The following is a 144,179-nucleotide window of genomic DNA, read 5'->3' as shown; positions in this document are numbered from 1 at the left end:
TTCCACAGGTTGCCTTTTAATTTTGTTGATTGTTTCCCAAATGTCCATCAACTAATGAATGGATAAGGAAGGTGTGTGTGTGTGTGTGTGTGTGTGTGTGTGTGTACACAATGTAATATTACCGAGTCATAAAAAAAGAATGAAATATTGCCATTGACAATCACATAGGTGGAGCTAGAGAATATTATGCTCAGCAAAAGAAGTCAGAGAAAGGCAAATACCACATGATTTCACTTATGTGGACTTTAAGAATCAAAACAAATGAGCAAAAGGGTAAAAGAGAGAAGAGGCAAACCAAGAAACAAACTCTTAACTACAGAGAACAAACCGATGGTCATAAGAGGTGGAGGTTTGGTAGGGGGATGAGTTAAATAAGTGATGGGGATTAAAGATTACACTTGCTATGATGATCACCAGGTGTGGTATGAAGTGTTGAATCGCTGTACTGTACTGTACAACTGAAACTAATATTACACTGTAGATTAACTAACTGGAATTTAAGTAAAAACTTAAGAAAAACAGAATTTTAAAAATGTATTTGTCTAACCCATTGAAAACCAAAGGAAAGCCAGTGAAACTACAGTGCATGGAGTACAGATGAGAGTGGTATGTTGTACAACTGGTTGAGAAATAATTCTATTCACTTAAGTAAAGAGAGACATCTTTTAATGAAAAAAGAAAATCATAGTGACCATTCAAATGGAGGTAAGAAAGGAACAATACTACACTGGGTAGTGTGAGCTTATATAAGCTTTCAGAGACATAACTCTAAAGCCCAAGATCTTAAACTTTACACAAAATTGATTAAGTTATGGCCCAACTACTTTTAATTCTTTATGTTGGTCTCTAATCTCTGGGAAATTTCTCCTTAATCATTTTCAATGTATCTAAAACTTCCAAAAGGTTTTACCTGATTGTCACTTTTTATCCGATCTTACTTTAAAACAAGTGTGATACATCTGACTCTTCTAATTATTGCCAAATTATCCTTCCTCTTTGATGAATATGAAATACCAAAACCTTCTCTGTTTATGTTCTAGGTATTACATTAACTATACTAACTGCACACTTATAAGTGACTGCTGAGTTCCAGGACTTCAAATTGTAGTAGCATTTTCTAAATAATCTTTTCTTTAGGCTTTCCATGGCATTTTATGTGACTCCATTTCTTAAAATTATTTTCTCCTTTATTATAGTCTTATTGCATTATCTCTGGTTACTCTTTGTCTTCTTATGCCCCCACCCTCCCCACCCTTTCAATTTTTAACATATATGAAGATCATTCTTGGGCCATCTATTGATTAGGATCAGATTTCTCTTAGTTAAGAGTAACCTCCAAGAGATAGGTTAAGACAGGGGTCGGGGCGCCTGGGTGGCGCAGTCGGTTAAGCGTCCGACTTCAGCCAGGTCACGATCTCGCGGTCTGTGAGTTCGAGCCCCGCGTCAGGCTCTGGGCTGATGGCTCGGAGCCTGGAGCCTGTTTCCGATTCTGTGTCTCCCTCTCTCTGCACCTCCCCCGTTCATGCTCTGTCTCTCTCTGTCCCAAAAATAAATAAAAAACGTTGAAAAAAAAAAAATCTTTAAGACAGGGGTACCTCAGTGGTTCAGTCAGTTAAGCTTCTGACTTCGGCTCAGGTCATGATCTCAAGGCTCATGGGTTTGAGTCCCATGTAGGGCTCTGTGCTGAAGCTCAGAGCCTGGGGCCTGCTTCATATTCTGTGATTCCCTCTCTCTCTGCCCCCACACCCACTCGTGCTCAGTCTCTGCTTCTCTCTCTATCCCGCCCCCCCTCAAAAATAAAAAAAAAATTAAAAAAAGAAAAATAGGCTAAGACAAAAATTAGTTTCTCCCTCACATAAAGGTTCCAGGAATTAATAAATCCAGGAAAATCACAGTGGTTCAATAATTATCAGACACCAGGCTCCTTATACGATTTTACTCCTCTATTTGTGGCTCTCATTCCCAAGTCCATCATTTAAGAACAGGGCTGGTTCCCTGGCCATTCTGTCCTCATTACATCCATGCATGAAGAGGGGATTGAAGAAAAAAGGGCATTCCTACCTTTGTAAATAACTTTGCTTTGAAATGCTATACTTACTTTTCTTACTCCAAAATTAGGAATATCGATACATTACCTGAAAGAGGATTCATGATAAGAATAACAAACTATGAAGACAATAGAGAAGATGAAACTGAAAGATGGATTTTGGGAAAAAAATGAAATAAAATTAGCAAATATTTACTAGACTAAGATGACAGATGACCTAAATTAATAAAATTATAAGTAAAATAGGAAACATTATCTCATACCCTAGAAATACACAGGATCAGAGACTACATACCAACAAATTATCTAATTTACAAAGATTTATAAGGATTCCTAAAAACATACAACTTACCAAAACTGAATTATGAAATAGAAAATCTGAACACACCAGTAAAAAGCAATGGACTGAATCAGTAATAATCAAAAATCTTTTAACAAATAAAAGCCCAAGATCAGATGGCTTCACAGGTGAATTCTACCAAATATTTAAAAAAGGATCAATGCTGATTCTTCTCAAACTGTTCCAAAAGACTAAATAGAAATAAACCCCTTCAAACTCACTTTATGAAGTCAGCATTACCCTGTACCAAAGCTAGACAAATGATATAAAAATATAACAGGTACATATCTCTGATGAACATAGATGCAAAAATCCTCAACAGAATAATAGCAAACCAAATTAAAAAACACATTAAAAGGGTCATACACCATCAGCAAGTAGAATTCATCCCTGAGATGCAAGGATGTCTCAACATATGCAAATCAATAAATGTGCTATACCACATTAACAGGATGAAGGATAAAAATCATATGATCATCTCAATAGATGAGAAAAAGCACTTGACAAAATTCAACATCATTTAATGATAAAAACTCTCAACAAATTAGATATACAAGGAAAATTCCTTAACATAATAAAAGCCATATATGACAAGCCCATAGCTAACATCATACCTGATGATATTTTAAAAGCTTCTCCACTAAGATCAGGAATAAGACAAGAATGTCCACTCTCACCATTTCTATTCGGCTTAGCACTGGAAGTTCTAGCTATACCAACGAGGCAAGAAAAAGAAATAAAAGGTATCAAATCAGAAAGGAAAAAGTAAAATTATCTGTTTGCAATTGGCAGGATCTCATATGTAGAAAAACCTAAGGATTCCACCTAAAAACTGTTAGAATATATGAATTCAGTAAAGTTGAAAGATGGGAAATAAGTTGCATTTATAAAATACTAACAAACTACCTGAAAAAGAAATGAAAGCAATCTCATGTACAATCATCCAAACAATACAATACCTGAAATAAAATTAACCAAGATCCCTATGCTGTAATCTAGAAGACTATTTTGAGAAAATATCTCATGTCCTTGGACTGGAAAAATTAATGTTATGATAATATCCATACTACCCAAAGTGAGCTACAGATTCAGTGCAATATTGATCAAAATTCTAATGATGTTTTTCACCAAAGTAGAAAACAAGGAACTATCCTAAAGTTTTAATGGAACAACAGAAAACCTCAAATAGCCAAAGTGATAGGGAGAAAGGGAACAAAGTTGAACACAGAGAACACATGCAACTTCTTGATTTCAAGGTATATTACAAAGCTGTATTAATCAAGACAGTATAGTATAGACATAAAAAGAGGCACATACACCAGTGGAAATGAATAGAGAACTCAGAAATAAACCCACACTTATATATTCTATTATTTTTTAAGGATAACAAGAACACAAAATGGGAAAAGAATAGTCTCTTCAATAAATAAATAAATCCACTTTGGGGAAAGTGGATATCCATATATAAAAGAATGAAACTAGACCTCTACCTTATACCACTCACAAAAAATAACTTGTAATGTATCAAGAACTTAAAAATAAGTCTTTGAAACCATAAAACTTCTAAAAGAAAACATAGGGGCAAGAAATTCTTGACAGTGGTCTTGGCAAAGATTTCTCAGATGATACCAAAAGCACAAAGAAAAGCTAAAATAAACAAGAGGGACTACATCAAATTAAAAAACTTCTTCACAGCAAGCAAATCAATAAATTGAAAGTGCAACCTATATAATGGGAGGAAACATTTGCAAATCATGTATAATTGGGTTAGTATCTAACATATATAAAGAACCCATACAACTCCGTAACAGAAAAGCAAATAATCCAATTAAACAAAGGCGAAGGACCTGAATAAACATGTTTCCAAAGAAAACATACAAATGGCCAATAGATACATGAAAAGGTGTTCAATATTACTAATCATCAGGGAAATGGAAATCAAAACCACAGTGAGATATCACTTCACATTGGCTGGGATGGCTGTTATCAAAAAGAGATAGCAAATGTTGGCAAGGATGTGGAGAAAACTGCACCCTTATGCACTGTTGGTGGGAATGTAAAATGGCACAGCCATATGGAAAACAGTATAGAGTTTTCTCAAAAAATATTAAAAATTAAACTAGTATATAATCTAGCAATCACTCCTGGCATATATTTGAAGCAACTGAAATCATTATTTCTAGAGATATCTTTACCTCCATATGTATTGGGATATTATTCACAATAGCCAAGATATATAAACACCTAAGTGTCCTTTAATGGATGAATGGAAAAAGAGAATGTAATGCCTCATGCATGTGCATGCACGCGCGTGTGTGCACACACACGTGCATACACACACACACACACACACACACACACACACACACACGAATATCATTCAACCATTAAAATGAAGGAAATCCTGCCAGGTTTTTGTTACCATTGCCTTCACTAGTAGCTTCTATTTTACATGGTCTTTGATATTTTCCATATTTACCTTCATACTAAAAGTCCTGATTAGATGAATTTAACTTCCTAGCCTAGGTTCTGTACCTATGACTAACATACAAGAAGAACTGAAAAGTGGCACTCTACATTCTACCTGGCCAAATGTATTTTTTATTTTAGTTGCAGCTACAGGTGATAGATGTTAGCTCCATGTGAGATCAAACTCACTCTGTACAGACAGCATCCTATTCTCAAAATGCATATACTTATGTTTTTCTACCTTTTTTTTTTTTAACCAACATTTAGTTTGACACTCTAAAAATGTTCTTGGCACATGGAAGCAAGCCTTGGGAATACAATAAAGTTAATGATACACTTTCACTTTCCATCCTTCATGAGACAGGACAGCATTCTGTAAGTTTCTCAAAAGGTCAAAAATTTTAATTGAGCCTCCATTTTCTACCTTAGAGAGTTCTGCAATAAACACACAATATAATGGCTTTCCCTCCCTCCCATCTCCCTCTTAATGCCACCTCATTTCTTTCAAGTGGAATCTTCCCAAATGATCTGCAATCAAGTTCTCATTTCAGCCTCTTTTAGGGCTCTCTACATTCTACCAGGGGAGAAAGGGGGAGGAGGGTGGAATAAGAAGCTAAGTCTAAGTCTCTATGACTTTTATGGTGGGTTACAGGATCAATATTTTTATGAAAACTCATATGGTGGAGAATTTTCTTCCATTTTACTCTTGGTGTTAACTATCATTTCCATGAGGCCGCCTGGACAACTTTCCTTACTATCTCTCATCTCTATGTATCTGGATATGTACATTTAGATGTCACATTTCAAATACAGAAAAATTAAAATAAGGAAATATAATTTATTCATAAAAATAGAACCAATAAAGTATTTATGCAAAAACACATTTATTCTATAATGTGACTGCTAATGAGAATTAGTGAATATTTTGAACTCACATATGAGTTTTTCATCATCTCCCCACTTAATCAGCTTTATTTCTGAAAACAGTATGTGTACTCTCCTAGACATTTTGTCCTGCACAAGAAAAGAAACATCACTGGCTACCTACTTCTTGTTCTCTAGATTTAATTTTACTAACTCTTATCTCATTTTCTTTTACTATTATCATTCACACATTTAGTCCTTTCTTTGCCTACTGTCATGTCCTAGTGAAAATAGCTATGTTTTTATGCTTGAACTATTGCTACTAGAATTATATCCTTGCTTTCAAGCATTTGCTTTCTGTAGTCTTAATACCAAAACCATACTAATTTTTGGAAAACATGTCTTCTCATATATCACTATCATGGTATAAAAATATGTCTCTTTAGCAACTTTAAGGTTAACTATTATAGTATGAATTACTCCACAAGGGAAACACTTTCAGGATTCATATACATGGGATATTTATCTTGAGTGTGTTGTATTTATTGCAATTTTCTCCCACATAGGGCACATCTACTTCCAAAGACTGATCAGGAAATTCAAAAGTTGAATAGTATTCAAATGTGTTAAAAAAAATTCACTGAAATCACTATGTGGAAATCACCTATGTGGAGATATATATCATGTCTTTGCAGTCCTCGCATTTTGTCTTGCAGTTCATTTTCCTCACAATAAATCACACCATGCATGAAGCAGTATAAAACAATACCTCCGATAGATGAAAAAAGAAATCGTTGTGCTAAAGGTTTTGATCTTATACCCCCTTCTCAACATTACATATATATTTCTCTAACATTTAAGATTATATGTTTAAAATCATGGAGAATTTATCCAGTTAGAGTTCTGTTTACACAAGGTGAGTAGTCTTTATACTTACGCTTAAAATTGCTACTGCCTTAGAATTTATATTTTACAACATCATTTTGGTTCAGGGAATACTTATAAAATTCTTTACAGAAGCCAAAATGACCAGGAACCTTGTCAGTTTTGTTAACAGTTGTACCCTCAGACCTAGACAAGTGCCTGGTCCATGGTGGGCACTCAAAAACAAAGCAAACAAACAAAACCTAATTGAATGAGTGCATCAGCCGTTAACAAAATCAGCAGTTACTGAAAAAGTGCTAATTCCTTATGAGGATAACAGTGTGCCTCTATTTGTAGAAAGTTCTCAATTCTAGTTTAATGGTATGCATAATAAAGTATTTGACAGTGGAGGGGAGGGTATGGTGAACATGTACTAATGACTATAACCTACTTTGAAATGAATCAGAACTAAGACAAAGGGACAAACAGATGGATAGCTATGGATAAAGCAAGGATAGCAAGATATTAATTATAAAAGCTGGGTGATGTTACATGGTTCTACATTTCTTTCCACTTTGCTGAAGTAGGTTTGAAAACTTTCATAACATGCTGGGGGAGACGTGGCAAGAGTGAGTTTTCTAAAGAAAGCTATCTGTACCCTTGATTTTCTCTATTTGGAAATCCCCAATCACACTTATAACATATCTATAAAGAACAGTAAACTGTCTAGATTGAGACTTCTTTGTAGAATTTATAAGTTTGAATACTATATTTTCAAAGATAATGAATTATCTTTGAAATTACTGAATTATTTCCACATATTTCAACACCAAGATACAGCATTAATAGGACAGGGATATAATCCTTCATATAAAATGATTTCCTCAAAAAGGTTTATAATCACCCTTTTCCATTGTGTGGGGAACAAGCTTAGGTATCTCCTGTGCTTACACCAATGGGTCAACAAGGCATAAAGAAGTACAAAGCCATAGGATGCTCACACCCACATTTGGGTAAACAAGATTAAGCAAATAAGGATAGAGAAAGGAGGCTTAGGCCCCCAGAATAGAGAAGGGGTGCAGAATCCCCAGAATAGAGAGGGAGGGGCAAAGGTCCCAAATAGGGAGGTACAAAGGCACCAATATAGACCATAGGTCTATGAAATAAATAAGATTAGATATTCAGGGTGGAAGCACCCTGGAGGTCATAAACAGGCGTTTTGTTTGGTGTGGTTGTGTCTTATTTTAATCCATCTTTTAGTGTTACTCCAGCACTTTTTCATGTGAGTACTACAACAGATTTGTATTAAGAATTATATCAAGAATACTAAAATAACTACATGAATGAATGAGTGACCTCTTTTATGCCTCTTACATTTCCAGTACCAGCCATAAAGCCATTTCTTCTCCTTCCACTCTTTATGCCAGACTTCTGAAGATCTCTTGATCTTCACCTACTCAGTCACTCCCAATGCCCTTTCCCAGGGGGTAATTTTATATTGGAGTCATATTACTTATTTTCCTCTATTATATGAAATGTTTGAATTTATGGCTACTGGGTTAAATTCGATTTCAATTTGTGATAATTTAGAATTATTTCCTTTCAGTTGTTATGACTCATTCCACCACCTGTCCAGCTCCACAGTTCGACTTTGCACTGCTATCCCCACAGGTGAGAAAGTAGCTTTTAAAGGACGGCTTCAGCATAACACCTTGAAATCTATTTTTTATTCATTTTGAACTTATTTAAACCTAATCCTAATATTTCTTGCTCCACTATTAAAATATGTCATCTAGCTCCTATTGAAAAAATGTGTTTCTCTCAACACAAGCACAGAAAACAATTCTGATTCTTTCTTAAAATTTTATTTTCTGGGGCGCCTGGGTGGCGCAGTCGGTTAAGCGTCCGACTTCAGCCAGGTCACGATCTCGCGGTCCGTGAGTTCGAGCCCCGCGTCAGGCTCTGGGCCGATGGCTCGGAGCCTGGAGCCTGTTTCCGATTCTGTGTCTCCCTCTCTCTCTGCCCCTCCCCTGTTCATGCTCTGTCTCTCTCTGTCCCAAAAATAAATAAAAAATGTTGAAAAAAAAAAAAAATTAAAAAAAAAAAAAAAATTTTTATTTTCTGCTGCATTAAAAAAATACAGTACTCATAATAACAGTACTCATACTGTCACCATGTTATATCAGTGTGTTAACTCCAGCCTAACCATCTGAAACCAGGTACATGGTCATCACCTGCAATCCTAGCTATTATTTCTGTTGAGAAAGATAGATGGTGATTGGGAGATGAGTAATGATCTTAATGGTAGGTATCCCTTGAGGGGCCTGGTGTCAGGGCTAATAGTGAAACTGATTTCTTAGAGTTGCATGAACATACAGTCAGAGTGTATGTATGTAAGAGAGTTTGTTTCCATACGAAAAGTGGGTAACCAATCCCTACCACCATCTAATCTCAAGATTCTAATCCCCGTCTAGGACAACTTCACAGATATAGACAAAATAATCTGGTGGACAATAATTCTATATTTCTGCAGTTGTTTCCTCCAAATAAGCAGACATGATCCTGAAATAGAGTAGGGTACCTTACCTCTCTCCTTCATTGTTCCTATAACATGCTTAATCAGCACCCAAGAAAATGGGGGAGGGATTCATTTACTTTGCAAATGGAGCTCAAGCTGAGTTTTACTGTGTTTATAATCAGGGAAGTAATTGGGTATGAGTTTGTTTCTGTGTTTATGTAACGATTAGATACAACTTTCCAACATCAGAGTCATTTATTCTGTAGCATCACTTACTGTTCTCTTTAAAAATGTAATTCTTACCTCTCTTCCTGATGACAACTTTTTCCTGATCTCCTCAGAATTCTCCTGGCCTTCTTATTCATCTTCTAAGACTCAAAGATGTTACCTCTAACAAAAAGCTTTATTTGACTCTTCTAATTTGGTATATTTTTTCTATATCTTTGGATATTAATTCATATATTTTATTATTATTTCATTTAATAAGATGTTATAATATTCTCTTTATGCATCTATATATGTAACAAGTTGTTTCTCTAAGGTTAAAATTAGGCCAGGGTTATTTAATCCAGATTTCCTACTACTTACACCTGTAACAATCACAGCTGGCATTTACTTAACACATTTCCGGGAACTGTGCCCTGTGCATTATCTCATTTAATGTTGTAAAGAAAATTATGAGGTAGGTAGTCTTATTAATCTCATTTCACAGGCAAAGAAGCTGAATCATAGAAATGTAACATATTCTATCCAAGAATAACAGTGAAGAGATACCCGGATTTCTTAGTTCTGCAATATGACCCACACTAGAAGAATTAAATTAGTACAGAAGGAGATATAAAACAATCATTAAAATGGTGTTCTAAAGGGGTAATTTTAAAACAATTAAATGTCTACATCTTAAGTGAAGAAATAACATTAAAATCATCAATGTACTTTGTTCAGTATATATTAGGTATTCAGTAAGAGTTTGGTAAATTAGATTTTATCTCTAAATACAGGATATATTAGGGGTGCCTGGGTGGCACAGTTGGCTAAGCTTCCATGTCTTGATCTCATAGTTTGTGAGTTCCAGCCCCTCACCAGACCCTGTGCAGATGGCTTGGAACCTGCTTGAGATTCTGTCTTTCCTTCTCTCTGTCCCTCTCCCACTTGTGCTCCTATTCTCTCTCTCTCTCTCTCTCTCTGTCTCTCTAAAAATAAACAAACTTAAATACAGGCTTTACTAAGAGATATATAAAATTGAAGGACTTACAAAGAGATAAGCATGCTAATGGATAACAATTTAAGTATTTCTAAGATACAGCTTTTACATAGATCTTTTCAGTAATTGCCACCTTGACATTATGTAGATCTTGGCCACAAAGTTAATTTCCATATACTAGTGTATATATGTATGAGAACTGCAAATGCTGTGACAGAATGTCTACATCTATCCATCCTCAATGTATTTGATTTTTTTAATTGTTTTATTTTTCATTTTTTTAAATTTGAAAATTTAAGCTTTGTATTATTAAAAAATTTGAGGGGCGCCTGGGTAGCTCAGTCGGTTAAGCGTCCGACTTCAGCTCAGGTCATGATCTCACGGTCCGTGAGTTCGAGCCCCCCGTCAGGCTCTGTCCTGACAGCTCAGAGCCTGGAGCCTGTTTCAGATTCTGTGTCTCCCTCTCTCTGACCCTCCCCTGTTCATGCTCTGTCTCTCCCTGTCTCAAAAATAAATAAATAAATAAATAAACGTTAAAAAAATAATAAAAAAAATATTTGAAAGCACTCAAATTATGAGCTCAGGATCAAGAACTATTTTCCAAAAATTAATGCAACTTAGCATTTTGGAAAATACAAAAACCTAAAAGCCACTACAGGCTATGCTTGAAGATGTTTTTAAAAATCTGTACTTGTGTGGGTTATGATTCTTTGAAGTTCTGATATTTCAAAGCATGAAATAACTAGTTGCATAGGTCTTGATATCTTAAGATTAATATTATCATTGTTTTTAAAAAATGCCATTTATTTTACATGCTGACTTTAAGGGCTATATCCTACTCATGCTCCAATTTTTTTTTTTTCAATTGCATCTGCTAAGAATAATGTAGTTGTTTTATTTGTTGGGAAAAGTAGTTAAAAACAAAATCTCCTCTCATCTCAGAAAACCTTTCCACAAACATAAAAGAAACAGTTTTATTACTGAGTAAACATGAAGCCAGATTGTGATTTGCATCACAGGTAATCTGCTAAAACAGGTGTTTTTTTTATTTTTATTTTTTTTACTTTTGAGAGGGAGAGCACCACAAGTGGGGGGAGGGGTAAGGAGAGAGGGGGACTGAGGATCTGAAACAAGGCTCTGGGATGACAACTCAGAGACCAATGCAAGGCTTGAACTCAGGAACCATGACATCATGACCTGAGCTGAAGTCGGAGGCTCAACCAACTAAGCCACCCAGGCGCCCCTGGTAAAAGATTTTAGAGACCGAAAACAAGTATCACCCTTTTATATGGCCAGTAAGATACAACGCATTACATATACATTCTCAAGATAAACAATAACCAGTCCTCAGGTGAGAGGGCTTGACAAGACCATTTGTCAAAACAACTTACTCTAAATGCACATGGTAATTAGGGTGACCATTTATGTTACTTAATTGGTTTTATACCAAGGAAACAATACATTTCTCATAGATCTAGTACAAGAGGTAGTTCTGCAACTTGGCGCCCACTGGCCTTGTGTTCCTACTCTCCCAAAGAAACTAGAAGACAGAGGTGCTATAGAAAAGACAGGGTCCCCAGGTCCTTGGGAATGGAGTTCCTGGGTCTTAAAGCCAGCAAGAGGCTTAATTCACTTTTAAAAGATGCCATGCATTTTAAAGAGATGAGAAAACTAACAACTACAAGGTTTCTAAAGTAAATGCTCTAAGAAAAGGAAGTCTCCTTCCTTATTTTCAACAAAACGAATTAAGATTGTTTTGAATTTGTATTTGTCCTTATTTAAAAAAAATACGTATGTAGTAAAGTTAACGCTAAGGCATTTAACCAGGTGAAACCAGATTATAGTTAATAACAGAAATACTAGTTGAGTCTTCAATGCACTTGATTGTTGTCATTACTTAATGAGTATACTAAAAAAGCACTCACTCTTCAATTAAGTCTTCTTGTGCAAGTCAAAACCATTGAAATAAACCTTTGCATGATTTCTGATGAGCATTTGGCAAAACTTTTCCAGGAATAAGATTTCCTTGTTTGGAAATTTGTTTGCAAAAATGCTCTGTTGATATCACCAACACTATTTACTGTAGTATAAGTACCTAATTAAAACCAAGCAAACTGACCTAGCAAATGCCTAGAACACTGTAAATCTGAACTAAAAATGAAACAACATGTTGGTATGGCCAATAAAATTAATCTGCACACAGAAGAAAACAATACTCAATGAGCCTTAAATTAAGTAATCATTTGAAAGGGTTTTTAACTTCTGTATGGTTTATAGTTCATGGTTAATTTACCTTAATTTATTATTTTAAACCAGGTTCATTTTCAAACTCATGTGTCCGTATTTGATAAAATGTCTGTAGTATGGCCATGGAAATAAAAATAAAGCCTTTAATTTCCTTTTACAATCTTCAGATTAGCAAAGCTGCTCATAAACCCTGCTGTACAGCATGCAATATTTCAGTTAGCAATAGATATGTACCTGTCGGTTCATAGTAATGAAAAAGGCTGCCCACCTAATGCTGTCATCAGATTTAAAAAATCCAAACACCAAACCAAATATTGCACTAATGGAGAACCAACAAGGAAAACTTAACAGTACATAATACGAATAGTCCAGAAGTTAAAGCCTAACAAGGGTTTTCCACTTTCGAATCTGCATATAAGGAGCCTAGAAGTCACCACCTCATCCAAACAAGTAAAAAGCTCTGAAGCCTGAAAAGGCAATAATCTAGGATCCATAAAAGAGGTGAATACACAAGGCAAACAGCCTCCCCACCCAAGACTGGAAAGACAGGCGAAATACAGGATGCCACCCCTTACCTTAATGGAGAACAGACTCACCAGCAGAAACCTCCATGAGAACCAGTGCCAGTGCAGGAAAACTTGAACTGTAATTGAAGAACTGTTGCATGCTCTGAGAGATTAAACACACACACACACACACACACACACACACACACACACACATACACACACCCCTGCAGGGGGAACTCAGTCATACAAGGTCCTCCACAATTCTGAGATGTACCTCCAGGAACCAGACCAGGTTCTTAAAATAAATGCTGGAGAAATCTCCTCCCCTCCCAACCTCACTCACTCCATGCTTTTGGGTAGGGTGAAGGGAAGTGAAACCAATTTGAAATACACCAGAGCACTCAATTATTTTTAAGCAGGCCTGCCCTCAGCAGAAGGTAGTTAACCAGACCCTCCCCTGCAGTTGTATTATCAGAGCCTAACAGACCTGGGAGAAGGGAAATACCCAACTCTACCCACTCCAGATATTCACTCCCGCCAAAACTGGGAGGAGCCCAGAGATATAAGAATTGTAAAGTGAAAGGACCAGTTTGACACCTACAAAGACAGAACCATGCAAGAAAATCTCCTTGTGAAGGTTCCTAAGATTTGGGATTGTTTTCAGATGAGGATTCACAAGCAATTTGCTGACTTGCACAATCCTTTGGAGATTTTTAAACAGATTACTTGCTTCAGTGCTTAACCAGGAGTGGAAGTCAATGTCACCCATGCAGATGCTTAAATCAACCTTTTTAATAAATTGATCATCAGTTGCTAAAAAAAAAAAAAAAAAAACGAGAAACACTTGTGATGTTCACAGACCAGAGACAAGAGCTCACTAAAAACCTGTAACCTAACCATTGCACTCCAGAATGTTTCCCCTCTGCTCACACTCTCACCACAATACTAAAGTCCTATTTGCAACATTCCTTTTACCTGATATGTCATTTCCAAAACAGCAAAAACACAAACTGAAGAGACAGCAAACATCAGAACAAGAAATGGGGGAGGTTGCAATTATCAGACCAGGGAATTGAAAACCACTATCATTAACATGGTAAGGGCTCTAATAGATAAAAGTGTTCAAGAACAAATGAGCAATGAAAGCAGAGAGATGGAAAATCTAAGAAAGAACCAAGAAGATACTAGAGATAAAAATCGTGACAGAAATGAAGATTGATTTTGATAGGCATAATAGATTGAGCACAGCTGAGGAAAGAGTCTCTGAGCTTAACCTTCAAAACTCAAAACAAATAAAAGGAAGACTGAAAACAAACAAAAAGAAAACACAGAAAAGCATCCCAGGGTGTGTGTGGGATAACTACAAAAGGAGCAATATTTCCCTTATGGGAATCCCACAAGAAGAGAGAAAAGAACAGAAGAAAAATTTTAAATAACAATGACTGAGAATTTCCCAAATTAATGTTAAACACCAAACCACAGATCCAGGAAGCACAGAGAACATTAAGCAGGAAAACTGCCCCAAAGAACTACAGCTAGGCATATTGTTTTCAAACTACATAAAATAAAAGATAAAGAAAAAAATCTTAAAAGATGCAGGAGGGGAAAAAAACCTTACCGATAGAGAAATAAAGATTAGAATTACATCCAACCCTCAGAAGCCACGCGTACAAGAGAGAGGAGTGAAATATTTAATGTTAAGAAAAAAAACAACCCAAAACAAAAATAAACATAAAGATCTGTATGCTGCAAAATTATCCTTTAAAAAATGAAAGAAAAATATTTTTCTCAAACAAACCAAAATTTGCTGCCAGAACTTCCTTGCAAGAAATGTTGAAAGAAATTTCTTAGAAAAACCAATTAATCAACCAATCATGAAAAGAATCATTGATAAGATGGACTTCAATAAAATTTAAAATTTCTACTCTGTGAAAGACAAAGAAAACAAGAAGACAAGCCACTGATTGGGGTAAAATATTTGCAGAAAAGCATGTATGATAAAGCACCTATTGAAAATAAACAAAGAACACTTAAAACTCAACAATAAGAAAATAAACAAACAAAAAATAATTTAAAAACAGGCCAAAAGCCTTAACAAATACCTTACTAAAATACATACAGATGGTAAATAAAATGCTCCATATTCTATATTATCAAGGAAATGCAAATTAAAACAGCAGTGTGATATCACTGTATACTTATTAGATTGGCCAATATCAAGAACACCGAAAACATTCATGTGCTGGCAGGGATGTGTAGCAACAGGAACTCTCAGTCATTGCTGGTGGGAATGCAAAATGTTACAGCCACTTTGGAGACAGTTTGGTGGTTTTTTAACAAAATTAAACATAATCTGCTATACGATCCAGCAATTGTATTACTTGGTATTTACCCAAAGGAGTTGAGAATTTATGTCCACACAAAATCCTACACACAGTTGTCTAGAGCAGCTATATTCATAATCATCAAAACTTGGAAGAAACCAAAATGTCCTTCAGCAGGTGAATGGGTAAATAAATTGTGGAACATCCAGACAATGGAATATTATTCAACAGTAAAAATAAATGAGCTATCAAGTCATGGAAAGACATGAAGGAACCTTAAATGTGTATTGTTAAGTGAAAGGAGCCAATCTGGAAAAGCTGTAATACTGTATGATTCCAACTACAGGACATTCTAGAAAAGTCAAATCTACGGAGGTAGTAAAAAGATCAGGGGTTGCCAGGAGTTGAGGGTTGTGGGAGGCATGAATAGGAGGAATAGAGAGGAGTTTTAGGGCAGTGAAAGTACTCTGTATGATTCTATAATGATGGATAAATGTCATTATACATAAGTCCAAACCCATATAATGTGCATCACGAGTGAACTGTAATATAAACTATGAATTTTGGGTGATTACAGTGTGTCATTTTAAGGTCAATTGTAATAAATGTTCCACTCTGATAGGAGATATGGATAATTGAGTAGGTTCTGAATGTATGGGGCCAGAGGGTATATGAGAAATCTTTGTACTTTTATCTCAATGTTGCTGTGGCCCTAAAACTGCTCTAAATAAACAAAGTCTTAAAAATATATAATAAAATATGTCAAGGACAGAATTTTGAGAGTCGCAGATAAATAGAAACACAGTATAGAATTTTTCAGTAAAATACAGTGATAGAAACAGGGATTCGGCAATTTTAAGTATGAAGATGTAAAGACATAAAGACTAGGATCAAATTTTCATGGACAGAAAGCCATTTTAGGGACAAAGACAAGGATTCCGCTTACTGGTAGCAGGCAATATAATGTTCAAACGAAAGCAAATAATAGAACCAAGTTAAGACTCCAGTGACAAAGCTGAGTCATTAAACATGAACTGCCTGCTGTCTGTTTCTTCTCTGTGTTTGAAATACTGCCAGTGATAAGGGCAGGACTATATCTTAGATACGCATGAAATGGTTTTTGTTTGTATTATGGGCAGAATAATGCACAGATGAAAACAAAAGCAAATCATGAGAAGTTATATATATAATGTTAATAGAAGAATTTATTCAAAATCATAGCAGATAAAATTTATAGGTACATTAACTCTTAATATTGAAATATTGAAACATGTGTCAGAGTTCTCCTATGTATAAGAAAAAGACACGTGTTAACCTAATTTATCTCTTTGTCCCTCATGTATTGTGGTTCTGAAATGGGGTGTTAGCAAAAAGCTAGTTTATAAGGTTTTGTAAGGATTAAATGAATAAATGTATGAATAAATGAATAAAGTATGTAAACTATTAGTAAACATATATATGTATCTTTATAATATATATATGCACGAGTATATGTGTTATTATTAAATTGACATATTAATTGTATCTCAATAAAAAATTGACAAATTTTTTTGCTAAAAGAGATGTGATTGAACAAACAGGTTGCATGTAAAAACATGCTCTTCTTTCTTAATTTACAATAAACATTGAAAATGTATCTATCATTCTTAGAAATAATTAAAACCATACCATCAAGTTACTGAATCTTCCATTAAAATGCACATATACCTAATTTAAAATTGTTAAACTATATTAAAAATATGTGGATACTTTAATATGTATTCTTTTAGACATTATTTATTTAAAATTTTTCTGCTTGAGGTATGGTTGTTTTCACATAGAGTCATCTTTCAATGCCCAGAGCAAAAAAGGGACACACAGACATCCTGTTAATTATTAATGAAATGAACAAGCATTTTGAATTACACAATATAATATGAGTTACCTGGATTTGCAATGAATCTTCTAAAATTGAATGCTTTCTTTTCATATAGAATTGAGTATTGTTTTTCTTTAATCTCTCACTTTTCTCAAATGCATTAACTTTTAAAAATAAAAGTGCCAGCTCAGAGCCTTATTTTGACAGCATAACCATGTGAATTGGCTACGAAAAAATCTGACTCACCAATGTTTCATATTAAGTAGCATTTCCTCAGCATTTTATTACTTCTAAATTGCAGTTTCTTAAAGATGCTCTTAATTGAAATCTTGACTATGTGCTAAACTTGCCCATAAAAATGATTCTGAAATTACTATAAGAATTCTATCAGCCAACTAGATTAATTAACAATGTTAACTACTGATCTTTTATGAAATTAATTAAAAGATTCTCATATTTATTCGATTAGGTTGATTTCAACTCCTATTACAATATGCACTTAAAATTCCAGAATAAATAGCATAAACTAAATTTTATAAACAAATAATGCAAAACTTGTATATAATAATCTTATGTTGTTTTAAATGGCACTTTCAAAATATAATGATCTAAAGTCAGTCTATCTCTTTAGACAAATGTATATTTTGGTAACTCTATAAGAATATGCGTGATATGTTCAATGTAATACCTTCTCTTTGCTTTATTTAATTACCTCATGCATTTACAATAATTTCCTTTTTTAAAAGTAACTGATGTCTTTAGTGTATTTACCACACAGGCATTGAGTCACTCAATCATAAACAGAAAAAAAAATAAACCTATTATATACACCCAAATAATTTTATAACATGCAAGCTACATCAATCAAGAATATATTACTATGAACCACTATTTTCCTGTTTCTCCCCTCTTTAAGTAGGCTCAAAGGTCTTTAGTAGTAGAGAGAGACAGAGAAAGTGATCACTCTACCTAGCTGCCTGATTTATAACACTGACTGAAGAAAGCCACCAAGTGAACAGTCTGAGTCAAAATGGGAAAGGCAACAAAGATTCATAAACATTTAGTTCATCTACGCTAATTGTAACCAAACCACACTCTTCAACAACAAAAATTATTAAGCCAGTGTGGTTGTCAAGATACCCATTTTCAGGAAAGCAAGTTCTATTCATTTTGGACCTACTTGTATTAGTTTTCTAGGGCTGCCATAACACAGTACCACAGATTAGGTGACCTACACAGCAAAAACTTATTTCCTACTAGTCTAGAAAGCTACAAGTCCGAGATGTAAAGCCCTGAGATGGGACTCGTTAAAAGCCCTATTTCCAAATACAGTCACATTCTGAGGTACTGGGTTAGGACTTCAGCATTATGAATTTGGTGTTGACACAGTTCAGCGCCTATCACCCCCTTAAACATATTTTCTCTAGATAATTGGATTCTTAGCTTATATTTAAAATTCTTGCAAACTCCATGACAATCTCTCCTTAAAAAGTACTTTTAACTAATTATATAATGTTCTGCACCTGCTTCCTCTTAATTTCTTTTTTTCACTCTAAAAAATGGGCTCTAGAAACCCAGGCAAATTTGAGTGGTGCTTACACTAGTCTTGACTGGAACTTACATTCTCTTATTCTAATTTTGATCTTGTTATACCTCATATTTGTAGTCACAAGAATTTTTTTTTTGGTATCCTCTGTCTCCATTTTAGAATTGTTCTTCTAAACTGTAATTCTGTTTATAACTATATACCATATCAAGTTTTTCTTAGGACAACCACATGGTTATACAAATCCTTCACATAAATGTTACAAATTTATCCTTAGCATGTGTATTTCCCACTTAATACAGTAGTTTTCCCTCATTATCAACAATACCCAACACTGAATATCATTTGATGAGAAATAGGCAAGGAATGTATAGTATAGCAGTCGATTGCAGTGTATAGTAGTTTATAGCCATAAAGCCAGGTTGCTATGGCAGGCTTTAAACCTTGAATCACTTTTGCTATTTAGGGTCAGACATCTGGAGATGAAGTTAACTGAGTCTTTTCAATTGAAAAGGCATTAGACAGGCAAAGATGGAATTATAAGGAAAGTTCTGGAAAGAAGTAACTACATGCGGGAATAGCTGGGCGGCTTAGTCGGTTAAGCGACCGACTTCGGCTCAGGTCATGATCTCACAGTCCATGGGTTCAAGCCCCGCGATGGGCTCTGTGCTGACAGCTCAGAACCTGAAGCCTGCTTCATATTCTGCGTCTCCCTCTCTCTCTGCCCCTTGCCTGCTCATACTCTGTCTCTGTCTCTCTCTAAAAAAATAAATAAACATTAAAAATTTTTTAAAGAGGTAACTACATATGGCAGAGGCTGGGAAGCTAAGACAGAGCAGCAGTTATTCAATATGATTGAAACATGATGCTGTGGCAAAAGATGAGGGATTAAATATTATGCAGATCCCAGTCCATTAAGATGTATACACTTTGTTCATCATGAAGATGATCAGAGTAATTTAAAATCAGGTGAGGTCATAATTCAGAAAAAAAGAAAGAAAGAAAGAAAGAGAAAGAAAGAAAGAAAGAAAGAAAGAAAGAAAGAAAGAAAGAAAGAAAGAAAGAAAGAAAGAAAGAAAGAAAAAACTGCTAATGATAGAAATTTCTCAGTGCTGAGAGTTTTCTCTCAAAAGAAGTCCATAAAGTCTAGTGGGCAATGAACAAATATTAGTCATGCTCTAAAGATTCTTGGGTGGATGTTCTGGAAGGGGGAACCATAGAATAGGGAGTTTGCTTTACTAGAGATTGCACAAATAAGACCAACTTTTTGAGACAAGAGTTGGGAGTTCTGCCTATTCCTGACAAAACTATGCTTACTGCCTATCAACCACTAAGTTTCATCATTTTGACCTCATCATGGAAAGTTCTGATTTTCCCTTTAATTTCATTTACCTCAGTACCTAAGGAACTTCAGGATCTTAAGAGATCTAAGACATTCCTCAGCACACAGACTCTTCCCCACTCAGTTCTATAAACCTCTAATCTGATTCCATTTCTCAACTCCTCCAATACTCCCACTCTGTCTTTTGTAACTTCCCAACCCTCCTAAGTCAAATCCCCTTTTCCCTCAAATTCTTTTCTGTTGTTCTATTTCCTTGTTGCTCTTAGGAATATGAGCCCTTCCCTGAAGACATTCTTTGTCCTTTGCTCTCACCTATGGTGACTTTACTCTCACTATTCATGCCACTAGGCCAAGGTGTGCAGCTGGGTAGATGTTGTCTTTGCTGCCAGCTCCTCACTTCTGTTTCCACACCATTTTCCTTTCTTACTTTAATCCCTTTCCTAAATGTTTAGGTTCATGTCATTAGATGATACCACCAATGTCTTTCTTTGCAAATGTATTGGGTATAATGTTTTACATTGTGGGGGATAAGCTTAGGATCCCCCGGGCTTACACTATTGGGTTAACAAGGCACAAAGAAACACAAAGTCCATAAAATGCTCACACCTGATTTTGGGTAAACCAGATTGGCACTCCAAGAATAGGGAGTGCAAAGACACCCCGAAAATAGGGAGGCACAAAGGTGCCAGGAATAGGGAGGTACAAAGGCACCCCCAAATAGGAAGGGGGTGCTGAGCCCCCAAAATAGAGAGAGACAGAAGCAAAGGCCTGAAATAGAAATGGCGCAAATGTGCCCAATACATAGGAATAACAAGATTAGATATTCAGGGTAAAAGCACCCAAGTTTAGTACTATAGCAGAAAGCTGCTTTCATAGGAGAATAGGGCCAGGTTAGGTAAATTGGTAAATTGGAATTTGGACCGCTGCGCTGCAGGCAAAGTAGCCCGGAGCAGAGATGGTTAACAAAAGAAAACGTGCCTTATTAACGCTGAGGTTATTCCCCCTATCTGTCTCATCCCCTAGGCTGGCAAAGATAAACAGGCACAGCGCCTCCTGTCTGCTGTTAACAACTATCTACCCATCTGCCCAGTGCCTGGATTTTGTTTTATATTGACCCAAACCCCAAACACTGTACATCTTCAAAATCCCCTTTCTCCCCTCACATCCACAAGTTAATGTTCCTACTTTCTTTGTCTCTTTGTACACGCCAATTACGTTTGCAAGCCTTCTGACCTGAATAAATACGGGGCAAGGACCCTTATTCGGGCTCTTGTCTTTTTCACAGATATTAGCCATTGCTCGTTTTAATCCTGCATCTGCTCTCTTGCTGACAAAAGAGAACTTTAGACTTAGAGTCTATGACACTACATAAGTAAATTTAGTTTATGTACTATAGTGAGATAGATATAGATAGACTGATAGATGATTCATCTATCAATATAGGTAGATAATTAGAAATGTTAGATCACTTTGATTAATCAGCTTGTTCAAATCTTCTATATATTTATTAAATTATTGGTCCTGTCTTATCATTTGTTGAGGGAGATATGTTGTCATCTCCCACAATGATAGTGGATTTTTCTAATACTCCATTTAGTTCTGTCAGTTTGTGCTTTGGTATATATTTTAGGTAATGTTAATAAATATATGCAAACTTAGACATGTTGCATGTTCAGGGAAAGACTCATATACATATGTTCATAGCAGCTTTTTGTAATACCTCCAAACTGGAAAAAAAACCTTCAAATTTTTGTCAACAAGAATGGATAGTCACATTGTAGTGTAGGCATACAATAGAAGTAAGAAGTAAGAAGTAACGAAGCATTGAAAGATACAACTTGAACGAATCTCAAAATTATTATGCTAAGTGAAAGAATCCAGACAAAAGAGAGTACATAGGATTTGATTCTATTTATGTAAAAGTCTAGAAAAGGCATATTGTAATATATGGAGGAAATGTAATGTAGAATAACATAGAATTATTGCTTGGATTTGAGAAGGTGAAGAGGAAGGGATTATAAATGGATACCATGGAACTTTTAGAGTTGAATGTGTTCATTACCTTGACTGTGGTGACGGTTTCCAGGTGTGTGTATACATGTGTCAAATTCACCAAATTGTTCCCTTTACACTTGAAACAATTTTATTTCAGGGTCAAGTTTATTGAATGCCAGGTATGTCTCAATAAAACTACAAATAGTTCAGAATTACTGTTGTCCTTTTAATCTATTAATAGCATTGTCTACAGGACAAATTCCAAGCTCTTTATCATCGCAAAGACTTTCAAGCCTCTCCTCTTTGTGGCTTACAGAAGGTATACTAAACTCATCTCTTGGACAACTTCCCATTCCCCATTAAAGCACTTTTTTTTTTAACGTTTATTTATTTTTGAGACAGAGAGAGACAAAGCATGAATGGGGGAGGGTCAGAGAGAGGGAGACACAGAATCTGAAACAGGCTCCAGGCTCTGAGCTGTCAGCACAGGGCCCGACGCGGGGCTCGAACTCACAAACCGCGAGATCATGACTTGAGCTGAAGTCGTCCGCTTAACCGACTGAGCCACCCAGGCGCCCCAAAGCAGTTTTTTAATAGCATGAAGAAATATTTATCTGAGATAAAGAAGGTCCAGTAGGGTTTTTTTGAGTTTATTTATTTATTTTGAGAGAGAAAGGAGGGGTTAAGAGAAAGACAGGGAGAGAGAGAATCCCAAGCAGCCTCCGTGCTGCTAGCACAGAGCCCATCATGGGGTTCAATCTCACGAACCATCAGATATTGCCCTGAGCTGAAATCAAGAGTTGGATGCTTAACCGACTGAGCCAACCAGGCACCCCTCCAGTGGAGTTTTTTAGGAGAATCAAAAGTGAGAGCCTTAATAAAACTTTGTAAATAGTGAATGCACCATGTTTAACAAGCATGATGGCCTTGAAGATGATGATATGTTAAGGAGATCATATGTTGTACTGGGAAATGAAGAAATCTAATTTGCTTTGATGTCTTTATCACTGAGAAAATATCAACCCGAAGGGGAGATACTCAGGAATTACATTTAATTAATGCTCCTATTATATCTTCAGACTTGCCATTTCATAAGATTTGATGTGAAAAGCCAAAGACCCAGCTTCCCAATAATTTATAATTACCACCTGTAAAAGTACACATAAACTATTACAGACTTAGTAAAAATATAGAAAGATATGGTGAAATGAAGTCCTTTTATAAAATTTTGATGGTTTATTAAACATCATGAATTAAGTCAAATTGGAATGCAGAAGATATATTTGATTACTAAGTAGTAATCACAAATGCTTCAAAGAACTTTTTAGCATGCATTGTGGATAAGATTACAAGTTGTTTAACAGTAGTTTGTTTTAGGAGTTAATTTTTATTCCAACTGAGTAATTAGAAATTCAATTTCATTTTGCTGAATAGACAATCTTCTTTAGAAGAAAATACAAAACCGCACCTCTGACCCTTTACAGATTCTTCAGTACTTTTCCGGAGCAGGATTATTACCATAGTGTCATCACATATTTGATTAATTGCACTCTATAAATCCAAAACTGTCCTACAAGTCCAATTGGTTTTGACATTATTTTTTCACCACCCTATTATATAAATAGGCTGCTAATGATAAGTAATGAAACAGTTCATTCTCCCATATAGAAAAATGAACAAATGCTGTCATAAGAATACATTCTCATTTTATGTTTGAATATGTGAAAAATGAACAATGAACCAGCTCATTTCACAGTTTATTACAGAAAACAAATATAGAAATTGGTTGCTTAAGTAGCTCGGTAGCTCAAGTTTTACATAAAGAGTTATAGAATAACATATCCAAAGCCTAACTGTCCACACAGGGTTTCAGGCAACCATAAAATGAGTCAACCCTACATAATGTCAGATCTCTAATTACAGTTAGCTCGGCATTGACTGTGAGTTTGAAAATGCACATATGGGGGCGCCTGGGTGGCGCAGTCGGTTAAGCGTCCGACTTCAGCCAGGTCACGATCTCGCGGTCCGTGAGTTTGAGCCCCGCGTCAGGCTCTGGGCTGATGGCTCGGAGCCTGGAGCCTGTTTCCGATTCTGTGTCTCCCTCTCTCTCTGCCCCTCCCCCGTTCATGCTCTGTCTCTCTCTGTCCCAAAAATAAATAAAAAATGTTGAAAAAAAAAAAAAAATTTAAAAAAAAAAAAAAGAAAATGCACATATGTTGAGTCAGTTATGATGCAATGAGAGTTGGAGAATTAATTTGTTATCTATCTTTCTCAGTAAACTTACGTCCCATAAGAGAAGATTGATTTTTGTTCCTTCTATAGTCCGGTGGCCAGAACAGTGTCTCACAGAATTGGAACTCAGGAAATATTTGCTGAAGGAATGGAAAATATATGAATGAAGTTGTGGAATTAATATATTGAGATTAAAAAAAAAGAGTTGATGTGTAGCATTTGTGAAAGTTCAGGCTACATTTATAAAGGGTTATCTATCGAACTAAAAGAGGAAGAGATAATCAGAAGCAATCCAAGATTTAGGTAAGTTGCAGAAGTTCATATGAGCAGGCAGAGCAGGCCAACATAGATTCTGGGGCACAAAGACAAAAACAAACATGCCACTGCTATTCCTAAAATACAGGAAGAATATTAGGAAATTAATCATGCATAAAGAAAATTCACATAGGAATATGTGTATATGTGCTATAAAAGTGAACTGATAGAATATTCTTCCTTTTTTCCCCATTATTATACCATGTGAGAGTGCAGATAAAATATGAGTGTTAAGGAGTGAATGCCTGAGATCAATTTAGGAAAACTAATTGCACTTGTATATATGGAGAACAAACAAAAAATAAAATTGAAAAATAATGTCATTTAAAATAACATTAAAAACATAATAAATAATGTGTAAAAATAAACTACCTACATAAAAATAAAGAACTTAATAAATGGAGGATTATACTGATTTTGACAAATTCAATGGTATGATATCACAAATCCTCCAAAGTTAATCCATGGATATAATACTATATATCAAAATATCAGCAAATTTTTATTATAAGTAAGCAAGATGTTTGTTAATTATATGGAAGCACCATGGGCCAAGAGGAGCCAATAAAATCTTGAAGAAGAAAAAAGCAGCAGGACCTCCTGTCCATACCAATGGCTTATTTCAAGTTTATTATAATTGAGATATTGTGGTTCTGACAGAAGGGCAGGAAATCATTCAATTGAAGTAAATGGAAAAAATCTAGAAATAGATAAAATGCCTTAGGTTTTGTTCCCCTAAAAACAGATCCCAAGACAAGAATTTGAGTTCAAGCTATATATTTGGAAAGTGCAAGAAACCAACCAACCAACCAACAAAACAGTGGGAATGTGGGGAAGTACAAAAGGGAAGTAATGATGGTCTATACAGAATGTCTTTTCAAACTAGATTCCACTGGATGTCCAAATAATTGCCCCTTCCAGAAAATGGTAGAGTGCTCTCCTGTCTACAGGGTTAATCACACCTAAATTCTCTCAAGTAGAAAGTCCTACCTACAATCATTGCAGAGGGAGGTCTAAAACAGGAAGTTGGAAAGCCACATGTATTATTGTCTGTATTTTCAGTATATTACAGAGTGTCTGGATCATAATAGATACTCTATAAATAATGATTTAATAGACCCATTTCTATCATAGTACACCTGTAGATGAATCATTTCCCTTTCTAAACCTCAACTGGACCATGTTAAAATTATAGGCAATCACAATACTCATCGTGTTAATATTAAATTGTCAGTGAAATAAAGTAAAACCAAAACTATATTGGACATTAAAAATTAGAAGTATGATTTTCTCTCATACAAAATAAATCAACATTTAGGGAATGCAGTGTTGTTATCTTCCATGGGTCCCAGCATCCTTCTAATTTGTTGTTCCACCATTCTCTTTAGAGTCCCAACAGGAAACACAGGGATAACTCGAATTAGGATAACATGCAGTTTATTTGTAAAATGATTATATTAAAGGGTATGGTTGAGACACACTAAAAACCCAAGGCTAGTAGCAGCAGAGTCATTAATGACCATAGGTCATAAGGGGTAGGTTTGGGGAAAGAGTTACCAAACCCAAAAGAAGATAGCCTTGTGGTACAGGCCACATTCAGAGGAGTTGAGATTTTTAGTTGAGGGACACTGTTAGCACAAGATGATACAAGGAAAGGGAGCCAGTGGGAAACAGCCTGAGCTGACTCATTTCTTTCTCTAATATTCTGAGTAGGTTTCCCATTGCCTAAATCCAATTGCAAACCAGAGGGCAAGTGAGCAGATTAGGGTTAAAGAAGCCTATACATATCAGCCTCCTCGGGCATAACAAAGATGAAGGATCAATCTGGAGGGGCAAAGGGAAGATACTAGCTCAGCTATCCTCAACTTCATGCTGCCACAAAAAGAACTCTCAAGTGGCAGCCATATATGTACATTTCATTGAGCAGGAAGTATTCCAGAGATGAAAGAAAACATGCTCATTTCCTTTTAGGACACATCTCAGAAATTGTCCTCAACACTTCTACTTTTGTCACATTGGTCAGAACTTAGTTATATGGCCAACTCATTACAAGGGAGGTAGGAATATTTCATTTTTATTTCTGGTAGCAATGGACCACACTAAAAATCAGAGATTTGTTGCTAATGAAAAATGGGAGAATGTCTAGGCATTTACTCTCTGCTTTTCCCCCTCTTTGAACTGCCGTTTTTAAGAAGTGACTGAATTCCTCAATGATCACAGCTCCTGTCACAGGGGATCTTCTCCAGGATTACATTTCTCACTGGTCTGTGAACATACTACCCACCCATTCCTTTCGTGGGCTCTACTGGCCAGAATGGATTTTCATTGTTGCCGTATCTGGGTGATTTGTCACCCACTGTTAATTACTTAATCTCCCCCACACCATTATTTTAGTGCCTTCATTAAAACCGTGTGACAATTCTGAGTTGAACATTTAATTTTTTATGATGACAAAAAAAGTCTTATTCTAAAGGCAACTCTTCTGTTTATTTTATTTTAGTTTTTGAGTATATGATCAGATGATATATGTGACTATATCTGGTGAACTGTAACATAGTATACAGATATAATAGGCAAAATATAACAGCCTCAAATATTAATGTTTTTTTAAATAAAATTTTATTGTCAAGTTAGCTAACATGTAGTGTATACAGTGTGCTCTTGGCTTTGGGAGTAGATTCCCATGATTCATCACCTACATACAACACCCAGTGCTCATTCCAATAAGTTCCCTCCTCGATGCCTATCACTATTTTCCCCCTGCCCTGCACCCCCATCAGTCCTCAGTTTGTTCTTTGTATTTAAGAGTCTCTTATGGTTTGCCTCCCTCTCTGTTTGAAACTATTTTTTCCCCTTACCTTCCCCCATGGTATTCTGGTAAATTTCTTGAATTCCCCATATGAGTGAAAACATATGATATCTGTCTTTCTGATTGACTCATTTCACTCAGCATTACACCCTCCAGTTCCATCCATGTTGTTGCAAATGGCAATATTACATTGTTTCTCATTGCCAAGTAGTATTTCACCGTATATATAAGCCACATCTTCTTTATCCATTCATCAGCTGATGGACGTACGGGCTCTTTCCATAATTTGGCTATTTTTGATAGTGCTGCTATAAATGGCATTTTTTTCTATTAGAGTCTTCTATAAAATAGGCAATTAGACTTGAAGTATTTTTTCATCTTCTTCAAGGAACTATATAAATTTTTTTTATTTTATTTAAATTAAAAAAAATTTTTTTTGAGAGAAAGAGAGCGGGGAGTGTGGGAGGAGCAGAGAGAGAAGAGGACAGAGGATCCATAGCAGACTCTACACTGATAGCAGCAAGCTAGATACAGGGTTTGAGCTCACAAACTGTGAGATCATGACCTGAGCTGAAGTTGGACACTCGATCAACTGAGCCAGGTGCCCCTATTTTTATTTTAAAAGAGAAAATTTATCGTGAATATAATTTTTCATGACCAAATAATTTGCTCACCACTGCACTTTATTAATTCTTATTTTACAGATGCCATAGTGATAGAGTTAGTACCCTTTTCAATTTGGACAGGGTAGTAAATGAAATTCCTTCCTTTAAGTGGAAAACAATGCTATTTTACAGCAAAAAAATTGAACTAGAATGTCAACAGGTGGTGGAATATCCTGAAGATGGAAATATCTTCTTAAAAATTTCACATAGTTTTTGGAGGTATTTAACTCATTTCATTTGCTTATAGAAAGAGAAAATCTGATAAATATGTACAATTAATTATATCTCTGTTCTAAACGATTTCTATATATAATTTATGAAAAAATAAATATTTAATTATTACTTATTCACTACAAAATGCATGTTGAGAGAGAACACCATAGAAAGAAACGTTACTATCCCAATGATAGAAAAAAATGCTCATATAAAGAAAATCAAGTTTCATATATATGAATACATGCACTTATATGAACTTACCTAATTATATTTTCTCATATGAAATTTGCCATATATATAACAAATCTATCTATTTGGAGAGAAGATAAATTTAATTCTTGTTTAAAGGACTCTCAAAATGTGTAATTGCAGATTTGGCAATAGAATTAGGGACAAGATTCCCATAACATACCAAAAATTTTTTTATAAATAAAATTAAATTATAATTAAAATGTTAATATTTAACATTGATCAAATTTCATTTGGTGTTCTCTCACCTTCTGAATATGTATTCTATTCAATTGCACATTTAAGTTTCTAAGCTAAATATCTGAGATGACGTGACATCTCTCACTCTTCCTGTCTAGGTCTTCGTTCCTATACTTGAGAACTGGACAACTGCTTCTTCAACCTTAAATAGAGTTTAATCCACTTTTATACTTAGGCCACTCTATCCATTCCATGCCTTCACATGGTTCAAAGTAACTCCATTAAGATAAATCATCATTTAGCCAAACTCCCTGAGTCTATAAAACTGTGTTGCCTTGGATTTTCATTGCCATACAGACAATTAAGTATAGAATAATACTGTTCTACCTCTTCCTGTGTAGCCTCCTTCAAGGTTGTACCATAGTTCAATCTGAGTGGCAGCATTATGTGTGCAAAACTCCTTTTCTCTACTGTCTCATTTTCTTTAAAGTGCACTTATTTCCTTACTCCTTTTATCTCAGGAATTAGATTCCTGACAGTCCTCCCTCACACGTGGTCAAAATATGTTGTTAAACAGACAAGCTGAGACACCGTTATCCCCACATCCAACCCATAAAAAATAGTACAAGTTTTCCTTTAAAACATATAGATGTTGTAATTCAATAATATATCTATTTTTTTCTTCAGTTATGGTCCATGAATGTGAATAGTAACCCCTAAGAAGTCATTTTCTGATATCATTGTGGTAATGGTAGGCATTCAGCTAAATGAGATATAAAACAAGTTGAACTCATTTAGTAATTTGGGAATTTCATTGCTTTGGAAAGCAAAAGGGAGTTTGAGACAAGATTTTATTTGCAAATTTTAATTAAATTTATCTGCCAGAGTAAGAAAGTTATTTTTGATTTACAAAGAAACTTTTATATTAAAGCCTTGGAGATGTAATAAATATAGTTGCACAATGCTACACAATACCATTTTATATTAATTACTTTAGTTCTATGGTGCCTTACTTGGGAAAGCAAAATTGAGAAATTTTACATGATGGATTGTTCAATTTTATTATTCAATTGGATATATTAGATAAATTACAAATTAACAAAGTTGATGAGTTGATTGATAACACTTAAGAAGATGCCACTATCATTTACAAAATCAGTACAATTTGTGACCAACAAAACTATACGTAAAAAATTCCAATATGTTGATGGTTTCTCTAAAACCACAGCCTAAAAGAATAATTTGTCCAACAGGTATGTGTTTCTGTACCTATGTATGAACATATAATCTGGAAGAGTGAATTCAAACGGAATGAGGTAGGAGGTTACCTACACAAAAAATATAATTATGGAATGATTGTTGTTTAGTAATTTTTATCAGGAAAGAAACATTTCCTTGCCTTTGAAATAATGCATAATTTCTTGATACTGCCAGTTCCTTCTCTAAAGATTGACCACCAGGCTAATTTTTAATCCAATTCCATAAATATGTATTGAATTTCAATAACACACATTAGGTGTGAGATTGAGGCTGTTTCTCAAATTTGGCACTACTGATATTTTGGACGAGATTATTTTTTTGGTAGGGCTGTCTTATTTGTAGGATATTTAGCAGTGGCCTCTGCCCACAAGATGCCAGTAGCTCTCCACCCAGTCTGACAGCCCAAACTGTCTCCAGATGTTGCCAAATGTCCCCTAGAGAGAAATCAACCCCCATCAAGAAGTGCTGATTTAACATAATAAATCACTCATTTAATCTGCACTCAACAAAAAATGGCAAATAGCAATTAGATTTACTCAGCAAAATAAAAAACCTATTTCGGAAAGGGAAATCTGAAAAAAAGCAAAACCAAAAATATATTATGAGGCTTCTTTCCAACTACAAGCTCCCAAAGACCAACTCTGACATACATACACAACACACACATACACACAATTAAGAATCACTGTCACAGTGCACAACTAAATAATAATAAATATATCCATGTTTTGGGATGGAAAATATAGCGATCCCACTACTGTACTGCCATATTAATTAATCTTAATATACTATACACAATATTAAAACAATATGTTTTTTGACATTTTTTTCTGACTCAATAGACAGTAGAAAAGCCCCACAGGTACATACTTAACATTTAATTTGGACTTTATGAGTAAAATTTTCATATATTACTAAATATGAAAGAGCATTGTGAGTATAGGGAAGATGTTAAATGATGTGTATGTAAGAATATGTAAAATGTAAGATCATCAGGAAGGCTATTGAGTTCAGAACGTAAGATATTAGAGATGGCATAGCAGAGGGGATGAGGTTGAAAATTCCAGAATCTGAAGGGTCTAAATATAAAGTTATAGAGTTGGAACATCATTTGGTAGCAAATTAGGTAACCAAAGTTTTTTTTTCTATGAAGCGTGACATGATCAGATTTGTGTGTGTGTGTGTGTGTGTGTGTGTGTGTGTGTGTGTGTTCGTGTGCGTGTGTTTAGGCAAATAGGACAGTGTTGTGGAGTTCAAAATTGAGGTATATTAGTAACAAGGGGACAATAGATGCAGGAGAGAGATTATTTCAATTGTACAGAGAAGAACTAAAATGAATACTGACCATGGAAAGCTAGAAAGCATTGGTTTACTCAGGAGGCATTTCAGTTTTAGAAACAATAAGATTTTGTAATAAATTAAAAAGTAAAATTTCAGTTGAGTAGCTATATAAGTTGGTAGTTGGTGATGTCAATATTTAAAGCTGGAAATGACACTGATGTAGAAAAGTGAAGAAGTGGAAACAAGAACGTGAAGCTTAATATCTTGGACAGCTGTTTACTATGCCACAAATAATGGAGATATGCTGGAATTCAGGAGATTGACAGGGCTGAAATTGTTGATACAGTTGTTATCAATATGCAAGGCAGTAAGTTGGAAGTACAGTAGATGAAATATAAAATACCATGAGAAATAAAATGGCTAAGGAACAAATTCTTGAGAATAGTTACACATCTGTAGAGGATGCATGATGTTAGCCTTCTTTTGTGTTAGTCACTTAATTGAGATTAAGAGAAATCTACAGGCTAAACAGACAACAAGTAAATAAAAAGCATAAATGAAATAATGAATGAAGAAGGTGCTTAGTTCATACTTCATGGCAGATTGTGGATTTGTAGAAGTTCAAATGGAAGTTAGTTTTCAAACACAGCCAGCAATATACATTAAGTATGTACAGATTTTTACATGTCAGTCATACCTCAATAAGGTGGGATACAGTAAAATAAAATAAAATAAAATAAAATAAAATAAAATAAAATAAATAATAAAATGAAAAAAAAAATAAAACCGATACAATTGTGGAGAGCTGAAGCCCTGTTAGTTTCAGTTGCAGGCTGTAACATAAGTTTAAGAAAATGAATTAGGCTCAATATAGGGAGAAGTTATTTATTCAAGACATTAAATATATCTAGGGTGAATAAGAAGAGTAGTACAATTAGTTGGCCTAAGAGAAAGCTCATTAATAACAAACGATTTTTGGCTTTTAACATTATTCAAGCATTGTGCAAAAATCTTCCTGTGCATACAGAGAAATACATATATAGGTATAAATGCATGGGTGTGTTTAGATAATCTGTATATAGTATGCATACTGCATCATAAATATTTGTATTCCCACTTCAAATATGATGTTTTAATGACCAATTTACTTTTGATAAAAATTTTTAAAGGAAGTACAAACACTTTACACTAGATAGCTTCTGTTACAAACCTTGTAATGCCATATTACTCAACATAGAAAGGAATGGATTATTTTCTTCGACAATGAGTTGCCTATTCACTCAATAAAACTTATTTTGGATAGCAAAAGAAACATATGTATTTAGGAGAGATTTTTTTTTGCCCTGCATGAAAAGAGTAAATGAATAAACTCACTTATAATTAACTTTACCCATACATAATTCTACCTTAGGAAATATTATGTGAGTTTCTACAATGTAAGTCCTGTGTTAGTAATTTTATATAGGGTAAAATGAACTAGACCAAGTATTTGGGGCCAAATATTTACAATTTAATACAATAAAAGGCAAGTACACAAATTACTGTAATATGTTTTATACTCCCCAAGAAATTCAAAAAGATGTCTAATAAAGTTAAGTTAATCATAAGAATAAGAAGTATAGTGGCAGGAAAAAAAAAGTGTTCCCTGTATCATTCAGAGTCTTAGAAAAATGAGATGTGCACACAAATTATTTTGAATATAATCTAATAATGGCTGTATTTAGCAAGGCTATGAGGAAACTCAAGAGAGATAGAACAGTCCATGGGGCTAGTGTGAACAGCACATCATTGGCCCACTTCTGGGTGAGAGGAGATCACTTACAAATCCAGAAAAAAGGGGAACCAAGTGGGAGAAGCTCTGGATTTGGGTGGTCTCTAAAAGCCGCCCTTTACGACACTACAGAGAAGGGGACAAAGGAATATTTCAGTCATTTGGCTCCTGAAAACTTGCTAGTGCTTATCGTTAGCCAAGCCCAAAGAGAATCTAGTGCGCAAAATTGTCCAGTGAGGTGGGCTAGTTATCCAAAGCTCTTGACAAAGTGCATAGGAATGGACTGGCAATGCCAAAAAAAATGTCCCACATGTTCCAATATTTTCAATTAATCATATTATATTTGGCCTGAATTTTTCCCTTAAAGAAGAAACAAAAGTATCCCATTACATAAAAAACAGTATTTTCAGAAGAAATACTAAAATATTAACTAAAACACAGATCAGTTAATGTTTCTATAGAAGATATTTTTAAAGTAACTGTTTAGATCAAGATGGAAGGGGGCTGAGAAGGATATTCTCACAAGATCAAGTTAATCTTCTGAGTCAAATGATAGATATGTGTGGGTTATTTAAATATATATGGGAATTTAGACTAAAGCTTTGTTCCTATTAAAATAATACCTGTCACCTTGACAATGAGTAAGCACATATTGGTTTTCCTAATATAACAATGTCTCTCTTTCAGGGTAGGATATTTTAATTTTCCCAGACTACTACAGCAGGATGTCAATGTCATCTTTCTAAAAGAGAAAAATATTTGTTTAGAAACAGATTTCATTGAGGCATAAAATTCTGTGAGCAGAATCCATGTTACTGAAGTGAATGTAAAATTGAGTGGGAAAACAGTGGCAATGAATTTTGGAGATTATATATATTTGTTATTTGTTTGTTTCAGCAATTTTCTAGAATTAAGCAATCAGAGTGGGTAAGTGGCTTGTTTCTCTCTCATTTCTCTCCTCCTTATAGCTCCAGGGACATCAATTAGCCACAGTGGTCCCTTGAAAAACAAACTGCCAATTAACACCAGGAGAGTTTCCTCTGAGCCACTGTGGACCATTGCACAGGGAACCCAGCGGGTCTCTGATAAATCTTGCTCTACATGTATTTGATTACACTGAAAGCAATAACAATGTTGGGGAAAAAACAACTATGAAATTTTAACTATTCTGAGATGTCTTTTTAAAGATTTATTTGAGGGGCACCTGGGTGGCTCAGTTGGTTAAGTGTCCAACTTTGGCTAAGGTCATTATCTCATGGCTCGTGGGTTTGAGCCCCACGTCAGGCCCTGTGCTGACAACTCAGAGCCTGGAGCCTGCTTCAGATTCTCTGTCTTCCTCTCTCTCTGCCCTGCCCCCAATCACACTCTGTCTTTCTTTCTCTCTCTCTCAAAAATAAATAATAAAAACATTTAAAATTTTTTTAAAAAGTAAAATATTTGTTTGAAAAATTTACAATAATTAGCTGGATAAATTGATTTACTACATTGATGTTTTCTATATTATCAGAATAGTTCATAAATGAATAACCCTGATTATGAATAAAAGCATATCAATATTTAAGCCAATATTTAAACCACTATGTAAAATTAGTTCACTATTATCTCTTAAATCCCAAAAGCCACTTCCCAAGTAAAAAGGAAGACTTAGTTTGACATTGCAAAATTGTAATTTCTGTTTCAAAAGATGACAAAATATTTCTCTGCTATTTTTGTGGTCAAATATCTTGATTTCTTGTTAAAATATTTCACATCATCTAGGTTTAAATATATCGATAACTTCAATATGATATATTGTGTTTATTAAGACAATAAATGTAACTACATATATAGCTTTCAACAGTAACATATAATTTTTCTAAATGTGTAGCTATTGTAAATAACTATATTATCAACCTACTAAGGAGCCTCATATAATGTATTTAGTTTAATGACATCATTTATTTGAAATCCCAAGTGGTATTTATTGACAATAATGTGGATAATAAAAATGCATGAAACTAGCATTCCTAAATTGAGAACTATTTTGGTCAATTCTCCTGGCATGATTTTTAATACCCTAATTTATAGAGGAATGATGAATTGTCAAGTTAAATTTCTTTGGCCAGTTTGATTTGCTCCAGGACTTATATTACCACAGTTAAACGGATCTCTGGCCATAAAGTGCTATTATATCACTCATGTTGCTTATGGAACTGATTATCCATGCAGCAAGGAAAATACTACTTCTAATCTTAATTTTGTACCTGTGGAGGATAGTAGATAATGAATATTCACAATGTTTGTATATTTATTGATATGTATTGTTTTCTCCTTTAAAATTTTTTTTTTTACATTTATTTATTTTTGAGAGACGGAGAGAGACAGAGCATGAGCAGGGGAGGGGCAGAGAGAGAGGGAGAAACAGAATCCAAAGCAGGCTCCAGGCTCCAAGCCGTCAGGGCAGAACCCGACACAGGGCTCAAACTCACAAACCATGAGATCATGACCCGAGCCAAAGTCTGACACTTACCAGACTGAGCCACCCAGGTGCCCCTCTCCTTTTTTTATCCTTCCTCTGACCCGCTCCACTAAATTAATATTTAAAATTTAATAATATTATTAATAATGTATTAATATGTTTATTAACATATTAATAGTATTTAATAGTAATATTGATTCTTCTCTCTAATCCTCGTTCTCAGAACTTTTTGGATGACATCATAGGGACTCAATGTCCATCACATAAGAGAATGCCGCTATTTCTTGATTGCGTTGACCCATATTAAGTCATGTATGGAATATGTCCCATTCTTTTTTTAAATTTTGTTAATGTTTATTTATTTTTGAGAGAGAGAGTGAGACAGAGCATGAGCAGGGGAGGGCCGGAGAAAGGGAGACACAGAATCTGAAGCAGTCTCCAGGCTCTGAGCTGTCAGCACAGAGCCCAATGCGGGGCTGGAACCACCAACCGTGAGATCATGACCTGAGCTGAAGTCGGGTGCTCAACTGACTGAGCCACTCAGGCACTCCTATCCCATTCTTAAATACTGTCTCTTTACCAATACTTAATGAATGTACTCTTCATCATCAGAGCCCAAAGTAAATACAATTTCATTTAAGAAAGTGACCTCTGATTCTTTTTCAACCCTTTCAGACCACCTGAAATAATCATCTTGCCTTCTAGAGTACTCTGCTGTCCTGTTTCATATGGTAATCATTATCTATGAGATTTTAATTATAATTATATGAGTGTATATAATATCTTTTCCAATAGGGTTCAAATCCTTGAAGATAAACATGAAACCAGGTTATTCTTTGCATTTTCAATACATGGCTTGACACACAGCAAGTGTTTGAATGATCTATTCAACAAGTTTGCCTTTTTTTTCACTCACCTATACATTCACTCATTCACTCAAGTCCTATTTTGACCATGTTCCAGCTACTTAATTAAATGCTTTGGATTATAAAAGAAGAATATATCTTCCATTTTTTACTAGTGAAACATCTATTGTTCTCATTCCCACAACAATATAAATGTTAACTTTCAGAACAATTCTCTCTTTTACCATTTGTACCTAAGTTATAAGTAAAAGTGTTTCTCTTTTTCTTTCTAAATATCATGCAATAGACACCTACTTTCATTACCTTAGCATCTCTTCCTTTCGAAAACAGCTTTCCCACCACATGTCAACTTGTTTCACCTTCCCTGCTACAGGTATGAGAATATAGTTTAGCCAACAGAAACCATTTTTAGAAATTGGTATGCATGCTGGAAGAGAGAAACTTAATCTTTTTTTTTCCTCTAGAAGCAAGCATTGGTGGTTAAAGTTACAGAATAGTAAATCACCAGTCACCCCATTAATATATGGAGAAAACATGCTTGAGACAAATGATGATAGAGCAGGCAGAGGGACACTGAAGATAGGGATATTACTTGTTAAAAAAATAAGAAGAAATGCAGTTTATTAGTGACTACGAAAAAATACATGTCCATTCCTTAAAGATTCTTAAAGACACTTTTGTAGTACACCACACTATGTAATTGTTCACAGAACTTACCCATAATTGTGTATGATTTGTTTAAAGTCCTTGATAATTGCTTCTAGACCTCTTTACCAATTTTCAGTATTCTTCCAAAGGTTATTTGACTATTTACATGGCATCTTAAATCAAATCCACACTTCTCTGTCTAGTTTCAAAAATCTCTTTCAGCTTAGTAACACCTGAAGTATAAGCTCAGTGATGATACTTACATTGTTTTCATCCCATTATAGCATGATTAAACATTCAGTGGTTGGTGAATAATTTATATGAATAGTGATTTTGATAATATTCTGAGTAAATTATTAATTTTAATTAATTAAAGCACTGAAAAAAACTAAGAGTACTTGGAGAATAATCTCTGTGAACAGAATATCCTGTCTACATGGCTTATTTCATTAGGCCATATGAAGACTTTATTATAGATATTTAGACTCTAAATCACTAGGGATAAGTAATTGACATTGGTTTTAATGAGTATCATTGATATATTTGGAGGCACATCATTATTCTTTATAGCAATTAGTGGATATAAATATTTTTAGTCTATTTTGTATAACTTGTATGATAGGAACTGTTAGTTTCCTACTTGGCATCCTTCCCTTCTCTCTTCCTTGCCCAGTCTAAACTGTCCATGTCCACAACCCTCCCCCCTGCAGCCTTGTGCCAGGGGGAAGCTGAAAATCTGGTCACCGTCATATCAGGCCTAAGGGTAAATCTCATTTATGTTGCTGGGGATCATTTCAGAAATGGGCACATTTCATCCTGACCAGGGAGATATGAGGGGAAATTTGATGGGAGGGTCTCTTGAACCTATCAAATTCTCTAGGAAGACATAGTCTAACTTCTTCTCTTGGGTGTGGTAAGGCCTTGTTTTGCTAAAGTGACCTTACTACCAATATGAGGATGAAGTCAACATGGAGGATGGATAAAGAGATATTTGTGAGGAAAAAACAAAACAAAACAAAACACCTAAGTCTTTGATTGCAATTCTGTACATAAGTACATCAATTTCCTGTAATAACATTCCATCTAAAATATAGCATGCTTGGTATTCACTTTTATAACATTTATATTCATTAAGTGTCAGAATAAACCAAATTAATCTCTGACTTAAAATGAAGGTAAAAGAAAAATAAACATAAGCTAGATTGCAAAAATTTCTAACTCATGATGCCTTTCCTCAGGAACATGACTTATTTTATAAAAATAGTTCCCTAATTACTCTCTTCTCAATGAAAACATGTTTTGATGATTTGCATGGGCATCAGGGACTCATAACATTCCTGCTGACTAGAGCCATGTGAACATAACTGTCAGTACACAACTGTTCCTTCTGTTTTATTTGGTAAAAGTAATATTTCTATAAAATATGGTAGCTTTGGGAAATTTCTCTATTCTCTAAGTATCCAGATTGGGCTTATATTTATGATTCCTCTAATACCTGAATTCTTGATTTTTTTCAAAAAATATTTTGATTTAAAGGAATAAGGACTTTTTTAAGATTGAACATCATGTATAATAAAATATAAGAATGTGGGTAATAGGTACTTTAATTTTACTTCTGAGATTCATAAAATCTTTCCTAAACTCTTCATTATATGAGTCACAATAAAATATAATGCCATTGTGATACAGAAAAGAATGACACAATTTTGTTAAAGAAATATGAATGAGAATATTTGCTAAATGTTATGATTTCATAGCTTTCCTCAGATATATTTAGAAAAATAGACATGTGGCATGTAAAATATAATGAAAGGTATATTGAAGCTAGGCAAACAGAACATTAACTCTTTCTCATCGATACTATAGATTTACTCTGATCTTCTCTTAGAAGAATTTTCTAATACAGAAACACAATTAATCTGGCTTTGATTAGTCCTTATAATTCCAAATCATTTTGATTTTAAGGCATACCTCACATTATGTCTTAGAATTTCTGATTCCACTACTCTTTGTGAATAGTTCAACACATTTTGGCAAATTGCATGAATCAACGCTTTCAAAATATTTTTCTCTTTTTTAAGTTCATTTTATTTGTTTATTTTCAGAGAGAGAAAGAGAGAGAGAGAGAGCAGGGAGGGGCAAAGAGAGAGCAAGAGAGAAAGAGAGAATCCTATGCGGGGCTCGAACTCACAAATCATGAGATCATGATCTGAGCTGAAATCAAGAGTCAGAGGCTTAACCAACTGAGCCACCCAGGCGCCTCTCAAATTTACTAATTAGACATGGCTTTAAACACTGTTTTTGTTTTAAGGACAAGCATGGGTAAACACATTTCCATTAGTGTGTTCTTAAAATTAATAATTTCATCGATAAATACCTAAAGTATATAAAATATACTTAAAGAGACATTAACAGTTTTTATATTTTGCTTCCTTAAATGTAAAGATATAATCTCTTCTTTAAATGTGTGATTAGACTAATGGCTGATGTAATGTCTCGTAAACATTTTTAAGCATGATGGATTTGAATGGGTTTATATGCTCCCATTAAATTCAGAGTAATTGAATTTTAGTAAAATTTTATGTATTTTGAGTATATGCATTAAAATAAAAATATTACCTGCTTAAATATAAGCAGAGAACATTCATTTATTGTCAAAAGCTTTCCTTTAGAGCTAGTGTCTCTACCACCAATTCACACTCCATAGTGTGATAGCCAATAATCCACTCTTTTATAAACCTTTTGCTCTGAAGTCACTTGTTTTGCACTAATTTTTTTTCTGTCGAAGTTCAGAGGGTCAAATATATGATTTATGTGTTTTTAATGTAGAATAATTTACAAAATTCAGTGTCAGGGCAATAAATGTTGCATCTAGAGTGATGCCACATATGTACAACTACAGGTATAACAACTCTCTTTCTGTTCAGCATTTCTAGTATTATATGTACCCAGAAAAATCTCCTGATTTTCTAATCTGTTTGATCAAATAGCTCACAAAATGTTATTTAACATGCTTTAAAATTCTGATTAAACATTTCAGTCAAAGTAAAAACAAATCACAGTGATAATCCAAAATGCATCCTTAGGCTTGTGTTCACAAAACTGAACGGTTGCTGAAAATGTGTTTGCTTTTTAATATTACTAGTTTAATATTACTAGTTTATTAACGCACACTACAAGACAACTTAAAGAACTCCCACTATACCTGACATGATTTTTATATGATATACAATAATGGACTGAATGTATTGAATAGCAATGCATAATTAATAATATACTTGGCATCACTACGAAATCTAACCATGCAAAATAGCATCAAAACTTTCTAATCATTGTTCAAATATTGCACTATTTTATTATTAGGTTGTTTATTGAAATCCTTACCATTTGGGATAGCATGGCTGGGATAGCACGTGGCCCAGTGCTGGTAGCTTCTGTGTTGGGAACACCTTGGTCTTTTTATTTCAGTGTTCTGTAAAAAAAAAAAAAAAAAAAAAAAAAAAAAAGACATTTCCTCTATGTGCTAAAAAGTGAAAATTGTTGGGATACCTAGATGGCGACGGAACATAGTTAAATCTCTTATCAAGTTAGGGGGATTTCTTTACTTCTCTTGTCTCTATTCTTCTGTCATAGACTAATAATAATACTTACAATTACCTGAAGAGTTTGTTTGATGAAAATGTTAGTTCATTGATATGAAATTGCTTCAAAAGGTATAATGTTCCACTTGGTATGACACATTTTGTTATAATCTCAGATAAGATATGTATGATTTTACTAACATGATCTAATATATTCCATCAATTTAGGACACATTCAAGATTTTGCATAATTGATATGATACTCATTCTTGAATCATGGTCTAAAGTCATAAAAAGGATATCACTGAGGTCTAGCTTTATGGTAAAATGAATGGCAAAACTGTTCCAAATACAACCTGCTTTCTCCTGTCTACTTAATATCTAAACGCTTGTGCCAATCTTCTAACACTTTAAAAACTTAACAGATGAGGTGGGGATCAAAATGGTAATTTGAATATTTTTATGTTCTTCAAAAGACAATACAATATATTATTTGTTAGAATCTGTTTGTATATTCAAGCACTAAAAATGGAATCATCAATTTATTTTATTATTGAAATCATATCTATCTCCAATACTATCCTGAAGTTTTTGTTCCATTAATAAATTTTCTAGTACAGTGTGCCCTAGTGAAGGTGATTTTGAGAGGAGGTGATGTTTATACATCTGAAATCTTTTTTTAAGAATAAAATATGTTGGAATGCAATCTAACACATGCCCTGATTTGGCAAACTATTTGCATTTACATAATGTGTTATTAGTTAAAACGATACACAAGGGCCATAAAACATTTTTTATTTCCTTTGTATTTCAATTAGCTATTAAGAATGTTTGAATTTTTTCTTAAAAATATTAAGAATTATAATAACCAGCTTTTAATGTCTGCCATGCCTTGTTCTAAACCCTTTTATGTGGATTATCCCTTTTCCCTCAAAATTGTGCTATGAGATAGGCAATAATTATTGGGTTCTGATGGAACCCAATAATAAATACGTAACACCTCTATTCAAATGTGGTTCTAAGTGAGTTGAGACAGATCATATAATCAGAAAGATCATATAGGAAATGTAATATCACTTTTCTTACTAATAAATATAAAGGTAAGTTTTGTGGTGGCTAAAATACGAGAATAAGGTTGCTTACTCCCAAATCTGCCACCTGAGGTGAAAATTTAAGTTTATAAGGAGGGACAATAAATATAATACAACAGATTTAGGATATTAATGGATTAGCAACACCCAGTTAAGCATTTTTTATTAGTTTGTCTTCCACCTAGCAAGAGTGATAGATAGGTAGTAGTTAAGTATAAGTCCAAAAGCTGGAGGTATAGAGGGAAATACCTCTTCCTAGAAACAGTGGAATGGGGGGAAATGTTTTCCCTCCACAATAACAAGACAAGCCAAGCTAACAGTAATTCATCTCTATGGATGGTTCAGGATCTGTGCAAAGTTCTTTACTTGTTTTATTTCAAATCATCTTTAAAACACCCTGAGTCCGGAGTCATACCTTGGTTTTATTATTTTAAATTTCTTTCTTTCTTTTTCTTTCTTTCTTTCTTTCTTTCTTTCTTTCTTTCTTTCTTTCTTTCTTTCTTTCTTTCTTTCTTTCTTTCTTCTTTTTTCTTTCTTTCTTCTTTCTTTCTTTCTTCTTTCTTCTTTCTTTCTTTCTTTCTTTCTTTCTTTCTTTCTTTCTTTCTTTCTCTTTCGTTCTTCTTTCTTTGTTTCTTTGTTTCTTTCATGATGAGTAGTAATTTAGTCAATTGGTTACTACAAACCTTCTTAAATACTTTGACTTATTGCTTCAACATAATCTGTGCTTTGAGAGAATTAGCATCAATATTTTTGGTAATTTATCCTATTATTTCACAAAGTTGCCATTATATTGATAATAACCAGAGATAGCAGGATTGTTTACTGGCTGCTCATATTATAGTTTTGGCTCAAATTTGATAATCTGAATTAGAAACTCAAAGCAATATAGATAATCCTTCTACTGTGATTTTTGCAACAAAGAGAGTTAGGGCTCATTTACCATCTAATATTCCAGTAACTCCAAGTCAAAATCATATGCCATGAATCCTCTCTTCAAAACACAAAGTAATTAGAACAGCAGTGACCTGCATTTTTGCTTTAACAAAATTGAGATACCCTTTGAATAAATTCATTATAGACTTGAAAATCTAAATAGAACAATTAACTAAAAATCTTTAAATACCAAGACAAAATTCATGAAGCCAAGAAATTGTAACATAAAGGTCTTATACGTGTTTTATATTTGAAATTTATGCATTTCAGATTCAAGTCATGAATACAAATGATTGTTCTAGATTTTGTGTGACAAATCCACTAATGAATTGGAGGGGCAATTCCATAATGACCTCTTTTTTTAAAAAATGTTTACTTATATGTTTTGAGGGAGAATATGAGTGAAGGAGAGGCAGAGAGAGAGAGAGAGAGAGAGACAGAGAGAGAGCCCCAAGCAGATTCTGCAGTGCAGAGCCTGATGTGGGGCTTGATTCCATGAACCATGAGATCATGACCTGAGCCAACACCAAGACTTGGACGCTAAACTGACTGAGCCACCCAGATGCCCCCACAGTGAACTTTTACTACCTCTTTATGTAATGTGCCTTTTTATTTTTCTGCTACTAGTTGCTAACATTTTATTTATATAGTATACCAAGCCTGGTGTAGATTTGTGTTTGCCTTCAATCTAAAGGTTTATGAAACCTTTATTGTGGGCTGGTTTTGGGTTTTGGTAACATTGTTCACTTACTTGCTTCAGAATCTTTAATCAAAACTTAGTATAGCAAACAGAGAAATAGAAAATATTAAATAAAAATAGTACACATATATTAGTCATAGATTATATTCTAAACTTAAAGGTAAAACTATTTTACTTACTTTGGTAATGATATATGTCTTACAATTGAGCCATTACATGCCAAGAATAATTTAGTTTTGCTTTCAGAACTTCTAAAATGCATTTTTCAATAGCCCTAAAGAAAGAAAAAAAGGAGATGTGTTGTATAGTGATTTTCTTTTCTCTGAAAGAGACTTTTCTTTGGAATGTATGTTAAATGAAGCAGCATAGTGCCAGTCTTTAGTGAGCTCTTGATATGTATCATTCTCATTTAGTTATGTATAATTTTTCTCTTCTTAGGGAGAATGAGAACAGAGAACATTGTGTGTGTGTGTGTGTGTGTGTGTGTGTGTGTGTGTGTATGAGAGAGAGAGAGAGAAAGAGAGAGAGAGAGAGAGAGAGAGAGAGAGAGAGAGAGAGAATTATTAAAAAGGTACTATATCTTTCTGTTATAAATAGCCCTAGGACAAAGTTCATGGCTTGGGAAAGGGAGTTCTAGAGTTTGCAATCTGTGACTTGTGTCTCCTAATAAGCATAAAACTCTGTATGAAAACATGAAAGCTGTTCATGAGATGTCAAAACAAGACTACAGCTTGTTTGGTCAGCTATAAACTGTTCTGTATTAAGAATGTCACAGCTCATAAGTTGGACATGCAAAACTCCACAAATAGCAAAGAATCAAATTTCTGCCATAACCATCCTATATTCTCACCATATACTGTACCACCAAACTACTATTCTGTTGCATATGCCCATTTATATCTGGACCACACCCTAGGAGATTTGATGAAGTTGAAATTAATTCTGCAGTTCTCTGCTTCAAACTGAAGTGTGGGGGCTGTTGCCATACCCTGGACTACCTGCAGAGGGTGGATGAGGAATATATTCTTATATGTTCAATATTTTATTACTCAGTATACCAAGCCTTGGTATACCTCAGTATACCAACCAAAAAAATAGGTTCCTGATATATGGCATCATCACCGTACAAAACTCCAGCTTTATACATTCAGAAATTGAGTTCAAGAGTTCACTTATTTACTAAGGATTCTGTTCACATTTATCAAAATAAGATGATGTAATACAGAGGAAAGAGCATGGGCTTTCGTGTGTGTGTGTGTGTGTGTGTGTGTACTTACTTTTTGTGTGCAGCTCCTAGGAGTTTATATTCACACACAAACCCATACTCGGCCTTGAGAAATTTGTTAAAGTTTGTGGCTGAATTCTTCCTTCCTGCCCCATTGTCCTCCTGTGACTACAGGTCAGCCCGTGCCCATATCTGTCTCCTATGACACACCTGTCTTTCCCTAAAATTTCATACTACTTGTTTGCTCTCTGACATATGATAATGTAGATTATCCAACTTTGTCCTCTTAGAGTGGGAGAGATACTCTTTCTAGCTTTCTACACAGGGAGAAGTTAGAAAGGTCTGGAGTCACATTTCAATCAAATTTCCTTCAAGCTTCCTTGGAAGCCAAAGGCTATGTAGATCTGCTTTCTCACTGTAATCTAACACAGCAGACTCACAGAGCCATGTATTTATTCAGAAAGAAATTATGTTTATTTATTTAATAATACTTTGTTATACTAAATATTCATTTATTCCATTGTAAACTGTCTCCTTGACATCTCTATGAACTGAATTTCTCTCTTCCCTTATACCTCACTTTTTCACCACTGCTGAACTGTTAGCATGTTTACAACACAGCATTCTTTTCGAGCTAATCGCCTGTTTCAGTTAACAGCTGATGCAAAACAAACCACCATAAAACTCAGTGGTTTAAAGCACAATGATTTAATATTTGTGATACTTCTTTTGTGTAAATTTGATTATTCCTTTGCTCCATGTGTGAGCTGGATCATTTCTATGGCTGCATGTAAACGGGGGAGAGAAGAACTGGATTCTCAGTTTTCTTCCACATGTCCCTCTCTCTTCATTTGGTATCTCACACCCCAGGTCTTCTCCATGAAGCCTCTCCATACAGGAGGATAGTCTGGACTTCCATAATAATCTGGTTGGATATCAGATTTCACATTTGAAATCATGAGAAAGTACATGTCTTGGTCAGTTTGGACTGCCATAACTAAATAGCGCAGACTGAGTGTATTAAACAAAAGAAATTTATTTCTTACAGTTCTGGAGGCTTGAAGTCCAAGATCAAGGTTCCAGCCAATCCATTTTCTGCTGAGAGCTCTCTCTTCCTGGCTTGCAGATGGCTGTATTCTTTCTCCATCCTCAGATGGCCTTTCCTTGGTGTTTGCATGCAGAGAGAGAAAGCTTAAGGATTACACATGAATTTGGATGGGGATGGAAACTTCCAAAGCAGTGAATATAAACTTTTGGTTATATTACATTGCTAAGACCTCACTGGTCACAGTTAGAAGCCATGTAGCTAAGGTCAGATCAATGTGGGAAGGACTACAGAAGGGGGTGAATAAAGGATGGTGTGGTTCATTGTGGCTTGCCAATGTGACATCCCAACATAGTGCTATTGAAAATGATGACCATGCTTTCTTTGCTTAGATTACTACTGTTTTTCAGGAAGATTTATCTTGTGACCTCCATGAAAAAGCCTTATTTAATCAATGCTATTAACGATCCCTTTTTTTCTGCCCCCTTTCTTAGTAAAGTCAGACTAACACAAAGCCTAGTGCATAGTAATCTCTGGAGTGAATAAAGAACTCCAAAAACAACATTTATATCCAAAAGAATAAATAATATAGAGATTCAAAACAAATGTCTCATGCTTTTGTTTTTATCTATTCACACCTTGCCAATATCCATATACATATAAAAAGGGTGACAGCAAATTGCAATAATTCTTGCATTGATATTATTCTGCCCACTTGGAAAAGAGATCTCAGAATCAGTTTATAAAGAATCAGTTTATCAGAATTCTTTTAAAAAGCTATTTGTAAAAATACTTAAAGCTATTCTTCAACTGGACAATGTATAAAGATGAGTGTGTTTGGAAATAACAATTCATGTATAGGTAATAGCATAGTGTGAGCCTGATGCTAACACTTGGTGTCTCTTAATGAAGATAAGGTGATACTTCTACATAAAGTAGAATAGTGTATCTATTCTTGACTAAAGCCTCTCATGCTCATTATATTAGACACTGTCTTGCTCTTTTACATTTCTTTCCTTTTTTTTAAGTCTATTTATTTTTGAGAGGGGGAGAGAGAGAGAGCGCGTGCACGCTCACAAGCAGGGGAGGGGCAGAGAAAGAGGAGACAGAGAAATCCCAAGCAGGCTCCAGGCTCTGAGCTGTCAGCACAAGGCCCAATGCGGGGCTGGAAACCATGAAGCATGAGATCATGACCTGAGCCGAAGTCAGACGCCCAAATGACTGAGCCACCCAGATGCCCCACTTACATTTCATTCTAATCTGGTATTTTCTGCTATTGGATTTAAACCCAGTTATGCTGAGTTTTCCCTTTTATTTCCCATCAGTCTTAATATGCAGAGATTTTCTGACTCTTTGCTCAGAACTCAGCAACATTATAGTTAATCTTCCCATCTTAAGGGTTGTGGCTTATATCTGTATATTGGTCAGCATTTGAGATGATATGATTTTCTGTATGCTACTTTGGAACACAAAAGTGTTCTTCAGATGCCCTCTGCCTGTGAATGCCCTTGGCAAGTTGCCTGGCATTACTACAGATGATGGGGCATTTGGGGAAGGCAGTGGGGTTCATAAACATGCTGGCCTTTAAGTGACAAAAAAAATAATCTGATAGATGGATTGTTGCATGTAGAAGAACACCACTCAAAAGGCTTCTCATCTTTGGTTGTTTTCTGAGTCTCAAAATTTAAAGTGGACTTTCCTCTTCATATTACCTTCATCTCCCGTTCCCTCCTATCTGTGGCAACCCCTCACCCTCAGGAAAAAGTGCTACTTGCAGCAGAAAGTTACCTCTCTAAGGTTGAATGATTTAATGCTCCCATCATGTGGATTATAATATACTCCGATGGTCCCCATTTGAATAAAGCTCTGTTTGTAGGCATTCTAAGTGTATAGTAGAAGTTTTTATTTTAATGATTGATCCATACAGATAGGAATTCCTGGAATAATTAAATCATCCTCCATCTGCGAATAAGTGGTTACATCACTGTGACCCAGATGTCTGCTTCCTTTTTCCAAACTCACTTTTCTCAATGGATTTGAGAAAAGAAGGCCAGCCCACATAATGTCCTGAATCATTCCCCAACTGCATCTTCGTTACAGTGCTTTTTTAGCTCCGTGGTAGATAACTGTTCACCTTGATGATGGTCATAGACTGAACCTTCAGGATCCACTTTCCTGATAGATGAAAGGATGCTACATATGCATGAGCATCAGAAAGAGAGAACTGAATGTAGAACCATTCACTCGTCCTATTACTGCCTTACACCTCTATGCCCCAAGTCTCTACAATTATGACTGTCAGATTTACTGAGAGCTCAGAGAATCAGAGGTTATAGGAAATGCAGAAAACTAAAATAACCTAGTAGACATCTGGAAATCTCCTTAGATTCTCTCAGCAAATCACCTTATCTCAAAATTTAATTACAGCTTCTAAAGGTTTCTACTCTATTTTAAAATTCAATGCATCCTTTCAGAGGTTGCTTTTGAGATAGAAGAAACACATTTGCTTTAGAAAAAAGTTTTAATTTTTCAAACAGTTGTATGATATATATCCTGGAAGGCCATAATCATTAGGAATTGGGAATTGTTCTGAAAATATTTGCCTTTTTTCTTTTTTTTTCTATTTTGTATTATATGGATTAATTACATAATCATAATATCCTGATTCATGGGCCCCTAATACATTCCTAGTCTGCTTTTATTTATTTATTAAGTTATTTGGTTATTTTTAATAGTGTCAAACTCTCAAGTCTTTAATTTTAATCAATTAAAACAAAAATCTAAGACCCAGACAGTATTAATCTAATTATGTGGCTTCCTAATCCCATCTCTTTATTTCCTGACCTGAGGTAAATGATGACTTAAATTCTATGTTTGTCATTCCTTTGCTTCATTCCCTAAATATTGTTAAACTGTGCATGTGTGTGTGTGTGTGTGTGTGTGTGTTTAGCTGCTTCTAATTTTATAAGTGTATCATGCTGAATATAGATCTTTAGGCTTTAAATATTTCACTGATGTTATTATATTGTAACAAGTCACTGGAGTTCTTTTTTGTCTTATTTTTTAAACCATTTTATTGAAGTATGATTGAGATGTAAAAAAGCTGTATATATTTAATGTATATAAAACTTGTGAGTTTGGGGATAAGTATATACCCATGAAACTATCACTACTATCAAAGCCATAGACATACTGATCACCTCCCCAAATTTCCTCCTGTCACCATTATTATTATTGTAACTATTATTAATATTCTTAGGTAAGTATACTTAACAGAAGAACTACCTTCCAGGAAAAATTTAAGTGTAAAAAGCAATATTATTAGCCATAGCCACTATGCTGTATAGTAGATCTCCAGAACTTATTTCTTTTGCATAATATAACTTTGAACCCTTCAACTATCACATTTCCCCCCTCCATTAGCTCCTGCCAGCCACCATTCTACTTCTGTTTCTATGAGTTTGATTATTCTATATTCCTCTTATAAGTGATATGATGCAGTATTTGTCTTTCTATGACTGGCTTATTTCACTCCGTGTAATATCATCCAGTCCTTCCAGGTGGTCACAAATGGCAGTATTTCATTCTTTTTTAAGATTGAATAATATGCCATTGTATGTGTAAACCATATTTATCCATTAATTTACTGAAAGACATTAAATCGGTCACATTTTGGATACTGTGAATACTGTTGCAATAAACATAGGAGTCTTCAAGATCCTGATTTTAATTCATTTGGTTAAATATATAGATGTGATGTTGCTGGACCTAATGGTATTTTTATTTTTAATTCTTTGAGGAAACTCTGTATTATTTTCCATAGCTGGTGTCCCAATTTATAGTCCTGCCAACAGCATACCAGGGTTTGTTTTTCTCCACATCCTTGCCAACATGTACATCTTTTTGATATTAGCCATCTTCATAGATTTGAGATGATATCTCACTATGGTTTTGATTTGTATTTCCCTTGATGATTAGTAATGCTGAACACCTTTTCATACATCTGTGAGCAATCTCTATGTCTTTGGAGAAATATCTACTCAAGTCCTTTGCCCATTTTAAAATCAGATTGTTTGTCTTTTCTGCTACTGAGTTATATGAGTTACTTACTATTTTGGTTATTAACCTCTTATCAGGTATATATGGTTTGCAATATTTGACATCTGTGGTTTAAAGCAAATTAAAAATTAACACAGAACTTGTCTTTTTTTTGGCAGGTTGAATTGTCTTCCAGTTATGGAAATAAACAAAAGTAGCAATATACAGTCTTTACCTTGTTGCATCTTCTATAGCAATGGGGCAGATAGACAATCAACAAGTTAAAATATGCTATGTCATATAATTACAGACTGTGATAAGTATAGAGAAGGAAATCATTAATGATGGGACAGAAAGTCACTGAAGGAAGCTGTTTTAGATAGGATCACCATAGACGTTATCTTAGAAATATGATATTTGAACTGAGTCCTTGCAGAGGATATGGTAGTCAGTGTCTCTCTCACTTTAAAACTACTCTGATTTGTATTTGCATAACCATAATTTATATGTATTTCAGGATGCTAACAGCACCTAGAAATAGGGCAGATGATACAGGACTAATTAAACAGTTTCTGGTATTTCATGCTCTATAAGCACTGATTCAGGAAAGATTGTGAACTCCAGTTTTGGAGAATAAAGTTGCTTTTCTGAGAATATTAAGAATACCTGCATATTAACATAGAAGTAGCAGAAAAGGGGGACCTGGGTGGCTCAATCAGTTGAACCGCCAACTCTTAATTTCATCTCTGGTCATGATTCTAGGCTCATAGGATTGAGCCCTGCTTCAGGCTCCAAGTCGAGCATAAAGCCTGCTTAAATTTCTCTCCCTCTGTTCTTCTACCCACACCCCCCCCCAAATTAAAAAAAAAAAAAAAAAAGAAAAGTAACAGGAAATTACTTTCTCTGATGTATGATACTATGGTATGTATGTGGCTATGAAGACTGGAGATGCTGCAGCCATTCGTAAACACTATGAGGTCAAAGCAACCTCACAGAAGTGACTTAGAAAATCACAGAAAAACAGAGCTGACACACTGGATTACCTGAAGTCTGCATTCCATCTGGATTTCCAGTACATTGGCCAATACATTTTCTTATTTTACTAGGGTAAATTTTACTAGGCCATTATGAATAAAGTTTATATTATTTGCAGGTGAGGACAAATTAAATGCCAGAGACTTTAATGAGAAAAATGAGACAACTTCGTGAAGAGATGGAAGAAGAATAATAGCATTAGAGGAAACATTATGCAAATGCCCTAAATTCTAAAACATTTTGGCATGGTCAAAGAAAAAAGAATCTCTCAGTGTTAGAGGATAGCACGTAAAGAGAGATGTGGGATCACATGGTGTTGGAGAGCATGTTGCCACATGATGCAAACAAGATTTTATAATGTATGATAAAGACTTTAGATTTGAACAATGACAAGTATAATGGTAAAGCTTTCTGGTGTGTTTTTGTTTTGTTTTGTTGTTTTTGTTTAAAGAGATTAGTCCTATTGTTTTGGGAAGAATCTATAAAGTAGACTATAAAGGAGTATAAAATAACTTGAAGTATAAAACAGCTTCTAAGAAAAATGATAAATTTGGAGGAATAATAGATAATAGTGGCTTGGATTAAAGTTAATGTCAGTGGAAATCAATAGAAATGGTCAGAATCAAAATACATGCTGGAGATAGAAGGAACAGAACTTTATAAAGAAGTAAATGTGGGAGTAAAATGAATGGAAAGAATCTATTTATGAGCTGAGTCAGGAGGGTTGGTATTGCCATTTTTTTAAGTTTTCATTTACTTATTTATTTTGAGAAAGACAGAGAGAGAGAGAACAGGAGAGGGGCAGAGAGCAAGGGAGAGAGAAAATCCCAAGCACGATCTGTACTGCCAGCACAGACCCCCATGAGGACTTGAACTCACCAACTGTGAGATCATGACCTGAGCTGAAAGTTGGAGGCTTAACCTACTGGGCCACTCAGGCACCCCCTTGCCATTTTCAACCAAAGGAACCATGAACATTGTTTTGTATATATTACCTTTGTGATTTTCTTCATGGTTCCAAGTAGAAGTAGATATTAAATGGATAATTGGATTAAAAAAAAAGCACACGACTAAATTGAGAGATAGTCTAAAGATGCATTTGAGAAATACCAGTTTTTAACAATATTTCAAGCTACGGCATTTGTAGTAATCTCATAAAGGAAATATTTTAGACAAAGCAAAAGGAATCGTTCCTAGGATATTCCCTGAAGAGCTTCAGTATACAGAATTAAGACTAAACGAAAAATCTAATAATGCGGGCAAAAAAATGAGAGGCCATGGGAGAGAATGAACACCAGAAGAATATGGTTCCAAATGAAGAGGATCTTCTGGGCACCTGGATGGCTCAGTCAGTTAAGTGTCTGACTTTGGCTCAGGTCATGATCTCACAGTTTGTGGGCTTGAGCGCCGCATCGGGCTCTGTGCTGACAGCTCATATCCTGGCTCCTGCTTCGGACTCTGTGTCTCCCTCTCTCTCTCTCTCTCTGCCCCTCTCCTACTTGCAGTCTTTCTCTCTGCCTTTCAAAACTAAATAAACTTTAAACATAAAATGAGGAGGACTTTCAACAGAATGAAGAGTGGCCACTACTACTAAAAGCTGCCGAAAATTCTAAATATATATACATTTAGCACGGTGGAAGTCGTTGGGTGTCTGGAATAGAGAATATTAGTGAAAAGAAGTGAAAAAAAAAAAAAAAAGGACCGGTTTATGCGTTTTGAAGCAATGAATGTACGTGAAAGAGACTGCCAGTACAGAAAATTTACTTGAAAATTTGTCTGGAATCGAGCCAAATTAATGACTAAGTAACAGGAGATATGTGGGATGAAATCTTTATTTTGTTTTCCAGGGTGAAATTTAATAGAGCGTGATAACATGTTTTTAAGAATACTGGTGTATAGACTAATAGATTGGCTATGTGTGGGGACAGAGATGCTAACTGAGGGAGGATGTTGATAGGATAGGAGTGGGTGAGATCAGGCTCAAGGGCCTGTCCCATTGGAACAAGAGGGTGGGCAGAGAAACTGAGAAAAGAAACAAGTAGGTGTTTTGTTGTTGTTGTTGTTTTTGCTTTTTTGTTTTGTTTTGTTTTTTGCACATGATGGATAAGGACTATCTGATAGTTTTTATTAATCAAATATGAGGAGAAGTTATTGGAAAAATGTATGCAAATGGAAATTTGAAACTACAAAGAAGTTATAACATAGAGATAGGAAAGTTAGCATATCAGGCAACCAACAGAGATTTGATGTTGCTGAGATAAGTAATTTAAAAATAAAATCACTGGACGCCAGTCATCAGAATTACTTAACAAAGATCATCCCCTAAGGCAAATTCATGGAGAATGCATTGAAAATGTTATCCAGAATTGGAATTTCATCCTGTGAATAAAAGGAGGAAGATGAGAGAAGAGAGAAAGGGAGAGAGACGGAGAGAGAATATGATTGAGAATATATGCTCTGAAATATAAACTTGATAAATAAGAATGAAAACAAAGTAAAGTGGTGGATACTAAAGGCATATGGAGCCAATGGAACTGAAGTCCTAATCAGGTTAATTATTTGTCAAGGGAATACTACAGAGAAGAGTGAGATGCTGATCAGAAAACTGGGAGCTTGAAATCTTTTCAGACGGGCTATAGCTTTGGGGGGGAAAGCAAGGTCTGGGGTGTTAGCACAGTAATAGAAATATTTTTGTGATTAAGGAGTTAATATGTTGCCTTCCATTGTCCTTTATTAGTAGTAGTAAAAGCAACCACTCCTTTTTATTGTATAATATTCCAGCATATGCTCCTATCATAATTTATTTTACTCATCCACTATTTTCTTGTTTCCAGTTTTTTTTTCCACTGCACACAATGTAACTCTTGTTAAAATATCCTGACAATTTGCTATTTTGTCTAAAAGATATATTTTAGCAGTACATTTTGGTTTCCAAGAGTAAGTGTCCTTTGGAGAGTTGAATCAAAATATATCCCCCAAAACATTATATAAGTGTGCAGGTTTCTCAAGACCCTCACGTACAAGAAGTATTACAAAATTTTAAAATTTCCAACTGAGGGGTTCCGGAAGATGGCGGCGTAGGAGGACGCTGGGCTCACCGCGCGTCCTGCTGATCACTTAGATTCCACCTACACCTGCCTAAAGAACCCAGAAAACCGCCAGAGGATTAGCAGAACGGAGTCTCCGGAGCCAAGCGCAGACGAGAGGCCCACGGAAGAGGGTAGGAAGGGCGGCGAGGCGGTGCGCGCTCCACGGACTGGCGGGAGGGAGCCGGGGCGGAGGGGCGGCTCGCCGGCCAAGCAGAGCCCCCGAGTCGGGCTGGCAAAAGCGGAGGGGCCGGACGGACTGTGTTCCGACAGCAAGCGCGACTTAGCGTCTGGGAGGTCATAAGTTAACAGCTCTGCTCAGAAAGCGGGAAGGCTGGAGGACAAAGGGAGGGAGAGCTGCTGAGCCCCCGGACGGCAGAGCTCAGCTTGGCGGGGAACAAAGGCGCTCGCCACCGCCATCTCCCCCTCCCATCCCCCCGCCAAAATCCCAAAGAGAACCAGTTCCTGCCAGGGAACTTGCTCGCTCCGCGCAAACACCCAACTCTGTGCTTCTGCGGAGCCAAACCTCCGGCAGCGGATCTGACTCCCTCCCGCTGCCACAGGGCCCCTCCTGAAGTGGATCACCTAAGGAGAAGCGAGCTAAGCCTGCCCCTCCCGCCCCCGTGCACCTTGCCTACCCACCCCAGCTAATACGCCAGCTCCCCAGCACCACAAGCCTGGCAGTGTGCAAGTAGCCCAGACGGGCCACGCCACCCCACAGTGAATCCCGCCCCTAGGAGAGGGGAAGAGAAGGCACACACCAGTCTGACTGTGGCCCCAGCGGTGGGCTGGGGGCAGACATCAGGTCGGACTGCGGCCCCGCCCACCAACTCCAGTTATACACCACAGCACGGGGGAAGTGCCCTGCAGGTCCTCACCGCTCCAGGGACTATCCAAAATGACCAAACGGAAGAATTCCCCTCAGAAGAATCTCCAGGAAATAACAACAGCTAATGAACTGATCAAAAAGGATTTAAATAATATAACAGAAAGTGAATTTAGAATAATAGTCATAAAATTAATTGCTGGGCTTGAAAACAGTATACAGGACAGCAGAGAATCTCTTGCTACAGAGATCAAGGGACTAAGGAACAGTCACGAGGAGCTGAAAAACGCCTTAAACGAAATGCAAAACAAAATGGAAACCACCACGGCTCGGATTGAAGAGGCAGAGGAGAGAATAGGTGAACTAGAAGATAAAGTTATGGAGAAAGAGGAAGCTGAAAGAAAGAGAGATAAAAAAATCCAGGAGTATGAGGGGAAAATTAGAGAACTAAGTGATACACTAAAAAGAAATAATATACGCATAATTGGTATCCCAGAGGAGGAAGAGAGAGGGAAAGGTGCTGAAGGGGTACTTGAAGAAATTATAGCTGAGAACTTCCCTGAACTGGGGAAGGAAAAAGGCATTGAAATCCAAGAGGCACAGAGAACTCCCTTCAGACGTAACTTGAATCGATCTTCTGCACGACATATCATAGTGAAACTGGCAAAATACAAGGATAAAGAGAAAATTCTGAAAGCAGCAAGGGATAAACGTGCCCTCACATATAAAGGGAGACCTATAAGACTCGTGACTGATCTCTCCTTTGAAACTTGGCAGGCCAGAAAGGCTTGGCACGATATCTTCAGTGTGCTAAACAGAAAAAATATGCAGCCGAGAATCCTTTATCCAGCAAGTCTGTCATTTAGAATAGAAGGAGAGATAAAGGTCTTCCCAAACAAACAAAAACTGAAGGAATTTGTCACCACGAAACCAGCCCTACAAGAGATCCTAAGGGGGATCCTGTGAGACAAAGTACCAGAGACATCACTACAAGCATAAAACATACAGACATCACAATGACTCTAAACCCGTATCTTTCTATAATAACACTGAATGTAAATGGATTAAATGCACCAACCAAAAGACATAGGGTATCAGAATGGATAAAAAAACAAGACCCATCTATTTGCTGTCTACAAGAGACTCATTTGAGATCTGAGGACACCTTTAGATTGAGAGTGAGGGGATGGAGAACTATTTATCATGCCACTGGAAGCCAAAAGAAAGCTGGAGTAGCCATACTTATATCAGACAAACTAGACTTTAAATTAAAGGCTGTAACAAGAGATGAAGAAGGGCATTATATAATAATTACAGGGTCTATCCATCAGGAAGAGCTAACAATTATAAATGTCTATGCGCCAAATACCGGAGCCCCCAGATATATAAAACAGTTACTCATAAACATAAGCAACCTTATTGATAAGAATGTGGTCATTGCAGGGGACTTTAACACCCCACTTACAGAAATGGATAGATCATCTAGACACACAGTCAATAAAGAAACAAGGGCCCTGAATGATACATTGGATCAGATGGACTTGACAGATATATTTAGAACTCTGCATCCCAAAGCAACAGAATATACTTTCTTCTCGAGTGCACATGGAACATTCTCCAAGATAGATCATATACTGGGTCACAAAACAGCCCTTCATAAGTTTACAAGAATTGAAATTATACCATGCATACTTTCAGACCACAATGCTATGAAGCTTGAAATCAACCACAGGAAAAAGTCTGGAAAACCTCCAAAAGCATGGAGGTTAAAGAACACCCTACTAACGAATGAGTGGGTCAACCAGGCAATTAGAGAAGAAATTAAAAAATATAGGGAAACAAACGAAAATGAAAATACAACAATCCAAACGCTTTGGGACGCAGCGAAGGCAGTCCTGAGAGGAAAATACATTGCAATCCAGGCCTATCTCAAGAAACAAGAAAAATCCCAAATACAAAATCTAACAGCACACCTAAAGGAAATAGAAGCAGAACAGCAAAGGCAGCCTAAACCCAGCAGAAGAAGAGAAATCATAAAGATCAGAGCAGAAATAAACAATATAGAATCTAAAAAAACTGTAGAGCAGATCAACGAAACCAAGAGTTGGTTTTTTGAAAAAATAAACAAAATTGACAAACCTCTAGCCAGGCTTCTCAAAAAGAAAAGGGAGATGACCCAAATAGATAAAATCATGAATGAAAATGGAATTATTACAACCAATCCCTCAGAGATACAAACAATTATCAGGGAATACTATGAAAAATTATATGCCAACAAATTGGACAACCTGGAAGAAATGGACAAATTCCTAAACGCCCACATTCTTCCAAAACTCAATCAGGAGGAAATAGAAAGCTTGAACAGACCCATCACCAGCGAAGAAATTGAATCGGTTATCAAAAATCTCCCAACAAATAAGAGTCCAGGACCAGATGGCTTCCCAGGGGAGTTCTACCAGACGTTTAAAGCAGAGATAATACCTATCCTTCTCAAGCTATTCCAAGAAATAGAAAGGGAAGGAAAACTTCCAGACTCATTCTATGAAGCCAGTATTACTTTGATTCCTAAACCAGACAGAGACCCAGTAAAAAAAGAGAACTACAGGCCAATATCCCTGATGAATATGGATGCAAAAATTCTCAATAAGATACTAGCAAATCGAATTCAACAGCATATAAAAAGAATTATTCACCATGATCAAGTGGGATTCATTCCTGGGATGCAGGGCTGGTTCAACATTCGCAAATCGATCAACGTGATACATCACATTAACAAAAAAAAAGAGAAGAACCATATGATCCTGTCAATCGATGCAGAAAAGGCCTTTGACAAAATCCAGCACCCTTTCTTAATAAAAACCCTTGAGAAAGTCGGGATAGAAGGAACATACTTAAAGATCATAAAAGCCATTTATGAAAAGCCCACAGCTAACATCATCCTCAATGGGGAAAAACTGAGAGCTTTTTCCCTGAGATCAGGAACACGACAGGGATGCCCACTCTCACCGCTGCTGTTTAATATAGTGCTGGAAGTTCTAGCATCAGCAATCAGACAACAAAAGGAAATCAAAGGCATCCAAATTGGCAAAGATGAAGTCAAGCTTTCGCTTTTTGCAGATGACATGATATTATACATGGAAAATCCGATAGACTCCACCAAAAGTCTGCTAGAACTGATACATGAATTCAGCAAAGTTGCAGGATACAAAATCAATGTACAGAAATCAGTTGCATTCTTATACACTAACAAGGAAGCAACAGAAAGACAAATAAAGAAACTGATCCCATTCACAATTGCACCAAGAAGCATAAAATACCTAGGAATAAATCTAACCAAAGATGTAAAAGATCTGTATGCTGAAAACTATAGAAAGCTTATGCAGGTAATTGAAGAAGATATAAAGAAATGGAAAGACATTCCCTGCTCATGGATTGGAAGAATAAATATTGTCAAAATGTCAATACTACCCAAAGCTATCTACACATTCAATGCAATCCCAATCAAAATTGCACCAGCATTCTTCTTGAAACTAGAACAAGCAATCCTAAAATTCATATGGAACCACAAAAGGCCCCGAATAGCCAAAGTAATTTTGAAGAAGAAGACCAAAGCAGGAGGCATCACAATCCCAGACTTTAGCCTCTACTACAAAGCTGTCATCATCAAGACAGCATGGTATTGGCACAAAAACAGACACATAGACCAATGGAATAGAATAGAAACCCCAGAACTAGACCCACAAACGTATGGCCAACTCATTTTTGACAAAGCAGGAAAGAACATCCAATGGAAAAAAGACAGTCTCTTTAACAAATGGTGCTGGGAGAACTGGACAGCAACATGCAGAAGGTTGAAACTAGACCACTTTCTCACACCATTCACAAAAATAAACTCAAAATGGATAAAGGACCTGAATGTGAGACAGGAAACCATCAAAACCTTAGAGGAGAAAGCAGGAAAAGACCTCTCTGACCTCAGCCGTAGCAATCTCTTACTCGGCACATCCCCAAAGGCAAGGGAATTAAAAGCAAAAGTGAATTACTGGGACCTTATGAAGATAAAAAGCTTCTGCACAGCAAAGGAAACAACCAACAAAACTAAAAGGCAACCAACGGAATGGGAAAAGATATTTGCAAATGACACATCGGACAAAGGGCTAGTATCCAAAATCTATAAAGAGCTCATCAAACTCCACACCCGAAAAACAAATAACCCAGTGAAGAAATGGGCAGAAGACATGAATAGACACTTCTCTAAAGAAGACATCCGGATGGCCAACAGGCACATGAAAAGATGTTCAACGTCGCTCCTCATCAGGGAAATACAAATCAAAACCACACTCAGATACCACCTCACGCCAGTCAGAGTGGCCAAAATGAAGAAATCAGGAGACTATAGATGCTGGAGAGGATGTGGAGAGATGGGAACCCTCTTGCACTGTTGGTGGGAATGCAAATTGGTGCAGCCGCTCTGGAAAGCAGTGTGGAGGTTCCTCAGAAAATTAAAAATAGACCTACCCTATGACCCAGCAATAGCACTGCTAGGAATTTATCCAAGGGATACAGGAGTACTGATGCATAGGGGCACTTGTACCCCAATGTTTATAGCAGCACTCTCAACAATAGCCAAATTATGGAAAGAGCCTAAGTGTCCATCAACTGATGAATGGATAAAGAAATTGTGGTTTATATACACAATGGAATACTACGTGGCAATGAGAAAAAATGAAATATGGCCTTTTGTAGCAACGTGGATGGAACTGGAGAGTGTGATGCTAAGTGAAATAAGCCATACAGAGAAAGACAGATACCATATGGTTTCACTCTTATGTGGATCCTGAGAAACGTAACAGAAACCCATGGGGGAGGGGAAGGGAAAAAAAAAAAAAAAAAGAGGTTAGAGTGGGAGAGAGCCAAAGCATAAGAGACTGTTAAAAACTGAGAACAAACTGAGGGTTGATGGGGGGTGGGAGGGAGGGCAGGGTGGGTGATGGGTATTGAGGAGGGCACCTTTTGGGATGAGCACTGGGTGTTGTATGGAAACCAATTTGACAGTAAATTTCATATATTAAAAAATAAAAAAAAAATAAAATAAAATAAAAAAATAAAAAAAAAGGAGATAAAAAAATAAAATTTCCAACTGAAAAGTGATACATCACTTTGTTTCAATTTGTATATCCTCAATCATGAAAGATTTGGGGCATTTATTCTCATTTATATTTATTTTTTACAGTGAAGTTGTTTGTTCATAATCTTTGCCCATTTATTCTATTCAGTTATTCTCTCTTTTCTTATTAGTTTCTAAGTCATTAGGATAGTTTCTACTTGCAATAAGTACTGTTGACAACATTGAAATGTAGTCATGACTTTGAAATTTATCCCATGACTTGGGATTTAGATGAGCATCCATTTCTGCATACCATCACTTCCGTTGTACAATTTCAATCTTTTTGTCTTCCTATTTGGTAACAAAATATTTTTTGTCATTGTTTGAAGTTTGCTTCCTCATCATTTAAAGTTCTCAGAGAATGCATACTCTTCTCTATATGGATGATTATCAGATAAAAATCATGTTCCATATAAAATGATCCTACCTCTTATGACATTTTCTTGGTCCTTTTCAGGGAAGAGAAACTGGACACAATTAAGTCAAGCAGAGCTCTTTGCTGATATATGTTTTTTTTTTTTTTTTCCACTAGATAACTGGTTCAGTTTCAGGTCAATGACTGAAATTCAGACACCACAGTATTTTTAATTATGTAGACATATCAGAATCACACAGAATAACAGAGAGAGAGAAGAAAATGCCCTGATAACTTTCAACTCTCTTATTCCAGGTCTTGTTGACTTCCAGCAGAACTGATGTCGTTTCCTTAATTGTGTCCTTTGAGAAAAACAAGCAAACTTCTAAGAAATCCCCCAATTTACTAAACTATCTCTGCATTCAATAACAAATAATCCTAACATAGAAATAGAAATATCCTTTTAACATATACACTATAAACTGAATTCAACTGGGTACCTCGACTGATAAACTGGTAAATCAAATGGAATAGGGGATTTGTAATGATTGAAAAGGTCTTTCCTGAGGTAATAATATGTTAAGTCCTCCTATGTTTCCTAAATTGTGCAAGATATTTCTATGACATGTGAGTCCATCACAGTTTTTTTTAGCAACTATTTATATTTTATAATCTGCGAAACAGGAGTCATTAAATTTGCTTCTCCTCACCTCTAATTCCAAGTGATCTTCTCTTTTTATTTTACTAGAATTTGGTTAAGAAATACACCTGTTTCTTTATTATTTTCTAAACTTCAAACTTGCCCTCCTTCAGTTTTGTCTTTTTAAATTTATTTTCTATCTAATCATGTCGCCTCTCAAAAATAAACTCTTCCATGCCTTTTATAACCCTCTTTGATTTTTATCAACATCTTTGATTTTTATCACTCCGTATGTCCCATGACAGGTCTATCATCAAATATCTATGTGTGTGTGTGTGTGTGTGTGTGTGTGTATAATTTGAGAGAGAGAGAGCAAGTGAGGAGAGGAGAGGGGTAGTTGGGGAGAGAGAGAGAGAGAGAGAGAGAGAGAGAGAGAGAGAGAGAGAGAGAATCTTAAGCATGTTCCACATTCAGCACAGAGACTGATGTGGGGCTCGATCCCACAACCCTGGGAACATGACCTGAGCCAAAATCAAGAGTTGGATGCTCAACTCACTGAGCAAACCAGGTGCCCCTACTATCAAGTATATTAATAATTCTATTACTATAAATGTTTTTGCTTTGCTTTTCAATATTGCTTAGCCTAGAAACAAATCAGTTCACATGCTCAGAGATAATTTGGACACCTATATATAATATGTACAGGAAGGATATAGTCCTATAGACAAATATGGACAGATTTATATAATAAGCTTTATGACAAGTGAAAGCCTGTTGTTTTATATGTGCATACCACAAAGCAAAATATAAAAGAGGAAAATATAAATATAATTTAATTATAGCACCCTAGAACTTTGTAACTGTTTGGGCTATTAGGGATGATACCTTGTGGGAATATCAACAATAATTTAGATCTTATTATCAGACTAGTAGGGATCCATTGGTATAAGCAGGGTTTGCAACTTAAGTAAATTAACCTCAGTGCTGTAGACAAACACCCCTTTAAGATGAAAAAACCCCCTCCATTCTGGCTATTTTTAACTGAGCATGGTTAATAAGGAAAGTGTACTGGTTCCCATGTAGCTGTTCTCTTTCCAATATTTGGATTCATAGAAGGACAAGTTAAAGCGATGAGCTACAATTTGGCCACAGCTGGATGTAAAATTTTTTTTGTTGTTTTGTTTTGTTTGTTTGTTTTTGCTTTGAATTTGTATCAAGTATGTTGCCGGCTGAGTTTAGGAGTCCTGCAGAGGCTCTATGGATGAAAGTTTACAGATCACTGTTCAGACTGCATAGAGATTTTAAAGATTACTTACTCCAAGCCAGTAACTAGTGATAAATCCATGTGAAACAGATGGTAGAATGATGAATTAGACACAATCCAGAGCTTTGCCTTAATCTTAGAAAATGTGCATGTTCTAGCATGAGGCTCATGATTTCCCAGCACGTGAGCTTCTATTGAATGGCAGCTACAAACATCATATTAAATCTATGAATATGTCAAAATGCTTATGTGACTGTCATCATTAATTCGTGGAACACTGTCCACCCCCAAATCTTAATTCATTTTTGTGATCTCAAAATTTGGATTTGTTAAACAGTTCAGCTGCCACCTGGTAAATGAACTTTGAAACTTCAAATTTTATCTTTTTTTTCCCCCCAGAAACCCCATAGATACTTCATGGGATTATTGACACAATGTACGGGCCAGCTGCTTCTCTAAATATAGATTAGAGGAAGCAGCTTGAAAGATGGAAGGGCAAAAAGAAATACAGGCATGAATCTGAGGAAAACTCCATATTTTTAATTTTATACTTCCCATTTCCTCCATCAACAGTAGAGAAAATGACTTGTATCTTGAACATTTATAATAAATCATATGCTGTTTCATATTGAAACATCTCCCTTGCCTTCTATGATCACTTAAAATTCTGAAGTCAGCTGACACTTTCATTATCATTTAATATGTGTATGAATGTTCAAAGTGCACTGAACTTTTCATGCTGAGAAGCTTTTGCTTTCCATCTTCAGAAAAATGTTATTATATTTCAAGCTGTTTTCATGAAGCTAGTAACTGGAGGTAACACTGTGTAAAGTGAATTTAGACAAGAAATTACTACTACTGTTTTTCTGCCCAAAAAGTACTTTGAGAGATAAGGAAGCTACTGGAGAAGACCAAGCAATATTAAGAAATACCTAGAAAATAAAATCATTATGTTATATTACTTTTGTTCTTTAGACAGGAGTTGAAATGTCCATTGGAAATACAGGAATGTACCAAGAAAATTAATAATAAGGAAGCTATTTTATAATCCCTCAAAAATGAATAGCAGTTAGTAGATCTATTGATTATTTTCAAATATAGTATATCAGAACTTCTATCTAGTCTTTAAGCAGAGATAAGTAACAGGTGTATTTTTGGGTGGGGGCTGATCTGGCACAGGTTTAGAGTTGGGATTTACAAAAATGGCAAATAAAGTTATTCTAGCGTTTGTATAATTGGGAATGAGGTGTTAAATTATACCTTTGTTTACACTTTTTTCTAGTTTTGTAATGTGGAAACTGAGGTTACTGATTTTAGATTTTTTTCTAATGTATGCATTTAATACTATAGTCTTCTCCCAGGGATCTGTTTTAGCAGCCCCTTACAAAATTTGACATGTTGCATTTTCAACTTTATTTAGTTAAAAAAATTGTGTGTGTGTATGTACATATATATATATGTATATATATATATGTGTATATATATGTGTGTGTGTATATATATATATATATATATATATATATATATATACATATACATACATTTTTTTAAATTTCCTTTGTGTTTTCACTTGGACTTAGATTATTTAGAAATGTGTTGTTTAACTTCCAGAAACTTGGAGATTTTTCAAATACCTTTCTGTTATTGATTTCTAGTTTAATTCTATTGTAGCCCAGGAACATACTTTTTGTTATATCTATTCTTTTAATTTTCCTGGCATTTGTTTTACGGTCCAGCATATGGTGTATTATGGTGAATATTCTGTTTGCACTTGAGAAGAATGTGTTTTGTGCTAATGATGGTATGAGAGGCTATAAGTGTCCACTAGGTCAAGGTGGTTGATAGTGTGATTCCGGTTATCTAGCTTCTTGGATAATTGACCTCTTTATCACTGTAATTGTCCTCGTTATCTCTAGTAATATTTCTTAATCAGAGGATACTTTGTTAGAGATTAATATTACTATTCCAGCTTTCCTTTGGTTAGTTAGCATCCTATAACATAAAAACACTTGACTTATTTGAAAGTGGAATAAGTATTTGCACTCATTTTATCTATTCTGGGCTGAACTGTTCAAAGTTTTGGAGAAATTATCTAAATGAAATACCCATAAGATTTAACCTGAGCCCACTAGCAAAAGACAAGGTCATTAGACTACGCTGATCCTAAATTTTTTGAAAATGTCCAGCTCAGTACAATGCAATGATGAAAAGTCAAAAATATGACCCTGAATTAAAAAGATCGAACTATGCTTAATATCTTATATTTAAAAGAAATTTAAATTATACAGTGTATTTTTAATAGCATTTTATTGCTCATGCTAAAATAAGTTGGGTTGTTTGTTTGTTTTTTACAAAGCAAACTAAAATTTTTGGAACACTTATGTTGACAAAATTCTTTCTTTGACCAAAGCTAGTCAGCCTCCTCTGAGCTCTTTTTCTCTTAAGCCCTATCATTGGGCGTGTTCACTTTCAGCAAGTGAACTTTCTGCTAAGTTGATTTAGCCAGAATTTCCCACCCTTGATATCTAATCACCCTCAATATGTGACCAAATCTCTCACCCCCACTATTGCCCAGGTGATATCTGATCACTCTGGCATGCCCTCAGGAAGAATTCTGTTAGGTCAATTTAGCCAGAATTCCCTCTTACCCATGATGTTTCTTCTTAGTAATTTTCCATCCACCAGCTCTCTCCACCCTATTCCTTGGCTATAAATCCCCACTTTCCCTTGTTGTTTTCAGAGCTGAGCCCAATCTCTCCCTCCTACTCCAAAACTGCATTGCAATGGTCTCTATAACTATCACCACAGTCCTGAATAAAATCAGCCTTACCCATCTTCTACAGGTATCATGAATAAGTTTTTTTTTTCTCTCACAATATAAAACCATTTTATATTATGATAGGTATTGTTGATATTTCTTATATTTTAGCTGATTTCATCCTACCACAGTACATGAAGTACTGCAATCTGAATGCAATGAGGTGGAAGCTGCATACCACCCCATGCTGAGTACACAAGTTGAGAAATTCACTTCTCATTGTACCATTTGCATTATCTTCAGATATGGAGGCAATTATAGGAAATGAAAATGCGACACAAAACATGTTCTAAATTTCTACCACTACAGAAGATGGCAAAAAATGAAGACTTTTCTTGTTAAATTAACTAGGATTAAATGCGTAGCAGACATCATCTTCCTATGCTTTTTCTTTGTTCCTCTATAGCTACACACTCCTTTAAACACCACGATTGAGCTTATCCATTATTTCTCCATCCCTCTCTCACTTCTCCCCATCCCTTCTCTCTTGTATTCTTAAACTACTTGGAGTAAGTTCTCAGTATTCTGTGAAAAGGAATTGCATGTTGGTAAGAATATATATTTGTACAAAATTTGAACTAATTGCTGTGACTCTTAATCAATTTGAATATTTTCCAAATGCATTCTAAGGCTGGTTATGTCAATATTATTCACATTGGGAAACAAAACCTAAAAAGAGAAAATTACAGTTTTATCAAAGCTTAGAAACATTGTTTTATAGGGCCATCTGGGTGCCTGGGTCACCTGGGTTGGTTAAGTGTCAGATTCTTGATTTTGGCTCAGGTAATGATCTAACAGTTGTGAGATCAAGCCCTGAGTCAGGCTCCGCACTAGACATGGAGCCTGCATGAGTCTCTCCCTCTCCCACTGCCTTCCACCCATGAGTGCTCTCATTCTCTCTCTCTCTCTCTCTCAAAAAAAAAAAAAAAAAAAAAAGAAAAGAAAAGAAAAAAGAAAGAAAAAAGGAACAAGAAACATTGCTTTATAATTAAAAAGTATTCTCTATGAGTTCTTCACACTTTTTAACTTTATTAATATTGGTAGGAATATGCTATCTCTGTGTTCTCATTTATAATTGATTATTAAAAAGTCCTGGGACACCTGGAAGTTCAGTCGGTTAAGTGTCCAACTTCTGCTCAGGTCATGATCTCACTCATGGTTCATGAGTTCAAGCCCTATGTTGGGCTTTGGTGCTGACAGCTCATAGCCAGGAGCCAGGTTCGGATTCTGTATCTCCCTCTTTTACTGCCCTTCACTGCTCATAATCTGTCTCAAAAGTAAATTAACATTAAAAAAAAACCCAAAAACTTTAAGTCCTATTTGTGTTTAATCTTTTAAAAAATAGCTTAATATAAAAAAATAAAATCCTGTATATTATTATAATAGAAAACTCCTTTAGTTAAAGCAAAATCCACAAAACGGTATATCAATTACTAAAAAATAATTTGTTGTAAAATATAAATAATAGGGTGATTAGATTCTGCTAAATATTTTTGTGACAATCATCACTAACATGGAAAAAATATGACTATCCATAATATTCCCAAAGGATATCACTGTGTGGTTCTCGCTCCTGAAAAAAAAAGAAAAAGGCTGAGGAGAAATATAAAAATAGTTCTGAAATTATTTACTTGTCCTTTAAATAGCTGCAGGAACTCAAGCTTTATCAACTTCTCTCTTTTCAAACCAAAGGGTCTTTATTAGTGTTAAACAAAATTCAACTGAGTAAATTTTAAAGGTCTTAATTGGCTTTATTAGATGATTTTTGAATCAGGCAGCAACCAATCTACAGATATAGAGGTCCTCCAAAGAGGTACACAGGCAGGAAACTTTAAGGCAGAAAGGAACAGGAACAAGGAAGTTATTCTAGGCAAAAAGCAGATCTGTTACTACTGCATGTTTCCTTTCCTTACAGGGATGCCTGAGATCTATCAGGCAGATTACCTTACTAAGGCTGATCAGGCAATTCCTGAGTGCTTGGTTTAATATTCCATTTCTGGGAGAGTCAAACTGTAATAAAGTTAAATCTGAGTTTGGTGATATGGGGCTTAGCATATAAGTGACTTGATTTGTGCCTACTGTCTTGTCTTTAACATAGGCTAAGGCCAAGAGAAATAAAATAACATTGTCATTATATGGAAACACTAAAGGCCTTCAGGTATCTGAAAGGAAAGTTGTTAATAAAAATAGCTCTGGGTACAACCCTGATTTATGTCAGACATTGGATCATCAGATGTCATTTCTAATTCTCACACAACCCTCAATTATCACTCTTTTACATGTAAGGACATTGAGACTTGTCATGCTTAATTGACTTGCTGGATAGTTCACAGCTTAAAGGTGTCTGAATGAAATTCAAATCAGTGTGTGTGTAACACTAAAGTCTCTTATCTCTCTGCCTTATCATCATAAATTCTCATTATCTGTATTTAAAAAAAAATCTCTTAAGCAATTCATCCTGGAGCTAAACTATCTGTCTTCAACAATGAGCTTTGCTCTTTGCTTGTTGTGTGACCTCAGGCAAATTACTTTGATTCTCTGCAGTCCCATTTCATCATCTCTAAAATGGGGATGACAATTGCCTTACACAGTTTCTTTGAGATTCACATGACTTTATTCAGCAAAGACTGAGTTAATATATGAGGAATATAGAACTGTGGATAGAGCGTATTAAGTGCTATGTAGTTGTAGCTATTACTCTAACCTTCCGCTTTAGGCCTTGATTTCCTGACAAAGCTTGGTTAATGAAGGTAATAACAGAATTATCATAGTAGTTACTGATACCATCAGATTTTAATAACTTTGAAAACATTAAGGGAGCAATTCCTGCATAACAACAATAATATATAACGTTGAAAGCAGGAAGTGTGTATGTGTGTGTGTGTCCATTTGTGTTTTTTCTGATACCCAGGATTAGGAGGATAATTTGGATGGTGAATAACATTGAATTTTGAGGTAGATAACTGAAAATTTAGAAGAGGTAAATTTACCTTATTTTAGTTTATTTAGAAAATTTAGAAGGAATCAAGAAGGAGCTTCCTTTCCTTTGTGAGGATTATATCAATTCATAAAAAGAAGCAAAGTACTTAGAAAGCTAACTGGCATGTAGTAAATACTCAATAAATTTCCGCCATTATTTTTGTGCATTAGTCACCATTATACTACTCCAGTGTCTAATAAAACCCCTAATATTAGACACTCAATATAAATTTGTTAGGTTGTGTTACAAAGATGTAACATTAAACCTACCTGGGGGATAAATAAATCAATGTCTACAAATTTGCATTTTCTAATCTAATGTAAAAGGATGGAAATCTACCTAGGATAATTATTTTAATGTGAAATTTGTCACAGATATGGGCATCCTTCTGACACTAGATAATAAACTGAAACACAGATGTTGACAAGAAATTAGAATCCCCGGAGCAGTAAGGCTTTAGTGATTATCATAGGTATAAACTTCTGCTTTTGGGTAGGTAAATCTCAATATCTAAAGCCATTGAATTATTCTTTTAGTAATTATATCTGTCAATATAGTGTCTCAAATTCAATACCACAAAAGTCTTCAGGAGAGTAAGCATAAAAAATTAACAGGAAAACATACTTGGCTGCACTTAAAAATAGTAATTTATTGTATCATAAGGAATTATTTTAGAACATTTATTTTTAACTAATATATGGGGATTAGCAGATAAATGAGAGGGTTTTTGTTTTTGTTTTAACCTTCAGTTTAGGCAGAAGTTAATTTTCCCATCAAAAAGAAATTATAAAAAAATCTTAATTGCTTCAAGAGTACAAATAATCACAAGATGCCCAGCATGGGAGACAAAGAAAATGTGCAAATGAGAATAAAAAGGGTGTGTCAGAATGTGTTTGGATTCTCTCCAAAATGATATATATTTTTTGGTTAAAAAGTATTTTGCAGGGGCGCCTGAGTGGCTCAGTTGGTTGAGCATCCGACTTGAGCTCAGGTCATGATCTCACAGTTCATGAGTTCGAGCCCCATGTCGGGCTTTGTGCTGACAGCTCAGAGCCTGCAGCCTGCTTCGGAAAATGTGTCTCCCTCTCTCTCTGCCCCTAACTCACTCACATTCTATCTCTGTCTCTCTCAAAAATAAATAAACATTAAAAAAATTTTTAAAAAGTATTTTGCAGATCATATTTGAGGAAAGAAAAATTTCCTTGCTTCCTTCTTAACTTCCTAACTTCCTTCTTTCTTTTTCAACAATTTGATTCAACAAATTGATTTATTACTTCCCAGGCACTGCTTAAGCATGAAGAATATTGTGAAAACAAAACAAAAATATCAGCTCCTACAGAGCTTACATTCTAGTGAGAGAGAGAAAACAATAGAGAACAGTTAACAAAATAATATGTTTGTTATGCATGATGCAAATAAATATGTCAGACAAATAGAACAGAGAAAGATAGGGGAAAATAGCAGTATCTAGGGAGCTTTTCCTTCTGAGGAAAAAAGTCTTCAGAGATAACATTTGAGCAAAGTAACATGAAGAATAACAATATAAAAATCTAGGGCAAAAGTATGTAGATGGGAGGAAAAGGCAAGAGTAATCACCTCTAGGTAGTAGGCATATCTGATATTTTCCAGGAACATCCAGGAAGCCAGAGTGGCTAGCAGTGCTAGGATAGAGGATGAGAAATTCAGAGATATAAGACTTACATATTAAGGAGTAAAGACTTTATTCTAAATGTTAGGAAGAGTTACGAAAGGAATTTGAGCAGAGAGTCTTGTTATCTGGTGTATCATTTTAGAGCAAATAGGCAAAGATTTGTTGTATCTTTTGAATGATCCATTTTTACTAAGTCCTGCTTAGTTTCCAGAAGGCTGTGAGTCGTCCTAGCTTGGAGTTGATCCAGACTCTTGAGTGGTAAATTATTCTTGCAATTGCTCTGTATCATCTTAAAATTTAAATTTGATATCTCCATATTAAATCAAATTTTACAATATTATTTTTAATAACCCAAGTCGATGGATGGCAATATTTCAGTCATTGTTTATGTCATGATTCTCTGGATTTAAATGTGCTTAAGGTCATCCTTTTCTATCTTTTCTGAATAGCTACATTCTCAAATGCTTGATAGCCCAAGGAAATGCCTTTAATGCTGATATTTGAACATTATATCAACCCCACATAAAGATCGTGTATAAATTTTCAATTAATGGGTAATATTTATTTAAATATATGTTACATGCATTTTTATAATTTGTAGCAAATATTCTCAAAAAGAAGTTTAAAAATGTTTCTCTCATACAGTGATACACTAGTTAATGTTTCCTCTCTGAGGAAAAAAAAAATAGTGTATATAAACTTAAACAAATTTGTTATAAATTTTACCAATATAAGGGACATTCAGTAATTTACAAATAAGAATGAAATATGCAATACTTTTTATTGTAAATTTTATATAGCTATTGATTCTCACGGAATGTTTTCACTGATTTTTGCTACACTTGATCTTAACCAACCTACTCTTAAACCTACTCTTAACCAACCTGTGGTTAGTTGCAACTCAACCATGATTTCACATTAGTGTTGTAGTCCAGTCAACTAACTGGATTAATAGTCAGTAGATTTATAGTCACTGAGTCTGACATGATCTGCTATGATCTACTATTTAGCCAGTTTTCACCATCATAGAAATTATATTAAATGAAAACCTCTTTCAGCTTTCTACACATGTAGAAATTCACTCATGCATTAATGATGGGAGATTATTTTTGTCAAATCAAGTAACACCAGAAGAATATTGCCTCATTTTTTCTGCAGTAAACTATCTATATTGTGCTATATAACTGCTATAGACACAACACACTTTTCTCTTTAATCTACATTGTTAATGTTTTCTCCATGGCTTTGTTAACTCTGTACCAGAAGTTGGTTAACTTTCTCTGCAAAGGGCCAGAGAGTAAGTATTTGCAGATCATAGAGTTATAATTCAACTCTGTCTTTGTATTTCCAAAACATCCCTAGCCAATATGTAAGTAAATGGGTGTGGCTGTGCTAAAAGATATGTAGAAGAAGAGCCACTGGGATAGGTTTGATCCACAGAATGTTTTTTGTCAGCCTCTGTTCTAGACAGTCAATAAGACAATAAATCAAGTCCCGATTTACAGTTTCTGCCAATGTCTGAGGTGTAAATTATCTCAGCATAGCCAAGTGAAATCTATCAACCTGACATTGGTGAACACAGAGTTGGAAAGAGCTATGCAGTAGTGTATCATTATGTCATAATTCTACCAGACAGATTTACTAGACATAAATACCTCAAGAGCATAGATAATTATAAAATGTAGTGAGATAGAAAGTAATGAGTTTTGAGTGTTTATGACTTTAGTTTTTAAATAATTTATTTAATTTCAAGTTTAAATAATTTAGCCATTAATAATGGCCAAGTTTAACATGTCCTGAAAATTTTCTGAAAATTCAACAGTCATAAGTTGGAAGCCACTTGTGAGATGGTTCTAGCACACTATTCCATAGTAAGCATTCTGTATATTTTTTGTATGGAAATATGAGTTGATAATTTATATACTTGTTCTGATTTTTAAAAACAGGAAAACTAATACTGGTTAAAAAAAAAAGGATGAATACAATGACTTAATTTTTATTATCTAAAAAAAAACTTAATATTTTAATTTCCTACCTCGGCAAATTACATAACCTTCCAAGGATTAAATGTGCTATTAACTAAAATGGAGATACAATATCTGCCCTTCCTAAAAGAAGAGAAGACCAAATTTGTTCCTCAGAATTTTCAGGCTTGTGATGAATTATTTTATATGTTAGGTATTGATTATGGAGTAAGCTTGATGTGGACAGTTTATAGTCTTAACCAACTGCCACACAATTCAGACTAGAGCCTTCAGAATTAGCATGGAGAATACATCAAATACAAATTATTTCTTACTATATTCAATTTTATTAACTCTCTTGATTTAAATTGTACTTGAGATATTCTGTAGAGTTAATATCATTTCAAAATTTTATATTTGGATTATTTCCTTATGTTCTGGAAAGTTAAGATTCAGTCTCACACTTCAAGCTGATGAGATGATTGAGTTCTACAATCTGACATGCCTTGATATAGTGTGTGCTGACCAAATTTCCAGTGTTCAGTCTTTCATTGATAGAGAGGAAAGTGATTGCTACTTCAGTGAATGCAGAAATACCAAATTCTTGGACTTTATCTGATTTCTTTCTGCATTAAGTCACTTAGATTGTTATGATATATTAGTTATTAAATTATAGCTTCTCAGCTCCAATCACAATTTTCTATACTCATCTTGAGAGTTTGCAACTGAAACTCTGCAAACTACTTTTCTGCTTTGCCAGCTGGGTCCTCTTAGCTTTCACCAATAGGGAAGATAAGAGGAAACTGAAAAGGTGAAGAAGGAGGAGAATACCTTTTTGATTGTTTGTTTGCTTCTGGTTGACTTCCTGTTTGTTTTCTGTTCTTGGAAGCATTACTCTGGCAATGCTTCTTCACCCTGGCATTGACAGATTATACCTATCACAACTGTTAAATCCATTTTGTATCAAAAACATTTCGATAGGATCCTGGGAAGATGGCGGCGTAGGAGGACACTGGGCTCACCGCACATCCTGCTGATCACTTAGATTCCACCTACACCTGCCTAAATAACCCAGAAAACCACCAGAACACTAGCAGAATGGAGTCTCCGGAGCCAAGCACAGACAAGACGCCCATGGAAGAGGGTAGGAAGGGCAGAGAGGCAGTGCACGCTACACGCACTGGCTGGAGGGAGCCGGGGCGGAGGGGCGGCCCGCTGGCCAAGCAGAGCACCCGAGTCTGGCTTGCAAAAGCAGAGGGGCCCGACGGAGTGTGTTCCGACAGCAAGAGGGACTTGACATCTGGAAGGTTATAAGCTGACAGCTCTGCTCAGAGAACAGTGGGCTGGAGGACAACCGGAGGGAGAGTTGTTGAGCCCCAGACAACAGAGCTCAGCTTGGCGGGGAACAAAAGCGCTCCCCAGTGCCATCTCCCTCACCCATCGCCCAGCCAAAATCCCAAAGGGAACCAGTTCCTGCCAGGGAACTTGTTTGCACCGCGCAAACACCCCACGCTGTGCTTCTGTGGATCCTTCCCTCAGGCGGGTCTGACTCCCTCCTGGTGCCACAAGGCCCCTCCCGAAGCGGATCTGCGTGAAGGAAAAGCGAGCTGAGCCTGCCCCTCCCGCCCCTGTGCACCTTGCCTATCCACCCCCGCTAATATGCCAGATCCCCAGCACCACAAGCCTGGCAGTGTGCAAGTAGCCCAGAAGGGCCACCCCACCCCACAGTGAATCCTGCCCTGAGGAGAGGGGAAGAGAAGGCACACACCAGTCTGACTGTGGCCCCAGCTGTGGGCTGGGGGCAGACATCAGGTCTGACTGCGGCCCCACCCACCAATGCAAGTTATTCAAGACAGCACAGGGGAGTGCCCACACAGTCCTGCACCACTCCAGGGACTATCTAATGTGACGAATGGAAGTATTCCCCTCAGAAAAACATCCAGGAAATAACAACAGCTAATGAACTGATCAAAAATGATTTAAACAATATAACAGAAAGTGAATTTAGAATAATAGTCATAAAATTAATCGCTGGGCTTGAAAACAGTATAAAGGACAGCAGAGAATCTCTTGCTACAGAGATCAAGGGACTAAGGAACAGCCAGGAGGAGCTAAAAACTGCTATCAACGAGTTGCAAAATAAAATGGAGACAACCACGGCTCCGATTGAAGAGGCAGAGGAGAGAATAGGTAAACTAGAAGATAAAATTATGGAAAAAGAAGAAGCTGAAAAAAATAGACAGAAAAAAATCCAGGAGTATGAGGGGAAAATTAGAGAACTAAGTGATGCACTAAAGAGAAATAATATATGCATAATTGGTATTCCAGAGGAGGAAGTGAGAGGGAAAGGTGCTGAAGGTGTACTTGAAGAAATAATAGCTGAGAACTTCCCGGATCTGAGGAAGGAAAAAGGCATTGAAATCCAAGAGGCCAGAGAACTCCCTTCAGAAGTAACTTGAATCGATCTTCTGCATGACATATCATAGTGAAACTGGCAAAATACAAGGATAAAGAGAAAAATCAGAAAGCAACTAGGGATAAACATGCTCTAACATATAAAAGGAGACCTATAAGACTCGTGATCCATCTCTCTACTGAAACTTGGCAGACCAGAAAGGAGTGGCAGGATTTCTTCAATGTGATGAACAGAAAAAATATGCAGCAAAATATGCAGCCAAGAATCCTTTATCCAGCAAGTCTGTCATTTAGAATAGAAGGAGAGATAAAGGTCTTCCCAAACAAACAAAAACTGAAGGAATTCGTCACCACTAAACCAGCCCTACAAGAGATCCTAAGGGGGATCCTGTGAGACAAAGTACCAGAGACATCGCTACAAGCATGAAACCTACGGACATCACAATGACTCTAAACCCATATCTTTCTATAATAACACTGAATGTAAATGGACTAAATGCGCCAACCAAAAGACATAGGGTATGAGAATGGATAAAAAAAAACAAGACCCATCTATTTGCTGTCTACAAGAGACTCATTTTAGACGTGAGGACAACTAAAGATTAAGAGTGAGGGGATGGAGAACTATTTATCATGCTACTGGAAGTCAAAAGAAAGCTGGAAGGAGCCATAATTATATCAGACAAACTAGACTTTAAATTAAAGGCTGTAACTAGAGATGAAGAAGGGCATTATATAATAATCACAGGGTCTATCCATCAGGAAGAGCTAACAATTATAAATGTCTATGCGCTGAATATGGGAACCCCCAAATATATAAAACAATTACTCACAAACATAAGCAACCTTATTGATAAGAATGTGGTAATTGCAGGGGACTTTAACACCCCACTTACAGAAATGGATAGACCATCTAGACACAAGGTCAATAAAGAAAAAAGGGCCCTGAATTATACACTGGATCAGATGGACTTGACAGATCTATTTAGAACTCTGCATCCCAAAGCAACAGAATATACTTTCTTCTGGAGTGCACATGGAACATTCTCCAAGATAGATCAATACAGGGTCACAAAACAGCCCTTCATAAGTATACAAGAATTGAAATCATACCATGCATACTTTCAGACCACAATGCTATGAAGCTTGAAATCAACCACAGGAAAAATTCTGGAAAACCTCCAAAAGCATGGAGGTTAAAGAACACCCTACTAAAGAATGAATGGGTCATCCAGGCAGTTAGAGAAGAAATTAAAAAATACATATGGAAACAAATGAAAATGAAAATACAACAATCCAAATGCTTTGGGATGCAGCAAAGGGAGTCCTGAGAGGAAAATACATTGCAATCCAGTCCTATCTCAAGAAACAAGAAAAATCCCAAATACAAAATCTAACAGCACACCTAAAGGAAATAGAAGCAGAACATCAAAGACAGCCTCAATCCAGCAGAAGAAGAGAAATAATAAAGATCAGAGCAGAAATAAACAACGTAGAATCTAAAAAACTGTAGAGCAGATCAATGAAACCGAGAGTTGGTTTTTTGAAACATAAACAAAATTGATAAACCTTTAGCCAGGCTTCTCAAAAAGAAAAGGGAGATGATCCAAATAGATAAAATCATGAATGAAAATAGAATTATTACAACCAATTCCTCAGAAATACAAGAAATTATCAGGAAATACTATGAAAAACTATATGCCAACAAACTGGACAACCTGGAAGAAATGGACAAATTCCTAAACACCCACACGCTTCCAAAACTCAATCAGGAGGAAATAGAAAGCTTGAACAGACCCATAACCAGTGAAGAAATTGAATCAGTCATCAAAAATCTCCCAACAAACAAGAGTCCAGGACCAGACGGCTTCCCAGGGGAGTTCCACCAGACGTTTAAAGCAGAGATAATACCTATCCTTCTCAAGCTATTCCAAGAAATAGAAAGGGAAGGCAAACTTCCAGACTCATTCTATGAAGCCAGCATTACTTTGATTCCTAAACCAGACAGAGACCAAGTAAAAAAGAGAACTACAGGCCAATATCCCTGATGAATATGGAAGCAAAAATTCTCAGTAAGATACTAGCAAATCGAAATCAACAGCATATAAAAAGAATTATTCACCATGATCAAGTGGGATTCATTCCTGGGATGCAGAGATGGTTCAACATTCTCAAATCAATCAACGTGATACATCACATTAATAAAAGAAAAGAAAAGAACCATATGATCCTGTCAATCGTTGTTGAAAAGGCCTTTGACAAAATCCAGCACCCTTTCTTAATAAAAACCCTCGAGAAAGTCGGGATAGAAGGAACACACTTAAAGATCATAAAAGCCATTTATGAAAAGCCCACAGCTAACATCATCCTCAACGGGGAAAAACTGAGAGCTTTTTCCCTGAGATCAGGAACACGACAGGGATGTCCACTCTCACCGCTGTTGTTTAACATAGTGCTGGAAGTTCTAGCATCAGCAATCAGACAACAAAAGGAAATCAAAGGCATCAAAATTGGCAAAGATGAAGTCAACCTTTCGCTTTTTGCAGATGACATGCTATTATACATGGAAAATCCGATAGACTCCACCAAAAGTCTGCTAGAACTGATACATGAATGCAGCAAAGTTGCAGGATACAAAATCAATTTACAGAAATCAGTTGCATTCTTATACACTAACAATGAAGCAACAGAAAGACAAATAAAGAAACGGATCCCATTCACAATTGCACCAAGAAGCATCAAATACCTACGAATAAATCTAACCAAAGATGTAAAAGATCTGCATGCTGAAAACTATAGAAAGCTTATGCAGGTAATTGAAGAAGATATAAAGAAATGGAAAGACATTCCCTGCTCATGGATTGGAAGAATAAATATTGTCAAAATGTCAATACTACCCAAAGCTATCTACACATTCAATGCAATCCCAATCAAAATTGCACCAGCATTCTTCTCGAAACTAGAACAAGCAATCCTAAAATTCATATGGAACCACAAAAGGCCCCGAATAGCCAAAGTAATTTTGAAGAAGACCAAAGCAGGACGCATCACAATCCCAGACTTTAACCTCTACTACAAAGCTGTAATCATCAAGACAGCATGGTATTGGCACAAAAACAGACACATAGACCAATGGAATAGAATAGAAACCCCAGAACTAGACCTACAAACGTATGGCCAACTCATCTTTGACAAAGCAGGAAAGAATATGCAATGGAAAAAAGACAGTCTCTTTAACAAATGGTGCTGGGAGAACTGGACAGCAACATGCAGAAGGTTGAAACTAGACCACTTTCTCACACCATTCACAAAAATAAATTCAAAAGGATAAAGGACCTGAATGTGAGACAGGAAGCCATCAAAACCCTAGAGGAGAAAGCAGGAAAAGACCTCTCTGACCTCAGCCATAGCAAATTCTTACTTGACACATCCCTAAAGGCAAGGGAATTAAAAGCAAAAATGAACTACTGGGACCTTATGAAGATAAAAAGCTTCTGCACAGCAAAGGAAACAACCAACAAAACTAAAAGGCAACCAACAGAATGGGAAAAGATATTTACAAATGACATATCGGACAAAGGGCTAGTATCCAAAATCTATCAAGAGCTCACCAAACTCCACACCCGAAAAACAAATAACCCAGTGAAGAAATGGGCAGAAAACATGAATAGACACTTCTCTAAAGAAGACATCCGGATGGCCAACAGGCACATGAAAAGATGCTCAATGTCGCTCCTCATCAGGGAAATACAAATCAACACCACACTCAGATGTCACCTCACGCCAGTCAGAGTGGCCAAAATGAACAAATCAGGAGACTATAGATGCTGGAGAGGATGTGGAGAAACAGGAACCCTCTTGCACTGTTGGTGGGAATGCAAATTGGTGCAGCCGCTCTGGAAAACAGAGTGGAGGTTCCTCAAAAAATTAAAAATAGACCTACCCTATGACCCAGGAATAGCACTGCTAGGAATTTACCCAAGGGATACAGGAGTACTGATGCATAGGGGCCCTTGTACCCCAATGTTTATAGCAGCACTCTCAACAATAGCCAAATTATGGAAAGAGCCTAAATGTCCATCAACTGATGAATGGATAAAGAAATTGTGGTTTATATACACAATGGAGTACTATGTAGCAATGAGAAAGAATGAAATATGGCCCTTTGTAGAAACATGGATGGAACTGGAGAGTGTTATGCTAAGTGAAATAAGCCATACATAGAAAGACAGATACCATATGGTTTCACTCTTATGTGGATCCTGAGAAACTTAAGAGAAACCTATGGGGGATGGGGAAGGAAAAAAAAAGAAAAAAGAGGTTAGAGCAGAAGAGAGCCAAAGCATAAGAGACTGTTAAAAACTGAGAACAAACTGAGGGTTGATGGGAGGTGGGAGGGAGAGGAGGGTGGCTGATGGGTATTGAGGAGGGCACCTTTTGGGATGAGCACTGGATGTTATATGGAAACCAATTTGACAACAAACTTTATATATTGAAAAATAAATAAATAAATAAATAAATAAATAAATAATAAATAAATAAATAAAACCATTTCATGCTCCTTAGGAGATACCAGCCCTAGCCAGCCAGCACATTCTCAACAGAATTTGCTTGTCCTTGTCCTAAGAGGGTTCCTCCCCTAAACACAGGAACATCATTAGTAGCTGAGCTCTGCCCCTTGTCAGCTGGTTTAGCTTCCGCTCTGTGAGGCTTCTCCAAACTTCTAATTTGTGATAACTCCAATGTTTTTTCCCTTTATTTCATATCCCTAGGAGTGGAAGCTGCTTCCTACACTTGCTAACTCTATGACATTTTAGTGCTCTTTGTATTTTCAGTCCATAAGTCTCACTTATTCAGTTGTCATTAATCATTTTAATATCAACTTAAAAAATAATAACTGATGGGATTTCTGCTTTCTGAATGGACCCTGAGTTGAAAGAATCACACACCATGATCTTTTAGAATTTATCACTAGGACCAGTATTATTCAGCATACCTAATCAATAAATGTGATACACCACACTAGCAAAGTGAAGGATAAAAATTATATGATCATCTTGATGCAGAAAAGCATCTGACAGAATTCAACATCTTTCATGACTAAATACTCCCAACAAATTAGGACAAAAATAATATACCTAAATCTAATAAATTCCATATATGAGAAGTCCACAGCTTCACTTACATCATATTCAGAGGTGAAAAGTTAAAAGCTTTTCCTTTTAAGATCAGTAACAAGATAAGTTTCTATGCAACATAGTACTGGTAGTCATAGCTAGAGAAATTGGGTATGAAATATAAGTAAGAAGCATCTGAATTGGAAAGGAAGAAATATATTTGTATCTCTTTTAAGATGACTCAATTGTATTTATAAAAAAACCTTCAGACCCAATGAAAAGAATGTTTGAAATAATGAATAAATTCAGTAAAGTTGCAGTATACAAAATCAACATACAAATCACTTATATTTCTATACACTAACAATGAACAACTGAAAAATTAAGAAAAATCCCATTTACAATAGCATCAGAAATTATAAAATAATTAGGGATAAATTTAACCAAGGTGGTGAAAAATCTGTACACTTAAAACTATGTCATTGATGAAAGAAGTTAAAGAAAATGTAAATAAATGGAAAGACATCTTATATTCATGGGTTGGAAGAATTTATATTGCCAACCTTCTATATTACTCCATGTGGTCTACAGTTCCATACAACCTCTATCAAAATCCCAGTGGCATCTTTTATAGAAAGAAAAAAAAAATCCTAAAGTTCACACAGAACTACAGAGGACCCTAAACAATCAAAACAAAATTGAGAAAGCAACACAAGGCTATGATATCTGGCAATATCAAACTTCCTAATTTCAAAATATATTATAAAGCTACTGCATTTTAAACAGTATGGTACTGGTGTGTAAACAGGCATATCTACCAAAGGAAGAAAATAAGAGAGTTTAGGAATAATCCCACACATAAAAGTAAACTATTCTTTCAGAAGATATCAAGAACACAATGGAGGAAAGAATGGTCTCTTCAAAAAAGTCCCGGAAAAACTAGATATCATATGCAAAATATGAAAATGGACCTATATTATACACCAGTCACAAAAATTAACTCAAAATTATTTAAAAACTTAACTGTAAGATATGAGGTTATAAAATTCCTAGAAGAAAAATCCAGGAGAATTCTCCTTGTTATTGGTCTTAGCAATGATTTCTTTAATTTTTCTTTCTTTCTCTCTTCTCCTTTTTTTGGGGGGAAGGGGCAATGATTTATTGACTATAATATCAAAAGCACATGCAACAGAAGCAAAATCCACAAGTGGAACTAAAGCAAAGTAAGAAGTTTCTGCACAACAAAGGAAATAATACACAGAATGAAAAGGAAACCTATGAAATGGGAGAAAATACTTGCAAATTATACATCTAATAAGGGATTAATATCTAAAACATATAAAACATTCATATACATGAACTCATACAATTCAATATCAAAGACCAAATAATCTAATTAAAAATTTGCCTTCAGGATAAAGACCTGAGCAGACATTTTTCTAAACAGCCAACAGGTGCATAAAAAGATGCTTTGTATCATCAATCAGGGAAATGCAAATCAAAATTACAAAGAGATATCATTTCACATTTGTTAGGAGAGGTATTTTCAAAAAGATGTGGTATAACCAGAGCCAGTAAAGGTGAGGAAAAAGGAAACCCTCGTACACTCTTTGTGGGAATGAAAATTAAGACAACCATTATGAAAAACAATATGGAGTTTCTTCAAGAAATTAGAAATAGAACGCCATATGATCCAGCAATCTTACCTATGGGTATGTATCTGAAGGAAATAAATCAGTATCTTGAAGATATATCTGCACTCCCATATTCATTGCAGCATTACTAAAAGTATCTGAGATATGAAAACAACCAAAGTGCTCCTCTATAGATGAATGGATAAAGAGCATGTAATATATATGATATATAGATACATAATATTAATGAATATTATAAATATGCATGTATAGACAATAAAATAGTCCTCCACCATAAGAAATAAGGAAATCCTGCCATTTAGTGACAACATGAATGAAACCAGAGGACAATATACTAAGTGAAATAAAGCAGGAAGATAAAGACAAATACTGTACAACCTCATTTATATACAGAATCTAAAAGAAGAAATATAGTCAAATTCAATGAAACAGAGTAGAAGGGTGGTTGGTAGGCTCTGTGGAGTGGGGGATCTGGGGCCATGTTAATCAAATGGTATGAACTTTCAGTTATAAGATGAATAAGTTTGGGGGAATCTGAAATACTTCATGGTAACTATTGTTGATAATATTGTATTGTATACATGAATTTGCTGATACTAGATGTTAAGCATTCTTTACACACACACACACCCACACACAAATGGTATGTGAGACAATGGATGCATTAAGTAGTTGTAAATATTTCACAATGTATATGTATATCAAAGAATCACATTGTACACCTTAAATAGATATAATTTTACTCGTCAATTATATTTCAAATAGTGGGGAAAATTACTGGTTCATCAATATTATGTATCCCTGAATCTATACTTTTTTTTTTTTTTTGACTTTTCAGTGAGTTGTTTTTTTTTTAATTTAAATGTAAGTTAGTTAACATATAGTGTAATAATGATTTCAGGAATAGAATGTAGTGATTCATCACTTATATATAACACCCAGTGCTCATCCCAACAAGTGTCCTTCTTAATGCCCCTTGCCCAGTTAGCACTTCTCCCAACCCAACACTCCTTCAGCAACCCACAGTTTGTTCTCTGTATTTAAGAGTCTCCTATAGTTTGTCTCCCTTTCTGTTTTTGTAATGTTTTTGCTTCCCTCCCCTTATGTTCATCTGTTTTGTATCTTAAATTCCACATATCAATGAAATTGTATGATATTTTTCTTTATCTAACCAACTTATTTCACTTAGTATAATACCCTCTAGTTCCATCCATGTTGTTGCAAATGACAAGATTTCATACTTTTTGATTGCCGAGTAATATTCCATTGTATATATACATACCACATCTTTTTTATTGATTTATCAATTGATGGACATTTGGGCTCTTTCCATACTTTGACTATTTTTGATATTGCTGCCATAAACATTGGTGTTCATGTGCCCCTGAAAAACAGGATTTCTGTATCCTTTGGATAAATACCTAATAGTGCAATTGCTGGGTCATAGGATAGTTCTATTTTCAATTTTTTGAGGAACTTCCATACTGTTTTCCAGAGTGGCTGCACCAGTTTGCATTCCCACCAGCAGTGAAGAAGGGTTCGTCTTTCACCGCATCCTCGCCAACATCTGTTGTTGCCTGAGTTTTTAATGTTAGCCAATCTGACAGGTGTGAGGTTACATCTCACTGTGGTGTTGATTTGTATTTCCCTGATGATGAATGATGTTGAGTATTTTTTCATGTGTCTGTTAGTCATCTGGATGTCTTCTTTGGAAAAGTGTCTATTCATGACTTTTGCCCCTTTCTTCACTGGATTATTTGTTTTTTGGGTGTTGAGTTTGATAAGTTCTTTACAGATTTTGTATACTAACCCTTTATCTGATATGTAATTGGCAAATACCTTCTCCCATTCTGTCAGTTGCCTTTTAGGTTCACTGATTATTTCCTTCACTCTGAAGAAGCTTTTTGTCTTGATGAGGTACCAATAGTTTATTTTTGCTTTTGTTTGCCTTGCCTCCGGAGACATGTCTAGTAAGAAGTTGCTTTGGTCGAGGTCAAAGAGGTTGTTGTTTGTGTTCTCCTCTAGGATTTTGATGGCTTCCTGTCTTATATTTAGGTCTTTCATCCATTTTGAATTTATTTTTGTGTATGGTGTAAGAAAGTGGTCCAGGTTCATTCTTCTGCATGCCACTGTCCAGTTTCCCAGCACCACTTGCTGAAGAGACTGTCTTTTTTCATCGGATATTCTTTCCTGCATTGTCAAAGATTAGTTGACTATACATTTGTGGGTCCATTTCTTGGTTCTCTATTCTGTTCCATTGATCTGAGTGTCTGTTCTTGTGCCAGTACCTTATTGTCTCGATGATTACAGCTTTGTAATACAGCTTGAAATCTGGAACACTGATGTCTCAGCTTTGTGTGTTTTTGTTTCAAGATTCCTGTGGCTATTCAGGGTCTTTTCTGGTTCCATACAAATTTTAGGATTGTTTGTTCTAGCTCTATGAAGAATGCTGGTGTTATTTTGATAGGGATTGCATTGAGTATGTAGATTGCTTTGAGTAGTGTCAATATTTTAACAATATTTGTTCTTCCAATCCATGACATGGAATGTTTTTTCCATTTTTTGTGCCTTCTTCATTTTTTTCATAAGCTTTCTATAGTTTTCTGTGTATAGATTTTTCACCTCTTTGGTTAGGTTTATTCCTAGGTATTTTATAGTTTTTGGTGCAATTGTAAATGTGTTTGATTCCTTGATTTCTCTTTCTGCACTTCATTATTGGTGTATAGAAATGCAACCAATTTTTGTACATTGATTTTATATCCTGTGACTTTACTGAATTCATGGAACAATTCTGGAAGTTTTTGGGTGGAGTCGTTTGGTTTTACATTTAGAGTATCATGTTGTCTGCGAAGAGTGAAACTTTGACTTCCTCCTTGCCCATTTGGATGCCTTTTATTTCTTTGTGTTGTCTGATTGCTGAGGCTAGGACTTCCAACACTATGTTGAACAACAGTGGTGAGAGTGGACATTATGTTGTGTTCCTGACCTTAGGGGGAATGCTCTTATATTTTTCCCATTGAGGATGATATTAGTGGTGGGTCTTTTGCATATGGCTTTTATGATCTTGATGTATGTTCCTTCTCTCCCTACTTTCTTGAGGGTTTTTATCAAAAAAAAAAAGATGCTGTATTTTGTCAAATGCTTTCTCTGCATCTATTGAGATGATCATGTGGTTCTTATCCTTACCCTTATTAATGCAATGTATCAGCCCTGCATCTCAGAAATAAATCCCTCTTGATCATGGTGAATAATTCTTTTAATGTATTGTTGGATCCAGTTTGCTAGTATCTTGTTGAGAATTTTTGCATCCATGTTCATCAGGGATATTGGTCTGTAGTTCTCCTTTTTAGCGGGGTCTTTGGTTTTGGAATCAAGGTCACTCTGGCCTTGTAGAATGAGTTTGGAACTTTTCCTTCCATTTATATTTTCTGGAACAGCTTCAAAAGAATAGGTGTAACTCTTCTTTAAATGTTTTATAGAATTCCCCTGGAAAGCTCTCCAGCCCTGGACTCTTATTTGTTTGGAGATTTTTGATTACTGATTCTATTTCTTTACTGGTTATGGGTCTCTTCAAATTTTCTATTTCTTCCTGTTTCAATTTTGGTAGTTTATATGTTTCTAAGAATTTGTCCATTTCTTCCATATTACCCAATTTGTTGGCATATAATTGCTCATAATATTTTGTTATTTGTTTTTCTGTGGTGTTGGTCATGATCTCTCCTTTTTCATTCGTGATTTTATTTATTTGGGTCCTTTCCTTTTTCTTTTTAATCAATCTGGCTAGGGCTTTATCAGTTTTGTTAATTCTTTCAAAGAATCAACTCTTGGTTCCATTGATCTGTTCTACTGTTGGTTGTTTTTTTGTTTGCTCGTTTTTTGTTTTTTTGTTATTTTGATATCATTGAATTCTGCTCTAATCTTTATTATTTCCCTTCTGCTGCTGGTTTGGGGCTTCATTTGCTGATCTTTTTCCAGATCTTTTAGGAATAAGGTTAGGTTGTGTATTTGAGATCTTTCTTCCTTCTCCAGGAAGGCCTGGATTGCTATATACTTCCCTCTTATGACTGCCTCTGCTGCATCCCAGGGGTTTGGGGCTGTGGTGTTATCATTTTTATTGGGTTCCATGTACTTTTGAATTTCCTCTTTAATTTCTTGGCTAACCCATTCATTCTTTAGTTGGATGTTCTTTAATCTCCAAGTATTCACGGTCTTTCCAAATTTTTTCTTGTGGTTGATTTCGAGTTTCATAGCATTGTGGTCTGAAAATATTCAAGGTGTGATCTCGATCTTTTATGCTTTTGAGGGATGATTTGTGTCCCACTATGTGATCTATTCCTGAGAATGTTCCATGTTCACTCAAAAAGAATGTGTATTCCACTGCTTTAGGATGAAATTTTCTGAATATATATGTTAAGTCCATCTGGTCAAGTGTGTCATTCAAAGCCATTGTTTCCTTGGCGATTTTCTGCTTAGATGATCTCTCTATTGCTGTAAGTGGGGTGTTGACGTTCCCTATTATTATGGTCTTATTATCAAAGGGTTTCATATGTTTGTGAACGATTGATTTATATATTTGGGTGTTTCACATTGGGGGCATAAATATTTACAATTGTTAGATCTTGGTGGATAGACTCCTTACTTATGATATAATGCCATTCTTCATCTCTTGTTACAGTGTTTATTTTAAATACAGATTGTCTAATATAAGTATGGCTATTCCAGCTTTCTTTTGATGACCATTAGCATGATAGATGGTTCTCCATCCCTTTACTTTGAATCTGCAGGTGACTTTAGGTCTAAAATTTTTCTCTTGTAAGCAGCATTTAGATGGGATCTTGTTTTCTTATCCTTCCTGATACCCTATATCTTTTGATTAGAACATTTAGTTCACTGACATTTAGAATGAAAATTTTGAAGTTAGTGCCATTGTGTTGCCTGTAGAGTTGGTGTTTCTGGTTATGTTCTCTGGTCCTTTCTAGTCTTTGTTTCTTTTAGTATTTGGTTTTCTTTTGTCTTTTATCCACTCAAAGAGTCCCCCTTAAAAATCTTGCAGGGCTGGTTTAGTGATTATGAATTCCTTTAGTTTTTGTCTGTCTGGAAACTGTTTATCTCTCCTTCTATTTTGAATGACAGCCTTGCTAGGTAAAGAATTCTTCACTGTATACCTTTCTGATTCAGCATGTTGAATATATCCTGCCACTCCTTTCTTGCCTGCCAAGTTTCTATACAGAGGTCTTCTGTGAACCTGGTCTGTCTTACCGGATAGGTTAAGGACTTTTTTTTTCCCCTTGCTGATTTCATAATTCTTTCCTTGTCTATTTTGTAAATTTGACTATGATACACCTTGGTGATGGCCAGTTTTTGTTGAATCTAATGGGTGTTCTCTGGACATATTTGTATGTCTGTGTCCTTCTCCAGATTAGGGAAGTTTTCAGCTATAATTTGCTCACATAAACATTCTTCCCCTTTTTCTGTCCCTTTATCTTCTGGGACTCCTATGATTCAGATGTTATTCCTTCTTAATAAGTAACAGAGTTCCTTACATCTTGTATAATGCTCTTTTGCCTTTGTTTCTGCTTTTTTTTTTGCTTTTTTTCTGCTTCATTATCATCTATAATTTTGTCTTCTATATCTTTGATTCACTGCTCTGCTTCGTCCATCCTTGCCACTGTGACATCCATTTGAGATTGCATCTCGGTTATAGCATTTTTAATTTTGTTCCGACTAGATATTACTTCTTTTATCTCCAAAGAAAGGGATTCTATGCTTTTTTCAACCCCAGCTAGTATTCTTATTATTGTGGCTCAAAATTCTAGTTCAGACATCTTGCTTATATCTGTGTTGATTAAGCTGCTGTCATTTTTTCCTGTTCTTTCTTTTGGGATGAATTTCTTCGTTTTGTCACTTTGGAGGAAGAAAATAATATAAGAAAAAATTAAAATCAAAAGATTATGAACAAAACAAAAACAAATAAAGGAGGCTAGATCCTTGGTGTGTTTTGGTCTACTTGTTGAAAGATGCTTGACAGAATAGAGAAAAAAAGGAAAGAAAAGAAAAAGAAAAAAGAAAAAGGTTAAGAAAAAATTTAAAATTAAAAAAGTATACATAATAAAATAGAATAAAATGACATAAATAAAATGAAATAGAATAACAAATTTACAAAATGAAGTAAAAATTTTAAAAATTTAAATTAAAAAAAGAAAATAAAAATAAAATTTTCTTTCTGTATCCAAGAAAAAGAAAATAAAAACAAAAACAATTTAAACAAAACAGAAACAAAAAAATTAAATGAACCAATAAATATAATGAAACCTGAATGAAGTTATATCCAGTTTCTCCTAGGACTCAAACTATGAAGTGCTCTATAATTTGTATACTAAACACTAAACAGGTGTATGGACTTGTGCTGATCTTCTATACCTGCTGAGTTCTGTGGATCAAGTTATGCATATTATTGTATTAATCCTAAAATCAATTTCCTAGGTGTGTAAAATGGTTTGGTGCTGATCTAGCTGCATTTCAGGAATGAGACAAGCTGAGGGTCTCCATGCTGCTTCACCATCCTCTCTCCTCCCCCTACTTCTGCTTATTTTGAATCATACGTAATTTATTTGTACTGTATGAGAAGATATTCTATAATAAACAGTTATTTAATGATAAAGTTGAATAAGTAGTGCTTCAAACCCTTAGCCAGCCCCTTTAAAATCTTTCAAAGATTGGTATGTATTCCTCCTAATGACTTCAAGAAGCTCCCAGTACTATTTGTGAAGGCTTCAATGGTTGACATCCCAGGAATGAATTTGAAATTGGAAAATTTGAGTTGAAATCAAAATATTCTCTCAGTTTGATAAAAGAGAAAATTAAGAACATTATCAATCAATCAATAAATGTCTTAACATTTTTGCCTTAATCTTCAAAATAATTCTGTTAAAGGTACTTTAGTTTTTCTTAAAATACCATCTATGATTTCCACACCTTTTAATTTTCTTTGCCTAAATTCTACTCTTGTCATAGAAAACAAGTCCTTGTTTTTATACATATATATTTATTCATTGTTAACAGGGCCTTCCCTCTATATTAAAGAAATCTTTTTAAATTTCTTTTTGACTTTCAACATTTATTATTTAACTAGTTGGTTCTCAGTCACTGACACCATATGTTCCATGAACTGCTAATGATATTGTCAGATTATAGAAGTGTTTCACAAAAATCTTACACTAATAATTTTAGTAAAATTGCTATTTTCAAGCTAGAACTAGGTAAGAGTTTAAGTAGGAAAATGGTTTATGGATAACAAAATTTGCTCTATTGATTTAGAGTTTTTAACACTTTGGCTGCTTAGATATATTTGAGGTACCAAGAATTTTTATTGGTATAAGTTTACTAAAAAAAAAAAACAAGTCTGCCTACTTATTTACATAGGGTACTTACATTTTGATTCTGAAGTAGAATTTTTGCTTTATTATATTCATGTGAAGGACTACAAAATAGTCACTTATATTTTGGTTTTTGTCATATCTTATGAACTTGGCATTGATATAATATCTGCAGACATATTAAAGTTACTAATAAAACAATCATTAAACGTATTGAAGCAGAAATCACATAAAGCCTAACAAGTTTATTTTCTCAATGTACCTTTCTTAACCTAGGTCTTTTTTTTTCTCTTTTTTTGAACGTAAGTCTTTTTTTAACTATAAGGCTTGTCCTAAGTAAAAGATATTTTCTCCATGACCTGTGTTCAGTATGTTCAATTACAAGGCTCACATGTGCATTTCATCCAGTTTTGTGCTTCTCATTTTAAATTAGGAATACGGTAACACTCCAATGTTATTGGTTAACAAATATACATACACTGTCATCTAGCAATCAAGGTGTTTTACATGTGCTTTATTGCAGTAGTAACAAAGTGTTAATATAACTCATCAGAATTTGTATGACATGGTAACAATTAAAAAAACTTTTGGGGCACCTGGGTAGCTCAGTTGGTTGAGCATCTGACTTCAGCACAGGTCATGATGTCACAGCTCGTGGGTTCAAACCCCATGTTAGGCTCTGTGCTGACAGCTCAGAGCCTGGAGCCTGCTTCAGATTCTGTGTCTCCCTCTCTCTCTCTCTCTCTGTCCCTCCTCTGCTCACAGCCTGTGTCTCTCTTTCCCTCAAAAATAAATAAAGATTAAAAAAAATTTTAAATGAACAAATACAAAAACAGACTTCTGAAATACTTAGATTCATATCAACGGCCTTATGCTCTACATTGATCTATTTGTGATACCCTACTTAATATCCTTCATGTATATATTCTTTTTTTAATATCTATCTATCTATCTATCTATCTATCTATCTATCTATATCTTTAGTGCAGCTTTAGATCCACAGCAAAACTGAGAGGAAGGTACAGAGATTTCCCATATTCACAGCCTCACCATTTGTTATGATTGATGAACCTATGTTGAAGTATCATTATCTCCCCAAATCCCTAGTTTATATTAGGTTTTGTTCTTGGTGTTATACATACTATGAGTTTGGACAAATTTACAGTGACACTTATCACCATTTTAGTATCATACAGTTTCATGCTGCAAAAATCCTCTGTGCTTTATCATCATCCCTTTCAACATTAGTGATGGTCACATTTCTTTGAACTTATGTCTTTGGGAAATTTTGGCATAAAAATAAAGCCTTCAGCTTTCTGTGTATTCACTGAGTAGTCTTGGAGAGTCTCAACACCTCCCATCTGACACAATATTACTTAAACATTGTTCATTGATTTTGACTGGTTATAGTATATTTTATTTACAAATTAAAATTATCCATTTCAAAATATGTCAGTTATCCTTACAAAATTTTGGGAAATATAGAATCATAAAGAATATTGCCATAATCTCCAGAACAGAAAGACCTATGCTAACATATTGGTGTCATGTATTATCCTCTACAGTGTGACTGAATATTTTTAATAAACACTATTTTTTTAATTTTTAATTTTTTTTTATATTTAAGAGAGAGAGACAGAGAGACAGAGAGACAGAGCGTGAGCAGGGAAGGGGAAGAGAGAGATGGAGACAGAATCTGAATCAGGCTCCAGGCTTTGAGCTGTCAACACAGAGCCCAATGTGAGCTCAAACCCACAAACCAAGAGATCATGACCTGAACCAAAGTCGGACGCTTAACTAACTGAGCCACCCTGGTGCTCCTCATAAACATTATTTTTGATAAGTGAAAAAATCACTGTTAAAATATCTATTTCCTGTTTCTAGCATTATTGTAATGATTACCTTTAGACATAAATCTTTAACACATTCTTGCTTTTTGGTGTGTGTGTGTGTGTGTGTGTGTGTGTGTGTCTAACCTAGAGTTAATTCCTGCAAGTGGACTTTCTAAATTATAGGTTTGAACCAGTTTTAAGCTTCTGGATGGATAATTCTGAACTCTGTAGTATTTCTGAATTTAATGTAATGTGTTAATTGAAGGGGAGGAAGTCATTTATTATAAATGACTCTGGCCACTATTTTATTTTTATTTTTTTGCCTCACAGTTTATGGTGAAGGCACAAGGTTATCCCAAGGTCCTCTCAACTTCACTGACAGGCTCAAGTATCTAAAACTGATTCATTCCTGAAATGTACTCCATTTTATTCAAAAAAATATTTTCAAATTTTAGTCAGTGTATGATATGTATAAATAAAATAGGTTAGTGAAAGGACAAGGAAACTGTCTACTGGTGTTCTTAATGGATTCAACAATGGCTCTGATGTTTTCTTCATGACCTATAACTATTGTTTATAAATTTTATTCTGAATTAGTTCTCCTTTATGAATTCACTGAGAAAGACTTCTCTTTCCTTTAGTATTTTAAACTAAAAGAGCAGGCCTACCTGCTCTTGGTGTCAGAGAATGCAATTTATATTATTTAAGTCATTTGAAAATGCTAGAACTAGGCTCATGGTCCAAAATTTGGTATTCTTAATAAAATTTCTCTTGGCATTTAAAAAAAATGAATACTGTGATGGTTAAGTATTCTATATCTGTCAACTGATTATTAATCATATTGTTCAAATATTCGATATATTTGCTGGTTTTGTTAATTTATTTTATCATATATTGAGAGATATATGTTAAAAAATATCTCGGGGCGCCTGGGTGGCGCAGTCGGTTAAGCGTCCGACTTCAGCCAGGTCACGATCTCGCGGTCCGTGAGTTCGAGCCCCGCGTCAGGCTCTGGGCTGATGGCTCGGAGCCTGGAGCCTGTTTCCGATTCTGTGTCTCCCTCTCTCTCTGCCCCTCCCCCGTTCATGCTCTGTCTCTGTCTGTCCCAAAAATAAATAAAAAACATTAAAAAAAAAATTAAAAAAAAAATCTCATTATTCTTTAGGATCTATTTCTTTTATTTCTGAAAAGCTTTGCTTTATGTATTTTAACCCATGGTAATATTTGGCATGACTGTGGTATTCCTCAGAATAACAAATCTATTCAAAGAAAATTGGATTAGTCTGTCATGATTTATTTTTCCTGCAGAGGCACTCAAATTTTAATAATAAACAGAAAATCTAAAATAATTTTATGATTGTGAACAAGGCAGTTTTAGGTATCTCAGTGTTAGATATCACTGATTTTTTTTTCTTTCTTTGTTTCCATATTTATTTGATTATTTCTATATTTGTCTACAATCAACTTTTCTCCTGAAATACTTGGGGTATTTATAAAAAGCAAATATAAAAACAAAGCAAAACAAACATAGGTCATTTTGTTTTTCATTTTCCTATTTCTTTCTTTCCTTTATTCCAAATAAACTACACTGAAAAATAGTGATAGATGAATCAGAAAGCTCAGATATTTCCTGTCCTAATATTAGCAAGTTCCAAAACAAATGTGATATCACATCAGTTATATCTAAGTAGCAGGTGAGCTCAAGGTGTTGATTGGTTTAACTTTTGAAGTCCTTATAATACTTAGCTTTCTTAGTGAATGTTTACTTGAATCTGTTTTGTGGATTTACAAAACATTTTGGAATACTCTGTACCCATATTTACTAGAGAAAATAAATTACTGTAGGGTATTTTATTTGAAACCTTTTTTGTGTGAACTAAAATAACTAAATTACATCAGTTTTAGTTACATTATGTTGTTTTGTGAGTGATGAAGGCACATGGCAGCCAGTGGAGACATTTGAACTCTGGAGTTCAAAAGACCTGGGGTTCAATTTTATCCTCTATCACTTACTGGTCTTTCAAATTGAGTCTTAGCTTTCTTATGTAAAAAATAGGATAAGGATATTTATTACATCAAATAGTTGTTTCATTAATGAAATAAGGTAATTGTTAACTATATAGATTTACACTACCAATTATTTAACATAATAAACAGGTGACATATTTAAGGTAATTTAATGACAAAGAATGTTCAGTTTATAATATACATAAATTGATTAAATAAAAATGGCATTTATCTGTCTTTATTTCACTAGAAAATTATGTTTTTTTCCTTAAAGTTTTCATAATGTCAGAAGTATATGCTTATATAAAAATAGTTTCTATTTGTGGCATTTTAATATTTAGCAGAAACTCAATCAAATTTGAAGTTGGCTTGTTTTACTAATTAGTTTTTAGGAGATAGGAGTTTAGGACCCAACACCATTGTAGTATATTGGAATAGAGTCAATTCTAGCGGAATGTAAAGTGTTTGTGAATGCCTACTGCCAAGATGATAAGACATCTAATTTTGCAAGGCTTAGTTCCCTAGGATAAATATTTGGGGTATCTGTCTTGAAGCTAAAATATTTATCTTTCTACTTTAATTTTAAAACCACATTAGAAGTGTTCAGTAAGTATCTGTGAGACTTTCTTTTGGTACACAAAGGGAAATCCATCAATTAGTGTGTCTCATTTGCAGTAAATGAAAGTGGAAGAAAATCCTAATTACTGTATATTGTATGAAACCTTCAAACCACAGCTGTATCCTACCAATGATTCATTAAAAAGAATCTCTAAGTAACCAAATCTGTTCTTGCTTGTATTTTAAAACCTTAATATGCACAACATGTGCCTCTCTCTGATTGGTAAACATAGTTAGATATTACTGTATATTAAATCATCATTGGAGTCATCAGAGGTATTTATGAAGTTGTTATCTGTGAATGGTGAAATTTTCATGATACCACATAAATAAAATAATAGGTCACTTGACTGCATGTTAACTCTATGCCAAAAGATTATAATCCTTCATATGCATTAATTCATTTTTTTCTTCATAAAAATATTTGAAGACAGGCGCCCTTAACGCCACCATTTTATAGATGATGAAATTGAGGAAGAAATAGGTAAAGTAACTTGCCCCAAATCCCAGAGTCTTACCACAACTACAAATGATTCCAGCCAGCTATTCTAACTCCACAGACCCAAGAGCTTGACCATTCACTTTTTTAACATTGAAAGAAAATATGATTAAAAATAATTTAAATATTATACATGTTTTCTTATCAAGCTTAAGGTAAGATAGTATGATACTTAAAAGAGAGCTCAATTATCAACTTCACAGGGGAAATGTCTCTGAATAAAGTGATATGAGAGGAAGGAACTGAAGAGTTTATCTATTATAGTTAGACCAAATGACTGGTACAACTTCCTTTTGTAGAAATAGCAGGTGAGAAAGAATGCTAGGCTAGTTGCAACTCAGCAATTTAGCCTTATGGTCTTTAAAACCTTGATGGAAATTGCAGAAGCTGGTGTGGAAAACATGTTACAAAGCTGGAAATTAGGAGTCATAACTCAACACCCAAGGAACCGGGAAGTAAAGAAATAAACCAGAGTGTAAGAAATAATGGAGTCATAAAGGGGGCCTTTAAAGAAGAAACTTGCTGTGTGATTATTTCAAAGCCATGTGCAGGGTAACCTGGCTGGCTCCGTCGGTTGAGTGTCTGACTTTGGCTTAGGTGATGATCTCACAGCTTGTGAGTTCTAGCCTTGTGTTGGACTCTGCACTGACAGCTCAGAGCCTAGAGCCTGCTTCAGATTCTGTGTCTCCCTCTCTCTCTCTGCGCCTCCCCCGCTCATGCTCTGTCCCTCTCAAAAATAAATAAATAAACATTAAAAAATCTAAAAAAAAAAAAAACCATGTGCATACAGCAAAATTGAAATTCTATAAGCATTGTGTTTTTGGAGAATTTTTTTTCTACAATGTTTTCTATAATGTTTACATATATTGTGTGTGTGTGTGTGTGTGTGTGTGTGTACATTTACAGTGTTTTATGTGTCTTGCTTATTCTTGGTGAGGTGTGTGTGGTGCGTGTGTGTGTGTACAGGTTTTTCAACAAAGAATAATGGAAAATCTTTATCTGATGCTGGAAAAATAATTACTAAATGGAATTGAATTGGCCTTGTCAAAGCTTAAATGTGTCTCTGATAGTGTTCTAGTTAGACTTGTTGACAATTGAACAACCAAGAATTGGATGGGAAAAAATGGTTACTCTTACAAGAGTACAGTCTAGAAAGTAGATATGAAAACAGCCATGTTTAAAACAGGGCAACACATAAGGGAACCCAAGGGAAGGATCAATAAAAAGCCATACTTTGATACCCAGCATTTTGTTCTGTTGTATTTCTTTAGAGTTTATTGAATTATTGTTAACATGTAGAGCAAAGTTATATCTGTGCTATAAATATTTATGTAGTTCAATCTGAGTAAACATAGTTCTGTCCCCCTAAATCTAGTATTGAGCATTGGCAGTCACCTGTGTTGGGGGCAGAAATCTGTAGTATGCTTCTAAGTATCCTCTAAGTCATTAACCAAGACTGATATAAGAGCAAAGGCAGGGAAATCTATGAGGAGAGATTGTGCCATGCTGTTTTATAGGAGCATACTATATTTTCTGGTGACAGGAGGATTATCTGTTAAGGTAGACTTATAACCTGTAATATACAAGATGCTACACCCTGGAAGAAATTTATGTAATATACAAATATATTACATAAAATTTACGATTAAGGGGGTAAAATAAGGCTATCTAGGTGCTTGCTTAGTGGAATGCAATAGTCCTAATCTGTTAACAATTCTCAGAAAGTGGAATAAAAATCTTTCAGAAAATGGAATAAAAATTTCCTATCATAATAAATATATGAAAAAGTGGTAACTTTATCATTGTTAACATCCTTTTCCCAAGACAATGTGACAATGAACCTAGATTTTTGTAGGAAGAAGTCAAATTTAAATAACCTATCATTCTTTTAACCTATTAGTTGGCTGTTTGTGGTAAATAATAAAAGGTTTGAGTGAATGTGAGAAAAAAAACTGAAAATATCCTCAAGCCATTCTAACATGGGTCAGGATGTATTATTAACTGATTCATTGAAAACCTGTTTATTGATTCATGTGCTAGACTACATGTATCTGGTTCTAGAGACACTAAAAATACACAAATTTGATGACAAATACCCATTGGGGAAAAAATAAGAAACTTTCTTTATAGGAACAAAAAGAAAGCTAATATTAAGATATTAAAAATAAGGTAATGGAGCTGTAATACACAGATTGGTGACTATAGTTAATATACTATATTGCATATTTGAAAGATGCTGGGGTGCCTGGGTTGCTCAGTCAGTTAAGCATAAAATTTTTGATTTTGACTCAAGTCTTGATCTTAGGGTCATGAGTTGAGGCCCTGCATTGGGCTCCATGCTGGTCATGGAGCCTTCTTAAAATTCTTTCTCTCCCTCTATCATTATCCCTCTCCCCCACTCACATGCTCTCTCTAAAAAAGAAAAAAAGGGAAGAAAGAAAGAAAGAAAGAAAGAAGCTAAAATAGCTATGTATAAGGATGGATGTTAACTAGATTAATTGTGGTGATCATTTCATAATATACACAAGCATTGAATCATTATGTTGTACACTTGAAACTAATATAATGTTATATGTCAATTTTACTTCAGTAACTTAAAAGATAAAAAGCAAGGCAAATTTGAGAAATTGTCAAGGTTAGCCAAGAGGAGACTAAGGTGGGGGAGGAGAAGATATGCAGTGTTATGGGATTATAAAGAGAGTCAGTTAAAATGGTGACAGGGAACTATTCTCAAGGAAATCATACATCAGGTAAATTTTGAAGACCAAAGATAAGTTAACTATTGATAAATCTAGGTTTAGAGAAGTGACATCACTGAAGACAGTGAAGGCAGAAAGAATAGCTCCTGAATATATTTAAAAATGAGAGAGAATATTGCCAAGAACTGAGAGGAGTATGAGATTTTACCCTCTCTGTAAGGTTACAAGTGAGCCTTCCATAGTTTCATGGATGTTGATATAAGACATGACTACAGAGTCAGAGACAAAGATCTATTTCTCATTCACAGCATTATCAGTAGCCAGAGTATCAACATTTTTGCACTGGATCTCCAAGCCCCAATTCCAAGAAGATGAAGAGAACCTGATGATACCTGTGAACACAGTGGGTTTCATTACAGAAAAGGAACACTGATTTGGGGGATCAAGAACCCATTTGAATGAATAATGATCATGCCTATATTTATTCTATAAGGAGACACCATCTCTATCTTCCAGCACTATAAGCAAATCTTCCCTTTGATCCTGAGAGGGATACTAGTTTTGCCTTTTAATAGGGTTCAATTTTTTTCTCCCAGTAGAGTATTTATGTACTCTGAAGATTTAAGTGTCCAAGTGGGATTTTCCCCTTCTCTTCTGTCTGGGTCCTATAATTTCCAATATCCCATATTCTATGGGTATGGAATTTTTATTGCTCCTGGGTGATTTATCCCCAGTTAAGAGACGAGGCATATGGCATATACTCTTGTTATACTGCAGGAAATATGAACAGAGTCTTCCTAGTTCCCTTTTCATACATGGAAACATTTTAGAAAAACCAAGCTTTATATAAGAGTCTCAGTTCCAACTGCCTCTACTCTAAGCACTGAGCAACCTATTCAGCATTCACATGTGGATGTCACATATTCAGCCCCTAACTTTTGGAGCCCCTATCAGGATCTGAAGCTTCAGCTGGTTGTTTCAGTATCAAATTTCACTTAGTTCCTATACTGTTTTTTCTTTTTATTTCTGGTAATAAGAACACTTAATCCCACTCTTTCAAAACCAGATATATTTGCTGTTGAGGGTATTGGTATAGCATATTTTATATGTTCATTTCCTAGATGATTTCATCCAATTTTATGAATTTAAATGCTATGTATGTACTTCTGAGTCCCTAATTTACATACCTCATACAAATGTAGTCCCTAAACTAGAATTATATATCCAGATGTTGTCTTAAAACAATTAAGAGAATTGTCTAAGAGATTTCTCCAAATTATCTAAAAATGAATTGTCTTAACTCAGATTTCTGCTTCTAGATGAGATTTTGTCCTCTTGTATTTTTCCCATATTAGTAAACAATCCTTATTCTTCACTTTGCTTAGGCAGAAGACTTTGGAGGCATACTTGACTCCCCCTTTTCTGTCACATTCATGTTAAACTGCCCAAAAATAGTGTTGAAAATTCCTCCTAAATATACACAGAATCCAAATACTTCTCAACACATCTACAGTGCTGACACCGGCCCAAAGTCCAAGAATTTTTATTGTTATAGTTTACAAAATTTGTCTACCTATTTTCACTTTACCCTCTAATAAACTTGTATTTGACATGGTGGTCTTAATTTAAAATCCAAATTATATGATGTTACTCCTTTCCTCCAAATCCTCTAGTGGCTTCCCAATTCCCTCAGAGTGAACTCAAACATGCATCTCAGGATTTATAAGGTGCTAAATAATCTATTTCATAACCCCGTCTTTCTGAAAACTTCACTTACCATTGTTCACTTTTATTGGCCTCTTCACAGTCCCTTTAACATGTAAGGTTGAATCATAAAATAGGGGTTTAGGTAGGCAAAAAGATACAAGTCAAATTTTGCCCATTTTACATGATTTAATCATAAAACTGTCACCCTAGGACATTTGTATTTCATACTGTCTTTTTTTCCCAATAATCACCTGATTCCTTCATTCTCATCCTTCAAATGTAGCTTACATGTCATTTAGAAAAGTGTGCCTTTCATGTGGCTGGGTGGCTCAGTCCATTAAACCTCTGACTCTTGACTTTGGATCAGGTCATGGTCTTGCAACCAGGAGATCAAGTCCCGCATCAGGCTCTGCCCTAAGTGTGGAGCCTGCTTGGGATTCTCTCTCTCTCTCTCTCTCTCTCTCTCTCTCTCTCTCTCTTTCTCTCTGTGCCCCTCCACTGTTTGCACAGACACCTCTCTCTCATAATGAATAAATAGACATTAAAATAAATAAATAAAAAACAAGTGAATCAAAATTCAATAATATCAAGACAAATAATATCACTGTTTAGACATAAAACCAAGAGAAATAAAATTCTCATGCAAAGACTTTTAAAGTTTTTAAAAATTAATTTATTTATTCTTGAGAGAGAGTGAGCATGTGAGCAAGGGAGGGAGGGAGAGAGAGAGAGAGAGAGAGAGAGAGAGAGAGAGAGAGAATCTCAACCACGCTCCCCACTGTCAGTGAAGAGCCCCGTGTGGAACTAGAACTCATGAACTGTGAGATCATAACCTGAGCTGAAATCAAGAGTCAGACACTTAACCGAATGAGCCACCCAGATGCCCTCAAAGACTTTTAAAATAATGGTCAGAGTAGCTTTATTTGTAACAGTGTAAAACTAGAAACATTCCAAATATTCCCCAACAGGTTAATATGAAAACGTACTATGGTATAGCCCTACAATGCAATCTTACTCATCAGGAAGAAGGTATTAATTATTGATATATGCTACAATATAGATGAATCTTCAAATAATTATTTTGAATGAAAGTGTACAGACAAAAAGACTATAAAGTACATGGTTCTATTAATGTTAAATTGTATGAAATTCCAACTAATCTGTACAGGAGTAAAACAGATCAGCAGTTGTTTGGGGATGGAGAGGGGAGTGGCTGTACTCAGTGGCAGAAGGAGAGGGATAACAAATAGGCACAAGGAAGCTCTCTGGCGACTATGGATATGTTCTGTAATCTTGATTATGGTAATATTTTCCTGAGTATATGCATATAGGAACATTTATCAATTTGAAACATTTTTCAATGTGCAGTTTATTGTAAGACAATCGTATCTCATTAAAACTTTTTAAAAAGAGGGGCACCTTGGTGGCTCAGTCAGTTAAGCGGCTGACTTTGGCTCGGTCATGATCTCACGATTCATAAGTTTGAGCCCCACATAGGGCTCTGTGCTGACAGCTCAGAGCCTGGAACCTGCTTGGGATTCTGTGTCTCCCTCTCTCTCTGACCCTCCCCGCTAACACTCTATGTCTCTCTCTCTCTCTCTCTCTCTCTCTCTCTCTCTCTCAAAAATAAATAAAATTAAAAAAAAACTTTTTAAAAAGAGAATTAAAGAAAATAAAATGGTAAAAGGGGTAACACAGATGAAACTGTTAACTGATTTCTGGTAGTTACCATCGTTAAACAAAGAGTTAATGCCGCTTCTTTTGGCCACTAACCCTTAAATGGAAATATATTTCATTATAAGTTTTCTCTATCTCATGAAAGAAAGTAAATATGTTTATTGGAATGAACAAACTTCTTCCAGTCACAATTGAAAGTGGTGGTTATTATGTGGGCTCTTATCTAAATGCTAATGTCTGCAACTACAGATGTGTAACAGTCTCAGAAACACTTTTACAATCTAAAATTCTCATATTGGCTTTCCATTAATAGTGAATGGTTCGGAATTACTTGGAATTTGGTCAAGAAATCTCTGCAAGAAACTGAGTTAGGTATATTGTTTCCAGGTATTCTAATTAAAACAAATTTTAGGACAGAAAGTTAAGAGAACATAAATAAATGGATACTAAGCATGTCAATTATCTCAAACATTAAATCACTCAGGCAATTATCTTCCAACTATGACAGATAGTCATAACCACTTTCTGATTGCAATTATTCACAATTGCTAGGAGTGTGCATATTTTCTGACATTGTTTACAAAAATCTCTATAGTGTAGGTATCTGAACTAAGAGTGTGAATGTGTTTACAAACGCAACTGTATTCTTACTCATGCTGTATGCTATCATATGTATTCATGACACATACTTTTCATGGATACAATTTAAGACAGGTATCATGAAAATAGTTTTGTAAGGCTTATATTGGACTTAATATGAGATAATACTGTTATGTGGAGTATAATAAAACATTATATTGTCTTATAAGAAATATAAGGTTAATATATAAGAAACAAAGTTTCTACTGTAAAGCAGAATGAAAAGCACTAATGACCATGCAAATCTAAAGACAGACTTGACATATATAAAGAGGTGTAAAGGAAGTTGTGTAATAAAAAGAGTTGTAAAACAAACTTCTATCTCCATATATTAAAATGACTTAATGATTTACTGTCACTAATCCTGGGAAATTGTAAGGATAAGAACTATTAAATTCCTTAAATGCAAAATCTTTGTTTTGTCCACTTATATATTTGAAGTACAAGAACAGAGTTTGATATATAATAGATGCTTAATTTAAATATCTATATATCCGTATATCTTATCTTTTATGTTTGTTATCTTGTTTTTTTCAAAATACTATCAGTTAAAATGATTTCTTTTTAAATAAATGATTCATGCAGTCACCTCAAATTTATAAAATATTTTTTAAACTGTAGTGATAAATAAGAAAAATTTATTAACTATTTGAAATACCTATAAAGAACAAAATAAATCATTAGTAATAAGATATTTTAGGCGAACCAAGCTTTTATGTCATTTTCAAATGACTGCAATGAACTAGAAAATTATTCCACCATTGCAAAGACTGTGCATCAGATGTTACAAGAAAACATTTACTGAAGACTATTAGAATTTGAATTAAATTCATTTATAATTAAGTTCAAAGGAACCTTGAACATACTGCTTGATTTCAAAAAATATGTTTGATATAAATTCCAGTATTTGAATAGCATTAACACTTCAAAAATATCTTTAAAATGTCACACAAATATTGGTTTACTGTGTACAAGAACTTAATGAATTTAGCCAATTTTCCTGGGTTAAATCATTAAATGACATTGGAAAGTAAGAGTTTTACTTTACTTTTTCATAAGAATACTAATGCAACAAATTATAACGATGAATCTAAAGACTATTGAGATCTTTTCTGTGGAATAATACCATGAAATCAAAGAACATATAACCAAAAATCATTTAGTTAAATCCCCACTTTACAAAAGAGGATATTTGACTGATAAATCCATTTCTTACACAGAAACTCTTTTTTACATAGAGGTACATAGTTGTGGGATAGTCTTTCAGGGTTTGTGACTTACACAAAACCAAGCAATTCTCAGACACCAGCAGAATGTCCAAGAATTCAACTCAATTCTGACACTGTCCATCTGGAGATAGCATTGGTGGCTTGGTGGCATGCAGAAGCATTCTGGTTTCCCAAGAGTGGAAGCTCTCCAAAAATATCAAAAAGCTCCCCTCTTGGGTTTTAATGGAGTCTTCATTACATAGTCATTATTAACTAAGTCACTGGCCATAAGCTGATTCAACCTAGGGCCCCCTTTCCTCCCTGGAGGTCTGGGGGTGTGACTGAAAGTTACACCCCTCTACTCTTGTAGCTGGTTTTCCTGGCAACCAGTCCCCTTCCTTATCTGGGATCCAGAAGTCACATTGTTAACATAACAGAGAGCTTTATCACTCTAAACACAGGAAACTCCAAGAGCTTAGGGAGCTGCGAGATAGGAGGAACTATGGCTAAAAACCAAATCTATATGAAAAATTAAAATAAATATGAGGTATAAATCACAATGTGACAGATAGCATCAGAGAGTAAATAAGCAAATATATAATTATAGAGAAGATAAAGACACAAAACTTTCCCATGTGGTCACTGATCCATGGAATTCTTTTAACCATGGAACAAGACTTCCATTCAGAAACCATTGAGGGCACCAATCATCCACACTGGAAGAGTGTGATCACTGATATATATTTTAATATATTAGAAATAATCAATATCTGATTTTATTCTGACACAGGTTTTGGTGAGAGAAGGGGTATGGGTAGTTGAAGAGGAAAATGTTAAGTCAGAAGATGGACTGGGAAAATAAGCTCCCAGTCCAGCATGCAAACACTTGGAATGACAACTTACTTAAACCATATAAAATTGAGAGCATAGTTGAAAAATCAAGGCTTGTATTTGGTCAATAATAAAAAGAAGTAAAAATATCACCAAAAAAAATTCGTGAAATAAGGAAGATGACTTTGGTAGCTTCATTCTGTTTACTTAATTTTAAGAAAAGATGATGCAAAATAATTTTGAAGAATTTCATACAAATTTTAACAGGATGAAAACGTAAAAAAGATCTATATGAAGTCAAACAATTAAGAACACGGTTTGATATATTCAGACATTTTTCTAGAGACTATTAAACAACCTGAAATGAGCACAGGTTTGGGAGCAGGTAGATCTGGTTTCAAACCTTATGCCTTTCACTTAGTAGTAACTTGGGAAAGTTATATATATAATATATATAATATATATAATATATATATTATATATATATATATTATATATATATATTATATATATATATAATATATATATATATAATATATATATAAGCCTCACTTGCCTTACCTGAAATATAGGGAGTGAAAATCAAAAATACTGTACGAAAAGTGTCTAAGCGTGTCTGTGATATGGCAATTCCATGAATTACTTCACAATTACTACTTCTATTATTGCTGCTACTACTACTACTGCTACTATTACTTGTATTCTTACTAACATTAACTTTCATAAGTATAAATAAAAGATCATAGATTTTGTTGGAAAGAAAAAGTAGCAGGTATAAAGCAAGGAGAGCAGAAGGTGATTGAATGAAGAGTTGGGGCTACTTTGAAATTAGGAATGATGCAGTTTAAAGCAAACAAAGGGAGAATGAAAATAAAAAGCCTTTACTGAAGATCTGTGGCCTGACAGATACATTAGAATCAGCAAGGTCTGATTGGTAGAGCAAGACACAACTATTCTAATGAAAAAAATTTAAGTAGGAGGAAAGACATAGTGATAGTAAGATATTGTTCTAACTGGAGTGGCTCTAGAAAATACAGGTTCATTTTGATGATTCGTTGTGATCATACATCATATCATAGACAACATATTTTTTGTATTTTAATTGTGATAATATATGTATAACATAAAGGTTACCATTTTAACCATTTTAAATTGTACAATTTAGTGGCATTAATTATATTCACAATGTTGTACAACCATCACCAGTGCCTGTTTTCAAATGGTTTTACTAGAAACCTTTTAATAATTAAGCAATTACTCCACATCCCTTCTCCCCACAACTGTGGTAACCTCTAATCTATTTTCCATCCCTATGAATTTGCCTATTAGGTAGTTCATATAAGTGGCATCATAGAATATTTGTCCTTTTGTGTCTGACTTTACTTAACATAATGTCTTCAAACTTCATCCATGTTGTACCATATATTAGGCTAATATCCCATTATATATTATATATGCCATATTTTGTTTATTCATTCATAGGTTGTTTCCACTTTCTAACCATTGAGAATTATGCAGCAATGAACAGTGACATACAAATATATGTTCAAGTCCCTCCTTTCAATTCCTTTGAATATACACTTAGGAGTGAAAGTGCTGGATCATATGGTAATTCTATGTTTAGCTATTTGAGGAACAACCAAAATTTTTCCATAGTGTTACATCACTTTACATTCCTACCAGCAAATGCACACAAGGATTCCAATTTCTCCACATCCTTTGTTATTTTTCATTTCTTTCTTTGTTTGATAATAGCCATCCTAATAGATGTGAAGTAGTATCTTATTGGGTTTGCTTTACATTACATAATGATTAGTAAATTCAACATCTTTTCATGTGCCTGTTGGCTGTCTGTATGTCCTCTGTGGAAAAATGTCTATTCAGATCCTCTGCCAATTTTTTAATCAGATTGGTTTTATTTTGTTATTGAATTGTATAAGTTCTTTACATATTTTGGATATTATCCCATTATCAGATATATGATTTGCAAATATAATATTATTAAAATAAGGCACTAAAAAAGCTTAACAATCCCTGCAAACCCTGAGAAAATGGGCTACTTAAAAATTAAGAAATTCTGTTTATTATAAGACACCGTTAAATTGTAGATACCAAGAAGATATTTGTAAAACACAAAGTATCCAGGACATATGATGAGTTTTTGTCAATCTATGAGAACAAAGATAGTATATAGAAAAATCATCAAGAGACTTCACTAAGCATTTCACAAAGGGAGTAAGCTAATGTCCCATAAACAAATCAAAAGTTATCAACTTCATTACAATATATAGGAAAATATAAAATAAAGCCAAAACATAGATTAAATCTAGGCAGGGGTATACAATTACATAAAAAATTACACTATAATACCAACAGTGGAAATAATTGTGGCATATTCATAATTTGAGATGAATAAACAAACTGTACTTGACACACAAATATGAGAGGGTGAAGGGAAGCATAAAACACATGTAAAGCATGATTCAACTTAGACTTAAAAATGGCCAAAATTAATGAATAAAAGCTGCACAAAACTTACAAAACAAAGAGTTTACAGTTATTGGACAACAACCATTTGGAAGCTTCCAGACTTGAGAGAAAGAACACATGCCACAAGACCTTTGCATTCACCTCAGCCTTCTCCTTCAGGGCAATTTTCAAGCAGCAGCAGCAGCAGGAGAAGAAAGTGGATCCCAAGCAGAGAGTGCCAGCCTTATTGAGAAGAGAAGGCAGGAAAAGATATGTAGGGAAAGACACTGAAATAAAGGCAAAGGCATTTAAGAAGCCCCAAGATTCTGTGTAAAACTTTTCTTCACATTACTTAGCCGAATTCTGAGGTGTCCAGATACAAAATGGAACAACAGAGTTCTAGCAGAGAATAGCTGCTGAGAGGAACAGCACTAAACAGAGACACAAATAACTTATAGAGAATTTCAACAGATGTTTAACATCTACAAAAATTATTGAAACAAACATTCTATTAAAATAGTCTTACTAAAATTAAGAAGTCATTGGATGCAATCAACAATAGACTAACTACGGAGGATAAAGAGTAGTAAATACAACACTGAACAATAAAAAATGTCTAAACACAGAGGGAGGGCTGCCTGGGTGGCTCAGTTGTTTAAATGTCAGATTTGATTTCGTGGCTCAGGTCATGATCTAATGGTTCATGAATTCCAGCCCTATGTTGAGCTCTGTGCTGGCAGCACAGAGCCTCCCTGGGAACCTCTCTCTCCCTCTCTCTCTGCCCCTCCCCTGCTTGCTCTCTCTGTCTTTCATAATAAATAAATTAAAACTTTAAAAAATAAATAAACAGAGGGGAAAGAAGTTAAGAGAAATGGGACATGGTAAAAAAACAAAAAGCCTAATATATGTGTAATCAGAGGACAGAGATAATGGATTGATGGGAAAGATCTATATATCCATCTGGATGACAGCTTACAGGGATGTTTATATGTGTAAAATTTCATTGAATTGTAATGCTAAGATTTGTGCAAATGAATACATAGCAAAGCAATGATAATTAACATTATCATTGAATATGACCCATTGGCTAATTACATAAAGCAGGAGAAAGCTTTTTACTGGAAAACAAAATAATTTTTAAAAAGTATGGAGTTGATGCGGCCATTTATTTTTCCACTGGGATAGTTAATATGATTAACAATGATAGTTAATATAAATATTTGGGCCAATCTTACCTTTTTATGGGATATAGTTTGGAATGGCAAATTTTATAGCCTCTCATATAAATCCTTACCATCCAGAAGCTGAAAAGGAGATAGACAAAAGTAAAATACATTGTCTAGAGTAAGAAAAGTAGAGAACTGTGGAACAGACAAATTTAATGTTTACTGTGTCCAGTACTCATAAACTAACTTATTGGCTAATGATATAGAGCCATTCATATGATTAATGCAACTTGCATTTGAATCAGAAGTACTGAAGTTTGTTTGGTGGACCAACTCACTGAACTAAAGAATGAGCCCAACCACAGATATGAACACTTCACCTGGCTGCTATTCTTTTATTGCCCTTATATATGCATAAATTCTCATGGAGGAACAAAAATATTGTTTAAGTTTGAAAATGTCACAGGTGAAAGACAGACTTGTAATGGATGATGAAATGGCAAATATTTATAAAATGAATGTAGAAAAAAAAACTTATGACTTCAACAAAAATGTGACTTGGAGGAAAGAATAAGTTGTATTTAAACACATTGTATTTGCACACTTGGGGAAATGTAACAATCTTGTAAAATGGTTCTCCTGGAAGGCAACAATCTGTTCTAATATAAAAATCTAGCACAGTGCAGTGAGAAATAAATAAGCAAAGCCATGAATACGTTAATACCTCCTCTGAAGAATGAGGATATAGACAGAGGGCAGTCAGAAAAGTCTTCACAGAGGTGATAATATTCAATTTAAATATAGGAGGTTCAAAGTAGAGGCTAGCATGTAAGTAGAAAGGTAGAAAATTAGTTTGAAGGACAATGGTGATCATTAGCTTACAAAATAGCTTAGATAATATATACAGTACCAAATTTCTTATCTAGAAGTTATGGCAAAGAAAAAATATTGAGGTATTTAGAATGAGAAGTTTAGTAGTACTGAATATAGGTTACTGGAAGTATTCATTAATTGCCTGCATGCCTTAAAATATGGAACATTAATTTGTTTTATATTTTGTTTTATTTTTTGTGCCTAAATCTTGAATGCTCTTTTTACATTAGATATAAATATAAGTGATTTTATGCATGTGCATTTGGCTGGCTCTGTCTCAAACCAAAATACCTGATAGGAATATTGATATTTTTTTCCAATAATGTTTAATTTTCCCTTGCATCTAAGCAATTTTAGAGTTAGTTTTGTGTCTGTTTGCTCAGATAGGCAGAACAAACAGACTAATCAGTTTTGAATATGAGATGTGTATGGTGTTCAGCTAACACTGGAGGGATTTTCATGATATTATTTGTAAAGATAATCAGTTAGCTGGCTTCAGATGAATGGCTATTCATTAACTTAATTATTTATGCAGGAAGTATAAAAGATGTAAAAGTGGGTGGCCACTGGATAGTACTTCACATAAAACAAGGGAAAGCTTTTTCCCAGAAAATAAAATAATGAAGAAACATTCTTGAGATTATGAGACCATTCACTTCACCAATAGGATACCCATCATCCCCAGACTAGTACTCTTTCCTTGGAGAAAAGAAAGGAAACCAACACAAAACAAACATGGTTTTGCAGGACTCTTTCCATGTGCCAAGAACTGACCTACAGGATTGTAATACAGGTCAAAATCGTAAAACATTTCATTCAGTTCTCTTTAGAAAAGGGGGGGGGTATCTTTCCCATTTTATACATAAGAAACAAGAACTTCAATAGACATAAAGCTGCTTGGACAATTAGTAGGGTTTGAATGTCTATGTGGCCAAGTGTCAGAATTCATCTGGGAGAAGTCTGCCGTTACTTAAGCTAGTAGTTTTTTTGATTCCTGCCCAGAAGCTCTCCTGTGTATCCTAGAGACAAGGGGTGCGGAGGGTCTAAATTTTTTACATATCTTCTTTTTAAAAAAAAAAAATTTAGTGTTTATTTCAGAAGGAGAGTGAGAGAAAGCATGAGTGGGGAAGGGGCAGAGAGAGAGATGGAGACACAGAATCTGAAACAGGCTCCAGGCTCCATGCTGTCAGCACAGAGTCCAATGCAGGGCTTGAACTCCTGAACACAAGGATCATGACTTAGGCCAAAGTCAGATGCTTAACCGCCTGAGCCACCAAGGTGCCTCCAAAATTTTTACATATCTTCTGCCATTCCCCATCCTGAAGATACTTTCAAAACCGCTGAAATAAGTGGAAGAATAACTAAACCACAACATATCTCTGTATCACTTTATATTTTAATAATTCACACAAGTCTGGATATTTCCAATTGATTTGTCTTCCATTTCACTAATTTCCCTTGTTTGCCTGTGACTATGGTTGCCTAATATTTCAAATTAGTCTACTGAATTATTGTTATTTTTGGTTCTAGAATATCCTGTTGACTTATATTTTATCGATTCTGGTTTCTTCTCCAGAACATTTTTTCTCCATGCTTACCTCTGTTTTTCTTAATATATAAAACATAGTTATTATAATATCCCTGTCTAAAATTCTATATCTGAATCTCCTTTGAACTTATTTCTATTGTAAGGTTTTTCTTGTTTGATCATTTTTTAGCAAGTCACTTTAAATTGCATACAGAATATTGAGTTTGAAATTTAGTTAATGTTCTAGAAGATATTATCTTCTTCTATGGAAGACTATTTTTTTTCCTTCTGCCAAGCAGAAAGAATATAGGTAGGTCACTTCTTCCTCCCAAAGGTTGGTTTATGCTCTTCAGTGGTTGCCATATTTAATCTTGATCCTTTTTTCTTAATCCTTTGTTATATTTCAAATTAATCCATTACTTCTAAGATGTGGCCCAACTGACAAAATGGGGTATTCATCAAGGCCTCTACTTTGGGTGGGCTCTGAACTCAATTCCTGCCTCTAGCATCACATGGTAGCTAAAATTTCTGCTCAGCACTTTAGTCCTTCACATGTCATCTTCTACTAGTTTTTTTGTTTGTTTGTTTTTGTTTTTACCAGATTGGTCATGCACATTTGCACTCTAGGATTCATTAAAGACCTTGAGGGAGAATTTGCACATGGAGTTTGGGGCTCATGTTGCTAAATTCCCTCTTTCCTATGATGTTACCCCTCAAATCACAGACTGGGAGCCCTGAATTCCATTTTCTTTCTTCTTAATTTAGTAAGACTATAGTTTTCTGCTGTAACTCTGCCTGGCACAATGGTCTATTAACAACTTTCCTTAGGGTGGGGAAAAAACAAAACCAAACCAGGATGAATTGAATGTGGAGCTAATCTCTTCCCTGAGGGATTGCAGCCTGTCCCATTCTGCCTCTAATGGTTTCTGCCCACTATTTTCAAAAATTGAGTATAAATACTTTGCCCTTTTCTATAAGAAATTGGTCTATTATAAGCTACTTAGCCCTGGCTGACTATTCCAATTAGGTATATTTCCATTACTGGAAAATTATTAAAAACAGAAAGAATAAACAGGAACAATAATATTTATGAAAAAATATATTAACTTTGGAAGTGAACATATTCTGTTGGTGGGAACCAAATTATAAATTGAAAGATGTATCTCATTCCTGATTGAATGAAATCACTTTTGGTTTGGTCCTCATGACATTGGTGTTCTACACTCAATATGTATTCTACACAGAAGAGTACTGACTATGTGTCAAAATCACCCTCATTTACTTCTTAATGCTCTTTAGATATTGGGAACGTTATTACTCATTGTTTTTCTAATCTATTAAGTATTCTAATTTTACAGTTTTGTTTTTTAAAAAATGTAGAATAATTCATATTAATCTGTGTATTGATTTATTCAAAAATGCTACCTATTATGTGCCGGGCTTCTTTCTAATTGTGAAAGACAGAGAAGGAAAAAAAGAGATAAAGCCCCTAATTTTATAAAGCCCCAGATTTTTTATAAAGGAGACAGAACATAGATAAGACAAATGCACACGATCACTTTATATTTTAAAAAAGATAATTTGATAAGCAAGTGTCATCTAAGCTTGGCATTTGAACTAAGGCAAAAACAATGCAATAATCGAACACATTTTCAGGGAAGAGTATCTTAGGGAGAGAGTACAAAGGTTTTGAGAAAATCTTTCTCTTAAAAGAGAAAATGGTCTCACTAACATAATAAAGTAGGAAGAAAGTGGAAGAATAACAAGAAAAAAAAAAGAAGGAGACAAAATGAGATCTAGTAAGATATTGTAGATATCCATGTGAGGGTGTTTTGGGTGTGTTTTTTATATAAAGTATAATGGAATCCATAGTGCAGTTATAGACAGGTAAACGCCATGATGTGATTTATGTAAAAACAAATTAAATAAAAAGCATCCTTACTGCTGCTGTGTGAAGAAGGAGATGGAGCTGGTAGTGTGGACCAGAATGGAGTGGGAGAACCAGTAGGTAAGTATAATAGTCCTTGTGAGATTTGATGCTGGTTTAGATTAGCCCGAAGAGATTAGAAATTGAAAAATACAGATAACTCAGGGTACATTTTGGATTTAGAACTCATTTTTGGTGGAATTAAATATATTAAGGATAAAATGGAAAATCAAGAGTAATTTTTTTTAATCTTTTATTCATAAAATTATATTTAATACCACAAAACCACACTCAAAAATGTAGCAATTTAATAACACTTCTAAGGGGTCATAGAAATTACAGTGAGGAAAAAAATCTTTACACTTGTGCCACTGAACTGTAGAGATAGGCTAATGCTGTTTTTATTTACTTTATTTATTTCATTTTATTTATTTAGACTTCAAAATTACTCTCACTAAACTGCTCTAATATAAAAATATGCCAAGCACTTCCACTTGAGTGGTTAGCTGTTGGTCAATACAGCCAAACAAAATTGATTCAAATTTATAACTTGAAAGGGAAAGCATGAAATTTAAATTAGGCATCAATCATGTACAATTAATCATCAAGTACAGTTTTCAACAGCCCTCCAAGTTTGGATTTCATTGATAATAATTGTATCTGTTGAAAAGACCTGCATCTTTCTTTGAACAAAATAAAATATTTCTAATATCATGTTATAAAATGTGAATTATACAGTGTTCAAACAAAGAATTTCTTCCTGATTTAAGGTATTTGAACAATATTGAGAAATTCAAGTCTTAGAATGTTCAGAACGAATGAAATAAACTTCATATATTTTTAAACTAATCTATATAATGGAAAACAGCTAAATTAATAGGTTCAAAAACATACTAATAATGCCTTATTCCCCAGGAGTTTCTCATGAATTTCCATTCCTCCCTAGTTTTTATATACCTTTGATTCTAAATGATCTTTTCCACTCTAGTTCTCTCACACTCCTTTGATTCTAAATTAATACAAGAATGTCACAGAATCTCCTGAGTCATTTGAATATACAATGCTGGAAATATGTCTGCATAATCTTTTTTTATGCAGAATTCATTAGTCACAGGACAAGGAAACTCTCAAAAATGCTTGCTTCCAGCCTGAGAGCCAAATAGGTTAGAGGAGACAGCAGGCTACCAGGAGAAGGACCCTAAATAAATCTTGGCTAGGATCCAAGTGGCAAGATAGCACTTACAGTCCATGGAATATTAGAATACTTGTCAAATTAGCAAAACAAAGATTTAGAGACAGGAATAAACATAGGGATCCAGTTCCTAAGGCTAAAACATGGAGGTAGCAACTTGGGATCTAGAAGAAAGCCCAGTTTTAATAATTAGAACAACAATCAAGGCCAAATAGAGATAAAAGATTGTGTAAGTGCTTAATTAGCCCTGTAGTGTAGGGTTAGGCCAGGGACAAACTTATGATTTGCTGGTGAGAATGAAGGATTCCAATTATGAAGCAAGAAAAGAATTCCAGATACATACTTCCATGTTGTCTTTCAAGGAGCAAATGAAACTCAGAAATAATGTCTAAGAGCACGCATTCACAAATGAATACTTAAATTGGCAACAAAAATGAAAAAAAAGTTAATGTTCCCTAAATAATGAAAGATTTTTTCACTATTTGCAGCCTGTGAATGTTAGACAATTTTGATTCCAGTAATGTCTGGCTAGATATCTCAAGACATTCTCCCTCTGAAAAATAACATAAAATTCTGGCTAAAATATTTTATGCAATTTTATCAAACACATAAAAGAGTTGGCTTGCAAGTAAGTGACTGCTGGGACACAAGGAGGAAAGGACAGGGGTAAACATAGAGGTTAGCAGAGTAAAAAGTTAAAGTTACCGTTGCTCTGATTGTGGCTGAAAAACTTGTTAATCTTGAGCTTTGAGCTTTGGTTTGAAGAATAAAATACCCAAACACTACATTAGTAGGGGAATTATATAGGAAGCCATCTTCCTTAAAGCTGGGACTCCAAATGCCTACGTCCTCAGTGTGAGGTCCAACCAGGATAAACACATCTGACATCCTTACCCTGTAGGCAATATCTTCAAAGTACTAAAGAGGTTAAATGCCAAGTTGGAATCTTGCACTCAGTGAAAAAATACTTCAAAAACAAATATGAAATAAAAACAATATTAGGTTAAAAAATTGGAGACTAAAGTTGGCAGACTTTAATAGAGAAATTCTACAGGACATATTTTAGGCAGAGGGAAAGTGATTCAAGCAGGAATGTCTGAGATAAAAATGAAAAGGAATAGCTAAAAATGAGGTAATTACTCTAATATACTTAAATGCATATTAACTATATACAACAAGATTAACAATCACTTCAGTGAACATGGACATGAATTATATTATTTAAAAAGTAAAATTAAAAATAACATAAAAGAGGGGTGCCTAGGTGGCTCAGTAGGTTAAGTGTTGGACTCTGGCTCAGTTCATGATCTTGGGGTTGTGAGTTCAAGCCCTGCATCAGGTTCTGTGCTAACAGCTCAGATTCTGAAGCCTGCTTCAAATTCTGTCTCCCTCTCTCTCTGCCCCTTGCCTGATCACACTGTCTCTCTCTCTCTCTCAAAAATAAATAAAAATAAAAATATAATATAATATAATATAATATAATATAATATAATATAATAAAACAAAAAATAGAAGAATCAAGTGAAGACCAATACTATGAGTGGATAATGAACCCAGGATTATGATTAATCAATTTCTCTGCTCCAGAATGAAAATGAGCAAAAATCAACATACTTAATGTTAAAAAATCCACTATAAAAAGAAAGTCTACGGTATGTTATTTATAATAGTATACAAATGTGATATGCTTAATAGAAAATTCAATAATTGCATAATAATAAAACGAATTATGTCATTATGCTTAACTAAGGAATCAAGGAGAAATAAATAAATAGATACACTATGTTCAAGACTGAAAGAATAATAAAGAGGATAATTTCTGCCATAATGATGTGTAGTACTGATATGATCCCAATCATAATCAGCTCAGGTAATTTCATGAACATTGACCAAAAAAAAAGAAATTTTTCTTGAATAAAAACAAGAGAGTAGCACTAATTCTAACAGATACCAAGACCCATAAATCAATGGATAGAGGTAAGCAGAACATTATGATAGAATAGAGAACCCTTAAATAGACCTAGTTGTAATATGAACACTTATTTGTACAGATCAGTGAGTAAAAGATTAGTTTCTCAGTGAATGATGCTGAAGCAACTGGGCATTTGTATGAAAAAAAAATGGTAGTGGACATTCACTTCATACTAGACATAGAATCCATTTCAGATGAAATAAAGACCATGGAAAAATGTTTATGCATCCAAGTTATGGAAATATATTTTTTTTATTTTTTTAAATTTTTTTTAACGTTTTATTTATTTTTGAGACAGGGAGAGACAGAGCATGAACAGGAGAGGGTCAGAGAGAGGGAGACACAGAATCGGAAACAGGCTCCAGGCTCTGAGCGGTCAGCACAGAGCCCGACGCGGGGCTCGAGCTCACGGACCGCAAGATCATGACCTGAGCGGAAGTCGGCCGCTTAACCGACTGAGCCACCCAGGCGCCCCCGGAAATATTTTAAAAGACACATGCACTAACAATAAAGGAAAATTTTGATAACTTTGAAAACATTAAGAAGAGAACGCCTGTTCATCAAATAGCAGTGTCACAACTGTAAGAACAAATTAGAGAAGATTTTGGCTTCAAAAATGCTTAATATACTAGTGGTAGGTATGCTATATGAAAACTCTTATAAAGCATAATGAAAAATAGAAAATATATTGATATGTTCATAAAAATAGTATATAGCAATGTAATTGGGTGAACTATATAGCTGCATATAGTCTCAAACAGAATAGTGAAAAAACAGGTCACAAAATAATTCATATGGTGTTCTTTTAATTGTCCAACATTTAAAAGTAAAAATGAAACTATATTGCTTAAGCTTGAATGCATCAATTCTAAAAACTCTAAAGTAAAGCAATGGTATAATTATCACAAAAATGGGGATATTGGCTAACTCAGGGACGAAAGAAAAGGTTGTGAGTTGTGATATGCAACTTGGCAGGTTCTTGTTTAACCAGGAGGGGTACATATTAACAATGACATAAGGATATAGTTAACTTAAGTATAATGAATGCTAAACCTATTTACATATTAAATGTTATGCTATGTTAACCTGCGTTACCGTTTTCAACTGTTTGATTCCTTTTGCCTTGTGCTAGAGGATAGACACATTATTTCTTTCCAATATTGATACTGGGCTTGGCCATAACTTGTTTTGGCCAAAGGAATATGGAAATAAGTGACAGTTCTAAGCCAAAGTCACAAGAGGGATTGTGCCTTTCTCTACAACTATTTGATGGTCCGTGATCTGCCATGAGGAGGGCGTGTTTCAGATTTTTGCCGACTCAAGGAGAATGTGGAATGGTAAAGCAGAACTAAACCAGATCCACCATCTGGATCCAAAGCAAATCCAATAGATTCATGAGTGAGAAATAAATACTTATTGTTAAAAGCCACAGGGTGTGGGTAATTTGTTTCAAAACATCACTGCAGGAATAGTAGGGCATTTTGGAACATTCAAGTGGAAATAATTAATTCTGCATTAGAGGAAAGTATTAAGCAAAACATGACAGAGGGAATGACATTTCACCTGGACCTTGAAAAATGAGTTGACTTTGAACTGAATTGCCTCGCTCCTTATATTTATCAATTCAATCAGTGTAATGGAGTATGAAAATTTATTGATTGGTAGCTTAAATAATGTAGTTACCAATGTAGGTAGTGAGATTGGAAAAAAGTTTTGGGGAAAGCATTTCCAAAACAATTATCAGTGTGGTGATGGGTGATACAATAAAGTTTATTGTGTGTAACTTAAAAAACAAAAACTACAAGGCACCTGGGTGCCTCAGTGGGGAGCGTCCAACTTTGGCTCAGGTAATGATCTCATGGTTCATGAGTTTGCGCCCCACTTTGGGCTTTCTGCTGTCAGCCTGTCATTGTAGAGCCTGCTTCAGATCCTCTGTCCCCCTCTCTCCGCCCCTCCCCTACTTGCACTCTCCCAAAAATAATAATAAAAAATAAATAAAAACTTCACTTTATAAAAGTTACTACAAATAATGTAGTTAATGTAGTAGCTCCCTAAATCAGTTTGCAATCTCCGTTGTTAATCTCTGGAAATTTATAATCATATACTTTTATGTCAGATTGTGTGGCTAAGTCTCTCCTTTCAGAGTCACCCATTAGGTTATATCCCTCTGTACTACATTCTCAAAGCCCTCTTCATTCCTCCTTTATATCAGCAAACACTGTAATGACAAAATAATTTTTATAAATACTTATTTAATGTTTTTCACCCCTTCTCTAGTGGGTTCTAAATGAGGACAGATATTGTGTCTGTTTTGATCCCTATTATAAAATGCCTGGGGCATGGATGGCACTCAATAGATATTTACTTAAGAAGCACATCAATAAATAAAAGAACATGAGGCTTGATGTCAGACGAATCTGGATACGAAAGCCTATTATATCTTTCACTGAATTTAGATCTTAGATAACATATTCAAATTTTCAATAGTCTCCATTTTGTCATATGCAAATTGGATATAACGAGGATTGGAGAAATAGGTTTAAACACATCACATAAATGGTAGGTCTCATTATTATTTAAATGCTTACAGTACACATAGGAATTTAAGAAAGAGATGTTTATATACAGTTTCTTCCCAATTCAATTTACTCTAGAAACTCACAGGAAAAAAATCTTCACGCAGAAATAAGGACATTTGAAAACAATATGTCTTTCCTGGGTCTCCTGCTTCATAAATAATTGGTTTCTGCATGACCACTGCCAAGTAGATCTAACAGCAGATTTTTATAATCGGCCTATGTATTCATTGTCTGTATTACCTAAACATCACCTTTCTGAGTTTATTTATTTTGCTTACTTGAAGCATTAACAAAGAACATAAATGGAAGCAAAGGAGTTCAGAAAGACTTTTCTTTCAAATGATTAAATTCATCTTCAGAAATATGCTTTTGTATTTCATTCTATAATCATAATACTTAAAGTTTGTCCTGAGAATTAGACAGTTGGCTGCATCTTCCCATCTATTTTCTGGAAAGCATGTTTTCCTAGATTTTCACCTCTGCCCTCTCATGATCACCCTTCATTATAAAATAGTTTTCTCATCGTCTTCAAGCTGCCTGGCAATTTAGGAATCAGTAATGAGAAAGCTGAAGTTTATTTGTTAAATTGTTTGCTTGAATTATGCAGAAGTGCCTTGCTGTGCTTTAATTTAAACTAATAGCATTTCTTCTAATGCTATTACACAAATAAAACGCTGATAATTTAGCCATTGTCTGCCCCCCACTTGTTTTCCAAATATGAGATTATATATTTCAGGTGAAAAAACCTAGAAATTTACATGTTTTCTTTAGCTAAGTAATATTATGCATATTGGAAATAATTGCTGTTCTTCCTCAATATCTTCAGGCTACTTCATATGCAAGAAATCTCTAAACAGCATTTTTCCTGTTCACAGAGAATACAACTAGGGGGTACACGAGTGTGATGTTAAAATAGCTATGCTTTCACTACTGTAAGTGAACGTAATTCAAAGACAGTTTTATCCCCTAAAACAGAATTACATTCATTCATATATTTATTCATATATTTATTTATTTACAATTTATAAACCACACTCTTGTTAGTTTGCAGTTCTGTAAGTTCTGACAAATACATATAGAGATATGTTACCACCACTACAGACAAGATGTAGAATTCCTCTACTACCCAAATAATTCCCTTATGCCATTTTTTCCAGTCACCTTCTTACTCCACAACCTTTGAAAAACACTGATATATTCTTCTTAATTCAAAGAAGAAACATTTTTGAAATAATTGTAGGAATTTATTATAGGACATTTTTATTTCTAGTCTTTAAGTATTGTAGATTTTCACTCCTATTGCATCTAATCCAAACCTAGTAAATTCTATGGGATTTTTATTTAATCAGCATTCCTAGACTCATGCTCAGTAGAACATATTTCTGCAGGATATGATTAGGTGTGCTATGAACAAATTGCTGTATGCCTTTGTAAGTTTAGAAATTTTTGAATTAAAATTTGTCATTCCAGGGTCTCTTCCCCTTCTACTCACAATAAAATGCTTGTAGCCTGGTTTCCACTGATCGTTTGGATACAAGGAAAGATATAGGAAACAATAGGTAAGTGTGAAAAAGACAGTTATTCCATTTAGAAATACAGTAGATAAAAATAAGGCAGCTGAGGGGAGCCTGGGTGGCTTAGTCAGTTAAGCATCTGACTTCAGCACAGGTCATGATCTCAAGGCTCATGAGCTGACAGCTTGGAGTCTGAAGTCTGCTTCAGATTTTATGTCTCCCTCTTGCCTTTTCCCTCCTCGCTCACACTCTGTCTCTCTCTCTCAAAAATATATAAACATTAAAAAAAAGTCAGCTGAAACATACGAATTGAAAGTTCTGTTTTGTGCATCAAAAATTACTGAGGATCTATATAAATTCAACCGGAAGTTTACACAGTCGTATATAACATAAACAAATGTATAGCAGTCTGTATTAAAGTGTCTGGATGGGAAGAACTTCCTCTAAGTTCTTTCACTATGGAGATTCAAACATAAAGTATCAACACAGTATCTGAAATTGAGTCTCAAAATTAGAAATGGGGAACACCCTTGAAAATTTGTGGAACATCAACACAATACAAACAATAGAAAGGTTGTTGGCATGGACTGAATTGAATAGAGTCTTATATTCAGGGTGAAATGTTGCAATTGATTGCTTATTTTTTTCTGGTATGGGTGAATATGAGTTTCTTTGCTATAAATTAGTAAATTTACATTTACATGATATCAGTGAGAAAAGTTCTTTAAAGAGACTTTTCTCAGAGTGGTCATGAAATTTTCATAGAAAACTATCAGCTTCAAGTTTTAATACTACCTCTCCCAGTTTGAGGTGGAGAGGAAGAAGGAGAGATTTTTAATAAATCAAAATTACTTATCTAGCATACGAATATCTTTGATAAAAAAGGAAACATTTATATGAGCTTTTTAAAAAAGTTTATTTGTTTTTAGAGAGAGAGTGAGCAGGGGAGGGGCAGACAGAGAGGAAGTGGGAGAGAGAATTGCGAACAGTATCTGCACTGCCAACACACAGCCCAAGGTGGGGCCTGAACCCATGAACCATGAGATCATGTCCTGAGTTGATATCAAGAGTCAGACACTTAACTGACTGAGCCACCCTGACACCCCTACCTCAACTTTAACATTACAGCAATCCATAGCTACTTTTAAAATTAAGCAAATGGGGGTGCTGAAATGGCTCAGTTAGTCAAACTTCTGACTCTTGATTTTGGCTTAGGTCATGATCTCACAGTTCATAAGATCGTGCCCATGTCAGGCTGTGCACTGAAAGTGTGGATCCTGCTTGGGGTTCTCTCTTTCCCTCTCTCTTGCCCCTCTCTCATTCACATTCTTCTCCCTTGCTCTCTTTCTCTCTCTCTCTCTTAAAATAAATAAACTTAAAAAACTAAGCATAATGAGTCAGTTATAGGTCTAGTCAATTTTATGATTTGTAATTCCTTCAATAAAGAAGCAACTGTTATGAGAATTGCTCTCCTCCACTGCATGATAAGAAAAAGGATATATATAAAACAATAATTTTCAGACACTGAACTACAGGCATCAGAGTACATTTTGCCTAATTGAAAGGATTTTAAAAAATAAGATAAATCCTAGGATTGCAACTGCTTAATCACTGGAGTCAGTTTTCAGGTCACAGAGTATAGGACAGAGGAAATAAAGAATAGCTTTAGGGAAAGCCAAGGGAGATAGAATTTATAGCTCATAATATTAGATAAGAGGAGTTACACAAAGAGGGTAGGGAAGGAGAGGGAGGAGAAAAGGAGAGGGAGCAGGAGGGGGAGGTAGAGAGGGAGGGAGCAAGAGAAGGAGAGAGAGAGACAGAGAAGAGAGAGAGAGAGGAGGAAGGAGGAGGAGGAGGAGGAGGAGGAGGAGCAGAAGGACAGGTGGAAAGAATGAGGAGGAGGAGGAGGAAATAGAATAGGGATTCCAAGAGGTCACAAAGGATGGGGAATATTTCATGATCACTCCACCTTTGGTGGAGAGATATCATAATATACCAGCCTTTGAATAGAGCCAAAATAAAGCCTAAACAAGCCTCAAAAAGATAAAAAAATATCTGGAAATAATTGCATTCTGGAACAAATTTCAGCACTGTTTAAAAAGAAGCTAAAAATTATGCAGCACCCAATAATATTAAATCTATAATATCTGCAATGAAATCAACAAAATTAGTAGGAATGCAAAGAAGTAGAAAAATATGGCCCATAAGGATGTAAATCAATGAGGAGAAACTGAACCAGGATAGAAACTATGGAAAATATAATTAGTAAGTTAAGATCTTAAAAGGGTGCTGAGGAGGAGAGGAGTTAAGATGGCAGAGTAGTAGGAAGACCTTGGGCTTGTCTCATCCCTGGAACACAACTAGGTCAATGTCTAACCATTTTGAACACCTAAGAAACAGATCTGAGGATTAATAGAACAATCTGCATAATTTGAGGGAAAGAATGTGGCAGGTACATGGTGTGGTGAGATGAACTGGGGAAGATAAAAGCCTCAGTGCCAAGGAGGGGTGGGAGCCCTTTCCAGAGAGAGGAGAAAGAGAGGGGGAGAGAGAGCAGCACATCTGGTTCACATAAGAAAAGCACTCCCCTTGAAAGTAGCTAGAGAGAAAGAGAGAAAGAGTGAAAACATACACAGGGGACTGCACAAAAGAAACTGTTTCCCAAAAACATTGACAGGGAAAAAGGAAAGGTTTAAATCCCCTCAGGTTTTTTTGTTTTTGTTTTTTGTTTTTATAAATGGTGGAGCACAGAGTATGAAGCTTCAGAGGTCAGCACCTGGTGCTGCTCTGGCAAGGAAGCAGGGTGAAGCCCCAGAGTGGGCAGCACGGTCTGAGGATCCCCTGGGTCACACAGAGAGAAGCAGTTCCGTGCCTGGAGTGCATTTGGTAGAGACAACATGGCCTCACCACAGGCAAAAGATTCGGTGGACACCATAGACCTGTGAACAAAGATGCTTGCTGAGGGCAGCAATCCCTGGTGCCAGCTGTGTGTTGTAACTCAGAATAAACTCTGAGCCATTGCCACTGTATGGTCATGCAAACGTTTTCTGGAGAACCTGGTACCAACCAAAGCTCCAGGAGATTCTCCCCCAGAGGATCAGTGGAGGTCTCTGAAGTGTGGGGTTTTGAAACATTGCCATGCTTGAGATAAAACTCTGGAGGAAGGTGCCACCTGGCAGGCAAACAGCTTGGACGCAGACAGGGTGAAGGTGAAGAGCTGATGGAAGCCAAGGACAAAGGAGGGTTGACAGGTCGCGTGACTATGAGGGAACAAACTTCTCGCTCTGGAGATTAGACAGCAGGCATTAGCCCACCAACACTGATTGACCCCAGTGAACTAACCAACATCACCAAGTGGAGAATGGAGCCCTTGCCCCAAGCCCTGCCCCCCTGTACCCTCCAGGCACATCAGCACCAGGGTAAGTTGGCCTGAGAATCAGAGCCCCAGGCCCTCCTCCCCCAAAAGACCAGCACAAGTCCCTTCCACTCCCTTAGTCTACTGATCAGAGTGCTGTAAAATTTCAGCTCTGGAGTAACAGGATAGCTTCTTCTGGGTTTTTTGTTTGTATGTTTTGCTTCTGTTTTTGTTTTTGCTGTTTTTTTTCCCTTGGATAGAGAAAGAACATTTTTTAACTTTATCTACTTTATTTGAAACTTTTAATTGTATTTTTTTCTTTTTTCTTTTTTCTATCAAGCTTCCCTTAACAAGCAGACCAAAACACATCTAGGATCTGGCTTCCTTTACTTGATTTTTTTTAATGTTTAAAATTTAATTTAATTTTGTTATTTTTTCCTTCCTTCAAAATGACAAGATGGAGGAATTCACCCCAAAAGAAAGAACAGGAAGAAATGATAGTCAGAGATTTAATCAATACAGATATGAATAAGATGTCTGAACTAGAATTTAAAACAATTATAAGGATTTTTTTTTTTTCAACTTTTTTTTTTTTTATTTATTTTTGGGACAGAGAGAGACAGAGCATGAACGGGGGAGGGGCAGAGAGAGAGGGAGACACAGAATCGGAAACAGGCTCCAGGCTCCGAGCCATCAGCCCAGAGCCTGACGCGGGGCTCGAACTCACGGACCGCGAGATCGTGACCTGGCTGAAGTCGGACGCTTAACCGACTTCGCCACCCAGGCGCCCCAACAATTATAAGGATTTTAACTGGCCTTGAAAAAAGCATAGAAGACACTAGAGAACTTTACTACAGAGATAAAAGAGCTAAAATCTAGTCAGTTTAAAATTAAAAATGCTATAATTGACATGCAAACCCAATTTGATGCCATGACAGTGAGGATTGACACAGCAGAAGAATGAATAAGGGATACAGAAGACAAAATAATGGAAAATAATGGAGCTGAAAAGAAGATGGAAACAAAGGTAATAAATCATGCAGGTAAACTTAGGAAACTCAGTGACTATTTAAAATGGAATAACAGGTTGGAGGGAAGATGGCGATGTAGGAGGACGCTGGGCTCACCGCACAACCTGCTGATCACTTAGATTCCACCTACACCTGCCTAAAGAACCCAGAAAACCGCCAGAGGATTAGCAGAACGGAGTCTCCGGAGCCAAGTGCAGACGAGAGGCCCACGGAAGAGGGTAGGAAGGGCGGCGAGGCGGTGCGCGCTCCACGGACTGGCGGGAGGGAGCCGGGGCAGAGGGGCGGCCCGCCGGCCAAGCAGAGCCCCCGAGTCTGGCTAGCAAAAGTGGAGGGGCCGGACGGACTGTGTTCTGACAGCAAGTGCGACTTAGCGTCTGGGAGGTCATAAGTTAACAGCTCTGCTCAGAAAGCGGGAAGGCTGGAGGACAAAGGGAGGGAGAGCTGCTGAGCCCCCGGACTGCAGAGCTCAGCTTGGTGGGGAACAAAGGCGCTCGCCAGCGCCATCTCCCCCGCCCATCCCCCAGCCAAAATCCCAAAGAGAACCAGTTCCTGCCAGGGAACTTGCTCGCTCCGCGCAAACACCCAACTCTGTGCTTCTGCGGAGCCAAACCTCCGGCAGCAGATCTGACTCCATCCCGCTGCCACAGGGCCCCTCCAGAAGTGGATCACCTAAGGAGAAGCGAGCTAAGCCTGCCCCTCCTGCCCCTGTGCACCTTGCCTACCCACCCCAGCTAATGTGCCAGATCCCCATCACCACAAGCCTGGCAGTGTGCAAGTAGCCCAGACAGGCCACGCCACACGACAGTGAATCCCACCCCTAGGAGAGGGGAAGAGAAGGCACACACCAGTCTGACTGTGGCCCCAGTGGTGGGCTGGGCGCAGACATCAGGTCGGACTGCGGCCCGACCCACTGACTCCAGTTATACACCACAGCACAGGGGAAGTGCCCTGCAGGTCCTCACCACTCCAGGGACTATCCAAAATGACCAAACGGAAGAATTCCCCTCAGAAGAATCTCCAGGAAATAACAACAGCTAATGAACTGATCAAAAAGGATTTAAATAATATAACAGAAAATGAATTTAGAATAATAGTCATAAAATTAATCGCTGGGCTTGAAAACAGTATACAGGACAGCAGAGAATCTCTTGCCACAGAGATCAAGGGACTAAGGAACAGTCACGAGGAGCTGAAAAGCGCTTTAAACGAAATGCAAAACAAAATGGAAATGACGACAGCTCGGATTGAAGAGGCAGAGGAGAGAATAGGTGAACTAGAAGATAAAGTTATGGAAAAAGAGGAAGCTGACAGAAAGAGAGATAAAAAAATCCAGGAGTATGAGGGAAAAATTAGAGAACTAAGTGATACACTAAAAAAAATATAATACGCATAATTGGTATCCCAGAGGAGGAAGAGAGAGGGAAAGGTGCTGAAGGGGTACTTGAAGAAATTATAGCTGAGAACTTCCCTGAACTGGGGAAGGAAAAAGGCATTGAAATCCAAGAGGCACAGAGAACTCCCTTCAGACGTAACTTGAATCGATCTTCTGCACGACATATCATAGTGAAACTGGCAAAATACAAGGATAAAGAGAAAATTCTGAAAGCAGCAAGGGATAAACGTGCCCTCACATATAAAGGGAGACCTATAAGACTCGTGACTGATCTCTCCTTTGAAACTTGGCAGGCCAGAAAGGCTTGGCACGAGATCTTCAGTGTGCTAAACAGAAAAAAATATGCAGCCAAGAATCCTTTATCCAGCAAGTCTGTCATTTAGAATAGAAGGAGAGATAAAGGTCTTCCCAAACAAACAAAAACTGAAGGAATTTGTCACCACTAAACCAGCCCTACAAGAGATCCTAAGGGGGATCCTGTGAGACAAAGTACCAGAGACATCACTACAAGCATAAAACATACAGACATCACAATGACTCTAAACCCATATCTTTCTATAATAACACTGAATGTAAATGGATTAAATGCGCCAACCAAAAGACATAGGGTATCAGAATGGATAAAAAAACAAGACCCATCTATTTGCTGTCTACAAGAGACTCATTTTAGATCTGAGGACACCTTTAGATTGAGAGTGAGGGGATGGAGAACTATTTATCATGCTACTGGAAGCCAAAAGAAAGCTGGAGTAGCCATACTGATATCAGACAAACTAGACTTTAAATTAAAGGCTGTAACAAGAGATGAAGAAGGGCATTATATAATAATTACAGGGTCTATCCATCAGGAAGAGCTAACAATTATAAATGTCTATGCGCCGAATACCAGAGCCCCCATATATATAAAACAATTACTCATAAACATAAGTAACCTTATTGATAAGAATGTGGTAATTGCAGGGCACTTTAACACCCCACTTACAGAAATGGATAGATCATCTAGACACACAGTCAATAAAGAAACAAGGGCCCTGAATGATACATTGCATCAGATGGACTTGACAGATATATTTAGAACTCTGCATCCCAAAGCAACAGAATATACTTTCTTCTCGAGTGCACATGGAACATTCTCCAAGATAGATCATATACTGGGTCACAAAACAGCCCGTCATAAGTTTACAAGAATTGAAATCATACCATGCATACTTTCAGACCACAATGCTATGAAGCTTGAAATCAACCACAGGAAAAAGTCTGGAAAACCTCCAAAAGCATGGAGGTTAAAGAACACCCTACTAATGAATGAGTGGGTCAACCAGGCAATTAGAGAAGAAATTAAAAAATAGATGGAAACAAACGAAAATGAAAATACAACAATCCAAACGCTTTGGGATGCAGTGAAGGCAGTCCTGAGAGGAAAATACATTGCAGTCCAGGCCTATCTCAAGAAACAATAAAAATCCCAAATACAAAATCTAACAGCACACCTAAAGGAAATAGAAGCAGACATCAAAGACAGCCTAAACCCAGCAGAAGAAGAGAAATAATAAAGATCAGAGCAGAAATAAACAATATAGAATCTAAAAAAACTGTAGAGCAGATCAACGAAACCAAGAGTTGTTTTTTTGAAAAAATAAACAAAATTGACAAACCTCTAGCCAGGCTTCTCAAAAAGAAAAGGGAGATGACCCAAATAGATAAAATCATGAAAGAAAATGGAATTATTACAACCAATCCCTCAGAGATACAAACAATTATCAGGGAATACTATGAAAAATTATATGCCAACAAACTGGACAACCTGGAAGAAATGGACAAATTCCTAAACACCCACACTCTTCCAAAACTCAATCAGGAGGAAATAGAAAGCTTGAACAGACCCATAACCAGCGAAGAAATTGAATCGGTTATCAAAAATCTCCCAACAAATAAGAGTCCAGGACCAGATGGCTTCCCAGGGGAGTTCTACCAGACGTTTAAAGCAGAGATAATACCTATCCTTCTCAAGCTATTCCAAGAAATAGAAAGGGAAGGAAAACTTCCAGACTCGTTCTATGAAGCCAGTATTACTTTGATTCCTAAACCAGACAGAGACCCAGTAAAAAAAGAGAACTACAGGCCAATATCCCTGATGAATATGGATGCAAAGTTCTCAATAAGATACTAGCAAATCGAATTCAACAGCATATAAAAAGAATTATTCACCATGATCAAGTGGGATTCATTCCTGGGATGCAGGGCTGGTTCAACATTCGCAAATCGATCAAAGTGATACATCACATTAACAAAAAAAAAGAGAAGAACCATATGATCCTGTCAATCGATGCAGAAAATGCCTTTGACAAAATCCAGCACCCTTTCTTAATAAAAACCCTTGAGAAAGTTGGGATAGAAGGAACATACTTAAAGATCATAAAAGCCATTTATGAAAAGCCCACAGCTAACATCATCCTCAACGGGGAAAAACTGAGAGCTTTTTCCCTGAGATCAGGAACACGACAGGGATGTCCACTCTCACCGCTGTTGTTTAACATAGTGCTGGAAGTTCTAGCATCAGCAATCAGACAACAAAAGGAAATCAAAGGCATCAAAATTGGCAAAGATGAAGTCAACCTTTCGCTTTTTGCAGATGACATGATATTACACATGGAAAATCCGATAGACTCCACCAAAAGTCTGCTAGAACTGATACATGAATTCAGCAAAGTTGCAGGATACAAAATCAATTTACAGAAATCAGTTGCATTCTTATACACTAACAATGAAGCAACAGAAAGACAAATAAAGAAACGGATCCCATTCACAACTGCACCAAGAAGCATCAAATACCTACGAATAAATCTAACCAAAGATGTAAAAGATCTGTATGCTGAAAACTATAGAAAGCTTATGCAGGTAATTGAAGAAGATATAAAGAAATGGAAAGACATTCCCTGCTCATGGATTGGAAGAATAAATATTGTCAAAATGTCAATACTACCCAAAGCTATCTACACATTCAATGCAATCCCAATCAAAATTGCACCAGCATTCTTCTCGAAACTAGAACAAGCAATCCCAAAATTCATATGGAACCACAAAAGGCCCTGAATAGCCAAAGTAATTTTGAAGAAGAAGACCAAAGCAGGAGGCATCACAATCCCAGACTTTAGCCTCTACTACAAAGCTGTCATCACCAAGACAGCATGGTATTGGCATAAAAACAGACACATAGACTAATGGAATAGAATAGAAACCCCAGAACTAGACCCACAAACGTATGGCCAACTAATCTTTGACAAAGCAGGAAAGAACATCCAATGGAAAAAAGACAGTCTCTTTAACAAATGGTGCTGGGAGAACTGGACAGCAACATGCAGAAGGTTGAAACTAGACCACTGTCTCCCACCATTCACAAAAATAAACTCAAAATGGATAAAGGACCTGAATGTGAGACAGGAAACCATCAAAACCCTAGAGGAGAAAGCAGGAAAAGACCTCTCTGACCTCAGCCGTAGCAATCTCTTACTCGGCACATCCCCAAAGGCAAGGGAATTAAAAGCAAAAGTGAATTACTGGGACCTTATGAAGATAAAAATCTTCTGCACAGCAAAGGAAACAACCAACAAAACTAAAAGGCAACCAACAGAATGGGAAAAGATATTTGCAAATGACATATCGGACAAAGGGCTAGTATCCAAAATCTATAAAGAGCTCATCAAACTCCACACCCGAAAAACAAATAACCCAGTGAAGAAATGGGCAGAAAACATGAATAGACACTTCTCTAAAGAAGACATCCGGATGGCCAACAGGCACATGAAAAGATGCTCAACGTCGCTCCTCATCAGGGAAATACAAATCAAAACCAGACTCAGATATCACCTCACCCCAGTCAGAGTGGCCAAAATGAACAAATCAGGAGACTATAGATGCTGGAGAGGATGTGGAGAAACAGGAATCCTCTTGCACTGTTGGTGGGAATGCAAATTGGTGCAGCCACTCTGGAAAGCAGTGTAGAGGTTCCTCAGAAAATTAAAAATAGACCTACCCTATGACCCAGCAATAGCACTGCTAGGAATTTATCCAAGGGATACAGGAGTATTGATGCATAGGGGCACTTGTACCCCAATGTATATAGCAGCACTCTCAACAATAGCCAAATTATGGAAAGAGCCTAAATGTCCATCAACTGATGAATGGATAAAGAAATTGTGGTTTATATACACAATGGAGTACTACGTGGCAATGAGAAAAAATGAAATATGGCCTTTTGTAGCAATGTGGATGGAACTGGAGAGTGTGATGTTAAGTAAATAAGGCATACAGAGAAAGACAGATACCATATGGTTTCACTCTTATGTGGATCCTGAGAAACGTAACAGAAACCCATGGGGGAGGGGAAGGAAAAAAAAAAAAAGAGGTTAGAGTGGGAGAGAGCCAAAGCATAAGAGACTGTTAAAAACTGAGAACAAACTGAGGGTTGATGGGGGGTGGGAGGGAGGGGGGAGTGGGTGATGGGTATTGAGGAGGGCACCTTTTGGGATGAGCACTGCGTGTTGTATGGAAACCAATTTGACAGTAAATTTCATATATTAAAAAATAAATAAATTAAAAAAAAATAAAATTTAAGCTGAAAACAAAAATGGAATAACATTTGTACCATAGGAGTCCCAGAAGATGAAAACAGAGACAAAGGGTAAGAAGGTTTATGTGAGCAAATGATAGCTGAAAACGTCCCTAATCTGGGGAAGGACACAGACATCAAAACCCAAGAAGCACAGAGAACTCCCATTAAGTTCAACAGAAGCCAGCCATCACCAAGGCTTATCATAGTCAAATTCACAAAACACACAGACAAAGAAAGAATCCAGAAAGCAGCAGGGGAGAAAAAGTTCTTAGCCTACCAACAGCCTAAAGACAGACTGGATTTGCAGCAGACCTGTCTACAGAAACTTGGCAGGCCAGAAGGGAGTGGCATGACATATTCAACGTGCTGAATAGGAAAAAATATGCAGCCAAGAACACTTTATCCAGCAAGGCTATCATTTAGAATAGCAGAGATGAAGTTCCCCAGACAAACGAAAAGTCAAGAAGTTCTTGACCACTAAACCAGCCCTGCAAGAAATATTAAGGTGGACACTTCGAGTGCAGAAAAAAAAAAAAAAAAGACCAAAAGTAACAGAGACTAGCAAGGAGCAGAGAGCATCACCAGAAATACCAACTTCACATTTAACACAATGGCACTGAACTCACATCTTCCAATAATCATCCTGAGTGTAAATGGACTAAATGCTCCAATCAAAAGACATAGGGTATCAGAATGGAAAAAAAAAAAAAAGACCCATCAATATGCTATCTACAGGAGACTCATTTTAGACCTAACAACATGGGCAGTTTAAAAGTGACAGGATGGGGGCGCCTGGGTGGCTTAGTTGGTTAAGTGTCTGATTTTGGCTCAGGTCATGATCCCTCAGTTTGTGGGTTCGAGCCCCACATTGGACTCTGCACTGACAGTTCACAGCCTGGAGCCTGCTTCAGATTCTGTGTCTCCCTCTCTCTCTGCTCTCCTCTGCTTGTGCGCTCTCTCTCTCTCTCAAAAATAAATAAACATTAAAAAAAAGGTGAAAGAATGGAGACATATCTGTCATGATAATGGATGCAAAAAGAAAGCCAGGGTAGCCATACATATATCAGACAAAGTAGATTTTAAAACAAAGACTCTAACAAGAGCCAAAGAAGGGCACTATATCATAATACAAGGGTCTATCCAACAAGAAGATCTAACAATTATAAACATTTATGCCCCCAACTTGAAAGTTCCCAAATATTTAAAAGAATTAATAAAAACATAACAAAACTCACTGACAACAATACAATAGAAGTAGGGGACATTAACACTCCACTTAGAGCAATGGACAAATCATCTAAGCAGAATATCAGCAAGGAAACAATGGTTTTGAATGACACACTGGACCAGATGTACTTAATAGATATATTCAGAACATTCCACTCTAAAGCAGCAGAATACACCTTCTTTTCAAGTGCACATGGAACATCTGTGTCATCTTTAATTTCTTTCATAGTGGTTTTTTGTTTGTTTTTATTTTGTTTTGTTTTAGTTTTCATAGGTTTCATCTCTTTGTTTAGATTTATTCCTAGGTATTTTATGGTTTTTAGTGAATTTGTAAATAGGATCAATTCTTTGATTTTTCTTTCTGCTGCTTCATTATTGGTGTATAGAAATGCAACAGATTTCTGTATGTTGACTTTGTACCCTGAGACTTTACTGAATTAGTGTATCAGTTCTAGCAATTTTTTGGTGGAGTCTTTCAGGTTTTCTATATCAAGTGTCATGTCATCAGCAAATAGTGAGTCTGACTTCTTCTTGCAGATTGGATGTCTTTTATTTCTTTTTGTTGTCTGAATGCTGAGGATAGGACTTCCAGTAATATGTTAAATAACAGTTGTAACAGTGGACATCCTGTTGTGTTCCTGACCAAAGAGGAAAAGCTCTCAGTTTTTCCCAATTGAGGATATTAGCTGTGGGTTTTTCATATATGGTCTTTATGATGTTGAGGTATGTTCCCTGTATCCCTACTTTGTTGAGGGTTTTTATCAAGAATGTGATGCTGTATTTTGTCAAATGCTTTCTTTGCATGTATTGAGAGAATCACATGTTTCTTTCCCTTCTTTTACAAATGTAGTATATCACATCAATTGATTTGCAAATGTTGAACAAGTCTTGCTCCAGGAACATATCCCACTTGATCGTGGTGAATGATTGTTTTAATATAGTGTTGGATTTTATTTGCTAGTATCTTTTTGAGAATTTTTTCATCCATTTTCATCAGGCATATTGGCCTATAATTCTCCTTTTTTGTGGGGTCTTTGTCTGGTTTTAGAATCAGGGTAATGCTTATGTCATCGAATGAGTTTGGACGTTTTCATTGCATTTCTATTTTTTGGAACAGTTTGACATGAATAGGTATTAACTCTTCTTTAAATGTTTGGTAGAATTCTCCTGGGAAGCTATCTGGACCTAGACTTTAGTCAGTTGGGAGACTATTGATTACTGATTCAACTTCTTTGTTGGTTATCAGTCTGCTCAAGTTTTCTATTTCTTTCTGTTTCAGTTTTGGTAGTTTGTGAGTTTCTAGGAATTTATCCATTCCTTCCAGCTTGCCCAATTTGTTAGCATATAATTTTTCATACTATTGCCTTATGATGCTTGTATTTCTATGGTGTTGGTTGTGATCTGTCCTCTCATATTTGTGGTTTTACTTATTTGGGTCCTTTTCTTCTCTTTTTGATGTCTGACTAGTTCTTTATTAATTTTTCAATTTTTTTCAAAGAAACACCTCCTGGTTTCATTGATCTGTTACACTGTAGTTGTTTGTTTCTATATCATTTATTTCTGCTCTAATCTTTATTAGTTCCCTTCTGCTGGCTTTAGGCTTCATTTGCTGTTCTTTTTATAGCTTCTTTAGGGGTAAGGTTAGGTTGTGTCTTAGATATTTTTCTAGCTGTTGAAGTAGGCCTTTATTACTATATACCTCCTTCTTATGATCACTTTTGTCTTATCCCTAAGCTTTTGGACTGTCATGTTTTCATTTATTTGTTTCCATGTGTTTTTGTTTGTTTCTTTCTTTCTTCTTTAATTTCTTGCTTGACACATTCATTCTTTAATCAGATGTTCTTTAACTATTATGTATTTGTGTTCCTTCCAATTTTTTTCTTGTGGCTGACTTCAAGATCATAGCATTGTGGTTAGAAAATATGTGTGACATGATCTCAATATTTTGGACTTGTTGAGGCCTGATTTGTGATCTAGTATGTGATCTATTCTGGAGAATGTCTCAGTGCAATTGAAAAGAATGGGTATTCTGCTACTTTAGGATGAAATGTTCTGAATATATCTGTTAAGTCCATCTGGTGCAGTGTGTCATGTGAAGCCATTGTTTCCTTGTTGATTTTCTGTTTAAATGATCTGTCCATGGCTATAATTGGGGTGTTACAGTCCCTTACTATAATTGTATTATTTTAAATGAGTTCCTTAATATTTGTTATTGTTTTAAATATTTGGGTTCCCTCAAGTTGGGGGTAAAAATATTTACAATTATTAGATCTTCTTGTTGGATAAAATCCTTTATTATGATACAGTGCCATTCTTCATCTCTTATTACAGTCTTTGGTTTAACATCTAGTTTGTCTGATATAAATGCTGCTACTCTGGTTTTCTTGTGATGTCCATTTGCATGGTAAATATTTCTCCATCCCCTTATTTTCAATCTGCAGGTGTCTTTAAGTCCAAAATGAGTTTCTTGTAGGCAGCATATAAGTGGGTCTTGTCTGTTTTGTTAATCTATTGTGATACCCTATTTCTTTTGATGGCAGCATTTAATCCACTTACATTCAGAATAATTATTGATAGATATGAATTAGTACCATTTTATTACTTGTTTTGTCATTGTTTCTGGAGATTTTCTCTATTCCTTTCTAGTCTTTGTTGCTTTTGGTGTTTCTTTTCTGCTAAAAGAACCTTTAATATTTTTTTCAAGTCTGGTTTAGTGGTCAAGAACTCCTTTACTTTTTTTTGTCTGGGAAACTCTTTCTCTCTCCTTCTATTCTGATGATAGCTTTATTGGATGATGTATTCTTGGCTACATATTGATCCCATTCAGCACATTGAATGTATCATGCCACTTCCTCTGGCCTGCCAAGTTTCTATGGAGAGATCTGCTGCTAACCTTATTTGTTTTCTCTTGTAAGTTAGGGACTTTTTTGTCTTGCTGCTTTTAGTATTTTTTATTGGTCTCTATATTTTGCAAATTTATTATAATAAATTTTGGTTTTGGACTGCTTTCATTTATTTTGATGGGAGTTCTCTGTGCCTCTTGTATTTAGAAGTCTGTTTCTTTCTCCAGATTAGGGAAGTTTTCAGCTATAATTTCTCAAATAAACCTTCTGTCCCCTTTTCTCTCTTTTTATGGGACTCCTATGATACAAATGTTTGATTGTATCACTGAGTTCCCTATGTCTAGTTTCATGATCCAAGAATTTTCTTTCCTTCTTTTGTGCAGCTTCATTATTTTCCATAATTCTATATTCTCTATCACTTATTCATTCTTCTTCCACCCTTGTGGTAATTTCCATCTAGCTGGTTTAGAATCTCACTTATTGCATTTTGCATTTCAGCCTGATTGGTTTTAAGCTCTTTTATCTGTTGTAAGGGTATCCCTCATGTCTTCTATGTTTTTCTCAAGCCCAGCTACTATCTTTATGATTGTTGCTTTAAATTCTGGGTCAGGCATATTACTTTCATCTGGCCATGACTTTTCCTTGTTCTTTCTTTTTGTATGAATTCTTCCGTCTTAGCATTTGTCTAGGTGTCCGTCTTCCTCTGTGTGTTAGGAAAGTCTGTTATGTTCCTGCTCCTGAGAGTAATGACTTTATGAAGAAGAGGTCATATAGTGTCCAGGGCCTGGCACTTTAGAAAATGTCTCTGGTGTGTGTTGTGTGCACTCTACTGCTGTGATATGGCTGCTCTATCCCTCAGGTCAGTCCTCTGCAGAATTTCTCCTTACCAGCAGTAAGGAAGTTTTGAACCCTGGCCACAGTGTGGTGAGTTTTAACTGGGTGTGTTCTGATCTGCTTGTTAAAAAAGACCTGATGCTATTTCCAATAAAGCTGAAACTTTGGAGAACTCTATGGTCAGTAGACATGGTGTGTGGTTGGGAGGTTGTGCTGGTTTTCTGGGGGAGTGGCCCACTTGCTTGAGAAAAGCAGTGCCAGCCAGTGCAGGGGGATCGGATTTGGTGTAAGTGGGTTAGGCAGCCAATGTTGGTGCTGTGCTGTTTACTGAAGTTAGATTATGCTGAGAGGTGGGGGACAGAAATGGATCAGCCAGCTCCTTTGTCCCTAGAAACGAGAGCTTGTGCTTGCTAGTGCCAGGGAAGCTCTCCTAAAAGACTGAATAATTTTCCTTTGTGCATCCTAGGCATTTTTCAGATTGCTACTTTTAAACTGTCTGTGCCCTGGTTGCTTGTCTACCTGCACCAGCACCATGCATTTGGGCTCTATCCCAGCCAGGCTGGCTATGTTTTAAAACTTCTAACTTAAGGGTCCTAGTGTGGCAGGGACTTGCACTGGTCTTCTGGGGAGGGTCTCACATGCTGGGTTTGATGCAGGTTTGACCCAGAAGGACTGTGACACCAGATCACAGGAGCATGGAATTTGGAGTAAAGCACACTAAACAGCCCGTGTCTGGGTTAGCCACCCTCAGTAGGTGTCTCTGCATTTATGCTGGGGGATGCAGTAGGGAAGTAGCACCTGCTGGCTCTTTTATCCCCAGAGAAGCAATGACACCTTTCTGAGATGCAGTCCAAGAAGAAGGAACAGTCTCTTCTAGTGCATTTTAGGCAATCCTCAGATCATGATATCTGTGCCTGAGGTTACCTGCCTGCCTCCTCCACAGAAGCACTGCAGCACCCTCACAGCTTTATAGCAGCCACGCTGGGAACCTCTAAAACTCCAGTCTTTGAGCACCGCTGGTTGTAAAAATGCACAAAAATCAGCTTCTCTACATTTCCTAGTCAATGGCTTTGGGCAAGTGTTCTCCATGTGTGCACCTGTGCACTCCTCTCTCTCTTGCCTTTCTCCACAACCAGGTCTCCATCCCCTACACAGCACCTGTGATTCATTTCTCTCCAAACCATGTCTCCATAACTTCTACCTTCCATGATGTGGCACCTTTTCTCCCTCTAGTTGTACAGTTTGTTCTGTCAGTCTTCAGATCAATTTCTTGGGTATTCAGAATGATTTGATATCTCTCTAGCTTTGTTTGAGGAATGAGGCAAGCCTAGGGTCCTCCTACCTTCTGCCATCTTAGCTTTCTACAGTTCTAATATCACATATTTTAGCATTTAAAGGCATAAAATATTTGAGGGAAACTTTAGCAAGAAATATAAAAAACCTATAAATTGAAAACTAAAATAGTACTGTTCAGAGAAATTGAGAATAATCTAAATGGAGAGATTCAACAATGTAAATGAATTGTAAAATTCAAAATTGTTAACTGTTCAATTCTTTCAACATAGATCTATAGATTCAATTCAAAAACAAACAAAATCCCACAAGCTCTTAAAAATATTTTAGTAAAAACGGACAAGTTATTTAAAATTTATATGGAAATTCAAGTAGCTGAGAAGACCCAAAATAATTATGAAAAACAAAAACAAATATAATTTATACTGCCTGATCTTAAGACTTACTATAAAATTACAGAAATCAGGACAGTGGTGTTATTGGCTTGTAGATTAAACAAAAACAGACTGGGGTGCCTGGGTGGCTCAGTCAGTTAAGTGTCTGACTTCGGCTCAGGTCATGATCCCATGGCTCCTGAGTTGGAGCCCTGCGTTGAGCTTTGTGCTAACAGCTCAGACCCTGGAGCCTGCTTCGGATTCTGTGCCTCCCTCTCTCTCTACCTCTCCCCTGCTCATGCTCTGACTCTCTCTCTCTCTCTCTCTTTCTCTCAAAAATAAATAAACATTAATTTTTTTAAAAAAAAGATCAACAGAATAGAATAGCAATTCTACAAATTATATACAGTCAAATGATTTTTGGCAAAAGTACCAAGGTGATTCAGTGTGGAAAGTATAATTCTCTCAATAAATGATGCTAGAAAAATGTAATATTCATATGCAAGAAGATAACCTCAATTATCAACTGATACCATATAAAAACTCAAAATGGTTTATAGTCCTAACTATAACTGACAAATAAAAATATAAAACATTTAGAGGAAAATATAGGAGGCTACCTTTTTAATTTTATGTGAATTCTTTTAGTAGAAAAATTCTTGGATAACTCACAAAATCTCAAACCATATACAAATAATTATTAACCTGCTCTTCATCAAAATTGAAATTTCTGCTATTTGAAGGATGCTTTAGGAAGTGAAATAAGTCATACAGAGAAAGTCAGATACCATATGTTTTCACTCTTATGTGGATCCTGAGAAACTTAACAGAAGACCATGGGGGAGGTGAAGGGGAAAAAAAAGTTAGAGAGGAAAGGAGCCAAACCATAAGAGACTCTTAAAAACTGAGAATAAACTGAGGGTTGATGGGGGCTGGGAGGGAGGGGACGGTGGGTGATGGGTATTGAGGAGGGCACCTGTTGGGATGAGCACTGGGTGTTGTATGGAAACCAATTTGACAATAAATTCCGTATTAAAAAAAAAAAAAGAAAGTAATATACCTTAGAAAATGAAAACTCCAGCACTGACAGGATATAGTTACAAATCACATCTATGATAATGGATTTGCATCCATGTGATAATTAATTTTATGTGTCAACTTTGACCAGATTAAAGGATGTCCAGACAGTTGATAAAACATTATTACTGGGTATGTCTCTGTGGGTGTTTACAGAATAGATTCAGTATCTGAATCAGTACACTTACACTGAATAAAAAAGATATATCCATACTAATGTGAGCTAGCCTCATACAATCTGCTAAAAGCTTGAATAGAACAAAAAGATGATGAAGGCAAAGTTCTCTTTATCTGCCTGAGCTGAGATGTTATGCTCTCCTGCTTTCAGACACTGGGGACCCTGCTTCCTGGATCCCTGACTCCAGGACTTACATCAGCAGCTCCCCTGTTTTAGGACCTTCAGCATTGGTCTGCTAGTTACACCATCAGCTCCCCTGGTTCTCAGGCCTTCTGATCCAGCCCAATTTATACCATTGACTTTCCCAGTTTTTTAGCCTACAATTGGCAGATTATGAGACTTTACAGCCTTTAAAACTGTGAGCCAATTTTTATAATAAATCTTTTATCTACATCTATCTATCCTAACCTATCCTATCCTATCCTATCCCACTGGTTCTATTTTTCTGAGGAACCCTGATTAATACAATCCAGAATATATAAAAATTAACACAATTCAAAATAAGAAAACTTTAAAATCCAATAGGAAAATGAATAAGCACTTTACCAAAGAAGAAATATGATTGGAAAATAAATATAAGAAACAATTCTCAACATCATTTACCACAAGGGGAAATGAACCTTAAAACTACAAAGAAATAAAAAAAAAAAAACCTCACTAAAAAGTCCATGATTAAAAATCTTGAAAATGCCAATTATGTGAGAAGATTTGGAAAACTAAAACTCTCATACTTTGCTTGTGGGAATGCAAAATACTACATTTACTTGGAAAATAATTTAGCAGTTTCTCATAAGGCTAAACATAAATTCACTGTAAGATCCAGCAATACTACCTCTGGGTGTTTAGCCCATAAAAATGAAAACATATCCACACAAAATATTACATGTGAGTGTTCAAAACAGCTTTATTCCAAATAGCTCCAAACTGGAAGCATCCCAAAATGTCCATCAACTTCTGAGTAGAAGGATTACACAAAATTTGTGGTAAATATATAAATGGAATGATTCTCAGCAATACAATTAACCATGGATTTAAAACAAACACTATAGTGAATTTGTAAAAGACACACTAAGTGAAATAAGTCAGACTCATGTTACATATAGTATGATTTTATTTATATGAAATTCCGAAAAAAAAAAAGAAAGAAAAAAGAAAAGAAAAGAAAAGAAAAGAAAAGAAAAACAAAACTATACAGACAGAAAATAGATTAGTAGTTTCCAGGGTCCAGAATTTGGGGTTTAAGGATTAAATGCAAAGCAGCTCAGGGGAAAGTTTGGTTGTGGTAGAAATATTATATATCATGACTATCCAGTGGTTACATGATTATATAAATTTATAAAGCTTAGTAAACTATAGACATAAAATGAGTGATTTTTATGCAGCTAATTTCTAAAAGAACTTTATTATTTTAAAGAGATTGAGATTCATGGAAAAAATGAGAGAAAGTTACAGATTTCCCATATATTCCCTGCTCCTACATATGAGTACCTTCCCACATTACCAAAATCCCCCATGAGAGTGGTACATTTGTTACAATTGACGACCCTATGTTGACACATCATAATCATCCAAAGTCCATAGTTTATATTACTGTTCACTCTAGGTATTATATATTCTGTAAGATGTTTTATACATACTGGCTCTGACACAGGAGACCAAAGAGTATAGAGAAATCAATTCTTACTATGGACATCTAAGATGCTAAATTTAAGGCATTATGTCTCAAAGAATAGAAAAAGCAAGATCAATTCATGCTCAGACAGGGGAAATTTTTACATAATCAGGGGGAGGAGCTGAAATATGGAAATAAGGCAAGAAACTATATCCTTAAGAAAGATTTTCCCTGGTATTAATCACTCTATGATGATTGGGCCAAATTCCAGAAGAGAGAACAAAAATCTTGACTAGTTTGGTGTGGTAGGCTAATTAATGTCCTTCCCAAACATGCCCCCATTCTAATTCCTGGAGCCTGTGAATATGTCATTTTACATTGTTAAAGAGGCTTTGTTGATGTGATTAAGGATTTTAAGACTGGGGATATTATCTTGCATTATCTGGATGAACCAAATGCAATCCAAAGGATCCTCATAAGGGGGAGGCAGGAGGATCAGTCAGAAATAGATGTGACAATGGAAATAAGGATTGGAGTGATTTGAAAATGGCCATGAGCCAAGGAACGCAGATGATTTCTTGAATTTGAAAAAAGCAGCATAATAGATTCACCTCTGAGCCTCCAGAAACAACTCAGCCCTGGGGCATCTGGGTGGCTCCTTCAGCTCAGGTCTTGATCTCAGGGTCATGAGATCCAGCCTCTGTATCTGGCTCTGCCCTGGGCATGGAGCCTGCTTAAGATTCTCTCTCCCTCTACTCCTCCCCTCTACCTCTCTGAAAGAAAAGAATAGAAAAGAAAAGAAGACAAAAGAAAAGAAAAGAAAAGAAAAGAAAAGAAAAGAAAAGAAAAAAGAAAAGAAAGAGAGAGAGGGAGGGACAGAGGGAGGAAGGAAGGAAGGAAGGAAGGAAGGAAGGAAGGAAGGAAGGAAGGAAGGAAGGAAGGAAGGAACTCAGCCCTATAGACATTTTGGTTTGTTTTCTGACCACCAAAATGGTAACAGAATGAATTTATGTTTTTTTAAGCCACTAAATTTGTCATAATTTGTTATATCAGCAATAAAGGCTAATTCATTTGGCAAAGACAAGCTCTACCCTGATTCTAAGTAGAACCTGTCAAGGAGATAAGAGCTTAGAAATTCCCCATAAACTGGCTTGGGGAGTGTAAAGTAGAGTAGAAAACTATAATTACAGAAACACAGTGCTCTGAGATTGTTTTTGCCACCTGGCTGTATGGATGCTAATAAGAGAAAATAAGTTTAATTACAGATAAAGAAATGACACATTCTTTAAACAGCATTTTCATCCCTACTAGTCAGACTTATTCTTGGGATGGGTTAATTTAAGTATGAATTTGGAGAAAATAGATTCTTTAACTTTGTCTTAAACAGCTCATTGTTAGCTTTCTTTCAGACATTAAAAACAAAAATGTTGAAATATTGAAACTGAAACAGGCTTTTCCAACAGTGAAAGTTTCATCTCTCATCAGTAGACTAGGGTAACTTAGTACATTTTGGTAAATAAGACACTTAAAGTTTGCCATTCAATTTCAAATTAAGAGAAAAATCCCCATGAGTTCCTGGAGTGTCTTGTTAAGATTAAATCTTCAGTGGCTGTATTTGCCATTACTGTGTTATAGAAAGCATAATATTGTTTGCTATTAGTAAAGTGGAAATTTCTAACCCAATGTACACAAAACAGCTATAAATAACAATCCTCCTTGATTCAGGACCAGAAACCAATCAATATACATAACATAATGCATTATACATAATTATACATAATTAAGTAATTAGTAGCCAGTTTAATTTAACTTTTATAAAATCTAAATAACATAATATCTGAAATACTTATTGTGAATGTCTGAATGCCTTTTTATTCCCATCATTGATAGGATATGATATCCAAATCACCAGAAACTTACCTTCATTATTTATATTTTAAGCTTTAATTTCAACTTTCTATATAAAACATTTTATATCCTATCAAATAAAGGTGAGGCAAATATATGAGGGAAGATTATCTACAAAAGCAGAAATGGGTAGGAGAGGTTTTTAGCACCTCTGAAACAATAATGCTATATCATTTGTTATTTATCCTAATATTTGTTAATTTATCCTTTCCCCACCACCAGAAAACCTATAGTATATATTCTACCAAAAAAATGACATTGATATTTTTAAAACAAAATCGTAAATCCTCCAATGGTTTTCCAGTTAGTGAGATTCTAAATTACTTGCTCCCTGCCTGAAATTTACCTCATCTGGTAGTACTTGATTAGTTTTCTAAACTTTAGCCACACTGAACTTCTATCTACTAATTTTTAACTCATAGTTAAATTTGTCAAGTTCCCTGTACTGGATGACACTACATATACCAACAAATATATTCTATATTGGGAGAAGAGTTTTGAAGTATATAATATATATATTATATATTACAAATATACAAATTACAAATTATAATTACAATATACAATTGTATATTACAAATATACAAATTACAAATACAAATATAACAGTAGCAATTATTTATTTTATTTTGCTTAAAACATTATAAAATAACATTCTGCCAATATCTTATAATTTGGTGGTATTCTTTCACTGAGGGTACTATTTTCTTAACATAATCATATTCCTATGGAAAAGAATAATTTAAAAATCAAGTCTTTTTATGTATGAATACATACTTATACATTTGTTTTAATAATATAGACTATTAATTGATAAAGATAGAAAGCATTTCTTCTGGAATCAAAAGTTTCTGTAGATTTTAATTTAATTTTCCCAAATTTATTGTCAATATGCCAAAAAATATATGAATGGGATTGTCTTACATTCTTTTTAAAAATTTTTTAATGTTTATTTTTGAAAGAAAGACAGAGAGAGAGAGAGAGAGAGAGAGAGAGGCAGAGCACAAGAAGGGGAGAGGCAGAGAGAGAGGAGACACAGAATCTGAAGCAGGTTCCAGGCTCTGAGCTGTCAGCACAGAACCCAACACGGGGCTGGAACTTAGGAAATCATGACCTGAGCCAAAGTTGGATGTTTAACCGACTGAGGCACACAGTGGCTCCTATTCTTTTTTTTTTTTTTTTTAATATTTATTTATTTTGACAGACAAATAGAGAGTGAATGGGGAAGATTCAGAGAGAGAGAGGGAGACAGAGAACCCCAAACAGGCTCCATGCTGTCAGCACAGAGCCTGATGTGGGGCTCAACTCTTCAAATGTGAGATCATGACCTGAGCCATCCAGGTGACCCTGTGTCTTATATTTCTTCAGGTATGTCTCTCTTTTTTAAAAATTTTATTTGTTTATTTTTAGAGAGAGAGAGATGGAGAGCTAACAGGGGAGGGGCAGAGAGAGAGGGAGAGAGAAATTCCCAAGCAAGCTCCACACTGTCAGCGCGGAGCCTAACACACAGGGCTTGAACTCACAAAACTGCGTGATCATGACCTGAACCAAAATCAAGAGTAGGGCTCTTAACTGACTGAGTCACCCAGGCACCCCTCTTCAGGTATCTCTTTTTTTTTTTTTTTTTTTTTAATTTATTTTTGGGACAGAGAGAGACAGAGCATGAACGGGGGAGGGGCAGAGAGAGAGGGAGACACAGAATCGGAAACAGGCTCCAGGCTCCGAGCCATCAGCCCAGAGCCTGACGCGGGGCTCGAACTCACGGACCGCGAGATCGTGACCTGGCTGAAGTCGGACGCTTAACCGACTGCGCCACCCAGGCGCCCCTTCAGGTATCTCTTAAAAAGTTCCCAGAAAATGTCTAATTTGTAGCTTGTAAGTAAAAAATGAAATATTGTAATAAAACTTTTTTCAGATATTTCAAGATTTTTATTCAGACTTCAAATAGTGGATATAGTGATAAATCAGAACAAAATAATATAGCCAAAATGTCCTTGTATTAATGTCCTTGTATTAACTCTGTGAATAAATTAAATATTTGTAGGAATCTAAATAATTTGTTTCAATCTTTTCACTTCAAACTTTCTAAAGCTTCATGGTAAATAGTCAAATATTTTAAAAATGTAATAATAGTTTAAATTTTTAAGAAGTTTTGGGGTGCCTGGGTGGCTCAGTCGGTTAAGCATCCGACTTCAGCTCAGGTCACGATCTCACGGTCCGCGAGTTCGAGCCCCGCGTCGGGCTCTGGGCTGATGGCTCAGAGCCTGGAGCCTGCTTCCCATTCTGTGTCTCCCTCTCTCTCTGCCCCTCCCCCATTCATGCTCTGTCTCTGTCTGTCTCAAAAATAAATAAACGTTAAAAAAAATAATAATTTAAATTTTTAAGAAGTTTAAAAGCTTTAAAAATCAGATAAATGTTAGAGACCATTATAAGACATATCAATAGAAAAAAAGAGTAATAATCCTTCAAAAATATGAATTTTAATAGAACTTCTATTTAAATACCCCAATCCATATCAAATCAGAGTCACAATTAACAAACTTGTTTCATTGTCCATTTGAAATAGATTTGTATAGTCAGCATAACTGATATTTAGTTAGCATTTAAACTACTCTAAATATCACTTATACATCTTTTTCAAAGTGCTATCCATTTTAAGCATGTGCCACCTGAATTAAAAGAAAAATATAAGTGGTTGATCCAATTTTAAATATTCTCCCCTGTTGCTTGTCATTTTCTTTTTGGTCTTCATACAAATTAAAAACATTATTATTATATGAGAGTTTATTTGAGCACATACTTTGAACACAATAAATAATAATAATGTCAGGAATAATTTCCATTTGGGTGAATTACATCTGTTGTTTTCCATCATATATTTAAAGTATTTAGTACCAAACACCTCTTATAACAGAGCAAATGATTTTATAAATAAAGGTGACATAAAACAACATAAAAATAAAGTATGGAAACCTATGAAAACATATTGAGGTATTCAGAAGTAGTCATATACCACTTCCAAATACAAAAATCAGCACCAATGAGTGATAGGATAGAGTTTTTATCAGAAACCGTCCCAAAAGTTGAAAGTACAAATAACCACAATTTCTATGCTTAGTGTAATCATTGTGAAATCATATATATTTTAGTAAAAGTAATTTTAAAACATATAATTTAATTGTAGAGCATGCCTGGATAGAAATGAAGACAAGCAAAATCTATGTTTGAGGTCACAATAGATTCCAGATGGTCTTATTAAGTGACAGAAATATTAACTGAATGAAGGGTAATAACTATAATAAGAAGATGAATTCTAACTTCAGATTTAAATTTCTCTTGGATGTGCTATCTTCCCTGTGGTTTTCTACTTGGAAGTCACAATTAGTTTATTATTGCTTAACAGCAGGAAGACTTCTGAAGTTCAATTTTGTGAAGGTCTGAAATTCTCTTTGATTATCCTCCAGGACCCTAGGACTATTTTAAACAACTTTGAGTTTTAATATTTTTTTCATGATTCAGTTTTACAAATTAAACTACATATTACGTGCACTAAGAATGTTCACTATCTAAGCAACTCTTCACAAGACCCTTTTGGAAGACATGTATTTTTCTGTAGCAATCTACATGGTCCCCAAGCCAAAGTGCAGATGGTGAATATGTATTACTTATGTTTGAATTTTTGCCTTTTAAAATTTCTACATCAGATAGTCTTTAAAATGGTACACAAGCCATATACAGAGTTTGAAATACAAATACTAATGGAGCTTGTCACTACTACCCCTAACATAAAATATAAATCACCGGTTTTAACAGGAGTCTCAATGTTGCATATGAATCATAGCAGACAATTTTTTGTTTGAGCTTATGCACCATACTGTTAAGTGATGGTCAGGATTATGTGTCAACTTAGGTAGTCCATAGAACTTCTATTTAAGGTATTTTGTAGATGTAGTTAACATCTACAATCAGTGACTTTTAGCAAAGGTTATCCTCAATAATGTGAGTGGTCTCATCAAATCGATTGAAAACCTTAGGAACAAAACCTGAGTTTTCTCAGAGAAGAAATCCTTCCTGAGCTTCCAGCCTACCTGCCAGGCCTACAATTTTAAGGTCAAGAATGGAACATCAGCCTTCTCTGGGTTTTGGCTTTCAGCCTGCCCAACAGGTTTTGGACTTGCTGTGCCTTAGAACTGCATGAGTCAATTCCTTAAAATAAATCTCTCTTCTAGTTCTCTCTCACCAATCCTCTCTCCCAAGTTATATATCCTGTTGTATTATACATATACACATTACACATTATAATTCTTTATGTATGTTTATACATATACTTATATCTTTATAACAAAATACATATATCTATATATATATATTTATTTATTTACCATTTATATATATCCTGTATTTAATTTCATATCTACATATATATGTTTCTTTGGAGACCCCTAACATAATCAAGCAACTACTAAACTGTTCTCTATTTCCATTGTTTTATAATTTTACCATTTCAAGAATGTTCTATGAATGGAATCATCCCATAAACCTTTGAATTTTTGGCAGCTTTTTGTTTTTTGTTGTTTTTACTTTTTTACTCATTACAATTATCTGGAGATTCAGCTTGTTATGCCTATCAATACTTTCTTCCTTTTTATTGCTAAATAGTATTCCATGGTCTAGGAATACCACAGTTTATCAACTTTTCCACTTAAGGACATCTGAGTTATTTTCCATTTAAGAATATAATAATGGGGGGCGCCTGGGTGGCGCAGTCGGTTAAGCATCCGACTTCAGCCAGGTCACGATCTCGCGGTCCGGGAGTTCGAGCCCCGCGTCAGGCTCTGGGCTGATGGCTCGGAGCCTGGAGCCTGTTTCCTATTCTGTGTCTCCCTCTCTCTCTGCCCCTCCCCCGTTCATGCTCTGTCTCTCTCTGTCCCAAAAATAAAAATAAAAAACGTTGAAAAAAAAAAATTAAAAAAAAAAAAAGAATATAATGAATAAATTAGTTATGGACATTATGCTACAAGTATTTGTGTGAGTATAAATCATTATTTCTCTGAGATAAATGCTTAAGCCTCCAACTGCTGGCTCATGGGGTAGTTGTATGTTTAGTTGAGTAATAAACTGTTTACTTGTTTTCCAGACTAGACATATCATTTTACATTCCCATGATCAATATAAAAGTGATTGGGTTTCTCAGTATCTTCACCAGTGCTTGGGATTGTCACTATTTTCTTCAGTTTTATTTTAGCTATTTTTAGCCATCCTGATCAGTTTGTAGTGCTGTCAGAATTTAGATGTAATTTTCATTTTTTCTAAATTTCTAAGGATGATGAACATCTGTTTATGTTCTTATTTGTCATCCCTATGCCTTTGCCAATGAGGTAGACAGATTCCATCCACTTTCTCTTTTTCAAAATTATTTTTTATTTTTTTTATTTTTTATTTTTTAAATTTACATCCAAATTAGCA

The sequence above is a fragment of the Neofelis nebulosa genome, chromosome 14, assembly GCF_028018385.1.
Source record: "Neofelis nebulosa isolate mNeoNeb1 chromosome 14, mNeoNeb1.pri, whole genome shotgun sequence".
Taxonomy (NCBI): domain Eukaryota; kingdom Metazoa; phylum Chordata; class Mammalia; order Carnivora; family Felidae; genus Neofelis; species Neofelis nebulosa.
Note: the sequence above shows the minus strand (reverse complement) of the source record.